The sequence below is a fragment of the Halichoerus grypus genome, chromosome X (genome assembly GCF_964656455.1).
Source record: "Halichoerus grypus chromosome X, mHalGry1.hap1.1, whole genome shotgun sequence".
NCBI lineage: Eukaryota > Metazoa > Chordata > Mammalia > Carnivora > Phocidae > Halichoerus > Halichoerus grypus.
In genome coordinates this window covers 45,344,679-45,472,183 of record NC_135727.1, presented here as the reverse complement: position 1 = coordinate 45,472,183, position 127,505 = coordinate 45,344,679, and the positions used below count along the sequence as shown (strand labels likewise).

The window sequence follows — 127,505 nt, the reverse complement described above, 5'->3', positions numbered from 1 at the left end:
CATGAAGCATGACATAGCAATTTATTACATGTATAGCAATACATTGCATGTATATTAGGGTTGAACAAATAAGTTAATATAAATAATGGGAGCCAAGTTTCTCACTGTCAGAGAAAGAAGTTGCACAGAACAAAGATTTAGAGTTAAAGATACCAGTATGAACCTCTGTGTGTGTGTGTGTGTGTATACATAGATTAGTATAGATAGATTTACTAGCTCTGTCCACTGAGAGGGTCTAGACACAATGATGCCCCTTTAACAATGAACACACATAAGGCCCAGATCTTGGTTTCTAAATACTATTTTCTAATAAAAGGAACCAGGACTCCTTGAAGAAATAGCTGGTCCGAGAGCCAGAGCAGGGAAAATACAAGATTAACCTAGAACATTGTGTAGTCCCAGAAAGTAAGGAAGTGATTTAAAAACAGTATGCAAGTGTATTAGCTTTCTATTGCTACATAACAACCACCAAGGTAACAGCTTAAAACAGAAGTCCAGGTGGGCTCAACTAGGTTCTTTGCTTACAATCTCAAAAAAGCTGAAATCGAGGTGCCAATCAGCTTGGGCTCTTGTCTGGAGACTATGAGAAAGAACATGCTTCCAGGCTCATTCAAGGTGTTAGCAGAATTCAGTTCCATACAGTTGTAGGACTGAGGTCCCTGTTTCCTTGCTGGTTGTCAGCTGCAAGTATTTTCAGCTTCTAGAGACTTCCTATATTCCTCTGGTTCTGGCCACCTCCATTTACAAAGACAGCAATGAAAAATTAAATTCATTTCATGTTTCAAATATCCCTGACTTTCTCTTCTCCTTTTCTTTTCTGCCTTCCTCTTCTGCCACCAGCTGGAGAAGTGTCTATGCTTCAACAGCTCATGTGGTTATTTTGGGTCAACCAGGATAATCCAGGAAAATTTCCCAATGTTGAAGTCAGCTGATTTAGTGTTAAATTACATCTGAAAAATCCCTTTACAGTAATACCTGGATTAGTGTTTTACTGAATAACCAAAAGACAGGAATCTTGAAGGTGTCTTAAAAATTCTGCCTAACACATTGTGCATATCAGAGGAACATGAGCCAGCCCAAACAAGCTTCTAATGGCCAAAACTGGATCCATTTGGAAAAAAATATATATCATTGAATTATATCCCAAAGAATAAAAATTTCCATACTGAGATAGACAGATGATAGATATATGATAGATAGATGATAGATAGATAGATAGATACATAGATGATAGATAGATGATAGATAGATAGATAGATAGATAGATAGATGATAGATAGATAGATAGATAGATAGATAGATAGATAGATAGAACTTCCTTACAGAATAATTCCAGGTATTAAATCCAGTCAGTATGGGGAATATAGAAAACCACCATTAGAACACCAAAGTAGTAATTGCTGCCCATAAGACCACTGATGAATGCTAAATTTAATGAGTAAAACTTTAAGAAGAAATATTTGCATAGCCTCAAAGTATCTCCCCTCCAAATTTTAATTACTATTAAAAAAAACACCCACAAATTCTTTGATACTTCTCCCCACAGGAGGTAAAGCTTAATTCCCCTTCTTTTGAGTATGGGCTGGATTTAGTGACTCATTTATAAGAAACAGAGTATGGAAATGGAGAAATATCTTACAGAGGAGGAACTTGGCAGACATCATTTTAGCCAAGGAATCAAAGTTAACACCACCACTAATAAATCATGTTGATATCATATCACATGAATCACATCACAGAATACCACAGAAAAGGGAATATCACCTCTATGTTATTCTTCCCTAAATCCTGTAATCTCAATAATCATGAGAAAACATCAGACAAACCCAAACTGAGGGACATCTTACAAAATAACTGACCAGTACTCTTCAAAAAATGTCAAGGTCATGAAACGAAAGAAAGAACAACTCTCAGAGAATGTAGGAGAATAAGGAGACATAATAACTAAATACAGTTAGTATCCTGGATTGAATCTTGGAACAGAAAAAAAGGACTATGGTGGCGCCTGGGTGGCTCAGTCGTTAAGCATCTGCCCTTGGCTCAGGCCCTGATTCCAGGGTCCTGGGATCAAGCCCCACATCAGGTTCCCTACTCTGCCGGAAGCCTGCTTCTCCCTCTCCCACTCCCCCTGCTTGTGTTCCTTCTCTCTCTCTCTCTTTTTTTCTCTGTCAAATAAATAAATAAAATCTCTAAAAAATAAAATGGGGCCAACCAGGAAGACATTGAGGAGGTAGGGCTTATGCCCATCTTCTGTCTCAAATTCTCAGAATTTTTGCTCAACTCAGCTAAAAGCCAAGGCATCTGTTATATGTTAAAATGGACATAAACAGACTTTCTGCCCAACACTAGCCCTAGCAACCAATCATACATAGGTTAGTATAACTGTAGCAATACCAGCACCAATCGCATTTTCTTCAAAACAGTTTATGTAAATCCCCTCCTTCCTCTTTAAAAACGCTAACCTCCTTTATCTCTCTGGAGCATGCTTTTGATTTTAGTCAAATCTGTGTCTCCTGGATTGCAATCCCTAAGACCCCAGATAAGCACACATATTTTATTTTGCAGCTACCATTTTTGTCTTTTGTTGGTCGGAAGTCCATTTTGCTATTGAGTTGTAAGAGCTATTCAAATATTAAGGTTAACTCCAAATCAGTAATACATGTTGTAAATATTGCATTGCATTGTTTGTTTTTTGTTTCATTTTGTTTTGAATTTATTTGTATTTTAACATGCTTTATAATATGATTTTGTTTCAAGGCATTTATAATATACTTCATGGAATTTTCTGATTACAATAATGCATGTATATAGCAGAAAAAGAAAAGAAAAATAATTAAACATGTTAATAGTAAAGAAACATTCAGACACTGAGAGTGGTAACAACTTTTTTAATATTCTATGTTAAAAGCCATTGAATTGGCAGTGAGGATGCAACATGACATAGTTGTTAAAAACCATGACTTTAGATATAGACAAATTGGGTTAAATTCTTACCTTGCACATGAAGGGAAAGAACAATTCTTCTCTACCTGTCAGGTTCTTCCAGTTGGACTAAGAATTAAATTTTCATAAGACAGATCAACAGGAGAAAAAAAGTTTTATTACATGTGAACAGAGCCCCAATAATGAAATTGTGACCTAAAGAAATGACCAAGGCAGGCAGTTGTTATACTTTTCACACAAAGAGCTAATAATTCTGTGAGGAATTGACAGGACAAAAAAAACACTTTTGGGAGCTTCGATTAGTAAGGAATTCTAAACAGAATTTGGGCTGGGGTAGTAAATTAATAAAAAGCCACAAGGGTTGTTCATACAGCCTTCTCAGCTCTAAATTTCTCATCTCTGGTGATAAATATGTCTCTTTACCTCCTGGTACAGAGGATACCTTTCACATGGGAGATTTATTGCCTGCTTTCAGGGTGGACAGAGGAAGATCCAAGCCTTCCTGCCTAGGCTATCTCATAAGTAACTTTTATTTAAAATGATCAAAATTCCAATGCCATTTTTCAAAGTGCTGGAACAAACAATCCTCACGTTGCCTGATTTCAAGCTGTATTATAAAGCAGTGATCACCAAGACAGCATGGTACTGGCACAAAAACAGACATATAGACCAATGGAACAGAATAAAGAACCCAGATATGGACCCTCAACTCTATGGTCAAATAATCTTCGACAAAGCAGGAAAAAATATGCAATGGAAAAAAGCCTCTTCAATAAATGGTGCTGGGAAAATTGGACAGCTATATGCAGAAAAATGAAACTCGACCATTCTCTAACACCATACACAAAGATAAACTCAAAATGGATGAAAGACCTCAATGTGAGACAGGAATCCATCAAAATCCTAGAGGAGAACATAGGCAGTAACCTCTTTGATATCGGCCACAGCAACTTCTTTCAAGATACATCTCCAAAGGCAAGCGAAACAAAAGCAAAAATGAACCTTTGGGACTTCACCAAGATTAAAAGCTCCTGCACAGCAAAGGAAACAGTCAACAAAACAAAGAGGCAACCCACAGAATGGGAGAAGATATTTGCAAATGACACTACAGATAAAGGGCTGATATCCAAGATCTATAAAGAACTTCTCAAACTCAACACCCAAAACACAAATAATCAAGTCAAAAAATGGGCAGAAGATATGAAAAGACACTTCTCCAAAGAAGACATACAAATGGCTAACAGACACATGAAAAAATGTTCATCATCATTAGCCATCAAGGAAATTCAAATCAAAACCACATTGAGATACCACCTTACACCAGTTAGAATGGCAAAAATTGACAAGGCAGGAAACAACAAATGTTGGAGAGGTTGTGGAGAAAGGGGAACCCTCTTACACTGTTGGTGGGAATGCAAGTTGGTACAGCCACTTTGGAAAACAGTGTGGAGGTGCCTCAAAAAATTAAAAATAGAGCTACCCTATGACCTGGCAATTGCACTCCAGGGTATTTACCCCAAAGACACAGATGTAATGAAAAGAAGGGCCATATGCACCCCAATGTTCATAGCAGCAATGTCCACAATAACCAAACTGTGGAAAGAGCCAAGATGCCCTTCCGCAGATGAATGGATAAAGAAGATGTAGTCCATATATACAATGGAATATTACTCAGCCATCAAAAAGGATGAATACCCAACTTTTACATCAACATGGATGGGACTGGAGGAGATTATGCTAAATGAAATAAGTAAAGCAGAGAAAGTCAATTATCATATGGTTTCACTTATTTGTGGAACATAAGGAATAGCATGGAGGACATTAAGAGAAGGAAGGGAAAAATGAAGGGGGTGGAATCAGAGGGGGAGACGAACCATGAGAAACCACAGACTCCAAGGAACAAACTGAGGATTTTAGAGGGGAGGAGGGTGGGGGGATAGGTTAGCCCGGTGACGGGTATTAAGAAGGGCATGTATTGCATGGAACCCTGGGTGTTATACGCAAACAATGAATCATGGAACACTACATCAAAAACTAATGATGTATTGTATGGTGACTAACATAACATAATAAAATAAAATAAAAATTTAAAAAATAGAATAAAATAATCAAAATGCAGGGACCCCTGGCTGGCTCAGTCTGTAGAGCATGCTACTCTTGATTTCAGGTTGTGAGTTCGAGCCCCACATTGGGTGTAGAGATTACTTAAAAATAAAATCTTTTAAAAAATAAAATAAAATAATCAATATGCCAAAGTGGCACATTTTGGGGCAACCTGCCCTTGACCCCTATGGACAATTCACTTAACGTTTTTGTCCCTCAGGTGCCCTATTTATAAAGGGTAATTCTGATATATTTCAAATGGTTATTGTTAAGATTCATTTATTTAATTCATTTATTCAACAAATTTATTGAGTGTCTACCAATCACTATTTAAGGCCAGTAGTTCTTAAAGTGTGGCTGTTGGACTAGCAGCATCTCCTAAGAACTTGTTAGAAATGCAGATTCTCAGGCCCCACTCCAGCCCAAGTGAATCAGAACTCTGGGGGTGGGGCCCAACTATTTGTGTTTCCCAGTTTGCTAGTTGATTATGATGAGTGCAATAAGGTTTGGGAACCACTGCTCTAGGCATGAAGGTCATAACAGATCCCAAAATAAAAGAAACAGAATGAAGGTTACAAATATGAAGCACTTGGCTCTTAAGAACTCAATCTGGACAGGGGCACCTGGCTGGCTCAGTTGGTTAAGCAGCTGCCTTTCCCTCTGGGGCCTGATCCCAGGGTCCTGGGATCAAGCCTCCCCTCAACCCGCTCTCCCTGCTCAGCGGGGAGTCTGCTTCTCCCTCTGCCCTTCCCCCTGTTTATGTTCACTCTCTCTCAAGTAAATAAATATAATCTTTAAAAAAAAAAGAACTCAATCAGGACAGCCCTGAGAACCAATAAATCGGCATTATATACTACCTTTCCACATGTTTTTGTAAAAAGGAATTTTTCAAGCACATTTATCACTGGTCCACCAAACAGCATGAAAGGGAGAAAGCGCTTGCAATACTCCACTATTACAATAATGGTATCTCCACTACTTGCAAAAGCGGTAGTGAAATTACAGTAAGCATTCAGTTCCTTGACAAGAACAGGAGCCAAATACCAAAGGAAAGGGTATTTTAAAAAATTGATCCCAGGGGCGCCTGGGTGACTCAGTCAGTTAAGCGTCCTCCTTCAGCTCAGGTCTTGATCCCAGGGTCCTGGGATTAAGCCCCATGTCAGGCTCCCTGCTCAGTGGGGAGTCTGCTTCTCCCTTTGCCTCTGCCCTTCCCCCTGCTCGTGCTTGCTCTCTCTCTCTCTCCCTCTTTTTCTCTCTCAAATAAATAAATTCTTTTTAAAAAATAAAATAAATAAAAAATTGATCCCAAGGGGTGCCTGGGTGGCTCAGTCAGTTAAGCATCTGCCTTTGGCTCAGGTCATGATCCCAGAGTCCTGGGATTGAGCCCACATTGGGCTCCCCACTCAGCGGGGAGTCTGCTTCTCTCTCTCCCACTGCACTCCAGCTCCTTGCACTCTCTATCAAACAAATAAATAAAATCTTTAAAATTTTTTTAATTAAAAAAAAGAAAGAAATTGATCCCAAGGTAAAGAGTGGTATATGCTTTGCATGATGGTGTGTTTGCTTAATATGTGTAAGATATCTAGGTAGTAATGTACCTTATTAGGCACTAAGTAGTTAGTAGGCCCGGATAAAAAAAGATGTCTTTGTTTTAACTGAGCATAATATATGGGGAAATAATGATGCTTTACACAGTACTTAGCTTTATAGATTGATCAGTAGGATATAGATTGTGTGGGATAGAGTAAGGAGTTTAATGTTTTAGCTTGAACTTAAATCCTGTGCCACCCTATAATTAATACATTCAGCTAAGTCTCCTGACCTTTGTTAAAAAACAAAATTCAACCTAGTAAATTTGAAGATATAATCAGCTTTATTAAGCAGGAGGGTGGGACAAAGAAGTTATTAGCAAAAGAAAGGATTGTTTCAGGCAACATCACTGTCCTTTAGGGGTAAGAGCAGAGGGTTTTATTAGGTGGATTGCTTCATCTTTCTTTGGGGGATGGAGAGGGCCCATGTGACAAATTACCTCTGCTGCTGACCAGAGAATTCCTGACTGACCAGTTAAGACTGCATTACTACATTTCTGAAGAAGGTTGAAACTGCAATTAGGTTAGGTATTAAGCCCCAGTTTGGTGACTTAGCCTAGCATAAATGATTCTATTTGGGGTCTGTGGTTTTCTATTAATATTTAGAAGAGTGGCCCTAATAGGAGAATATGGAGTGGTTTCAACTTAAGGAAATAGGCAAATAGGGCTTTGTATGTCAGAGTGGAGGGTAAGGAACAAGCCTCACTATAACACGGTATCTGTCGCTCAAATTTATCTCCTTTCCTAGGCCCCTAGCCCCCAATGCATTCATCATGGAAAGAGGGGACCTGTAAGTGAAAATGGCTTTTTGTGGGTGTGTATTGCATCTGTGCCCAAGCAGCACTGGGACAGTACCCATCTGGGTAAATGTAATACTGAAGTGGAAAGAAGTATATTCTTTACATTGATTGAGGGATAGAGGAGGATTTGGTCCACCAGGGACTCCAGATAAATCAGTAAGATGTGTATTATCTTGAGGACTCCAAAACATCTGCAGCAGTGCGAAGCAGAACATGGCAGTTTCCAGGGTAAGGCCCACGGTGGATGGCATAGTAGCAGAAGAATGAAAGAGTGGGCAACCACCTTTGCTGTCTGGTCTTGTTTTTCAGCCTGGGTGTCATAAACATTGGATAGTACCTCCATCAATAACTGAAGGAAATCTGAAGAGCGGAGGTTCTGCATGGGGGTGGGGTGGAGGAGGTAGCCAAACACAACAGCTCGTTTCATACTTACTACTTCATTTGATCTACTCAGCAGTCCTGTGAGACATTTTCCCCATATTGCACATAAAGGACTAATTATGAAATTAATATATCTGCAATAACAGCCTAGCTGATACTTCTACCTAAGGGATTCAAATGTCACTTGAAATTTATCATCCTTTGGAAAATTTTTTTCAAGTATTTGTTAGCTGTTCCATACTGCCTTTATAAGTAAACTGACCTGTTATTTTGATAATTTTTATTTTATTTCTATTTAAACTTTTCATTAATTTTTATGATACAACTAGAATATGTTCTTTTGGAAAAATGAGAAAGTACAGGTATGCAAAAAATACAAAAGGAAATTAAAATTTCCCATGAGTCTGCTCCTTAGAGAGGAACCAGAATTATTAAGCTTTTCATGTACATTTTTTCCAACTTTTTCTATGCACATATGGAAAGTATAAATATACTTATTTTAAATTGGGATATCATATATATGTATAGATACAGATATAGGATATAGATAGATTTATATATATATATATTTACACATACATACACTATTTTCAACCTACTTTATTCACAGTACAATATATAAAGACTGTTTTTCTATGCAATTTGGAAAACCCCCTACTAAAATGCAGGCTTGCATATAGAGTCACAAGACAAAATCCAATGAGATATTGGTAACAACAGGAACATCTAAAACCAGTACCATCAAAAGGTTAAAAAGAGGATGAGCAAAGTGATATGTAGAAAATGCAACCAAAATAAAAGTTGGGCTCTGATTATATAAGAAAAAAGAAAATTGAAGGTAAAAAGCATTAAATGGGATAAGGCTGCTTCCTGGACTGCCTTTGCTTCCAGGGCATTATTCTAAATTTATTTCTTAATCTTTTTATCTCTTCCAGGCACCTTTCTATCTCATCTCCTCCTCCTCCTCCTGTCCCTTCATCATTACTGGCATGTCTATGGGGTGCTTGCTCCTGGCTATTATTTCCTCTAGCTTCCTGGCCTTCACCTTCCTCCAAAGGTAACTCTACATTCAACCTTTTCTTCATTTGCTTGGTGGGTATTTTCCATGTCGAGATTTGTTTTTCCTTTTTCTTCTTTGAATTAAATTACTGTTAGGGAGGAAATGCTGAATGTGTGTTGTTCATTCCAGCACCCATCAGCTTTCTCAAATCAAGGAAATGGGTACAAAGGTCTTGCCCTTCCTCTAATTCGCTCCTCTCTTCGGGTTCTTGCCTTTCTCCCACACCTGAAAGGCCAGTGTAGATTTCCTCATTCTCTCTCAACAATTTCCCATTTAGTCCTTTCTATGGTCCTTTCCCTTGACTGAATGAGAGGCAAGTAGGAGCAGTGTGGCGTCCTAGTCATATTCTTGCCTGAGCCATATCCACTCTTTCACCCCTCACCCTAGATAGAGCTCCAGGCCAGATCACTGTGTCATACCAACCTGCCCAAATTCCAAGCTGTTCCTCCTCCGGTTTCCCTTCTTGGACTAAGACATGCCTAATGGATATTTAGACCTACAGACAGATGAGAGTGTGTGGTACTGAAGTGCTTGGTGGACAGGCCAGTATACGAGACAAAAGTCCCTTTCAAGATTAGCCACCCCATCTCCTCAAATCTCAAAAGTCCTCCTTCCTGTCCTGGGTGCCAGGGTGGCTCAGTGGGTTGAGTGACTGCCTTCGGCTCAGATCATGGTCCCAGGGTCCTGGGATCGGGTCTCACATCGGGCTCCCCCTGCTCTGTGGGGAGCCTGCTTCTCCCTCTCCCTCTGCTGCTCCCCCTGCTTGTGCATGCTCTCTCTGTCAAATAAATAAATAAAATCTTTAAAAAAAAAAAGAAAAAGTCCTCCTTCCTGTCCTGTCTCACCTTCATCCCCAGCCATGAAGCTCCCACCATATTGGAATAGGGAACTTGTTTTAATGGTTTCTTAGTCTCCATTCATTTGCTGTGTGCCCTCTACATAACCACCGTTTGTTTTATCTCCTCCCTCTTCATCTTGAGGCTTATCTCCGTGTTTATCACCGTTTCCCTATAGGCAGACTATGAAAGAATATTATTTCCAAACTATCCCCAGGTCTATATGTCTCCTCTCTGATCCTTCTCCAGCCCTCCCTTCTATCTCCAGGCCTGTCATTTTTTATTCCAAAAGGTTGAAGAGGCATAGAGCATACAGGCCCAAAACAGCTTCAGTCTTTGCCCTCCGTCCCTTCCACACACACCCCTTTACACCACATCCACCAACACAGTTCCCGGTCCAGTTGCCCACACAGACCTGCTTTGTTCTGGGGAAGTGGGTTCCTCCCTGTCCTGCTCTGCACCGGATGCCAGCCCGCCTCCGTGGAAAAGGGGGTGTTGCAGAAAAAAGACCTGGACAAGAGGGACTTATGCTCACCTTAGCTCCTGGTCACGTGAGGGCCTTGCATCACTGCAGAGCTCGCCCCGCACCCCAACTCACTCCCGGCCCCTGCCCCACCTCTCATCTGGCAGGCAGTGCAGCAGGTAGTCCTGCCAACATACGCACTCCCAAAGGCCCCCTCTCTGTCCTTCTGTGCATGCAACCTCATCCTGAACTGCCCTATCGTCCATTCCTGTCCACGATAATCCGCGGGGCCACAATTGGTTTCACTGCCTTAGGTTGGAGTTTGCTCTTCCCTGGTTGCTAGTGAATGTCTCCACCCACTCCCCATCCCTACTCTAGCCAGGCCTTGGATTTTCTGCTTTTCCGTCTTCTACCTCTTGGTTACCTGCCTCTCCTGCTCCCTCCCACCCTCCTCTACCTTCCCCCTCAGCCACTAGTGCCCACCTTGCTTTTGTCACGCAAGGTGGCAGGGGTCTAAAGTGTGATTTTTGCTAATTCTCAATATTTTTCTACATAATTGTTTAATCATGAATACAGAAAGCTATTTTCATTTGGGAAGAGAATAGTTTGTTTGTTTTTTAAGATCTTTAACATTCCACTAGGTCAGATTCAACTTTAGCATTACTTCTTTTTTTCCACTTCTTGGTCATTGGTTGTTTTAAATTTTACTTTAGAAACTTTAGAAAGAAGGGATGCCTGGCTGGCTCCGTTGGTAGAGCATGTGACTCTTGAACTCAAGGTTATGAGTTTGAGCCCCATGTTGGGCATGGAACATACTTTAAAAAAACACACACACACAAGGGATTTAAAAAGCAATTCAAGTTTATGACCTACTTAAGGGTGGCTTATCATTAACATTGTAACTATAATTCACTTCCATGTAAATGATACCTGAAATTTTTTAAGGGGACCAGGAAGGAGAGAGATCTTAATAGAAATTTCTACTATTAAAGTAGAAAAAGATTTTGCTGTCATCTCACATCCTCAACAAGTTGCATATTGACCTGTTTGTTCCCAAAAATACATATGCAACACACATATACACATAGAGCAGTCCAAATAGATGCATTTTTTTTTTATTAACAGTGCAGGCTTCAGCACCAAGCTTCCACATGCTCTCATACATTGTTAAACTGAGCTGAACAATCCAATATAACTCCTTCAAAAAAATAGAAGTGTTGATTCCTCTCCACATTAAAAATGTTTATTAATTGAACAATAATAGCTGTAAATCATGCTTACAAAACTATCATTTATGACGTACTTACTATGTACCAGGGGCATTAAGTAGATATTTGCCTATAATCCTCACAACCATTCTTTGACAGATGCTCTTTTATTGTCCCAATTTTACAGGGAAATCCTCATTCTACTTTTTACAGAATTCTCAAAGACAAAAAGAACCTGACAAGTAGAGAACATTTTTATATATTTTCATATCAGCTTTTAGCTGTTATTGGAGATGAACTCCATTTGGGGAGTGTTTAGAGGATTGGTATAAAATGTGGTTCTTGGAGGGCAACTTTATGTACACCACTATACTGTAGTCCTGATATATTTCTAGTCTGAATCCAATTTCACCTTTTGCTCTTGTGTAGATACAGATTACATTACTCTTATGTTGGATTCTTTTGCTTTACTCCCATCCTTGCTGCATCCTCACACCCCTTGTTACTCCATTCCTACCATTGTGCTATTTCCTTCCTCACTTGCTCTGGGGCTCCCGACCACTGTTTTCTTCCTGCACTGGATGGGGATTGAATGGGACAGGACCAACCTTGGTCTCTGTGACTCTCTTTTTTTGATACTTTCCCTGCTGGCAAAGCAGTTCACGTAAGTCTTTCTATATCAAGATATGATACAATACGTTCAGGTTTTCTTATTAAACTACATTCTTCTTTTTGTCTTAATGTCTTAAGGTTGTTTCCAGTCCACTTTTATTGGATACTTAGATGTTGTCAAGCTCCTCTCTTCCTCCCACAAGAATCTGATCATATCCATGGTGTGTAGATATTGCTCTTTTAACTTTTACAGAAAAGTCTTGATGACATGTGGTGGTCTGTCCCAACAAGTTGGCCTATGGAATGATTTCTTAAACTCTTGCCAGAAGTAGAGTTCAGCCAGCTGCCCCATCTTTATGTTCCTCTAAAGTTGTTTGCATAATCTATCACCTCATGTTTGCCGATAACCAAAATTGTCAATCTTGATTCTAGATTCTCATTTAGCCACCTTTTCTTCTGGAGGGCTGACCAGATATTTATGCCTTCCCCCACCCCACTACCACTAACTTTTTATTTTGAAAAGTTCAAACCTTCAAAGTATTTCAAAAATAATAAAGTGAATGCCTATATACTCTTAATCCCTTCACCTAGATTAGATTCACCAATTAATATTTTGCCAATTGCTTTCTCTCTCGTGCTATATATTTATTTTCTTTCCTTTTTCACTGCTGAACTACTTTAAAGCTAATCATAGAATCATAATACTTCAGCATTTTGTCTCTTAACAATAAGGACAGTCTCCTAAACGAGCACAATACAATGATTGCATTCAGGAAATTTAGCATTGATATAATACTATTTTCTTATCTACTATCCTTATTCAAACAATGTATTTAGTTGCTACGTCTTTTAATCTCTTCTAATTTAGAATAGTTCTCTCGCCTTCTTTCTTTCGTGGCATTGACATTTTGGTGAGAATGTGGAGCAACTGAAATTCTCATACATTGTTTGAGTACAAAATATTACAACCAATTTGGAAAACTGTTGGCAATTTCATGTAAAATCAGTTGCCTTTTCTTTGCCCCAGCAGCTCTACTCCTAGATATTTACCCAAGAGAAATAAGAACACATACATGCAAAAAGCTTATACAAGTATATTCATAGCAGCTATATTTATAATAGACGAAAAAATGGAAACAATGCAAATGTCCAAAATATCTGAGTAGATAAACAAATTGTTGTATATTCACACTATGGAAAAGGACAGGGCACTTTCTGGAGTCATGGAAATCTTTTTGGAGTAATGGAAATGTCCTATTTTACACACAATTATATATACTTAAGATCTGTGCATTTCACTGTATGTAAATTTTACCTCACTTTTTTTTTTAAAGAGTGTAAATCAGAATAGATGCATTGTAAAGGCAGGAACTTTCTTTTATTCATTGCTGTGTCCCAGGGCCTAGCCAAGGGCCAGGGACTTAGTGGGAGCTCAGTAAACAAAAGGGGTAGGGGATGGTGGGGTGAAGGAAGCAGACCTTGGAAATCATCTACATCAGTGGTTGTCAAATGTGTAATGCAGACTTTGACTTTCAACCCTAGATGTATAGGAATGTCTTGTATCTGAAACCTTATATCATTAATTCACTTCCTAGGTTACTAAGAATCCTTTTGATCAATTGTAAGTGTTCTGAAATTTTTTTAAAAAGTCTATTACAACAAAACTTTTTCTGACTCTAAACCTATGCTTTTCCAGTTTTTTCATACTGCCTTGGCTTTACATGTGAGCCTCCAGGATTAAGGGATAAACTGGCTGAGTGATGAGTATGTGTCCATGCAGGGTTATGCCCATATAGTTGGATAACACTTATCTTAGCCCATGTGGCCAGTGTCTGCAGACAGTTGAATATAGAGCCTCAGGAGAAAAGTCTGGGGTGGATAAACTGATTTTTGGCTAGCATAGTCTGATACACAGTAAGCATCCAGTGAATATTTGTTGAACGAGTCAATAAATGAAATGTAGATTTGGGAGCTCTGGCAAATACAGCTGAGGGTACATCCTGCCAGTATTTTTCTATAATTATGTATTTTTAAAAGCAGAATTAGGAATCAATTTCATAATGTTTTTTGAAAATTATGTTTATTGCTATTTTATTTTTGAGAAATTAATATCACTTTGTAGGAGAATATTTAGAAATTAATTATGAAATGCCACCTTGTGACCAAAGACAGAAATACAGCGTTTCTCACAAGGGAGAGTGGCACCGAGGTAGCATAGAGAGGGGTAGCTTCTCAGCTAGTAGTACCCTCAGAGGTCTGACACACCAGGTTCTTCTCAGAAGTAAGTTGGAACAGAAAGGAAACAAGGAACTGGAAGAGCCAACAGGCCCTGTCTCAGCTAAAGAGAGAGGAGAAATAGAATTATACTACTTTCACCTTTATGATCCTTTTCTAATTGTAAAAACTCCAGATGGGGCACCTGGGTGACTCAGTCGGTTAAGCATCTGCCTTCAGCTCAGGTCATGATCCCAGGGTCCTGGGATGGCACCCCGCGTCCCGCTCCCTGCTCAGCAGGGAGTCTGCTTCTCCATCCCCCTCCCTGCTCCCCCTTCGCATTCTCTCTCTCAAATAAATAAATAAAATCTTTAAAAAAAAAACACATGTTCATTGAAGAAGTTAAAACTGGAAATACAGAGAAGGATAAAGATGAACTTATAAATTTCCCATAATAATACCATTTAGAAATATTCACTTCAAATAGTTTGATATTTCTCTTTAACCTCGGTGTGTGTGTGTGTGTGTTGCCGCTAGCTTTTTCATGAAACAGTATGATGGTCAGAAACAGCTTTCCATGTCAAAGAGATGTTTCTACATCATGTTTTGTAATTCATGAAAGTGAGATTTTCTTCATTATTTCAAATCTTCAGGCAGGTAACTAAGTAATTGGAAATGTGGAAGGAATTTTTTTTTCATCCTACAATACACAAAAGGGACCAGAATGCATAAATGTTGTAAATGTATATAGGATTCAAATATTTCTCTTATAATTCCTAATGAATGACAGTTATTCCATTTGGTTTATGTACTATTTGCTACTTAGTTTCTGTAAAATTTGCTACTAAGGGATAAGGTTGAATGAGAGAAACGAGAATAGACTTTTCTTTTGGAAGGGTGATAAGGAGTCAAGGAATCACAGACTTTGAGTTCTTATTTGAATATAATCTCAGGATCATCCGATAATGATGATGATGATGATGATGATGATGATGATGACACTTGATAATGATGATCAAAGATCTAACATTCTCTAAGGGTCTGTTGCATGCCAGGAATTTCATATAGTTTTCTGCATTTACTTCCCACAATAGTCTTATGGGTTTATGTAGGGTTATACTCATTTTAGAGATGAATGAACCAATCTGGGTTCACACTTCTTATAAGCAGAGAATCCAATTCTAGCCAGTGCTTTCCCATTATATTGGCCTCACCCTTTAGATGATGGGTTTCCAGGGCTTGCCCACTGATCCTTAGAAATCTTCACAGTATGTGGCCTGTGCCTAACAGGAATCCATTGAATATTCACTCAATACCATTCCTTGATGATGATGATGATAATGATGATGATAACAGCAATGATGGTGGTGGAGAAGAAATTTTCTCTTTGATCTAGAGTTCTATTTCCAGGGAGCCCATGCATGGCCCATTTCAAAGATAGTAGGTGTCCTCCAAGAAAAAAAAAAGATAATTTGTGATTTATGCAACGTTACATGTTGTAAGGGGAAGAGCCAAGATTGGAACCCAAGTTTTTCTGGTTCTAAGGCTGTACACTTAACCACTTTGCCTTCCTAAACCCAAGAATTTGAATTTTATCTTCACCTTATTGCCCAACCAATCTTTTAGGATATCAAAAAAAAAGTGGTAATAATTCCTCAGATGACAGACCTAAAGAGCAAGGGTCACAATTGCTCCTCCACCATCAATGCTTTCAAAAACATCTTCTTACCAATTCACAGCTTGACTGTGCTGGCCCCCAAGTTTGAGGCCGGGTCTGCAGTGCAAGGGTGTTGTTCAAACAGAAGGTGATGCCCCCTTTCTCCTGAACTGTAGGACCACATGCTTTTGCAAGCTTCCTTTGCCCGGGGTTTCCTATATCCCTGAGCCTGGGCTCATGCAGACATCAGAAGTATGACATCAAGCACACACAGAGCTAAAGGCACCAACAGAGGCCCTTCTGGGAGTCTGAGCAAGGTAGGTGGGAGAGGAATGAGGGAGGTCTTGTCTGAGATCTGTCCTCATTTTCACTTCAATTGTTTTCGGAGTTCCTTCACTGGACTCTGAGAGAAGGGTCAGCCTCTTTTGCTTTATCTCCAAGTTACCTGGTCAGACCCAGTTCATACAATTGTTTAGCCAAAGACTATCATGACCCATGTTTCCAGTTAGGAATCTTTGGGGCTTTATCTTTTCCCTCACACAAAGTTCCCCAAAAGAGAAAGGGAGAAGAAAGGAAAGGCAAAGTGCTCTGACCTGCAATGAGGACAGTTGTTGTCTTCCAACTATGTCCAGGACAGGCCATTCATCAGGTTAGGAGAGTCTGTGCCTGCTGCAGGCTGGAGCAGGGAAACCATAGTCAGACCCACCCTGAGGAGGAGTGTGACTTAAGTGAGCCCTTCCACAGCCTACCTGAGCACCAGCCCTCTGAGCACCAGGAGAATGGATTCATCCTGTCTTGTCAAACTGGTACAGTTAGTCCCTGGAATTTCAGCTCACTCCAACCAGAGTCCAGCCCAATTGGCACCCATCAGGCTGTTGCAACCTTGAAGAATGGTCTGAAGACATGAAGATCCCCCAAAATGACATCACACAATGGAAAAAATGAAAACAAAGCCAAAGGGCATAGGACTGGCTCACCATTTTGTGTGATCACAAAAAGAGAATTTGAATACATTTTACTCATATTGGAAGGAGTGAATGCATGGCCAAACATGGTGTTGTCAAGAAAAGTACATCTAGGGCGCCTGGGTGGCTCAGTTGGTTAAGAGACTGCCTTCGGCTCAGGTCATGATCCTGGAGTCCCGGGATCGAGTCCTGCATCGGGCTCCCTGCTTGGCAGGGAGTCTGCTTCTCCCTCTGACCCTCTTCCCTCTCATGCTGTCTGTCTCTCATTTTCTCTCTCTCTCAAATAAATAAATAAAATCTTAAAAAAAAAAAAGTGCATCTAATATTACATTCCCTCATCTTTTTATCTTGTATTTCTTTATTAAAGGAAAGCTTTCAAATGCTATGTATAAATCTGTCAGTCTTTTCATAGTTAAAAAGATAAACACGGTTATAGGCCTTCTGAATTTCAGTAAACATTCACCAATATTGTCTTCTAATTAAAGTTCATATTTGTAATAATGGAAAGCATACTGTATATACCAGTCATCCTCATGCTGCAATGTGCGTCATAATCATCTAGAGGAGCTTGCTGTTACTTCTGTAGCCCACCTCCAGTCGGCAAATCCTAGGGTGGGCCCCAGAAATCAGTATTTTATTTTTTTTAGATTTTGTCAGAGAGAGAGAGTACAAGCAGCGGCGGAGGTGGGGGGCGGGGGGAGGAGAAGCAGGCTCCCGCTGAGCAAGGAGCCCGATGTGGGACTTGATCCCAGGACCCTGGGATCATGACCTGAGCTGAAGGCAGCTGCTTAACAGACTGAGCCACCCAGGTGTCCCCAGAAATCAGTATTTTAAAGATGCTCCCCAAGGTGGTTCTAATGCAGGTGATGATGCAAGACTTTGATGAAACATTTGGAGAGCAATCTATTTCATGCACTTTCTTTTTCGAAATGCTTGCCATAATGTTAGAGAAATAAAAAACTTGTGGAAGACTATTGAGTCAACAGCAAAATGTGGATAACACCAGCTCCTTAGTGATAATTAAATCAAGAAACCAATTAAATATTAAAACATGTCTCAGTTAAACACAAGTATGTAGGACTATCAGGAGGTTCTATAGGGGAAGTTTTTTGTTCTATAGGGGAAATAAATACAATTCCTAACATTTACATAATAGCCTTTCTACTGGATTTATAGTTCTTAGTGCCTTTGCAAGTTTTTTTTTTTTTTTCATGTTTTAACTCGGGATAGGATAGGGTGAAGGGGACTATTCCCTTAGATCTGTTTCCTGTCTTATTGTGTGCAACTTATGGATATTCAGTCTTCTGAACCAGTAGGGCAGGCCTGCCAGGAACCTTCATGGACCGATCATCTCACCAGAGAAGGAAGACAAAACCTTAGTCCTTAGACCTAAGGCAACTCTGACTACCGCTGTTTTTTTTTTATTGAAACTTGTACCTTGGTCCAACTCCCAAAAAGGCCTCATCATGTCTGACTCGTATTTAGAGGAGGGGTCCTGGGATTGAAAACAGAAGGGGCTGTTTTGCTAAGAACCCTGCAAGGCAGCATGGCCCAAGCCGTCTCACTTGTGTGAAGGGTCACTAGGAAGCAGAGAGGCTTCAGAAGACAGAGTAGGGGTTCGACCCACTGGGGAGTCCAGGAAAGTGAGTGGGTTTTGGCACCTGAGGACTCCGGTGCACCAGGAGCAGTGAGGGCCAGCAGAGAGCAAAGGGCCCAGCAGGCAGGGCAGAACCCAGGGGAGGAGAAGCGTGAGGCTCAACAGCAGATGACTGGCATGAAGCCCCCAGGGCCCTGCCTCCTAATGGACTTGTTCCTGAGCACAGGGAAGTCGTGTCAGGGCCCTCCCTCCAATAACTGATGCTCTGTGGTGGGTTGGGGTTCTGTATGCGCAGAGGGTAACCAAGCACAGCTCGGAGTCACCTCCTTTCTTCCTGACAGCAGCCCTGCAAGGCAAATGTTTTCCCCGTGAAAAAGACGGAGTCTTAAGCAAGTGTATCTGTAATAATTGCCAGTTTTATTCCTCTGGCTAAGAGATCCAGAGGTAACTTGAGGTTTACATTTTTTTAATAGTTCTTCCATCAAGAGTTTAGGTGCCCCCATTGCCCTTAGAAGCTGGTTGCAAATTATTTAACTCTTACTTATAAAACTTCAATTCTTTGTGTGTGTGTGACATGTGTTCATGAAAAAATACATATAAGCAAAAAGAAAAAAGCTCACGCCACACAGAAATAAGCAGTTACGTTTCTGATATATGTTTGTATGTATACACACACACGCACACACGCGCACACAAATTTGGGATTTAATCCTACATATGTGAGCTGATACTAAATATATCGCTTTGTAACCTGTTATGTTTTACTTCACAATATATAATGAATATATTTTCATGCAAATGTGTGAAACTTTCCAATTGAAAAACAGACCTGGAGAATGGGTCAAAATACAAAATCCAGTGAGATGCTGATAACAAGGAAACTACCTAAAACAAAATTCCACCAGATAATTAAAGTAAACGAAGGTCAAAGATACATCAGAAAACGCTAACAGAAAGAAAGCAGGGGCCAGATTTTAATATCAGACAAAAAAAGAATTCAAGGCCTAAAGCACACAGGGTAAGGACGGCTGCGTGAATGTCTTTGCTTCCAATGCATCATCACAAACTTGTTTCTTACTCTTCTTATCTCTTCCCTAAGCCTTTCCAACTCATCTACTCCTCTTATCATTTCTTCAGGGTCCAAATGCCTCACAGGAGTGTCCTCTTTAAACCCCTGGCCAGGCTGGGTCAGCCCTCCTCTAAGATTTCCTTCTGCTTCCTGGTTTACACCTTCTTCGGAAGGTTGAGGATTTCCTTCCGCCTCCTGTGGTACATCTTCCGAAGGGCGGTCGGCCTCGGTCTTTGGCATGTTCTGTGGTTTTCCTTCATTTTCTTCACAAGACTTTTGCATGTTGAGTATTTTTCTGTTATTTCTTTTGAATAAATTAATCCTGGAAAACAAGGAAACAAAACAACTAGATGCCAGACAAACAGGCAGCCCAAGTATGGGTTCCCAGAGAGACTTGCCTCTTCTCATTCAGATCCCTGTCAAAGTTTTCCAACTAGAGAAGGCTAGGTCCTCAGGCTCGGAACTCCCCTGACTCCACCCCTTCCTCCACCTCCCTTCCCTCCCCCTCTCGCTCCAGCTCCATCTTCCCTCCTCCCGCTCCAGCCCACCATTTCCCAGCAGGCCGTGCTTACAGGCCTCTCCTAGCCCAGAAACGGGAGCAGCGCGGAAGCAATTAACCCCTTCCTTAGACGCTGATCTCCAATATTCCCGCCCTCTTGGGCTTTCCCAAGCCGTCCCAGTCTCCCGCCACTCACCTGAGATCTGCTGGTGCAGTCTCTAGCCTCCCCTCCCCCTTCCACGTCTCTCCAGCCTCCCCCGCCCCCGCCCCATTTCCGCTGCAGGCTCTGCAAAGGCCTCCAGCGCTTAATCCGGATGGGGAGAGGCTGTGGCGACCCCAGGATGTGCTTTGGTGTCATCCACGCACTCCCACTCCCACCCGCACCCCCACCCCCACCCGAAGGGACCTGAGGCAATTGCACCCTTACACTGACCTGCAGGGATCCAGGGGATTTTCCTGCCTCCTTCCCTCACTCGATTTGTGTCGCGCCCAAAAGACCAAAGAGTCCTGCAGACCGACAGGAGTGCTTGCTGAGCGAGCAGGCCAGTACCTGAATCACCGGTCCCTTTCATGATTCTAGGCCTTGTTCGTCTGAAGTTGTCCCACGTCCTCATCCTTTCCTTCCTTTTAAGGCAACCCCGCCCTCTCCCCCCCCCCCCCCGCCGTGCCCACCGGTTCCCTGCAAGCAGGGAGTGGTAGACGCCAAGTTATTTCCCAAATTGTTTCTCTCTCTCTCTAGGGACCCTCAATTGGCTACCCTTCTCCGTCTCCACCCCCACCCCCACCAAACAGCCCCAAATTTCCTGCACAAAAATGGGAGTTTGGCGGGCTCTAATGTTGGGAAAACAGTGGCGACCCCGCCTGGCTACTGCTCTCTGGCTCCTAGACCCGAGGGTCCCCAAGGCAGCGCCCGCTTTTACACTGACCTGAAGGGATCCGGGGCACTTTTCTCCTTCTCCAGCAATACGGAGCCGCTACAGGGAAACAGGCCCTGGACTATAAGGACTTCTGCACACGTCGACTCCTGGTCACGTGAGGGTCGCGTCATCAATGAGCTCCAGTCTTCAGTGACCCCTCCCATTTAACACTGCAGCCCGCCCCCTGCATTCCCTCCACTTGATACTGTCAATCTTTTTTCGTATTTGCCAATCAGAGACAATAGGACTGGTATCTTCTCCCTGCAGTTGCAATTCGCCTTTCTTGGATTGCCAGGGAGGATCAGCCTTTAGGGGTTAATCGACCATTTCTCCTTCTTTGGGGAATTATCTCTTTCTCTCTCTGCTTCGAATTTGCCCACCTCCCCTCCTACCCCAAGACCTACAGTCCACCATTTCCCCAGGAGTACCATCTAGCATTAAAATGGGCGAAGGTGGTAGATGAGGGGAAGGGTGGGGGTAGAGGTGGCTAGAAAAGATGTAGGAGTGAGAGTGTGGGATTTTTTTTTTACTAGTTCTCTTGAATTTTTTCATGTTTTAAGCATGATATTAAATGATCATGATGTTTTACAATGATGTTTTAAAAAGAGATGCCACATAATCAATATCTGACACAATCTGGAGGCAAAATAGTTTTATCAATTTTTAAGACTTTGGAAAAGTTTCCTAATGGCTACAAATGAAATGACAGTTCTCCCAACACACTGATGTGTTAGAAAAAAAAAAATTTTTTTTACATCTTATTAAAAGAGCACCTTTAAAAAAAAAAAAAAGCTGACTCCCAGGTTAATCTGTGGCTTTTCTCTTGTTAGCAATTTTATATAAGTAATCCACTACTTTTTCTCTCTCTGGCTGAACTCAAGTTATCAACTGTTAGATGTCTGACCTTTTCATTGATGACTGCTGGATGGCTTCCACTTGGGTTTCAAATAGGCTTCAGACAGACCTCTTATGTCCTCTAGGACCTGATGCCTTGTTAATCAGTTGAGTCCCCAGAAAAGCCTGCTTTCCTCAGAGTGACCTTTATTTTGGAACTCAAATAAATATGTGGGAAAATAGCTTTCATACACTCACAAAGCCCTCAGAAAGGAGAGAGTACCCTGTATCTCACCATTTGGTGTGAGGCTTATTAGCAGGTAGAATTTTCATTCATTCATGGCACTCTTGAGATAGTCTGGTATCATTCACTTTGTTCCATTAAAAAAGAGAACTATCAACATTCATAATTGTTATGATCAGAAGCAGAGAGAACATCATTGCTGTAAAAAGATATATATTAGTTAAAAGAGGAAACTGATATCCCAACAACCCATAATCCACTGGTACTTAGAAGTGTGTTGTTGCCAGAAATGACATTCTGGCCAATGGAGCCAGCTGGAGAATCAGGAGGAGGAAGTGGGGGATCTTTTGTCTAGGATGGTCACAGTGGGATGCGGCAGCCAAAAACAAAGCATGCCATAGGAAAGGAAGGGTTCAAAAAATAAATATTTTTGCTGACTTAATGTTTTATCATTTATATTTAAGCATCAAGAATTTATCCCACGGTTGAGGAATACATTTTCTATTATCCAAGAGAGAATTTTCAATGTAAATATAGCCAATGAATTGTAAAGATGTGATCCTTAACTACCACAAAATGTTTCCATTCATTCTTTTCTGATATTACATTTAATGGAGGAAAGCTCTGATTTTTTAAAAATTATTATCATACAACAAAATTGGCCCTTTTCTGTGCGTACAGTTCTGTGAAGTTTAACAAATGTATAGATTTGTGTAATCACCACCACAATCAGGATGCAGTTCAATCACCCCCTCCAAAAAAACTCCCTCATGCTACCCCTTTGTAGTCATATTTTACCCCCTTCTCTGAACTCTGGCAACCACTGATCTATTCCCAATTCCTATAGTTTTGTCTTTTTCAGAATGTTACATAAAAGAAATCTACGATATATCACATTTAGAGGCTTCTTTCACTCAGCATAATGCCCTGGAAAGTCATTTAAGCTGTTTCATGTAGCGATAGCTCATTCTTTGCTTTTTGCTAAGTAGTATTCTGCTTTATGGATGTTCCAGTTTATTTGTCCATTTACCCACAGGACATCTAAGTTGTTCCTAGTTTTGAGTAATTATGAAAAGAGCTGCTATATACATGTGTGTACAGGTTTAGGACCTTATTGTCTCACGCCTGACTGTCAGGGGAACTCCTTCTCTGACCTATCTGCCTTCAGTGCCTCCCTCTCCAATTTACCTTACACGTTACCATCAAATTAAACTTTACTCTTCCTTATTCTTTTTTTTAAGATTTCATCTATTTATTTGACAGAGAGATAGACAGAAGAGCACAAGCAGAAGGAATGGCAGAGGGAGAGGGAGAAGCAGGCTTCCCGCCGAGCAGGGAGCCTGATGCAGGACTCGATCCCAGGACCCTGGGATCATGACCTGAGCCAAAGGCAGACGCTTAGCCATCTGAGCCACCCAGGCGCCCTACCCTTCTTTATTCTTAAAACTTGTTATTTTCCTACTCGAAGGCCCTGGTGAGCAGCCCCACCATCAGAGAAGTAAATCCTACTTTACTCTTCCTGACATTCAACATTGATCTGAATTGAGCCTGAGGACACATGTTCCCAGCCTTGTCATATGTTTCTCTATCGCATCAAAAGGAACCCTCACTCGCGGTGCCCCAGGTATGCCTTCTTCTCTCTGTCCTCACAGGCCACTTTTTTCCTTGTGATAGCCCTCCACTTCCTCCTAGATCCTGGTCCCGCTCATTCTTAGGAGCCCAGACTTCCTCGCCCAGCCTCTAAATCCACCCCACCAGGAAGTGATCTCTCCCTTCCCTATCCATGCTGCACAACGGTCTGCACCCCTCATATTGCCCTTAGGAAAGGCTGCCTTGTACCCTTGCCCTTTCCTGTGAGTTTAGGGGAAGGGCATATCTAAAAAGGCAGATGGTCAGAGGTGGGTTGAAAATGGGGTGTAGTGAGTCAGGCTCCAGCTCACATGCTGCTTGAGGGGCTCTTATGATTTTTAAAGGCACGTCTCCCAGAAATCTCTGAGTTTCAGAAGGAGCTATTTGCAGATTGACTCAGAGATGAACCTTCTTTTTGTCTGCACAAAAATTAGGGCAGAAATTTCATTGTCCCCTCCTCTGCTTATTCTGCTTACATGTAGTCAGAGCAACTTTAACACCATTTTTATGGAGCTATCAATAGAGAATATTGACCCCATTTTCCTAAATACTCACAAGAGAGAGATCAGTCACCTCACTGGTACACACCTGACAGCCAGATCATACAGGCCTTTACCTTTATTGTCCCTGAGCAATTTCAGTGCATCAATATAACACGTAGCTACCCTTAAAATTAAGTTAATCACAGTAGCTTTTAAATATAAGTAGATTTTTGAAGACAATAGCATTATATGAAAGTAAAAACTATTTTTAAAAAGAAATGAAAAATGTGCACGTATTAATTTTAACAAAAAAGGCATGAATTCTAGAAAGTAGACACCCCAAGCTTCTGACCTAATCAATGTCCTGTTTTCGTGCACCAAGAGGGCACTAGGGATAGCAACAAAGCCCAAGGTCCTTCAGGTGGTACGAGGGGAGAAGACAGGAGGAAGCATTTTACCAGCCAGGAGCTCTTATACAAGACTGTGATATCCAGAATATTGTTTTCTATGTTCCCTTTAGAAATCACTTCCATAGTGTTTTGTTCTGAGCCTCCATATTTAGCAATTCCTCCTGCATATTTCTTCATTGCTGTTTCAAAGCTCATCCCATAGCAGAGCTTGAGACAGCTATTCCTCTCCCTCACTTCTCTAGCATATTCTATATGGGTTGCAAACATCGTTCCCAGCATGGCAAAATCTGCTCCACATCCAAAGGTTTGGCTGCATAGTGTGGACCCAAGTGGCCACCATCTAAGATGATTTGTCCTTTCAGAGCACAAGTAAACACAACATAATAGGTCTTTGTTCTACGGAGGGTAGTCTACTCCTGTCCTGATAAGTAGAACATGAAAACCTGATTTCCAATTACACTGTATCTGTTTCAGAAAGTAAACTCTTCTACCATCCCTCCCCACTATGTTCCCTGTTATTTGGAAATTTGGCATGGATAAGTTTCAGAAGTTTCATAGACTATTCAGAATAGCAATTGGCCACATCTAAGCAAATGAACTGAACTCAAAGCACAACTTCTATGATTCTTTTCCTCCCTTCCAGATGAGATTCTGCCCACTTCCTGAACTCACAGCTAAATACTACTACACCCATTGTGGATGATGGTGGCGAAGAGTTTTGAGTTATCTGGGCATAATGCTTATGACTAATTTCTGTGAACCTGAAATGCTGTGTCATAACCACTGCCATTCCAAATGTCCTCGTGGTATCCACGTTGGCCGCAGTAACAGGAGTCCTTGGGCCGGACTACTTAGACTTTTAATATGTGACAGTATGCTTAAAATCCACCTCAGCTAGATTCTCTAGATGGCTTTGTGTAATTAAGCCTTGAGATCTGCATCTATGTAGAACCTCTTGTTGGGTTCAGGGGAGGCACACTTCAGCTGTACTGAAGCTTAGGCCAGGCAACTTTTTCCTGTGGCAGAAGCTGAGTTGGGGAGAGAGTGCCCTTGCTGTAGGCTGAGTGCTTTTATTTATTTTTTTTAATATTTTATTTATTTATTTATTTGACACATAGAGAGAGAGAGAGAGAGAGAGAGAGAGAGAGAGAGCACAAGCAGGGGGAGAGGGAGAAGGAGAAGCAGACTCTCCGCTGAGCAGGGAGCCCGATGCAGGGCTCGATCCCAGGACCCTGGGAGCATGACCTGAGCCGAAGGCAGACGCTTAACTGACTGAGCCACCCAGGCGCCCCAGGTGAGTGCTTTTAAAAATTAAATTGATAATGAATAGAAAGTCTGTGCTGGCCTCTTGATGCTGCCTTGCTTGCCTGTTCTACATTATCCTTTAGACCCTGTAGTTTCCCAGCCTGACACTTTCACCCTGTTTTGTTGGCTTTCCACTTTGTGTCCCTCACTTATCTGAAAATGCCATCAGCACAAAAACTTTATCTGGTTCAACTTTGTAACCATTCCAGTGTTGGAACATTAAGTTGGTGGAAACAATTTAAATGTGCACAGATATGGGAATGATTGAAGAAATTATCCATACTGTGGAAATTGTGCAGATATAAAAAGGAATGAAGCAATGCACATATGAGTGACATTGAATTATATTAAAATTATATTTTTTGAATGAAGGAAGTGGCAGATCAGTATTTAAAGAATACTGCTTCATGCACATACACATAATAAATACATATATATATATGCACACGACTAGTTTATTAAGTAGTTCCAGTTTTCTGGGATAACATGGAATGGTTTTATTTTTTCCAACAATTGCTGTCAACAGCAGTCTGTCAAATTCTCCCTTTCTCCCTGAATAATGAGTTCATGTAATGACATTTCAGTTTCTTTCAACTGTTCAGTCACTTTCATTTATTAGGAGAGTTTTATTATGGGTTCTTGAAACTCAGCCTGGTGTGTTTTTTAAACTTTATGTTTTGAAATCATTTTAGTTCTAAAGAAGAGTTTTAAAGATAGTACAAAGCATTTCCATATACCCTACGCCCAGCTTTGCCTAATAATTATGCTACTTTTATAAAAACAAAGAAATTAACTTTTGTGCAATACTACCAACTAAATTACAGACTTTATTCAGATTTCTCCAGGTTGCCTACCAAGGTCCTTTTTCTGTTCCAGGATTCAACCAGGATACAAAGTTGCACTTAGTTAACATGTTTTTTTTAGTCTTCTCTACTCTGTGACAGTTTCTCAGTGTTCCCTTATTTTTCATGACCTTGACACTTTTGAAGAGTGAGGTATTTTGTAGAATGTTCCTCAATTTGGATTTGTCTGATATTTTTCTCATAATGAGACTGGAGTTACTGGTTTGGGGGAAGACTATCACGGGGGTGAGATACCCTTTTCATCGCAATATCAGAGTTACATGATATCAACATGACTGATCACTGGTGAAGTTAATTTTGATCACTTGGCTAAGATGATGTCTGCTGCGTTTCTCTACTACTTGTAAAGTTATTGTTTTTCCCTTCTGTACTCTATTTGTTAGAAGCAAGTTACTAAGTCTAGCTCACATTAAAGAGGGGAATTAAGTTCTATCTCCTGGAGGGAGGAGTATCAAAGAATTTGTGGATATGTGTTTGAAAACAACCATAGTAATTAATAAATATTTGGGGTCAGATAATTTGAAACTTTGCAAATATTCTGTGGATTTTGCCTGCAGTGATTATTACAGTGATGTTCTGATACTAAATTTTTGTATTACTCATTTCCTTCTACATTTAATACTTCCAAATTATTCTGTAAGGAAGATTTGTCCTCCCCTGCCCCATTTATTTACTGATACAACTACTTATTTCTATCAGTATGATTCATGAATTTTTTTTATTAAAAACATTTTTAAGAGGTGGGTGAGGGGCAGAGGGAGAGGGAAAGAGAAAATCTTAATCCCCACTGGGTGCGGACCCCAATATGGGGCTCTATCTCACGATCCTGGGATCATGACCTGAGCCCAAATCAAGGGTTGGACACTTAACCAACTGAGCCCCCAAGGCACCCCTAATGAATTTTTAAATCTTTGGGGTTATAATTCAATATGATCTTTTTTTTTTTTTTTTTTTTTTTTTTTTGCCCAAATTATTCCAGTCTTGGCCATTAGGGGCTCTTTCAGGTTGGCATACCCTCATCCTTTTCCTGCTTCCTTGCTTTCTGGTACTACAAGATGTTCCAGATTCATTTTGTATTTTTCTTTTTTTTCAACCCAGTAATCAGCCATTTCTCCAAGCAGTCTTAGTTACTTTTATTGGATAATCATATTTAGTAATTAAGATCTGAGTGCAAGATATTTTTGTTGCTACTGGAGTGTCATTGGTTCTAGGACTTCTCAGCTGATAGAGCAAGGAGATGTATGTATGCTGAACATGGTTTGTATAAACACATACCTACATTTATTTATTGTGTCTGTATCTTTTTCCTTCTCTATCCCTCCCTTCCTCTCCCTTCCCCCACCACATAAGTTCATACTTATACATGTGACTCTTATCCATTATGACAGGTATCCATTTAGCTTTCTCTCCATTTATTACTTTTATTTAAGTAATCTCTACACCCAGTGGAGCTCAAACTCACAACCCCAAGATCAAGAGTCGCATGCTCTTCTAACTGAGCCAGCCAGACTCTCCAATCTCTCCACTTATTTTTTTTTTAAGATCCTATGTATTTATTTCAGAGGGAGAGAGAGAGAGTATGTGTGTTGGGGAGGAACAGTGGGAGAGAGAGAGAGGGAATCTCAAGCAGACACTCCACTGAGTGGGGAGCCTGACACGGGGCTCAATCTCATGACCCTGAGATCATCACCTGAGCCAAAATCAAGGGTTGGCCGCTTAACTGACTGAGCCACCCAGGCACTCCCTCCACTTATTTTTAACTTCTGTCACTGACAGTGAGAAACCTGGTTCTCCTTATATATGATTTATTTACTTATTTATTTAACCTTAGTATACAGTTAGAGTAATTTCAGAATGGTTATCATCTATCCCTGTAAGAAACAAATTTCCCAGCCAGAGCACAGAACTTATGTACGGCTCTTTTTGTCTTGAGCTTTACAACATACAGCCAAAACACTGTTTTCTAAAGCAACTTGGTCAGCTCTTTTGTCCCCCAGCCTTTCAGTGAGGTTAGAGCATGCATCTATCACACAGTGCCTCAGGTTTTCATGATATATATTTTTTCTTCCTTTTGCTTTCAATTTTTTTGTGAATCTAAAGTGTGTCTCCTGTAAACAGCATAGAGTTGGAACTTTTTAAAATTTGGTCTGACAATCTCTGCCTTTCATTTGAGTTGTTTAATTCATTCACATTTAATGTTATTATTGATATAATTGGAATTATTTCTGCCAATTCACTTTTTGTCTATCATATGTCTCATGTATTTTTGTTCCTCTATTCTTCCTTTCCTTCTTTTTCTTTACATTAATTGAATATATTTTAATAAAGGATTTTAATTTCTTTAATGATGTTTTCATTATATATTTTTGAGGTGTTTCTCTTGTGATTGTCTTAGGACTTGGCATATACATCTTAATTTACCAGGGTCTATTTCATATTTATATTAACTAAATTCCAGTAAGATATAGAAACATAACTCCCATACAGTTCTATTCCATTTTTCCACTTATTGTGGGAATATTGTTATACAGATTACATCAAAAAATGTTTTAAACCTATCCATTGTTGTCATTATTACTTTACATAATTTTGTGTCTTTTATGGAAGATGCAAAAAGCATAGTAAGTATATATCCATAGAATTATGTTAGTCTTCTTATTTATCTCATTCTCTTCTGGTCCTCTTCATTTCTTCAGGGATATTTTAGTTACCTTATGGATTCATATCCTTAGCCCAATACAGCTTTGCCCCCACCCACCTCCTTTGTGCTTTTATTGGCAGATACATTTCTATTTTATATGTTATAGACTCAAACAACACATTACAAATGTATTGTTTTAAACAGTTGCTTTTCAAAATTAGTTAAGAGAAGGAAAGGGAAAAATATGCATTTGTACTGTCTTTTATAATTACATAATTACCTGTATGTGTGCTTATTTTTTCATAGATTCAAATTACTGTCTGGGGTTATTCACTTTCAGAACTAGAGAACTTTCTTTCATATTTTTTGTAAGGTAGGCATGCTAGCAACAGATTCTTTTTTTTTTTTATCTGAGTATGTCTTTATTTTGCCTTCATTTTTGAAAGATATATATGGTAAATACAAGATTGCTAGTTAACAGTTTGTATCTTTGAGCAGTTTGAATATGTTGTCCTCCTTCCTTCTGGCATCCATTGTTTTGATGACAAATGAGCTCTTAATCTTATTGAGGTTCTAAGTTAAGAGTCATTTTTCTCTTGCTGTGTTCAACATTTTCTCCTTGTCTTTGGCTTTCAGCATTTTTACTATGTTGTGTCTGTTTGCCAGTCTCTTGCACGCGTCCTACTTGAAATCCACTGAGCTTCCTGGATATGTAAATGAATGTTTTTCATTACATTTGGGAAGTTTGCAAACATTATTTCTTTGAATTATTTTCTGCTCCTTTTCCCACTCCTTTTGGTATTCCTATTATGTGTATCATTGGTGTGATTAATGGAGTTCCATATTTCTCTGAGACTCTGTTCATTTTTTTTCTCTCTCTTCTTTAGATTACATAAAATCTATGAATCTTAGACTTTACAAATTCTTTCTCCTGCTAGCGCAAATCTACTGTTGAGCTCCTCTCATGAATTTTTTATTTCAATCTGTACTTTTCAGAATTTCCACTTGTTTCTTTTTATATATCTATCTCTTTATTGATTTTTTTTTCTACTTGATGTAACATTGTCATCATACCTGCCTTTACTTCTTTAATCACAGGGTTTTTTTTCATTCTTTGAATATATTTATATTGGCTACTTTGAAGTTTTTGTTAAATTTAACATCTGGTCACTCTCACAGACCTGCTTTGTTGCCTGCTTTGTTCCCCATATATGGGCATACTTTCCTGGTTCTCTTCATGTCTTGAAATTTTTTCAGATAATACATTTTAGCAACTCTGAATACTGGTCTTCTTCCTCTGGGGCTTATTAATATTGTTGTTTGCTTGTTTGTTTAGTGACTGGCTATTTTAGTCATGTCCATTTCCTCCCTGCTATGTGAAACCCCTTATGTTGCTCCTGAGAGGGCACAGCATTGGGTATGCCCACAGTCACTGTGGGATGAAAGTGCTTTTGTCAGTCCTCTTCACTGTCTTTTTCCCTGAACACACTTAACTGTTAAAGCTCCACTAATAGCTGGTTGGTTGCTCTATTGTTTTTGAAAATGCACTGAGGCATAAATTGTTTCACAGATTCGTGGTATGACATTTGGGCTTCTTTTTAGAGGTGGTTTTTGAAGTCATTGTTTGATGTTTGTTTTAACCCCCAAAAGACTCTACTTAGCCGTCTCTTTCCCTAATTCTGTAATTCTGGTAAACTAACTAGCCTGACACTGAGTTATATCTCTCATTAATCTACTGACCTCTTCTTAATTGCATTTCAACCACAATCTTCACCTTTTTATATGCTTTTAGCCTTCAACTTCTCTATACTGTGTGACATTTCCTTTGGGAAGGGATTGGGTTCTCTGTTTCAAAGCCTGCCTCTCCCACTGGGAAAAATTTCTGATACAAGGCTCTGGAGCTAGGGATGGGCACAGTGGCACAGTTTTCTCTAAGTGACACTCCTGCTTTAGGATCTGTGCATTTGACTGGGGATGCACAGTACCTTCAAGTCCTTTTGGCTTGCTTCTCCCAGGCAATGGGGGCCCCAGTATCCTTAGCACACTGTGCTGGAGGGAGAGCTTCTTTCTGATAAATGGGGACTGGGCAGAAGGGAGCCCCCATCTTTCAGCTACACTCACCCAGAACTTAGCCTGAGCAACAGATAACTCAAGGCAGGATGAGAAGTTCCTTCTCTCCCAGAAAGATAATGTGACCCTTACAGTTGTGAGCTGAGGTGAGGAGACCTGTGCTCTTGGCTGTACCCTCTAGGCATGTACTTTCCATCATGCTGAGCTGGGGGTGGGGCGGGGGGAGGAAGGAGAAAATCTTGGTTAAAATGCCACAGATTCTCATAGTTTTTATTGTTCTAGTAGGTTTTCTTAAAGAAATATGTTTTTTTTTTCTCATTTGCTGTATGTCCTTATGACCACTTCCAAAGAATTTAAAAGGTTATATTTAAAAAATAACTTCCAGGGGTGCCTGGGTGGCTCAGTTGGTTAAGCATGTGCCTTAGGCTCAGGTCATGATCCTGGGGTCCTGGGATCGAGCCCCACGTCAGGCTCCCTGCTCAGCGGGGAGCCTGCTTCTTCCTCTCCGCTTCCTGTTCCCCCTGCTTGTGCTCTCTCTCTACCTCTCTCTCTCTCTCTCTCTCTCTCTCGTTCTGTGTCAAATAGATAGATAAAATCTTAAAAAAACTTTCAGCAATTTCACTGGGGAGTGGATTCTCAGAGTTCCTCACATCACCATGCCAGAAGTGGAACACCAACCACAGTTATTTTAAATTCCCCGTCTGATAGTTTCAAGACCTGTGTCACATCTGATTCTGGTTCTGATTATTGTTTTGTCTCTTCAGAATGTTTTATTTTCTTGTCTTTCTGTATTTCTCATAATTTTTGCCTGAAAACTGGATTTGTATAAGACAGTAATTACTGAGGTAAATAGAATTTATGACTGAAGATAAGCATGTCTTTCCTGCTAAGTTTTTAGTATGGAGGTTTGCTTTAATCTGCACAGAAGGTGGGCTGAGTTTGATGTTTTCCTCCCATTGGCTTTGAGTTTTTCCAGTTGGCCTTGCAGTTTTCCTTTGCTTTTCTTAGAAAGAATATGTTTCTCGCTGTCCTCCACTGTTATTTTTACTCAATGTTTGTTAGTGTGGTGTTGAGGAGAGGGACGGGCATTCTCTCATGTTCTGATCAGGTTTTCATCTTAATGCAACCTTCACAAGTGTTCATGCTTCTCCTTCAGATACAATGCTGAGCCTAGCACACATGCCTTCTCCCTCCCCTCATAGAGCTTTTTGTTTTTTGGTGTCCTTTCCCCAGCTGCAGTGGGTTTCCACCAGTGCCTTCAGGATATGGGTTTTGTTGTCCTTCCTGCAGATTGAGTCTTTTGTTTAGTAGGGGAGTTTGGTCTGGTTGGAATTTCATCCTGAGTGAAGGCTGTCTCCCTCTCTTAGCTGGCACTATGGAGCAAGCTTTCTCAGATTCTCCCTGATCTTACCTGGGAACACCTAGTGAAGTTTCTGGAGTAAAACCTGAGTGTAAGCCTTTTATGTCTGCAGCCCTCAGGGACTTCACACACTCATGCTAACCCTCACTCGGCCTTTAGCAATTCGTTAGCAATTTCTAGCTAAATTTTCTTACTGGTCTACATGTTGTTTGGTGATGTCTATCCCAGATAAGCAGAAGCTCATGTCCTATTTCTCCCTCCACAAGTCTCTCTCTAGATTTTTGGATCATTGTTTGCCCTGTGAACTCAGTTCTCTGATGGTTTTAAGAAAAATTGCTATCTTGCAGTTTATGTAGTTGGATAAAATATTTATTGGGTTTGGGAAGATAGTGAGGGAGAAGCAAAGTAGCTATCTTTTATTATATGACTGTCCTTAGCAACATAGGTCATTGTCTGTTGACTCAATGTGAACAGGTGATAGGCTCAAGAGTCTCCAGTGACAGGAACTCTCCATTGTCAGTCATAAAGCTTTGTTTTTTTCCCCTATCCTTTTTCCCTTTGGAGTATGAAGGAGAATTTTGTAGGGATGGAAATTAAACTCCATACCATAAAACTTTAAAGCATCGTTCCCTTTCTGAGCCAGCTACAACTGGATTGGACCAGATCATCTGAGTTTGAAGTAGAAAGGTTGAACCCTTCTCTCAGAGTCCAGTGAAATAGCCCCCCGAACAATAGGGGTAAAGGATACAGTTAGGACAATTACCCAACCAACGTTCCTCAGACTCCCAGAAGGGCCTTGATTGTGCCTGGGCTTGTTTTGGTGGTTTTGTGGTGACATCGGTTTTGTATCTGCCTGGTGGAGTACTTCTTTTTTTTTCCCTCTCTCTCTTTTTTTTTAATTAACACATAATGTATTATTTGTTTCATGGGTACAGGTCTGTGATTCATCAGTCTTACACAATTCACAGCACTCACCATAGCACACACCCTCCCCAATGTCCATCACCCAGCCACCCCATCCCTCCCACCCCCCTCTACTCCAGCAATCCTCAGTTTGTTTCCTGAGATTAAGAGTCTCTTATGGTTTGTCTCCCTCTCTGGTTTCGTCTTGTTTCATTTTTCCCTCCCTTCTCCTATGATCCTCTGTCTTGTTTCTCAAATTCCTCATATCAGTGATATCATATGATACTTGTCTTTCTCTGACTGACTTATTTCACTTAGCATAATACCCTCTAGTTCCATCCATGTCGTTGCAAATGGCAAGATTTCATTTTTTTTGATGGCTGCATAATATTCCTTTGTATACATATACCACATCTTCTTTATCCATTCATCCGTTGATGGACATCTAGGCTCTTTCCATCGTTTGGCTATTGTGGACATTGTGCCCGGTGCAGTACTTCTGATGTTTGAGTCATCCTACACCCAAAAGTATAGGAGACCCCAGGCAAAGAGGGCTTAAAAAGGCATGTCATCCTCCAACTCAAGGAGAAAACAGGAGTTACCACCTGTCTGAATACCTACATGTACTATAGGCATAGCCAATGACTTGGGGGCCAAGGCCGTCAAACTGTGAATTGGCATTAAATGCCTTTCAAGGCAGTAATAATGGAGGAAGTAATGCCATTCCAAGCGTTCCTCTTTAGGTCTGTCATCTGAAGAAGCATTACCACTATTCTGACATCTTAGTTTTTTTTAAAGATTTTATTTATTTATTTATTTGTCAGAGAGAGAGCACAAGCAGGGGGAGCTGCAGGCAGAGGGAGAAGCAGGCTCCCCGCCGAGCAGGGAGCCCAATGCGGGGCTCGATCCCAGGACCCTGGGATCATGACCTGAGCCGAAGGTAGACGCTTAACCGACTGAGCCATCCAGGCGTCCCTATTCTGACATCTTAAAGGATTGGTTGGTTAATAGGGTGAAGATAAAATTAAAATCATTCTGTTTAAGAAAGCAAACTAGTTAAGGATCATTGCCTTAGAGCCAGATAAACCTAGCTTCCCACATAGGCCCCTCCCCTTATCAGTATGTGACCTCACGTAAATCACTTATACTCTTTGAGACTCAGTTCAGTCACCTATATAGAAGGCATAATAACACCTCTCCCAGAATTGCTTGTCAGAATTAAGGAGCTAGAAATATGAAAAAAAATTGACTGTGAACAGTAGTGATCTATATCACTTCTAGACCACCGTGTGGAAAAAATGAGTGTGAGATCTCCATGTACTCTTTTCCTCTGTTGCAGGGATATCATGAGCAGTCTGGATCTCTGGGAAACTAGGGAGAGCAGAACCTCACCATTCCCCATTCTCATGAAGTTTGAGAAATAAACCTTTGTTCTTAAACCACTGATGTTTTGGGGTTGGTAGCTATCCTAGCATAAGCTTAGTATAAGCTTAGCCTAACCTGACAAATGCACAAATGGTCCTCAGAGTTAAACAAAAGAATCACTGGAATGCCTTTTACAATACACATTAGATATGATAAAGCTATATTGGGAGGCAGGCAATAGATATGGGGATTGTGATGGTAAGAGAGAACTACTCAATTATCCTATCAGCAAGTCAATGGATAATGACTAAAGTTAACAAATCAGGAAATAGCAGTTATAAGTCATACATCTGATAAGAGACTTGTACCCAGAATAAACAAAGAAGTCTTACAACTTGACAATAAAAAAACAACCAACCCAATTTTAAAATGAGTAAAGGATTTATTTTTTATTTTTTTAAAAAAGATTTTATTCATTTATTTGACAGAGAGAGCAGGAGAGCACAAGCAGGGGGAACAGCAGAGGGAGAGGGAGAAGCAGGCGCCCCAGTAAAGGATTTAAATAGACATTTCTCCAAAGAAGATATACAAACGATCAATAAACACATGAAAAGATGCTCAACATCGGGCACCTGGGTGGTTCAGTAGGTTAAGTGTCTGCCTTCGGCTCAGGTCATGATCCCAGGGTCCTGGGATCGAGTCCCACATCAGGCTCCCTGCTCAGAGGAGAGTCTGCTTCTCCCTCTCCCTCTCCCTCTGCCTGCCGCTCCCCTCCTGCTTGTGCTCTCTCTCTCTCTTTCTCTCTGTCAAATAAATAAATAAATAAAATCTTTAAGAAAGAAAAGATGCTCAATATCATTAGCCATTAGGAAAATGCAAATCAATACCACAAGGGGATTCCACTTTATACTAAGATGGCTAAAATAAAAAAATATAGGCAATGACAAGTGTTAGCAAGGATGTGGAGAAGTTGGAATGCTTGTACACTGCGGATGGGATTGTCAAAGTGCCACAGTTGCTTTGGAAAACAGTTTGGCAGTTCTTCAAAAAGTTAAACATAGAGTTAACACATGACATAGCAATTCCACCCCTAGGTATATACCTTAGGAAATAAAACACATATTTAAATGCAAAAAGTTAACACTGCTATACATTATATATGAAAGTTGTTAAGAGAGTGAATCCTAATGGTTCTCATCACAAGGGGAATTTTTTTTTTGCTTTTGCTTTTTATCGTATCTATATGAGATGATGGGTATTAACTAAATTTATTGTGGTAATTATTTTACAATATATGGATTTTATAATATATGTACAATATATGTGATATGTATATCAATCCATATGCTGTACCCCTTAAACTTATATAGTAATATATGTAAATTATATTTCAATAAAACTGGAAAAAATTTTAATTTTAAAAAACAAAAAAATTGAAAAAAAAATTTTTGCTTCTTCCAGCAGAAATGAATAACTAGTGTGTCAAATACTGCACACCTGTGTTTACTTTCAAACAGACAAAAAACAAGTGCATTAAATTTAGAGTACCTCTTCACAAAAGGAATCAAAGCATACAAATGAAATTAAAGCAACTTTGGACATAATCATTACCATGCACTAAGGTTATCTACATAATAAACTAAGGCAGAACCATCATGTCTATACTTGTAAATATTATATTTTTCTTCTCAATAAAGTTTATTTTAAAAGGCAAAAAAAAAACATGTACAGAAATTTTTAGTACTGATACACACTACAATGTGGATGAACCTTGAAAACTTTATGCTACATGAAAGGTCGTATATTGTACAGTTCCATATATATATGAAATGTCTAGAAAACACAAATCAGTAGAGACAAAGTAGATCAGTGTTTGTCAGGCGCTGGGGGGAGAGAACGGGAACACCATTACATGCTAATGGGTATGAGGTTTCTTTTTAGGGTGATGGAAATATCCTGGAACTAGATAATGATGACGGTTTCAGATCTCTGTCATACTAAAAAACTACTAAATTGTACACTTTAAAAGGGTGCGTTTTGTGGTATGTGAGTTACAGTTCAATCAAGCTGTTTAAAAAAAAGAAATAGCAGCATAAGCATATTATTCAGAAATATGGAAGTAAATACTAGAAGAAACCAAAAATGTTTATGGTAGTTGCCTCTGGAGGATGAGAATGTGGAATGGCAAGGCAGACTGAAGTTTTTAATAATAAATTATTTTGTACTATTGGATTTTAAATTTTTTTACAGGTATCCCATTTGATAAAAATAAAAATGAGCTAAAAACAAAGGACACACACACTTGACATTGTGAGGACAAGTCAAAAGAGATTCTGATATATTGGGTCTGAGATGGGAACTGGGTTTCTGAATTTTTGACAAGGTAGCTAGGTGATTTTAATGCAGGTGGTCTTCTGGTGGCCAGCAAACTTTGAGAAACACTACCATATCCAATGTTAAAATCATTAGCAATGAATTGTCATATAACCCGTCTCCTGTTGTGCTCCTTTTGGAGTGGCAAGCCTCAGTTGCTAAAGAATGAAAGTAATGTGCGCAGGGCTGCATATTCGATCAGGGACAAAACTGGACCAAGAGTTGAGGCCTTCTGACTAGATAATGAAATCTATTGTGTTTTTTTTTTTTAAACTTCTGTTATATGTTGTGGGTACTGAAATCAGTAAGATAGATTCTCTGCTTTGAAAGCGGCAAGTCTAATGGGGTAATTATAATGTCTGAAAAATATATTACTTAAAATTTTACAAAGCATTTTTCCACATCTCCTGTCAGGATTAATAAAACTACAGTATAACATGAGAAGAGGCATCTTTTCCACAGTTCAGCAGGGAACGTAGAGGGGATTCGACTCAGCGGAGACTCTAGGGAAATCAAAAGGGTTTTGTTACCTTGAGGATTCCAGCCCACCAGCAGCAGTGGGGCCCTTACGGGGGGTGCGGGACCCATGAGAAGACTAGCAGTGCACATCAGACATAGTGTTCCCCAAGGTAAAGTGACAGCCACCTCTTAGCTTCCAGGACTTATTCCTGGACACAAGTGAGACGTCCTTCAGCCCTCCCCCAAACATCTGACAGAGTTCTGGCTCTGCTGGTGTAGGGCAGAGGGTAGGATCCAGCCCAGTACAGCTCACAAGCATTACCTCATCTGATCTTCTCCATAGCCCTGGAAGAGAAGTTTTATCCCCATTTCCCAGATGCTAAGACTGTTGCTTACAGCAATGGATCTGTAATAACTGCCAGGTTGATTCCTCCAGCTTTGAGTGCCAGAGGTAACATGAGTTTTACACATCATTTCACATCCTGACAACAGGAATTTTAAGTGTCTCCACTGCCTTCACAAACTTACTGAACTGTTATTTTAGGCGCTTGGTATGTATTGTCCCATTTTTAGAATCTTTTATTATTTATTTTGTGACAAAAGTAATCTATGTTTTTTTAAGGAAAAAAGCAGATGAGAGAAGATAATCTCTTCCATTGCCACTACACAGAGAAAACCACTATTTCTCTTTTGATCTACTCAATTTCATGGTTTTCCTTACTCACGGATGTATTATGTAACTTTTTTTTTTTCAAAAATGGGCTGATACCGTTTATGTAGTTCTGAAAACTTTTTTTATTAATATTTTACAATGTACCATCAACATCTCTCTTCCATGCACATGGGTGAAAGTCCCCTACTGAAAGACAGAGTGCTGCAGTTGGGTCAAAAGGCTGCTGGTAACCGAGAGTGACACCTAAAGCAAAGTATCAGCATAAGGTTAAAGCACATAGCCTGGCAAATGCCTGCCAGGGAAAGCAGGGTCGGCAATATTCCCATCAGAGAGATCAGAATTGAAGGCCAAAGGCATTAAAGATATGGAACATCTTCTAAGTCCTTCTGGCCCCTACCTCCGCCCCTCACTCCCCTGACACCCCGTTGCCCCCTTGGGGCAAACGGATCCTGAACATCTCTTTGCATCCAGTGAAAACCACCCATTTTCTGTTTTTTTCTTAGCTCTTCCTGAGCCCTTGACATATCTCCACATTCTCTCATCATCTCCTCACTGCCCAAGTGCCTTTCCTGTAAGTCCTCCTGATAGTCCTTGGGGGAATCATCCGTCCCCCTGTCTGTTTTTCTTTTTGCTTTCCTGGGCACGTAATCTTCAGCTGGGCGCTTTTCGGCAGCCCGTGGCTCACCCTCAGGCTTTGCCAGGGATTCTGGCTTGCCCTCACCGTGTGGTTTTCCCTCATCTTTGGACTTGCCCTGCTTTTCTTGCTTTCCCTCAGCTTCTGGTTGTCCTTCGTCATCTGGCTGCCCCTCATTCTGGAGCTTTCCCTCATGCCCTGGCTTCTCCTCCACTTCCAACTTTTCTTCCTCCTCTGATTTTCCTTCATCTTCTGTATCAACTTCTTCTTCTGGCTTTCCCTCATTTTCTAGGGTTCCTTCGTTTTCTGGCTCTTGTTCGTTTTCTTTGTAGATCTTTTCCATGTTGAGATTCTCCCTCCTTTGCCTGTCCTAGGAGACAGAAAGGAGGACTCAGATTGGGGAAAACAGCGCTTGAAAATAATTGCCTTTTATGATTTAGGGTTTTCCTCACCCTATCCCAAATTACAGGTGCACTCCCACCCAGACATTTTTTTCCTTTCCTTCCCACTTCACACATGTTTACATGATACAACCTTACACAGACTTCCACAGGTGCTTCTTTCTACATTTAAGCGGGGTGTGCTGAGAAGTGTGTGAGAGCAGCTTTGTCCGTAAACTTTGCTCTGGCGTTAGCTACGCCCGTGACAGTTTTAACTGGGTCGTCCCAACTGACACTGACCTGCAGGAATCCTGGCCAGTTTCGTTTTTCCCTTGCCTGCAGTTTTAAGACTTCTAGAACTGCAGACACAATAGAATAATGACCACTTCTCAGATTTCAGGGCTACTCTAATACCGTGAAGGGGCTGCACAGATGCCACGCTTCCTGTCTCTCACTTCCTTGTTCTCCCCTCGGTCCTCAACAGCCATAAAGCACCATGTTTCTTCCCTTGGAGTCCTGACAGAGGCCATGGACTCTGAGAATGCAGTAGGGTTGGCAGGTAGTGGCCTCCTCAACTTCTGCTCAAGCTTAAGTCACTCGTACTCCCAGGGGTCCTGGGACAGTTACTTTCGCCCACTGACCTGCACTGATCCTGCAGGTCTTTTCTTCTCTTGTCTGGGTTGGTGCCTACAACCACAGACCTGAAGACCTGTGGAGAGACAGGAGACAGGGTGAATGAAGGGTTGAGAAGTGAATGACTGGCAACTGGGACACTGATTCTTGTCACACTGTAGTTGTCAAAACTTTCCCAAGTCCCGCCACCCCCTTGCCCTTTCCCTTGCTTCTCTGATCCTCCCTCTACAGCCCCTCCCTAACAATCTCCATTTTTCTACCAGTGGGCAATGGCAAAGAAAGTTTACTTTCAAAAGGCTTCTATGTTTCTGAATCCTCCTCCCGAATTTCTATCTCACTTGTTCTTGCACAAAAAATGAGGGAGGTTCCGGGCAGTGATGTTCAGAAGCCAGATCCTTCTGTACTCAGTTATCTGCTTCCCAAGCCTCCCACTCCAGGGTGTCCAGATAGCACAAAGCCCATCACTTCTCTGAAAATGGTGACGATAGAGTCAGGGGGCAGGGCAGAAATGTCCAGAGCATTCCTGACACCCCTTGCCTCTCCACATACACAGAAATACCACCTTTTCCTACAATGCAAGAGAGAAATTATTTCCAAATTCAGTAAAAATTTGGCTCATGGTATCTCCTCGCAGTCCTCCCTAGTTTAGAAGCCACTCCTCCGCAAAAGGGAGCTGGTCTCCAGACTGAACCTGTCCCCCTCCTCTGCAGCACCTCCTCCCCCACTCCCCCCCAATTGCAGCCCACCATTTCCGGCTCCAAAATGGACGGAAGGTGAAGAAGAGATGCAGAGAGCGCAGGCCCTCCCCACCTCGGGTTCACAGGCTTTGCCCTCTCCCGCTGCCCTGCAGAGATCAGGCCATTACCTCGCTCTCGCCATCCCCCTCTCCCGGCCCTCTCCGTCAGACGTAGCTCGGAGCTCGATAGCCTACCTCCTAGAAGATCCCAACCGGTACCCATTCTCAACCCCTGGTCCCTCTCCATCTCCTCCCGCCAAGCCCTCCTTTTCTTGAACCAAACATATGGCCATTGGGGAAGGAAGGGGTAGAGAGAATCCAGTCCTGGACCCGCTCTGGTCTTTGCCCTCTGCCACCCCCCACCCCAGGGGTCCGCAGGTGCCTGTGGATTTGTAGCCATTCCAGAGAGATGCCTCCTTCTCCTCCCATTTCTTTCTGCCATAAGCCCACACTTACCCAGGGAAATAAGAGATGGTACCCAGACCTCTCCCCCCAACACTCATACAATTCCCTGCGCCAAAATGAATGGGGGTGGGAGGGGGTGGCATCTGGAAAGCAGACCGGATCCTCTGTAACCTCTATCAGTTACCACCCCTACCCCAGCGCCCTCCCTCTTCTCCTCCAGCTGGTACCTACCTGCAGGGCTATAGGGCAGTTGCCGCTCTGTCCCTCAGTCTGAAATCTCTCCACGGAAATAGAGAGCTAGTACCTGGAGGAGAGGGACTTCTGCACACGTCGGCTTCTGATCACGTGAAGGAAACGTCACCAGTGGGCTCGGGTCCCTAGTTCCCCTCCCACCAGCAGAAAGTGCGTCAGGAGCCAGCCCACTTCTTCCCTTCACTAGCCCGCTCCCGCCTCGCAGCGCTGAAGTCCCCTCCTCTCACCGCTTTTTTTTTTTTTTTTTTTTTAATGGTCCTTGCTAATCCCAAAGGTCAAATGTGGCCCCTTCTCCCTGTGGTATGTGTTTGTTCTATCTTATCAGGGAAGGGCTCTGTCTCCTAGGGCAACTGGCCGTTGGTACATCTCTGAGGAATTTTTTCTTTCTCTCCTTTGATCTCAAAGCACCTACCCCCTCAATCTACTTCTCCACTCAGCCACTGATGTTCATTTCTCCTCTCCTCCAGACCTTCATATAATAGGTATATGGTGGATTGTCAGGCAGGGAAGCAGATAGTTGAAATAAGGATTTTTTTTTGCTTCTAAATATTTTTTTCCAGTTTTATTTAATTTACTCCCCCCCAGCATGGGTTATCCTCATAAGCAAAACATTAAATAAAGCTATTTTCACTTGGGGGCAAAGAATGTGTTTAAGATAGAAAAACCCCCAACAAGATTCCAAAATTAAGTTCATTGCATTAATTTTTACTATGTAGAAAATGGATTCAGTTAGCTACACACAAAATATTTTTCTTAATTTTCAGAAATAAGTAGTTCTGTCATGTTCTACTAACAATACATGTGTTTATTGTTATGATTATATGTATTATATGTATTTATTGTGTGATTCCAAACAATCACTGAGTGTTAAGTAGACTTTCTGGAATCTGATGGCAGACACAGTATCAGTCTTGAAAATTTGGCCCATGGCTATTTTCATTCAGAGATTTAGTTGTTGTGCAAAGGCAGCTGAGGATCTGAGGGATGCAGACGTGGTCTGATTTTCCCTGTCCTTTCAAGAGGGGAGGAATATGCAATTTCCAGACCCCTTCTCACCTTTCAGAGCCTCTCATCTTTTGCATTCAGGCACCTCACTATTGCTCACTCTAAAACATACATGGAGAGATGACCAAGGTGACATTTCTGCCCTGCCCCCTGACTCTATCGTCACCATTTTCAGAGAAGTGATGGGCTTTGTGCCATCTGGACACCCTGGAGTCGGAGGCTTAGGAGGCAGATAACTGAGTACAGAAGGATCTGGCTTCTGAACATTACTGTCCAGAACCTCCCTCATTTTTGTGCAAGAACAAGTGAGATAGAAATTTGGGAGGAGGATTCAGAAACATAGAAACTTTTTGAAAGTAAACTTTCTTTGCCATTGCCCACTGGTAGAAAAATGGAGACTGTTAAGGAGGGGCTGTGGAGGGGGATCAAAGTAAATGTCTTTGGCTCCTTCCCTTCCTCCCCCAAATTCCCACAGAGGTAAGTCAACCCCAGCAGAGATGGAATGCTGTCCTGACAACTGGAAACCAGAACAGATCCCTTTCAGACCCCTGCAGGAGAGGGTTTCCATAAAGCCCTGATAAGTGATGGCCGAGGGGAGAGCCTCCATGCTTGGCTGCTCTCTGCCTTTCTTCACAGTGCCCAGGGAAGCTTTTCTGACCCTGTCTGCTGCCTACCACTTGACTTAGGAAGTACAGCCTGGTGGCTTTCTCCTAACTCCAGTCTCTTCACCTGCAGGGTACCTAGGAGGAGCCTAGCTATCCATGCTGCAGGGTTGCTGCCTCTCAGTCCATGCCCAGCTTTGTGCCCTCTGAGTCCGATTGGTTTCAGTGTCTAAGAAAGTCTGACATGCTAACTGTACTGACTGACCCAGACCAGATGTTCTCAACTGAGGGAGTCTGGGCCACCTGAAATGATATGCAAGGTTGCATGTGTTTAGAAGATAGTAGAGTCTGTACACTTATGAAAAGATCTGTACCCTAGGAACCTGAGAAACCCTGACGCAGGAGCAGATTGACATCACGAAGAAGCAGAAACTGTAGGTAGAGAAAAGACAGAGAAGAGATGGCGAAGAAGCTACTTGGGAGTGAGATAGAAAAAGGAAGAAACAAATAGCAGGTGAACTATGTTAAAGGGAGAGCACTTACTCCTTGGGTTCCAGCATTCTTAACTAGAGAAACCTCCGAATCCCCTGGAATTATATTCAAAATGATGTGCATGTGTGTGTAGTTGGGAGAGAGATAAGATATGTACATTTTTGCTGGGTGTATGCATTTGCCTAGGATCGGATCCATTGGTATCGTTGGATGCTCAGAGGGGTATGCAATATAAAAAATGTGAAGGCCAATTGGCCTAGAGAATATACTTATATTCATCTTTTTTCAAATAAGACTATATTTTTAGGAGAAATTAACATAACATAAAAATTAGCCATCTTAAAGTGTACAACTCAGGGCGCCTGGGTGGCTCAGTTGGTTAAGCGACTGCCTTCGGCTCAGGTCATGATCCTGGAGTCCCGGGATCGAGTCCCGCATCGGGCTCCCTGCTCGGCAGGGAGTCTGCTTCTCCCTCTGACCCTCCTCCCTCTCATGCTCTCTGTCTCTCATTCTCTCTCTCAAATAAATAAATAAAATCTTCAAAAAAAAAAAAGTGTACAACTCAGTGACATATAGTACATTCGCAATGCTGTGAAACCATCTCCTTTATCTAGTTCCAAAATATTTTCATTAACTCTGCAGGAGACCCCATACCCATTAAGCAGTCACCCCCAATTTTTCGCTTCCTCCAGCCTCTAACAATGACTAATCTGCTTTGTCCCCATGGAATTGCCCATTTTGGATATTCCGTATAAACGGAATCATGCAATATGTGACCATTTTTGTCTGGCTTCTCTCACTTAGCATAATGTTTTCAAGGTTCATTCACATTGTAGCATGTACACTATTTCATTCCTTTTTATGGTTGAGTAATATTTCATTATATGCCCATATTATATTTTGTTTATCCATTCAAACATTGATGGATATTTAGGTTGTTTCTACGTTTCAACCACTGTAAATGCTGCCTTAAACACTTCTGTATAAGTTTTTGTGTGGTTGTATGTTTTTATTTATCTTGGGTATATATCTAAGAATGGAATTGCTGGGTCATGTACTAATTCTATGTACAACTTTTTGAGGAAATGCCACACTGTTCCACAGTGGCTGCGACATTTTGCACTCCTACCAGCAATGCGTGAGGGCTCCAATTGCTCCACATTCTCAAAAACAATTGTTAATTATTCATTTTTTCAATTTTTGAATTTTCCTAATGACTAATGATATTGAGCATCTTTTCATGTATTTATTGGATATTTATATATCTTCTTTGGAGAAATATCTACTCAAGACTTTTGCCCATTTTTTATATTGGGTTGTTTGTCATTTTCATGTTGAATTGTAAGAGCTCTTCGTGTATTCTGGATACAAACCCTTTCCAGATATATAATTTGCAAATATTTTCTTCCATTCTATGGATTGCCTTTTTACTTTCTTGATAGCATCTTTTTATTCACAGAAGTTTTTAATTCTTATGAAGTCCAATTTATATATTTTTCTTTTTGTTGTTCTTGCTTTTGGTGTCATATCATTATGACACCAAATCCAAGGACATGAAGATTTACCCCTTTGTTTTCTTCTAAAAGTTTTAAAGTTTTGACTCAAATATTTAGGCCTTTGATCATTTTGAGTTAATTTTTATATATGGCGTGAGTTTCCTTTTGTAAATGGCTTTATAAGATTTAAAGGTTCTTTTTTTTTTAAGATTTTATTTGACAGAAAGAGAGACAGCCAGAGAGGGAACACAAACAGGGGGAGCAGGAGAGGGAGAAGCAGACTTCCCGCAGAGCAAGGAGCCTGATGCGGGGCTCGATCCCATGACCCCAGGATCATGACTTGAGCCGAAGGCAGACGCTTAACGACTGAGCCACCCAGGCGCCCCTTAAAGTTCTTTTGATGGCAGAACACAACACACTGTCACAAAAATAGATAGAAGTCAGAACTCTTTGTTACTTAGAGCTCCGAAAGAGAGAAGGTTGCCAGGCAGAGCCACACAGGTTACGCCTGGATACCACAAAGTTGGATCTCTAGGGGCAGCTTATGTTTTACAAGTGGGGTGAGGTTAGCTAGATTTTTTCTGAATCTCTGAGGATTGGCTAATTTGAATAATTTCTCAGGCTCCAGGGCATAGAGGCTGTCCTTAGTTGTCTGCTCCCTGGTCCCTGGGCAAAAAGGGCTGGTGCATAGTGTCCCAGAGTGTGAATGCATGATATGGGAAGTGGTTGGAGTGTGTACTTCATCAACCACTCAAGAAGTGCAACTAACCGGTCTCTAGTCAGGGCCTCAAAATTGACTCAAGAGGTTATCTTTGCAAAAAAGATGGGATATTTGAGTGGCTCAGATAGTAGAAAAGACTTACATAGAGTAGAGCATAAGTTGCCTAAACAGCATAGAAGACATTTTATTATGAGAGTAAAAGGAGGAAAACAAGTAGAAGTATAAGAAGTCCTTATAGGCCAGCCATAACCAAGTTAGTTGAGGGGTGGTCTAGGAGGTAGTTGCCTCCTGAGGAAGCAATGATCTCCATTAATTTTTAGAATGGCATTAATAGTAATAATCTCTAGAAGATTTTCCTTTAGACATGGGAGTGCAGAGCTATATAGTATACCTTTTGGCAGAGAGCAAAACATATACCAGGTTCATGGGCTAAGTAAACAATGAACTCAAGAAATGTAATAGAATCCCTAATATCAAAGGAAGAAAAGCAATCAATATATTGTGTTCAATTTGTCATTATCTTCGGAAAGGCAGCATTTAGGCATTGTTGAGATGATAGTCTCAGTGTCTGGGGTGAAGTCTTCTTCTGTGTAGAGAGCAAAGTCATCTCCAATGGTGAGATGTTGGACTGAGACAATGTCATCTGAAGCAACATCATTTCTAGTAGCAAGCTTCTGGGTTGAGGTGATGTCATCTAGGATGTGGGATTGGGGTATCCTTTCCAAGTAGATACCTCCTTGGGTTGATGTGAGTCATGTTTTCGTGGTTCTGGTATATAAGGAGGCTGAGGTGTTCATAGACTTTGAAAGCAATGATGGGCCTGGGAGATTGACTTGCAAATTTTTATTTTTTTATTTTTTTTTAAGATTTTATTTATTTATTTGACAGAGGGAGACACAGTGAGAGAGCGAGCACAAGCAGGGGGAGTGGGAGAGGGAGAAGCAGGCTTCCCGTGGAGCAGGGAACCCTCTGTGGGGCTCGATCCCAGGACCCCAGGATCATGACCTGAGCCGAAGGCAGACGTTTAACGACTGAGCCGCCCAGGTGCCCCGACTTGCAAATTTTTAAAAATTACAGGGGCGCCTGGGTGGCTCAGTTGGTTAAGCGACTGCCTTCGGCTCAGGTCATGATCCTGGAGTCCCTGGATCGAGTCCCGCATCGGGCTCCCTGCTCGGTAGGGAGTCTGCTTCTCCCTCTGAACCTCCCCCCTCTCATGTACTCGCTCTCATTCTCTCTCAAATAAATAAATAAAATCTTTAAAAAAAATTTTAAAAAATTACAGTAAGTTATCATAACATAAAATTTTCCCTCTTAACCATATTTTAGTATACATGTCCGTGGCATTAAGTACACTCACATGTGGTGCAACCATCACCACCATCCATCTCCAGAGCTTCCTCCATCTTCCCAAACTGAAATTTTGTACCCATTAAACTAACTCCCCTTGCCCCACTCCCTGCACCCCCTGGCAAACACCATTCTGCTTTCCATCCCTAAGAGTTTGACTACTCTAGATATTTTGCATAAATGAAATCATGAATCATTTTCTGTCTGGCTTATTTCACTTAGCATAATGTCTTCAAAGTTCATCTGTATTGTAGCATGTGTCAGAAATTCATTCCTTTTTAAGACTGAATAATGTTCCATTTTATATATATACTATATTTTGTTTATCTATTCATCTGTCAATGGACACTTGGATTGTTTCCATTCCCCCCCCCCAGTTTTATCAAGAAATAATTGACATACATCACTGTATACGTTTAAGATATATGGCATGATGGTCTTATTTACATATATTGTAAAATGATTACCACAGTAAGTTTAGTTAACATTCATCATCTCATATAGATACAATAAAAAGAAAAGAAAAGAATTTCTCCTTGTGATGAGAACTCTTAGTATCTACTCTCTTAACAACTTTCCTATAAATCGTACAGCAGTGTTAACTATAGTCATCATGCTTTACATTACATCCCCATGACTTATTTATTTTATAACTGGAAGTTTGTACCTTTTGACCACTTTTCTCCCATTCCCCCTCCCTCCACCCCCCACCTCTGATAACCACAAATCTGATCGCTTTTTCTGAGTTTGGTGGATTTAATGTATGTCATCAATGTTTTATAGTTTTCAATGTGCAGGTCTTGAATATCTTTTGTCAAATCTATCCCTAAGTATTTCATATTTCTGATGCTATTGTAAATGATATTGTTTTAGATTTTAATCTGGCTGTTCATTGCTTGTAGAGGACTGAATAATTTCCCCCCAAATTCATGTCCACCCAGCACTTGAGAATGTGACCTTGTTTGTAAATAGGGTCTTTGTAGATGTGATTAATTAAGAATTGAGATGAGAGGTGCCTGGCTGGCTCAGTCAGTAGAGCATGCAACTCTTGATTTCAGGATTGTGAGTTCGAGCCCCATGTTGGGTGTGGAGATTATTTAAAAATAAAATATTTTTTAAAAAAAGAATTGAGAGAGATCATATTGGCTTAGGGTAGGCCCTAAATCCAATGAATGTATCCTTAGAAGGGACAAAGAACACGTAGACACACGGAAGAGAAGCAAAAATTGGAGTTATGCTGTCACAAGTCAAGGAATGCCTGGGGCCACTAGAAGCTGGAAGAAGTAAGGAAGGATTCCTTTCTAGAGACTTCAGAGAGAACATAGCACTGCTGATACCTTGATTTGGACTTCTGGCCTACTAAACTATAAGACAATACATTTCTCGGGTTTTTTTAAGCAACCAAGTGTACGGTAATTTGTTACAGAAGTCTCAGAAAATTAGAAATACAACTAAATTTGTATTTCAATCTTGTATCATACAGCTTTTCTGAACTCATTTATTAGCTCTGGTGGCTTTTTTTTTAAGATTTTATTTTTAAGTAATCTCTATACCCGTAGTGGGACTTGAACTCACAACCCCAAGATCAAGATATGCACGCTCCACCAACTGAGCCAGCCAGGCGCTCCATAGCTCTAGTAGCTTTTTGTATGTTATAAAAAATTTCTACATAGATAATTGTTTTCTATGAATATTTTCTATTTCTTCCTTTGCAATCTGAGTTTTATTTATTTCTCTTATTGTGCTGGCTAGAACTTCTAATACAATGTTGAATCTAATTTGTGAACATGTCTATTTTGCCTTGTTTTTCATCTTAGGGGGAAGGATTTGGTCTTTAGGTACATATCATTATGTATGTTTTTTTGTAGTTGTATCTTATCAGGTGGAGGAACGTCTCTTCTATATGTGGTTGCTGAGTATTTTAATCAGTAATATATATATTTTTTAATTTTAGCTTATGTTTTTTCATTAGCCACTGAGAAGGTCCTATATTTTTTCTTTTATGTTAATGTGGTGAATTACAATGATTTTCAAATATTAACACTACCTTGAATCCTTGGGATAAAACTTACCTGGTCATGGTATATTGTATCTTGTATATGTAATTGGATTCTATTTTACTGAAGTTTTATTAAGAATTTTTGCATATATGTTCATGAAGGAGATTAGTTTGTGGTTATTTTTCTTTGTAATATAACTGTCTGGTTAGTTATCTGGGTAATTCTAACCTCATAGGGTGAGTTGGGAGCTATTCCTTCCTCTTCAGTTTTCTGAAGGATTTTGCATAGAATTGGTATTATGTAATTTTTAAATGTTTGGTAGAATTATTAGTTAAGCTATCTTGACTCAGAGTTTTCTTTGGAAGAGGTGTTTTAAATAAAATTTCCATTTATTTTCATGGTAAGCATAGCTTAATGTATAGAATTGTCAAATCACTATGTTGTACACCTGAACCTAGTACAACATTGGATATTAAATATACTTCAAAAAAAAACTTTTAAAAATTTCTATTTATTGGGTGCCTGGGTGGCTCAGTCAGTTAAGTGTCTGCCCTCAGCTCAGGTCATGATCCCAGGGTCCTGGGATGGAGTCCCACTTCCAGGTCCCTGCTCAGCAGGGAGTCTGCTTTTCCCTCTCCCTCTGCCCCTCCCTACTGCTCGTGCTTGCTCTCTTTCTCTCTCACAAATAAATAAATACAATCTTTTTAAAAATTTCTATTTATTTAATAGCTATAGAGCTTTCTTCTATTCTAATATATATGTTCAGTGCTATAAATTTCTGCCTGAGTGGTCATTTTGTCACATCTCACAAATTATCATATGTTGAGTTTTCATTTTCATTCTGTTCAAAGTGCCTTATAATTCCTCTTCCATTTCTTCTTTAGGTTATTTAGACATGTGTTGTTTGATGTTAATTTAATATTTGGGATTTTCCAGATATTTTTCTGTGATTCTTTTCTCATTTAATTCCATTGTGCTCAGAAAAAATACATTTTATGATTTGAATCCTGTTAATGTTATTGAGACTTTTTTATGGCCCTGATAATGGACTATCTTGGTAAATGTTCCATGTGCAAATGAAACAAATGCACATTCTCTGTTGTTGTTGGCAAGTTCTACCGTAGTCAACTAGATAATTTGGTTCATAGTGTTCTTCAAGTCGTATGTGTACTTGCTGATTGTCTACTTGTTCTATCAATTTTTTAGAGAAGGTTTTGAAATCTCTGACTATAATTGTGGATTTGTCTGTTTATCCTTGCAGTTCTATCAGTTTTTGCTTCATGTATTTTAAAGTACTGTACTATGTGAATGTTTAGGATTGTCATGTCCTCTTGACAAACTTACCACTTAAAATTATGTAATAACTGTAATAACCCTGGTATTATTCTTTGCTCTGAGATTTATTGTATCTGATATCAATATAACCACTCAAGCTTTGATTGATGTTAAGATTATTCATCTTTTTCCATTCCTTTACTTGTAATAAATTTGTATCTTTAAATTTAAAATTAGGTGCTTATAGGCAGCATATATTTGCCTTCCTTTTCTACACAATCTGACAGTCTCTGCTTTATAATTGAGGTATTTAGACCATTTACATTAATGTGATTATTGATATTGATATGTTTGGGTTTAAATCAACCATCTTGCTATTTGTTTCCATTTGTCCCATCTGCTCGTTGTTCTTTTTCCTCTAACATTTTTTAAAGATTTTATTTATTTATTTTTCAGAGAGAGAGACAGCACAAGCTGGGGATGTGGCAGGCAGAGGGAGAAGCAGGCCCTCTGCTGAGCAAGGAGCCCAATGCGGGACTCGATCCCAGGACCCTGGGATCATGACCTGAGCCAAAGGCAGACACTTAACTGACTGAGCCACCCAGGCGTCCCTTCCTCTAACATTTTTGATTGACTATTTTGAAGATTCCATTTTATCTCATATGTTGGCTCATCAGCTACAACTTTTCTCATGATTGTTTTAAGGTTTATAATATACATTTTTAACATTTCAGAATCTACCTTCAAATGATATTAATGTGTAGAATAAGAACTTCAAAATGCTGTACTTCCATTCCCCCTCTCCTGGTCTTTGTGCTATTATTGACATACATTTTACTTCTCCATATGTTATAAATCCTACAATACACAGTAAGCTGGGGGCAATCAGAATGCTCATATTATTTGTTTCTACTTTCTCAAGGAACTTTCCCCCCAACTGTCTGATGTTAAATAACTGAAAACTGTTGTTTCATGTATTTTGTCCAGGTTTTAGTTGTTTCAGTTAGGAAGATAAATCAAGACTCTGTTATTCTATTTTCATTTGAAGCATAAATGTAGCTTGGTGTTTTATTTATTTATTTTTAAAGATTTTATTTATCTATTTGAGAGAGAGAGACAACAAACAAGGTGAGGGGCAGAGGGAAAAGCAGGCTCCCCACTGAGCGGTGAGCCCAATGCGGCACGGTTCTCAATCCCTGGACTCCAGGATCCTGGCCTGAGCCAAAGGCAGACGCTTAACTGACTGAGCCACCCAGGCGCCCTGTATCTTGGTGTTTTAAATGATAGTTAATCATGAAGGTTTTGTTTCACTTCTAACCAAAGTTTCTTTTGCTATCTGGACTTCCTGGAAGAGTCCAGGGTCTGTGTATTCTCCCTGCTCTGCCTCTGACTAGAAAGTTCAAATTGCACTGCTTTCTTTGGTCACTAGGTGGCCCTTAAATTCATTTTCTGAATTTCCTTCAATTGACTTGAATTTTTTTAAGGAAAAAAAATATTTTTATTCAAAAGTCATGAAACAATTATCTGCATCATTATCTTAATTTTGTTAGAAATACATAAGGATTCAAAGATGTGCATACTTGTTTATCATTTGCTGAATACCAGTAAATCCATATTTATTTTGTTGAGTTTTTCATTCACCAAATATCTACTAGATGTACATTATGTGCTAAAACTCCAATGGCCCAACGTATGTCTACATTTCAAACCTCTTTCTTACACATCCTTTTTTTTTTTTTGAGAACCAAGGCACAATCCCTAATCTTTGCTAAAATTTGTAGGCATTTGTGGGAAGAATTTGCTCATCCTTTCGTGGAGAATGGCCACTCTGAGGGAGGAGGCTCACTACATAACATACAGAAATGATATAAATAGGCAAATGCAGTAAGAAACTTAGCTATGGCTATTCCCCTCGAAGGAACCTCATGCCCTGTTCCCTTACTGGCTTTTGCTCACTTTCTGCTGGTTGTTGCCTGAATATTTTATATGGAGCCTGACCATTAACATACTACTCCCTCAGATGCCCCTTCAGATCCAAACACTATTAAGAACCAAGGGAAGCTGGTTAACAGCAGTCTCTCTCTCTCTCTCTCTCTCCAGAGACTAGGATCCTAAACTGATCCTTCTCTGAGGTTAACAAGGCAACTTGGATCTGCCTTACATGGAAAAGATGTACATTTTTCTGGGCATATGCATACCTAAACTTCTATTACAATATGCCATGAGTTCACATGTGAGTTTCTAGTTTTTCTTCAAGGAACTGCTGAATATTGTTAGGCCAGTGAAGCCAGAATGCTTCTGTTTTCCCGGAAAGCTGATGCTAATATTGACAATCAAGTGTAGGAAGTATGGTAGGGCATAAGCTTCCTGCCCTTTCAACTCTAGCCTCTATCTTTATAAACTTCTAACCTGCATGAAGGTGCCTTGTGTCTCAAAGACCTGGAGGAAGAAGAGTTTTGGAATTGCTTAGGCATCTGATTCATGATGTCTGGGGTTTGCTGTGTTACATGTTTTCACCTGCCTATCTGTTTTTCCCTTTGGTTTCATAACTGCTATTGTGATGTTATATTCCAGAGCGGGGGTTGGCAAACTTTTTCTGTTAGGGCCAGATAATAAATATGTAGGCTCTGCAGGCAGGCCATACTGTTTCTTTCACAACTACTCAACTCTGTTACTGTACTGTAAAATCAGCCACAGACAGTATGTAAATTCCTACCTACGGCTGTATTCCAATAAAACCTTATTTATGGACACCAAAAACTGGATTTCATATAATTTTTACATGTCAAAAAATACTGATTTTTTTCAATCATTTAAAAATGTGAAATTTAATCTTAGCTCATTGGCCACAAAAATAAGCAATAGGCCAATTCTGGCTCATGGACTGTGGTTTGCCAACTTGTTTTAGAATCCTAACTTTTTTTTTTTTAAGATTTTATTTATTTGAGGGAGAGTGAGAGAGCAGGAGAGGGGGTAAGGGTCAGAGGGAGAAGCAGGCTCCCTGGGAGCCTGATGCAGGACTCGGTCCTGGGACTTCGGGATCATGACCTGAGCAGAAGGCAGTCGCTTAACCAACTGAGCCACCCAGGGACCCGAGAATCCTAACTTCTAAGTTTATTTCCATACAAGACTGTCTTCATACATAGTACGTATTTCACCTACATAGCACACTCCAAGGCAATTTCATTTCTCAAGTTCTATTGGGACACTTAAACCCAATAGTCCCCCAGTGGACTTCTCATAATTACCCACATTTGCGTATCCACTGAATTCATGGACATAATCTCCTGGCATCCAATTCAATGTAAGTTAGTTCTTTGCATTCACAGGTTTCAGAGGGCTGGGATAAGGAAGGACTGCCTCAGATTGAAAGTGAGCTGTGTCCCATTATACATCTTTAATACAGTCTAATGAACTAAGGTTTCTTAGAGAAGAACTACACTTCTAAGGAGAGAACTAGACAGGTAAGTTCTTTTCATGAAGCTAAAAAGGGAGCAGGGACTTATTCACACTTTCACATAAGAGTGAGGATTCAATTTATTGAGTGTTCCAGATAAAAATCAGCAGGACTCTCTTACCTTGAGGATTCCTGAACATCAATACCCAGGGGAGAAGATGGAAATGGGGCACAGTAGCAGAGGAATGGAAGTACCTACCCCTTAGTCCACATAAAGACCTGGCTTTGGAAACTTCCCCAAATAGCTGAAGGGAATAAAGTGTTGGGTCATGCACATTCCAGTGGGAACAAGAACTTGGAGATAACTTACAAACTTACTGCTTCATCAAGTACACAAGACAGCCTTTGGAGTTATTATCATCTTGCTGATAAGTATGATTTTTTTTTTATAAGTATGATTCTTAAAGAGATGTGTCTCATCATTATTTGGTTTATACTTCTAAACAGGAGATCCAGAGGTAAGCTAAAACTGAGATTGTGTCACAACTGTTTAGGTAAGTGCTCACATTGCTTTTATCAGGTGGCCAAGCCCTTTCACTAGGTAATAGGTATTTAGTTCCGAAGTGAAAAAATATAGATAAAAAAATAAAAATTATTCATAATTATACCATAAAGAGATAAACACTTTAACTTTTTACTTTATATACTTAAGAGTATGTGTTCATATATAAAATATAGAAGATATGAAGTAAAAGAGAATACAGAGAATGTCTTTTAAACTGCTTTATTAACGTCACAATATATAATGAACATCTTGCCATGCAATAGGGTAAAACTCCCCTGCTGACAGAATCTTACATTTTGGGTCAAAACACAACAATCAATTAGAAGCTGGTCATAGGAGACCCACAAGAGACATGTAACACCAAAAGGTTTACAACAAATGTACGTTGAGAACATTAAGTTTAGGAAGCAGGTGTGTCTTCCTATTAACTTCAGGGAAAACATCAAGATTCAAGGCATAAGGCAAAACTCATCATGATGGTCATGGTGAGGAGGGTCAGTGCTAACTGCCCGCAGACTATGACTGAATTGCTTTTCCCTCAGCTTTTCCATCAGCTGTCTCATCTCGTCCCCAATCCTTTCCATATTCTCCTCTCTCATCCTTGCCTGTGGTTCTCCAAGCCTCTGAATCATGTCCCACCTATACTGCAGGATGGGCTGCCTAACACGGAACCGCCTACGATTTACTCTAGGCACACAATATTCACCAGCTTCCAAAGGGAGGGCCAAGGGCTCTCCTTTATTAGCAACTTGCTCCTTTTTATCCTTTTTTTCATTTTCCTGTTTGGCATTCTCCACGTTGAGATTTTTTACTGCTTGTTCCTCTTTGGACGCCATTGCTCCTAAGAGACAAAAGACGAGAAAGAAGAAATTATTTTCTTAGTGGACTGATCAGCACCGAGGACAGAGGCCCTACTACGCACATTCCAAGACTCAGAGCCCTAGATCTCCCAGGCTTTTTAAAATTTCATTTTCCCACCTGAGAGGCTCCCTACGCCCTCTAGGGGGCCCCCGGTCCGAGCCCTCCCCCCCCTCCCCGTCGCTCCTCACCCCTCCCCCCCCTCGCCCAAAGCCCACCATTTTCCCTGCCTATCCCTGCCCAGGCCTCTGCAGGCACCAAGATGGAGGACGGGCTGGCGGGTGGGGTGGGGTGGGGGGGTGGCGGGAGGGAATTTGGGGTCTCAGGGCTTTCCATACGTTCCCTTCGGCCCCCACTGTCCCCCGCACCGACCTGGGCCTATCCTTGCAGTCTCCTCCTCCTCCCGATTCTCGCCGAAGAGTGCGCCGCCGCGACACTTAGACCTGCACACCTGCAGAGGGCCGGGGTGGGGGCAGCGGGGGCTGCTGCAGCCGAGCGCTCCCCGCCGACCCGACGCTACCCAGCCCCTCCCGGACCCCCCACGGCCGCCTCGCCCCCACACCCAGCCGCCCCATCCCCCGTGCTGACCACCATTTTCTACACCAAGAAGGACGGGGGCGGGGCGGGGCGGGGCGGGGCGGGGGGCGCAAGAGGCAGGTGTTTCCGAAGGGTCATCGCCTCGCCGCGGTCCAGCCCTCCGCCTAGCATTTTCTGCGGCCAAACGCGGGCTGCGGTGGGGCGTGAGGGCTGCGGTGCTTGCGCCGCTTCGCCGCGGGACAGCCGGTCCCCCAGCAGGGCTCCGCGGGCCGCGTGGGCTCTCCCACACCAAGCCCAGGGAACGCTCCCCCTCCTCCCCGTCCCTTACCTGCTTCCCCTCCGCCTCCGACTCTTTGGGGCCGCCTCTGGCCCGCACACCCTCAGGTCCACCGGGAGCAGGCACCGAGAAGCAAGTGAGTGAAGGCCGGCTCTGACGCTGGAGCGAGGGCGCGAGTCCGCGTTGGCGGGTCACGTGAGGCCTTCGTCACCGCGAGTGGCACCGCCCCCATCCCGTGCCGGCTTCAGCCCGCGCGGGGGCGCACAGCCGGCTGGCCAGCACAGCTGCCTTCTGCTGCCGCGTCTTTAACAGCACCAGCCTGGGCTCCGTGGCTCTCCCTTCTTTGTATATTCCTGGGCCTTTCTCTGCAGCTGGGGAAGGGCAGTATCTTCTCAGGGATCTGTTGGCCGTTCCCAGTTTTTCTCTGGGGCCTTGCCTCTTCCTCTCCTCTGCTCCAAGGATATGCCTTCTTCCACTTACTGTCCTTTCGGCTACCAGTGTTCTCCATTTTCCCTCCACTAAAATGCGTAGAAAAGATGTGTCAGGAAGAGTCCAGGAGAGTGGATTTAAAAAAAATTCTTAATATCTGTTTTGTTCCCTTTATGTTAAGCCCCCCAAAATTAATATACTTTTTTAAAAGATTTTATGTATTTTTTTTTTATTATTTGTCAGAGAGAGAGAGAGAGCACAAGCAGGCAGAGCAGGCAGAGGGAGAAGCAGGCTCTCTGCTGTGCAAGGAGCCGGATGGGGGACTTGATCCCAGGACCCCCGATCATGACCAGAGCCGAAGGCAGACACTTAACCAACTGAATCACCCAGGCGTTCCAATATACTTTTTTAAAAGAAAAAAAAAGTTATTATTTTAATTTGAAAATTAGAATTAAAGTTGGGGGGAAAACCCAACCACCTGTCTCTTCTGCTAAATCATTATATAAATATAGACTCTACAGGCAGCTTCTTTTTTTAGAACTTGGAAAAAGACAAGGCAGCTGATGGCCCCTCTTGTTAGGGGCCCCTAGATACATGAGGCCCTTCCATGAGGTGCCAATGAGTCAGTAGTGCAGCAGAGTCTTGATGAATTTTCAGAACTAAAACAACAGCAGCAATGAAAATTCCTTCACAAGTTTCTGGTTCAAAAAACAATATGTAAGTCTTTATTTGCAAATCATATCATGTATTTAGAGAATCCTAAGGGACCTACAATAAACCTACTATAGAACTAGTCCTTTAATTCAGTGAGGTTGCAGCTATAGATGGATGTTAAAAAAAAAAAACTCAATTGTATTCCTGTATGCTAGTGATGAACAATTGGAAATTGAAATTGTGTGTATTTTAGATAGATAGATAAATATAGATGTAAAGATATAATGTAAAGATAAATGTAAGAAAGACCAAGGTCCTGGATCAGAAAATTCAGTACTGTTATCAATTACCTCCGAATTAATCTATAAATTTAGTGCAGTCAAAATCAAAATTTTAGCAGGCATCTTTGAATAACTTGACAAAATTACCCCCAAATTTATATGGAAATGAGAAAGACTTGTGTAGACAATAATTTTGGAAAAAAACCCACAAATGTGGACAATTATATTACCTGATTTCCAGACTGAAGATGCAGTAATAAAGGTAGTGTAGTAATGGAGTATACATAGACAATGAATTTAAAATTAATAACTTCTGGTCTGTGAAAGATATGGTTAAGAAAATGAGGTGGGAAGCTGAGAAAAAATATTTTCAATAGGTTTGTATCCAGAAGATATATAAAGGCTTCCTAAAATTCAAAATAAGGCAAACAGTACAATGAAAAACGATCAACAGGTTTGAACAAGCATTTCACTAAAGTACATGTACAAATCACCAAAGAGCTCATGGAAAGATGCTCAATGTCATCAATCATCAGGAAAATGTAAAGCAAACAAACAAAAACAATGAAATACCACAACATGGCCATCAGAATTGCTAAAATTAAAAAGTCTGACAATCCCAAGCATTTTTGAAGATATGGAACAACCGGAAATCTCATTCCTCATTCATTGCTGGTGAGAAGTTCAACCACTTTGAAAGCCTTCTTGATAGTTTCTTGAAAAGTTAAACTCACACTTACCATATGTCCAAAAAATTCCACTCCTAGGAATTTTCCCAAACAAAATTCAAACCATATTTCCTCAATAAGATTTGTGTAGGGGGATGCCTGGGTGGCTCAGTCAGTTAAGCGTCTGCCTTCGGCTCAGGTCACGATCCCAGGGTCCTGGGATGGAGTCCTGCATCTGGCTCTTTGCTCAGCGGGGAGCCTGCTTCTCCCTCTGCCTGCCACTCCCCCAGCTTGTGCTCTCTCTCTGACAAATAAATAAAATCTTTTTAAAAAAAGATTTGTATAGGAATGTTCATGGCAATTTCATCTAGGATAGCCTCAAAGTGGATACAATCCAAATGTCCATCAACAAGTAAATGTATAAACAAATTGTGATGTATTCATATGTTAGGGTACTACAAAGGCATAAAAAGAAACAAACTACTGGTAAAAGCAATAACATAGATAAATTTCAAAAAATATACTCAGGGAAAGATATCGGACACAAGAGAGTGCATTCTGTTTGATTCCATTTATATAAAATTTTGGAAGAGGCAAAACTAATTTATATTGATACAAATTGGATGAAATCAGTGTTTGCCTGGCTTGAAGGTTGGAATTTTTCTGTGTGTAAAAGGGGAAATAATAGAACTTTCTCAGCTGAGGGAAATGCTCTGTGTCTTGATGGGATAGTGACTCCAATGGCGAATACATTTGTTGAAATCACTGAACTGTGTAGTTAAAATGTATGCATCTTATTGTATGTAAATTATATCCCAATAAAGTTAATTAAAAATCAAATATCTATAAATAAATCTAAATACTTGCAAGACCTCTACACTAAAATTTATAAAATAATTTTGAGAAACATTAAAGAAGACCTAAATAAGTGTAGAGGATTGAAAGACTCAATATTTTAAAGTTGTCAATTATTCCCAAATTGATCTATAAATTCAATGCAATCCATATAAAAATCTCAGCCAGTTATTTTTTGTTGACAAGCAGATTCCAACTATGTATATGAAAATGCAAAAAACCAAATGTAGCCGAGAGAACCTTGAAGAAGGGAGCACCAAAACTTCCACCAGTAGATACCAAACTTAACACAATGCTATAGTGCATAAATTATTAATAGTGTGATATTGTCTCAAAGATAAACATATTTGTGTACACACGCATACATGTGCAGGCCTGTGAAACATACCTACACATACTCTCGATTTATGGCAAAGATGACACTGCAGTGAAATGGGGAAAGGATTTTTTCCCTAAAAAGTGGTAACAGATCAGTTGGATATCCATATGTGAAAAAAATGTATGTCGACTCTACCCTAAATAACACACAAAATAAACTCCCAATGAATTGCAGATCTAAATGGGAAAGATTAAAATGTCATTCTACATGAATGACAGAAATACACAGAAAATCATCTTCATGACTTTGGAGTAGGCAGTATTCTTCTCTTTTTCAATTTTTAATTTAAATTCTAGTTACCATACAGTGCAATTTTAGTTTCAGGAGTAGAATTCAGTGACTCATCAGTTACATACAACATGCCCTCTTTTTAAAAAAAGATTTTATTTATTTATTAGAGAGAGAGAGCACAAGTGGGGGTGGAGGGGCAGAGGGAGAGGGAGAAGCAGACTCCCTGCTGAGCAGAGAGCCTGAGATCATGACCTGAGCTGAAGCCGGACGCTTAACTGACTGAGCCACCCAGGTGCCCCTCAAGTGCTCTCCTTAATACCCATCACCCATCTAGCCCATCCCATACCCACCTCCCTCTATCACCCCTCAGTTTGTTCTCTATATTTAAGAGTCTCTTATGGTTTGTTTCCCCTCTCTCTTTTTTCTTTTTTTCCCCTCCCATATGTTCATCTGTTTTGTTTCTTAAATTCCACATATGAATGAAATCACATGGTATTTGTCTTTCTCTGACTTATTTCGCCTAGCATAATACATTCTAGCCCCATCCCTTCCTTGTGAATGGCAAGAGTAATATTCCATTGTACATATACCACATGTTCTTTATCCATTCATCAGTTCATGGACATTTGGGCTCTTTCCATAGTTTGGCTATTGTTGATAATGCTGCTTTGAACATCGGGGTGCATGTACCCCTTGGAATCTGTATTTTTGTATCCTTTGGGTAAATACCTAGTAGTGCAAATGCTGGGTCATAGGGTGGTTCTATTTTTAACTTTTTGAGGAACCTCCATACTGTTTTCCACAGTGGCTGCACCAGTTTGCATTCCGACTAACAGTGCAAGAGGGTTCCCCTCTCTCCGCATCCTCACTAACATCTGTTGTTTCTTGTGTTGCTAATTTTAGACATTCTGGCAGGTGTGAGGTGGTATCTCATCATGGTTTTGATTTGTATTTCCCTGATGCAGAGTGATGTTGAGCATCTTTTCATGTGTCTGTCAGCCATCTGGATGTCTTCTCTGGAAAAGTATCTATTCATGTCTTTTGCCCATTTCTTAACTCGATTATTTGTTTTTTGGATGTTGACCTTGGTAAGTTCTTTACGGATTTTGGATACTAACCCTTTATCAGATATGTCATTTGTAAATATCTTTTCCCATTCTGTAGCCTGCCTTTTAGTTTTGTTGTTTCCTTCGTTGTGTGGAAGGTGTTTATCTTCATGAAGTCCCAATAGTTCATTTTTGCTTTTGTTTCTCTTGAATAGGCAGTATTATTAAAGAGGACACAAAAAGCACTAATTATGAAGGATAAAAATGATTGTACATTGCACTTTATTAATATCAGAAACTTCTGTTCATCAAGACACCATTAAGCGAATAAGGAAGCAAGCCACAAACTAGGAAAAGATATAAGGAACACATATATCTGACAAATGGCTCATATCTATAATGTATAAAGAATTCTTACAAATAAATTTTAAAAAGACAATCCAATTAAAAAATGGGCAAACACCTCCAAACAGCACTTCAAAACTAGAATATCCTAATGTCTAATAAATTTGTGAAAATATAGGCGCCTGGGTGGCTCAGTCGGTTAAGCGACTGCCTTTGGCTCAGGTCATGATCCTGGAGTGAGTCCGAGGATCGAATCCCACATGGGGCTTCCTGCTCAGCAGGGGGTCTGCTTCTCCCTCTGACCTTCCCCCCCTCATGCTCCCTCTCTCTCTCTCAAATAAATAAATCTAAAAAAAATTGTGAAAATATGTTCAGCTTCATTAGTTTGCAGAGAAATACAAGTTAAAACCAACACGTCATACCACTAAACACCCTCCCCCTCCCCCTCGGAATGTCTAAAATAATAAAGACAGAAAGTGTCAAGTATTTTATGAGGATGTGGTACAACAGGAACTGGCACTACCACTTTGAAAAACTGTTTGGCACAGTATAACAAAGGTAAACATATGTATAGTTTACGACCAAGCAATCTCACTCTAGATATACCCATAATAAAAATGTGTGCATTGGTTTACCAAACAACATTTGCACATATGTTTATAATAGTATTTTTTATGTTTTTATGTTGCACAGACCCAAATGTTCTTTTTTTAAAAAAAAATATTTTATTTATTTGTCAGAGAGAGAGAGAGCACAAGCAGGGGAAGCGGCAGGCAGAGGGAGATGCAGGCTCCCTGCTCAGCAGGGAGCCCGACGTGGGACTTGATCCCAGGACGCTGGGATCATGACCTGAGCCAAAGGCAGACGTTTAACCCACTGAGCCACCCAGGCATCCCCCAAATGTTTTTCATCAGGAAAACGTATAAATAATTATCATATATTTACACAGTGGGATGTTATTAAGTAATAAAAATGTACAAATTACAACTACATGCAGTATGGCTGGATCTCACAAACCTAATGTTGAGATAAAGAAGCCAAAGTGAAAAAGAGTAATGTACATGAGTTTTACGAGTTTAAACACAGGCAAAATTTTGATATTAGAATTCAAGGTAGTGGCATCCTTGAATAATGACTGGAACAGAGTTTCTACAGTGTTGGTAATGGTCTGGGGGTTTTTCTTCTGTTCTGAGTACTGGTTAAATGGTTTTAGTTTGCAAAACTTCACTGAGCTAGGTACTCATGATTTGGTGACTTTTACATATGTATTTTATACTTTATTTAAAAGTTCCCTTAATGCAAAACAAACTGACATCATTCTTCTTATAGTAAATCGTTAAGCTTACAAAAAAATTCTCACAGTATTGGTGGGTATGTAACTTGGTACATTCTTTCTAGAGGGCTATTTGACAGTAATTATTAAAAAGTCTTAGAAATGTTCATACTCTTTGATGTAATAATTTTTTACATTATATTATACAGAAAAAATCATACATGTGTTTAGAGACTTACACATAAAGATATTCATTGTAGTAAAACAAATACAAGCAAAGTAATGGAAAAAATAAGCAAAAATATAAGCAAAAAATGAAAAAATATAGATTAGCTGGCTTAAACAGATTATTGCGTATTGGTATAATTAAGTTCTGTAAAACAAGAAAAATATGCTGCATATACAATGGAATATTATTCAGCCATAAAAAAGAATGAAATCTTGCCATTTGCAACAACATGGCTGGAGCTGAGAGCATTATGTTAAGTGAAATAAGTCAGTCAGAGAAAGACAAATACCATATGATTTCACTCATATGTGGAATTTAAGAAACAAAACAAATGAGCAAAGGGAAAAAAGAAAGAGAGAGAGAAACCAAGAAACAGACTTAATTTAGAGAACAAACTGATGGTTACCAGAGGGGAGGTGGGTGGGGGGATGAAAGAAATAGGTGATGGGGATTAAGGAGTGCACTTGGTGTGATGAGCACCAGGTGATGTATGGAAGTGTTGAATCACTATGTTGTATACTTGAAACTAATATAACACTATGTTAACTATAGTGGAATTAAAATAAAAAGCCTAATTAAAATAAATAAATGAATAAATAACTTAATTAAAGTTAAGAAAAAGAAAGAAAAATATGCCATAAAAATGTATTTAATGATAAAGAAAACTTCTCATGGTTTACACTTTAAATAATAGAAAAGTTGATTAGAAACAGTGTGCTCAGTGGGACTCTAATATACATGTATCTGTATATACATGTGTAAACATAGAATGTAATAAAAGAATATAATCTATCCTTATTTCTGAATATGCTTATATTATAAATATTAAAACAAAAAATCTTTTTTAAAAAGATCTTATATTTTAGTAAATCTTTACACCCACAACCCCAAGATCAAGAGTCACATGCTTTACCAACTGAGCAGCCAAGCACCCCCAAAACAAAAAAATTCTATACATAAAACCACCAGGAACAAAAATAGTAAATAACAAACTAGGAAACATGTGCAGAACATACATCATGAATTTATTTTAACTTCATTTTTCCACATCAGAAAAAAGTAGTGTGGAAAAATCTTCCTTTCCACTCCACTTGGAAAATCTATCACTTCCTTCCCAAGTTTATTTAGGATACAGGATAAGCCATTATAATATAGAGACCCCCAAAATACAATGGTTCAAACAAGAGAGAAATATATTTCTCCCATACAAAATAGTCCAGAGATAGAAAGGGATTTTTGGACAGGTGGATTTGTCTGCTGTATGAGGTCAAGTGCTTATTTTGTTGCTCTGCTATCTCCTAGAGTGTTTTACTTACACTTTGTCAGAGTTCAGGGACACAGGAAGGAGGAAAGAGAAAGTAGTAGGCAAACAATTTTCTTTTAAATACTGAAACATAATTAAAAAAAGAAAATAATGTATGTTGAAGAAATAAATTCAAGAGAATAGGAAAAAAAGAAACTGGTTTAAAAAAAAGTAGTACAGAAGTTGCACGTTCCACATCTCGCATTCCATTGCAAAGAAATTGGACACAAAGACACTTGGCCGCAAAGAGGCTGGGGAATGCTAGTTTCTAGTTGAGTGATCAAGAGTTCCTTTAAAACTCTGGGTATTGTACGGTGACTAACATAACATAATAAAATAAAATTAAAAAAAAAACTTTGGGGACGAGAATCCTATTACTTAGAAGAAGATGGGGACATCTTAAGCCATTAAAACACCAAAAAAAAAAAAACAAACAAACAAACCCACAACAAAACAAAACAAAAAAATTAAAAAAACACACCAACTTGTTTTTATTGAGGTGTAATTCATAAGAGGCTACTTTGCTGATAAGGCTTCTTAGAACTATGGCTGGATGTTTTGTTCTAGTCTCCCAAGAAGGGCCATTTTATTTTTTAGACTCACTTCTAAAGTCATGTGGTCTTTAACTTTGGGGTCTATTTTGCATATAAGTACTAATGCAAATAAATTTAAACTCAAGTAGACCTCATCACATGTCACCCCATGAATGTTGACAATGGAAGGAATATCTTGCCTGTAGTATAATATCAGTTCTGGACTGAAAAGCTGGGGAAGAAACTTAATTTTCTTTTTTTTTTTTTTCAAGATTGTATTATTTATTTTTTGACAGAGTGACAGTGAGAGAGGGAACACAAGTAGGGGGAGTGGGAGAGGGAGAAGCAGGCTTCCCGCGGAGCAGGGAGCCTGATGCGGGGCTCGATTCCAGGACCGTGGGATCATGACCTGAGCTGAAGGCAGACGCTTAAAGACTGAGCCACCGAGGGGCCCTGATTTTCTTTTTTTAAATCATGAATGAGTGTTGACTTTTGTCAGATATTTTTATACATCTATTGAAATAATAATATGTTTTTTCTCTTTGACTCTATAAATAAGTAGAGTGTATTATTTGATTTTTGAATGTTAAACCAACTTTATGTTCCTGGGGTAAACTCCACTTGGTACTCATCCTTATATATACATCAATGGATATTATATGCTAGTAATTTTATGGGGATTTTTGCATATAGGTTCACGAGTATATTGGTCTATAATTTTTTCTTATAATATCCATAACAGGTTTTATTGTCAGGATTATTCTTGTATCTTAAAATGAGTTGCAGAGTGCTTTGTATCCTCCAATTTCTGAAAGACTGTAATGTTGGCAGTATTTCTTTTTTAAACGATTGCTAGAGCTCACCAGTACAATCTTTATGAGAAATTTTTTTGGTTATGAATTTATTTTATTTTATAGATATAAATTTACTCAGATCTGACGCCTGGCGGCCGCTGGACCACCAAACTCATATGCACCCTCCCGGGCTCCCGCGCCGCGCTTCGTGGGGTCCGCACGGCGGTGGAGCGGCACACTCGGGCCGAGGCGGTGACTGAGACCGCGGCGGGCTCCGTGGAGCTCGCTGTAGTGCGCTGTGTGGCCTCGGAGCCCAAGCTAAGCCTGTCGTTCGCGCTGGCCGACGGCAGCCACAAGAACATGCAGCGCGACCAAAGCGAGCCGCTGGGTCGGGCCCTCAGCCGGCTTGCAACCAGTGCCCTCAAAGGCGACCCTAAGGCGGCCGCTGCCAAGAAGAGCAGGAAGAACCAGCCAAATGCAAGTGGCGGCGTGGCCGGTGCGGGGCCTGCGTCCGAGCTGGCTGCGGCCTGCGAGCCCGTGGTGAAGCTGTACTACCCGGAGCGGGCAGCGGCTGAAGACGTGCTCCACGTGGACAGCGCGGTGCTGCAGATCGGCGACGTCAAGTACAACGTGGAGCGCAACCCGTCCGCCTTCACTAGCTGCAGTTGCCACGCCACATTATGCCGGCTTCCCGGTGTGCCCCAGGATCAGCCTCGAACTTGGGGATCCCGCCAGCTCCTTATTCCGCTGGCACAAGGAAGCCACACCCGGAGCGGCAGAGCCTGAGGGCGGGGGCCCTCGTTACTGTCTCCCTCTTCACCCTCTCCTAGTTGGACGGAGACGGGTGTGAACGAGGGGGGCCACACGCCGTCCAATGCCGACATCGGGCTCCGGACTCAAGCTTCATTGCACCCCAGGCAATGGGCAGCGCTTCAGGCCAAGCCGGGAGTTGGAAAGTGTGTGCCCCGTGGAGGCTGGGCCTGGCACGTGCACTTTTGACCACCGCATCTCTACACCAAGAAGGTGACGGATAACTCTGTCATCTGCACGGTCTCTTACGAACTCCAGGCTGACACGTACGCCCAGACTGAGTTTTCGAGGAGTGTCCTGTACCTGTACTGTGCTCCTTATGCCCTGGAGCTCGACTACCGCCAGAACCTTATCCAGTGGAAACTCACGGGCTACAAAGCTGACCTCATCTGTTTGCAAGAGGATGATCCCAACGTGTTTACAGACGGCTTGGTGCCGGCCCTCCAGGCCTTGGGGCTGGAGGGCGTGTTGAGAATCAAGCAGCAGGAAGGCCTGGCTACTTTCTACAGAAGACCAAATTCACTCTCCTTAGCCAGCATGACATTTCTTTCCATGAAGCCCTGGAGTCCAATCCACTTCGCAAAGAACTGCTGGAGAACCTAGTTTGTACCTGTTTGCACAGAAGAGGGTGCTCCTGAGGTCTTCTGTCCTCTAGGTTTCTGTTCTTCAGTCTACAAAGGACTCTTCTAAAAGGGTGTTGCTAATACCCATCTCTGCTGGCATCCAAAAGGTAGGTACATTTCTCTCATTCAAATGGCAGTAGTCTTGGCTCACATTAGACATGTCTCGTGTGACCTGTATCCTGGCATACCAGTTATGTTTTGTGGACACTTTAATAGTACCCCATCAACAGGAATGTATCATTTTGTTGTCAATGGGGAAGAGGAACGGTGAAACATGTCCCTTACCCATTTTTTCAAACTGAGAAGTGCTTGTGGTGAACCTGCTTACTCAAATTACGTTGGTGGCTTTCATGGATGTCTGGATTACATTTTCATTGACTTAAATGCTCTAGAGGTTGGACAGGTGATTTCCATTACCTAGTCATGAAGAAGTTACCACCCACCAGGCCTTACCTAGTGTTTCCCATCCCTCTGATCACATAGCACCTGTATGTGATTTAGAATGGAAATAGATTTGTGTTCAATAGAATGTAAGTCTGCTTTAGTAGGCAATTTAATATGAATCAGAGCTTATGTGTAACCTTCAAAGAGGAAAACTAGACAGACACCAAGGCAAAATGTTATTCTACTAGATACGTTCCAGTGTCTTCATTACATGACTGTTCATAATATTTGCAGTTTCTCCACTTTTCTTTTTTCCTATGGTTGAAGGAAAAATAAATATATTTATGACTCCCAGGAAGAACATTGAATTATTATGTACATTTTTATAAGTACCTTTTTTTTAGCTAGGAATTAAGAATTTTGTAAAAAAAAAAAACCCATTTGAATGATCCTTTAATTTTTCTATCATAACATTTCAAATTGAATCATGTTTATATAATTGGGGAAAAATGCATACAGGTTAAAGTGAGAGGCCTAAGTCTGACACATGAAAGGAGTGACATTAGAGTCTACCTCTTCCTCAATTTGGTTAGCAATTTAATACAACTTCAGAGCTTTAACAGAAGATTAAAATATGCCATCACCAATTGTTATTACTTCTCATCTTTAATTTGCCAATTAACATAATTAATTTTCATTCTGTTATTTTTAGGATTTTAATTTTTAGTATATGGTACAAATGGGCATTTATATTCTTATTCTTACTGCAGCTCATTTGAACTTTTAGGATACAAGCACAATTTAGTATTCAAAGTGAATAGCAACATAGTCAACTTGATCCCATTTTCTTTAATTATTCTTGCCCATGAAAAATGTTCATAAATCAGTAGGGTATTTGACCATATGATATTACAGAATACAGCATAATAGATTATGTGAAACTGCCTACCGATATGGGCTTGACATTTTCGGTGAACCACTGAGCATTTCTATGCTGGAAGTATTTTTGAAATTGTTGGTTTTTATAAGTAGGAGAAAGGGGAGTAGTGGGGCTTTTGAGCATTTCTGAAATAAACTGTTCTTTTTATAGACTTGAGCATTATAGTTTGTTATAGGAAAACATTGTATATAGTTTATATACTGTAAAAAAATTTAAATATGAAGTCAAACCTTTTAAAATTAGAAATTACAGTTTTACTGATTAGTTTCTAGCCTAGAGTGATAACTGAGCTCTTCTAACTCAGTTATCACCATACCTTATTTGTAATGCTTTAGCTGTTACTTTTTGATGTTCAGGATACTATAATGTTATCTCATATTTCTGCATTTAGTTTCTATAGCTTAGATATTAAAAGCCCACCCACTTCAAGAGTTCTAATTTTCCACCGTCATGAGAGCTTTTTTTTTTTTTTTTTTTTTTTTGAGAGAGGATGAGAGGAGAGAGAGAGCACATGAGAGGGAGGAGGGTCAGAGGGAGAAGCAGACTCCCTGCTGAGCAGGGAGCCCGATGCAGGACTCGATCCCGGGACTCCAGGATCATGACCTGAGCCGAAGGCAGTCGCTTAACCAACTGAGCCACCCAGGCGCCCCGTCATGAGAGCTTTTGTCCCAAATTCTTTACTAATCTCTAAACCCAATACCATAAGAACTTTTCTCTTTTGATAAAGTAGGCTGTACTTTCATATTCCACTCACTATCCAGTGTATTGTTAACTCTTAGTTTAGTTAAGTTTGAGGATGAGAGTTTTACCTACAGTTCAGTTTGAACCTTGAAGTACTTAAAATACTGGAGGGGAAAAATTAAAGTGGCAGTTTCTTGGGATCTTGTTTAGAAAAAGCTATAAATGAAAAGTTGATGTTACCAAATTGTGCCTTCCTAAATAACATTTTTGAGAGCATTTTATTTTATTTTTTTATTTTTTTATTTTTTTATTTTTAAAGATTTTATTTATTTATTTGAGAGAGAGAGAACGAGAGACAGAGAGCATGAGAGGGAGGAGAGTCAGAGGGAGAAGCAGACTCCCTGCTGAGCAGGGAGCCCGATGTGGGACTCGATCCCGGGACTTCAGGACCATGACCTGAGCCGAAGGCAGTTGCTTAACCAACTGAGCCACCCAGGCGCCCCGAGAGCATTTTAATATCAGTTTACAAATACATGAATATGTTCAAGCCAGAATCTGATTCTTTTGCAAAATACATATTTTTCCTCCTTTTAAAAAAATTTACTCAAATTTTGTTTCTTCTTTAGTTAGTTTGGAAAGCTTTTCTTTTCAAGTAATTTTACCATTTCATCTATTCATCTGTGTCAGTGACTTTATTGGCATAAAGTTGCTCGCAATATTTCCTTACTATGTCTGTACAAAGTGTGGTGCTAGCCTTATTGCAACCCTGATATTGGTAATTTGTGACTTCTTTTTTTCTTGATTCATTTCTTAGAAGTTTAATGATCTTATAGTATTTTCAAAGAACCAATATTTGGCTTTGTTGTTTTTTCTGCTTTTTAAAAAAATCAGTTTTCTATTTCATTGTTTTCTGCCTTACTTTACTATTTCTTTGCTTCTATTTACTTTGGATACCATATCCTTTTTTTCTCTAACTTCTGTAGATGGAAATTTAGATCATTAATTTTAAATGTCTCTTCTAATATAGGCATTTAAAAGTACAGATTTTCCTCTAAGCATTGTTTTAACAACATCCTCCAATCTAATATGTTATCACTGAGTTTGAAATATTTCTAATTTGCCTTGAATTTTTTTGACCCATGGATTATTCACAAGTGTCATTTAAAACATTGGTGTTTTTTTTCTAGATATCTTTTATTTCTTATTTTTAACTAATTAACTTTTTGTAGTCAGAGAACGTACTCTGTAAGCGCTATTCATGCAAGTCCAGATAGCACAGAAAGTACACTCTGGTTAGAGGAGGAATAAAGCCTTCATATTAAAATATTAAGTCAAATATTTTTTTTAAGATTTTATTTATTTATTTGAGAGAGAGAGAGAGCACGCACAAGCAGGGGGGGAGGGGCAGAGGGAGAGGGAGAAGCAGGCTCCCTGCTGAACAGGGAGCCTGATGTGGGGCTCGATCCCAGGACCCTGAGATCATGACCTGAGCCGAAGGCAGACGCTTAGCAGACTGAGCCATGCAGGCGCCCACTATTTTTCTTTTTTTAAAAAGATTTTACTTTTAAGTAGTCTCTACACCCAACATGGGGCTCAAACTCACAACCCTGAGACCAAGAGTCACACGCTCCACCAACTGAGCCATCCAGGCAAGCCGAAATAAACTATTTTTCTAACTGTTCCTTCCCATGGTAGGTTCTACTATTGACTGAGACATTATTCTGAATGTTTTTGTGAGGGTGTTTTTGGATGACACTAACATTTAAGTTGGTGGACTTCAAGCTATTGCTCTCCATAATGTGGGTGGGCCTCATCTAATCAGTTGAAGGTCTGAATGAAACAAAAGACTGACCTCGCCCAGGCAAGAAGGAATTCTGCCAGCAGTTGGCTTTTGAGCTTGAACTGCTAAATTAGCTCTTCTTTGGTCTCCAAACCCCCTATGTATATAACCACATATATGCCATTTCCTGTATACTTCTTTCTTCTATGTAAAGGCACATTTCCAGCAGATGTCATTTTTCTTCCACCTCAAAACTCCCTTTAATATTTCTTATAGTAGCACCATGGCAAATACATTGACCTTTTGTTTGTTGAGAAAAGCCTTTATTCATCTTGATTTTTAAAGGATATTTTCACTGGATATAGATTCTCAGTTTACATTTTTTCTTTCAGTCTTTTAAAGATGTCGTTTCATTGTCTTCTTGTAAATTCTGATGTTGTGTGGAGTCATGCTTACATTTATATTTTTGTCTATAACATAAGCTTTTTCTGTGGTTTCTATTCAGATTTTCTCTTAGTAACTGCTTTTCAGGATTTTGATTATGATGTACTTTGATGTGGCATTCTTTTTTAAGTGCAGATATAATTGACATATAACATTATATTAGTTCCAGGTGTATAACATAATGATTTGATATTGGTTTTTGCAAAATAATACCACAGTAAGTCTAGTTAACATTCATCAACACACATAGTTACAATTTTTTTCTTTGTCATGCCCATTCTTTTTTTTCCCTATAACCACTTCCAACAACTACCAGTGAATCATCTTGCTCACAAAGTGCTAAAACCTCACTCCACCAGCTCAGTGGGGAAACTGACCGATGAGGACAGGATACAGATTTTTTTCTTTGGGTGAGAACTTCTAAGATCTACTCTCTTAGCAACTTTAAAATACACAATACAGCATTTTTTTCATTTTAATAACATTTTATTTACCCCTTATATACAATATGCGATCATTTCAACATGTAATCAAAATAAGAATGAGATGTTTTACATTCTTTTTTTCCACAATACAGTATTATTAACTATAGTCACCATGCTGTACATTGTCCCTAGGACATTTTTATTTTATGACTGGAAGTTTTGACTTCCTTTTGACTATTTTCACCCATTTTGCTCACTTACCCCCCCCCACCCATGCCTCTGGCAACCACCAATCCGTTGTCTGTATTTATGAGTTTGATGGGGTTTTGTTTTTTGTTTTTTTAATATTCCACATATAAGTAAGATGATATCATATTTGCCTTTCTCTAACTTATGTCACTTAGCATAATGCCCTCAAGGTCCATCCATGTTGTCACAGATGGCAGAATTTCTTTCATTTTTATAGTTGAATAATATTCCATTGTGTATATATACCACATTTTCTTTATTTATTCATCCATTGATGAACACTTAGTTTGTTTCCATAGCTTGGCTATGTAAATAATGCTGCAGTGAACATGGGAGTGATGTGACATTCTTTTTGTTTATCCTACTGGAGGTTTATTATGCTTCTTGGGTCTGTGAGTTTATAATAATCATAAAATTTAGAACTATTTCAGCCATTATATTTTTCTTTTTTAAAAGGTTTTATTTATTTAAGAGAGAGAAAGAGCGTGAGCTGGGGGTGGGGCAGAGGGAGACAGAGAATCTCAAGCAGACTCTGCACTCAGTTTGATCTCACAACCCTGAGATCATGATCTGAACCAAAATCAAGAGTCGGATGCTTAACTGACTGAGCCACCCAGGTACCCCAGCCATTATATTTTTCAATATATATTTTGTCTCACACACTTTCTTCTTTGTCTGAGTCTTATTTCCAGTTATACTGCTTTATATTGATCCACTCCTCATTTATTTTTTACTGTGATGCAATTTCAATAGTTTCTATTGCCATGTGTTCATCGATCTTTCTTAAATAAAAACTTTATTGAGATATAATTCATATATCATTTAATTCTCCAATTTAAAGTGTATAAGTCACTGCTTTTTTTAATATGTTCACAGAATAGTGCAACTATTACTACAATCCATGTTAGAACATTTTAATTACCTCTAAAGGAAACCTACTTGAAGTAACTCCCTATTTCTCCCCAAGCTCCCAAGCCTATGCAACCACTAATCTAATTTCTATCTCTATATTGCTTCTCGGTCTTTTGGCTAAGATCAAGTGTAATTTCTATCTGTACAGATTTGTCTATTCTGGACATTTCATAGAAATGGAATCATACAAAATGTGGTCCTTTTTGACAGTCTTCTTTCGCTTACTGTATTGTTTTCAAGGTTCATTCATTTTGTAGCATGTATTAGTACTTTATTTTTATTGCCAAATAATATTCCATTGCACCAATCTACCACATTATAATTATCCATTTATCAGTTGATGGACGTTTGAGTTGTTTCCAAGTTTTGGCTATTATGAATAAGGCTATTATAAACATTCATGAACAAATTTCTATGTGGACATATGTTTTCATTTCTCTGTGTATATACCTAGGAGTAAAATTGCTAGGTCATATACAAATTCTATATTTAACTTTTTGAGGAACTGCCAAAATGTTTTCCAAAGCAGCTGCAGCATTTTATATTCCCATCAGCAATGAATGAGTCCCAAATTTTCTGCATCCTCATCAACATTGGTTGGTTAGCCACCCTAATGGGTATAAAGTGATATTTCATTGTGGTTTTGATTTGCATTTTCCTAATGACTATCATGATGTTGAACATCATTTCATTTGTTTGTCAGCCATATTTATACTTTTTTTGGATATACATCTATTCAGATCATTTGCTTATTTTTAATTGGTTTGTCTTTTTATTATTCAGTATAATAGCTCCTTATATATTTTAGATACAAGCTCATTGTCAGATAGATGATTAGAAATTTTTTTCATATTCTGTTGAGTATCTTTTCATTTTCTTGATGATATCCTCAGAAAAGTAAAAGTTTTTAATTTTGCAGTTGTCTGATTTACCTTTTTTTTAATTTAGTTTTTTGTGCTTTTGTTGTCATATCTAAGAAACCACTGTTTAATCCAAGGTCACAAAGATTTATGCTTATGTTCTCTTCTAAGGGTTTTATAGTTTTGTTTCTTACATTTAGGTCTGTGATACATTTGGGGTTAATTTTTGTATATGGTTTTTCTCTTGCAAGTCATTATCCCATTCTCTCAATACCATTTGTTGAAAATTCGATTTCTCCCCCATCAAATTATCTTGGTGCCATTCTAAAAATCAAATGACCATAGTATGTGGGTTTATTTCTGGAGTTTCAATTCTGTCCCGTTGACTTGTGTGTCTATCCTTTGCCAGTACCACCCTGTTTTGATTATTATAGCCTTGTAGTAAGATTTGAAATCAGGAAGTGTAATTCCTCCATCTTTGTTCTTCTTTGACAAGATTATTTTGGTTATTCTAGGTTCCTTGCAATTCCATTATATAATTGAAAATCTACTTTTTCATGTTTTTTTTTTTTTTTTTACTTATTTGAGAGAGAGAGAGTGAGTGTGCACACGCCAGCATGAGCAGGGGGAGAGGAAGAAGCAGACTCCCCATTGAGCAGGGAGCCGGATGCGGGACTCAATCCTAGGACCCCAGGATCATGACCTGAGCCGAAGGCAGATGCTTAACCGACTGAGCCACCCAGGTGCCCCAACTTTTTAAAGCTCATTAAACTTTTGGTAGGGATTGCATTGAATCTGTAGATCTCTTTGAGGAGTATTGCCATTTTAACAATTTAATCTTCCAATCCATGAATATGCAATGTCTTTCCATTTATTTAGATCTTTAATGTATTTCAATAATTCTTTGTAATTTTCAGAACATAATTTTTGCACTTTTTTGTTAAATATTTTCTGGAGTATTTTATTCTTTTTGATGATACTGTAAATAGAATTGTTTCCTTAATTTCCTTTTCAGATTGTTCATCATAGGTGTATATAAACACTACTGGTTTTGTGTGTTGATCTATATACTCCGCAGTTTTGAATTCATTTATTAGTTCTGGTAGCTTTCTTATGGATTTTTTTTTTTTTTGGATTTTCTATGTATAAGATCATGTTGCCTACAAATAAAGATGGATTTACTTCTCCCTTTCCAATCTGGATCCTTTTGATTTCATGTTTTTGCCTAATTGCCCTGTCAGAAACCTCCAGTACAGTACTGACTAGAAGTGGTGAAAGCAGGCATCTATGTCTTGCTCCTGCGCATAGGAAGAAATCATCCGGTCTTTTGCCACCAACTGTAATGTTAATTGTGGGTTTTTCTTTCTTTTTTTTTTTTTTTTTAAAGATTTTATTCATTTATTTGACACAGAGAGAGAGAGCACTAGCAGGGAAAGCAGCAGAGGGAGAGGGAGAAGCAGGCTCCCCGTGGAACAGGGAGCCCAATGCGGGACTCGATCTCAGGATCCTGGAATCATGACCTGAGCTGATGGCAGATGCTTAACCGACTGAGCCACCCAGGTGTCCCTAACTGTGGGTTTTTCTTTATGTCCTTCATCAGGTTGAGGATGTTCCCTCTATTCCTACTTTTTTTGAGAGTGTTCTTTATTATTATGAAGAGCTGTTGTATTTTTTAAAAACTTTGTGCAGTTCACTGAAATGAAATGACATGAAATGGTAATGTGGTGGGGTTTTTTATTCTACTACTATGGTGTATACATATATTGACTTTCTTGAGATTAACTCTGCTCGGTCATGGTATATAATTCTTTTTATGTGTTTCTAAATTCAGCTTGCTAGTATTTTATTAAGGATATTTGTATCTATATCATAAAAGTTATTGACCTGTAGTTTTCTTGTGATGTCTTTGTCTGGTTTTGGGATCAGGGCGATATTGACCACTTAGAATGCATCGGGGAAATGCCGTCTCCTTTTTCACTTTTTGGAAGAATTGGTATTATGTCTTTTCAGATGTTTGGTAAAATTTACTGGTATAATCATTTGAGATTTTTTTTTCTTATTGGGAAGTTTTAAAATTATTACGTCAATTTATTTGTTATCAATCTATTCAGGGTTTCTGTTTCTTCTTGGGTTTGTTTTGGTAGTTTGTGTCTTTCTAGGAATTTGATAATTTCATCGATTTATTTAATTAATTGGCATGCAGTTGTTTATAGTATATTCCCTTACAGTCTTTTTCTAAAATTTCTGTAAAGGCAGTAGCGGTGGCTGCTCTTTCATTCCTGATTTTAGTAAATACAGTCTCCTCTCTCTTTTTTTTTCTTAATCAGTCTAACTAAAAGTCTGCAATTTTGTTGTTCTTTTTCAAGAAACAATTTTTGGTTTTGTTGAATTTCTCTATTTTTTCCTCTTTTCTGTTTCATTGATTTCTGCTCGAATCCTTATTATCTCCTTCCTTCTGGTTCCTTTGGATTTACTACACTCTTCTTTTTCTCATTTCATGAGGTGGAAGGTACTGCTTTGAGATCTTTCTTTTTTTCCAATGTATGTACGCAAATATAAATTTCACTTTAAGCACTATTTTACATGAATCCCATAAGTCATGGTATGTTGTGAGTTAATTTTCATTTGTGTCAAATTATTTCCTAATTTCCCTGTGATTTCTTATGACATTCATTATTTCAAATTGTGCTGTTTAATTTCTACATATTTTCAACTTCCCAAATTTCTTCTTTTATTTTTATTTTTATTTTTTATTATGTTAGTCACCATACAATACATCATTAGTTTTTGATGTAGTGATCCACGATTCATTGTTTTTGTATAAAACCTAGTGCTCCATGCAGTACGTGCCCTCCTTAATACCCATCACCGGGCTAACCCATCCCCCCACCCCCCTCCCCTCTAAAACCCTCAGTTTGTTTCTCAGAGTCCATAGTCTCTCATGGTTCATCTCCCCCTCCGATTTCGCCCCCTTCATTTTTCCTTTCCCTCTCCCAGTGACCTCCATGCTGTTCCTTATGTTCCACAAATAAGTGAAACCATATGATAATTGACTTTCTCTGCTTGACTTATTTCACTTAGCATAATCTCCTCCAGTCCCATCCATGTTGATGTAAAAGTTGGGTATTCATCCCTTCTGATGGCTGAAAATTGGACAGCTATATACAGAAGAATGAAACTCGACCATTCTCTAACACCATACACAAAGATAAACTCAAAATGGATGAAAGATCTCAATGTGAGACAGGAACCCATCAAAATCCTAGAGGAGAACATAGGCAGTAATCTCTTTGACATTGGCCACAGCAACTTCTTTCAAGATACATCTCCAAAGGCTGGTGAAACAAAAGCAAAAATGAACCTTTGGGACTTCATCAAGATAAAAAGCTCCTGCACAGCAAAGGAAACAGTCAACAAAACAGAGGCAACCCACAGAATGGGAGAAGATATTTGCAAATGACACTACAGACAAAGCGCTGATTTCCAAGACCTTCTCAAGAACTTCTCAAATTCAACACCCAAAAAACAAATAATCAAGTCAAAAAATGGGCAGAAGACATGAACAGACACTTCTCTGAAGAAGACATACAAATGGCTAACAGACACATGAAAAAATGTTCATCATCATTAGCCATCAGGGAAATTCAAATCAAAACCACATTGAGATACCACCTTACACCAGTTAGAATGGCAAAAATGGACAGGGAAAGAAACAACAAATGTTGGAGAGGTTGTGGAGAAAGGGGAACCCTCTTACACTGTTGGTGGGAATGCAAGTTGGTACAGCCACTTTGGAAAACAGTGTGGAGGTTCCTCAAAAATTTAAAAATAGAGCTATCCTATGACCCAGCAATTGCACTTCTGGGTATTTACCCCAAAGACACAGATGTAGTGAAAAGAAGGGCCATATGCACCCCAATGTTCATAGCAGCAATGTCTGCAATAGCCAAACTGTGGAAAGAGCCGAGATGCCCTTCAACAGATGAATGGATAAAGAAGATGTGGTCCATATATACAATGGAATATTACTCAGCCATCAGAAAGGATGAATATCCAAATGTCTTTTATTTTTTATTTTTTTATTTTTATTTTATTTTGTTATGTTATGTTAACCACCATACAGTACATCATTAGTTTTTGATGTAGTGTTCCATGAGTCATTATTTGTGTATAACACCCAGGGCTCCATGCAATACGTGCCCTCCTTAATACCCGTCACCAAGCTAACCCATCACCCCACCCCCTCCCCCTGAAACCCTCAGTTTGTTTCCCGGAGTCCATAGTCTCTCATGGTTCATCTCCCCCTCTGATTCCCCCCTTCATTTCCCCCTTTCTTCTCCTAATGTCCTCCATGCTATTCCTTATGTTCCACATATAAGTGAAACCATATAATTGACTTTCTTTGCTTGACTTATTTCACTTAGCATAATCCCCTCCAGTTCCATCCATGTCGATGCAAATTGTGGGTATTCATCCTTTCTGATGGCTGAGTAATACTCCATTGTATATATGGACCACAGTTTCTTTATCCATTCGTCCAAATTTCTTTCCATTATTAATTTCTAATTTCACTCTGTTGTGATCACAGAATATACTTTGTATAGTGTCAATCTTTTAAAAATTCTATTGAAGCTTTTAATTGCTTAGCATATGGCATATGCTAGCTGGTAGGTTCCATCTCCTTTAACTTTTGCTTGCTTATTCTATTATTGAAAGTGGTATATCAAAATTTCTTACTATTTTTGTCTATTTATCCCTTAAATCTGTCAGTACAAGTGGGTGCCATTAGTCAAAGTCCAAAGCAATCATAGATCTCACCCTGATTCTTTCTCTTCTGTCAGGGACCACACCATTGTGCTCTCAGTTGTACAGAGTCTGAAAACAATTGTAGTTGTTTGATATATTTGTCTAGTTATCTGGTTTTTCAAAGCAGGAGTATATGCCTGATCCCAGTCTGCCCATAACTTTTGTCATTTGGTTTATTTTAGCATATTTTGTACAATTCTAGAACAGGTTGCTTATAGATTTCCTTCACCCGATGTAAAGTCATATTGGAAAAGGAACCAGCAAGTCAGCCAGGTGTCCACCTAACCCACAGGAAAATTCACCCATCCTGCCATAGCAAAGGTAGGAGTACACTATGTCTCTATTTTCACCTTGCCATCTCTTTTGGATCAACAGGATACACAGTGATCTAACTGGGATTGTACAGCAGTATCCCCTTCTCACAGACCTCTCTCTCTATGTGATTCTCTTGGAGTTTCCACCTCCACTTGGTTTAAAAGAGGGAAGAATCTATACTCTTGCTCTCATCCATGAAAAAGTGATAGAATTGACTTTCACCATGTGCCAACCCTGGAGTCATAGTACCTTAGTTAAAATTCTATATCCGCAGGGAAATTGGAGGGGGAGATGAACCATGAGAGACTATGGATTCTGAGAAACAAACTGAGGGTTCTAGAGGGGAGGGGAGTGGGGGGGATGGGTTAACCTGGTGATGGGTATTAAAGAGTACACGTAATGAATGGAGCACTGGGTGTTATACGCAAATAATGAATCATGGAACACTACATCAAAAACTAATGATGTAATGTATGGTGATTAACATAATAAAAAAATTCTATATCTACTATTTACTCTGTGACTTTGGGCAAGCTACTTAACCTCTGTACTCCTTAGTTTCCTAATAATAACATTATAAGTATTAATTTAGTTAGTATATGAAAAGTGCTTGGAAGAATTAGGCAGTACATAAGAAGTATTAAAAAAGTTGTAAGTATCACTGGTGTTATTATGAACAACAATGACCTCCCTGCAAAGTCAATGGTTCCCACATTTCTTTACCTCTTACCCTTACCTGTCTCCTTATAATGACTTGGGGGAGGGAAGACTAGGATGATTGTTGTAGGTAGTAGAGCTGGCTTGGATGCCTTTTGGCAAGCTTTTTTGAAGGTATCTGGTCCCAATTGTTGGAGTTTCTTTTTATGATACATAATGCCTCTTTGTCCTCACTTGTGAGTCCCATCAGTCAACACTAGGCAAACAAGTCAAATCTAACTCAATATCTTACTTTGCTTGCATTTGCATGTATTTTCATACAAGCTTTTACTTAGAAATGGAGATGTAGAGGGATGCCTGGGTGGCTCAGTCGGTTAGGCGTCTGCCTTCGGCTGAGGTCATGATGCCAGGATCCTGGGATCGAGTCCAGCATTGGGTTTCTTACTCAGGGGGAGCCTGCTTCTCCCTCTGCCTGCCCCTCCCCCTGCTTGTGCTCCCTCTCTCTCTCTGTCAAAATAAATAAATAAAATCTTTTTTAAAAAAGAAACAAAAAGAAATGGAGATCTAGGGACACCTGGGTAGCTCAGTTGGTTAAGCATCCAACTCTTGGTTTCCGCTCAGGTAGGCTCAGGTCATGATCTCAGGGTTGTGAGATAGAGCCCCATAGTTCTGCACTCAGCAGGGAGTCTGCTTGAGATTCTCTCTCTCCCTCTCCCTCTGCCCTTCCTCCTCACTCTCTCTCTCTCTAAAATAATAAACAAATAAATCTTTAAAAAGGAAATGGAGATGTATTCCATGAAATGTTCAGAAGATCAACTAAAGACATTCCTATCTAGTAAGATTGTTGGAGGATGAAATAAAATAATTCAGGGCAGTGATATGATCATATCTGTTACTTGGAATTATCATCCTATTGGAAAATAGCAAGATGTAAGGCAAAGAGACCAGTAAATGTTGTGGCTGTCCCGAAGTTTATGGCTGTTTGCATTAGGGGAGTGGCAGTAGAGCTAGAGTGGAAACTGGAAGGATTCCTGAGATCTTTAGGAGGTAATCATTGAGACCTGTCATTTATTGGAGCACTTGGTATTTTTCAGTCATGTACTAAATGCTTTATATAAATTATATCATTTAATCCCAACAACTCTATGAAGCATTAGCCTCATTTTATAGATGAGACACAGGGACGTTTTAATATCCAAGTTTTAGATCCAAGGTTATACAATACGTAAGTAAATGCAATTAATTCAAACTCAGATCTGCTCAAAGCTATGCTTCTTACCACAATGCTAAAATCTTCAGCACCTGGATCCTTCCAGCCAGCTGAAAACCATGAGTCTAACCATCTGCATGAAAAGCTGTTCACAGAGGATTCAGGAATTCCCCACCCCATCAATAAATCTTATGCCTTTATCACAACTTAGCATTTTGTAATAACTGCGACAACAATGCTGCACTCTTAAGACCTCTTCTCTTTAAGTATTTTCTGGAATCATTTACATCAAACTGGTTAGTGGCAACTTTTCATAAGTTTTAAGAACACATTTCTTTTTGCAAAGGAAACAGTCAACAAAACTAAAAGGCAACCTATAGAATGGGAGAAGATATTTGCAAATGTCGTATCAGATAAAGGGCTAGTATCCAAAATCTATAAAGAACTTATCAAACTCAACACCCAAACCCCCCCCCAAAAAATCCAGTCAAGAAATGGGTAGAACACATGAACAGACATTTCTCTAGAAAAGACATACACATGGCCAACAGACATATGAAAAAATGCTCAACATCACTTGGCATCAGGGAAATCCAAATCAAAACCACAATGATTCCTGAGATTAAGAATTCCTCATATCAGTGAGGTCATATGATACATGTCTTTCTCTGTTTGACTTATTTCGCTCAGCATAATACCCTCCAGTTCCATCCACGTCATTGCAAATGGCAAGATCTCATTCCTTTTGATGGCTGCATAATATTCCATTGTATATATATACCACATCTTCTTTATCCATTCATCTGTTGATGGACATCTTGGCTCTTTCCACAGTTTGGCTATTGTGGACATTGCTGCTATAAACATCAGGGTGCACGTACCCTTTCGGGTCCCTACTTTTGTATCTTTGGGGTAAATACCCAGGAGTGCATGAGGGTTGCTAGAGTGGGGGGTGGGGTGGGAGGGATGGGGTGACTGGGTGATGGACACTGGGGAGGGTATGTGCTATGGTAAGCGCTGTGAATTGTGCAAGACTGTTGAATCTCAGATCTGTACCTCTGAAACAAATAATGCAATATATGTTAAGAAAGAAAAAAAGAAGAAGAAGAATGTAGCAGCAGGGGAAGAATGAAGGGGGGGAAATCGGAGGGGGAGAAGAACCATGAGAGATGATGGACTCTGAAAAACAAACTGAGGGTTCTAGAGGGGAGGGGGTTGGGAGGATGGGTTAGCCTGGTGATGGGTATTGAGGAGGGCACGTTCTGCATGGAGCACTGGGTGTTATGCACAAACAATGAATCATGGAACACTATATCTAAAACTAATGATGTAATGTATGGGGATTAACATAACAATAAAAAAAATTTAAAAAAAAACCACAATGAGATACCTCCTCACATCTGTCAGAATGGCTAAAATTAACAACTCAGGAAACAACAGATGTTGGTGAGGATGCAGAGAAAGGGGGGTCCCTCTTGCACTGTTGGTGGGAATGCAAACTGGTGCGGCCACTCTGGAAGATAGTATGGAGGTTCCTCAAAAAGTTAAAAATAGAGCTACCCTATGACCCAGCAATTGCACTACTGGGTATTTACCCCAAAGATACAAACATAGTGATTCGAAGGGGCACATGCACCCTAATGATTATAGCAGCAATGTCCACAATAGCCAAAATATGTAAAAAACCCAGATGTCCATTAAAAGATGAATGGATAAAGAAGATGTGGTATCTTTATCCATTCTCTATAGATATAGACATAGATATAGATATATAATAGATATTGATATATCTATTGTATATGTGTAATATATATATACCAACATATATTATATATAGAGAGAGAATGGATAAAGATACCACATATATAACCAATATTCATATATATATATATATATATATATGCACACACACACACCATATATATAATGGAATATTACTCAGCCATCAAAAAGAATGAAATTTTGCCACTAGCAACGACATGGATGGAACTAGAGGGCATTATGCTAAGTAAATAAGTCAGTCAGAAAAAGACAAATACTATATGATTTCACTCATATGTGGAATTTAAGAAACAAAATAGATGAACATAGAGGAAGGGAAGGAAAAATAAAATAGGAACAGAGGGAGGCAAACCATAAGAGACACTTTAGGGAACAAACTAAGGGTTGCTGGAAGGGAGGTGGGTGGGGGGATGGGGTAACTGGGTGATGGGTATTAAGAAGGGCACTTGAAATAAGAGCACTGGGTGTTGTATGCAAGTGATGAATCACTGAATTCTACCTCTGAAACTAATAATACAGCATGTTAATTAAATTAATTTAAATAAATATTTAAAAAGAACATATTCCTCTTTCTGTTGTATATGTTTCAAACTAACATATCAACAACAACTAATCCACTTAGATTAGTACCAAAATCCTTAGCAACAAAAAATTTGGTAATATGGCCAGTTTCTGTTAGTCCTAATTCCTCAGTGTGGCTGAATGAGGTCTAAGAAAACATAAATAAGATGACGGTGTCTGGGAGAAATGAAAAACTATTTGATTCTCAATAAGAGTATTGAGGAAAGGTGGGATCTTTTGGATATAGGAAATAAAGAAATAAAACTGCATAGTACAAACAGAGAGCATGATACTGAGATCAAACTAGCAGTTTTATGACTGATTTTTGAGATCTGAAAGTCTAAGGGCAAAGTGCTGTTGGATTATGGCCTCGGTAGTTCACCTAACGAAAGGGCTTCACTTGCCTAGGGGCTCCTCAGAAGGGTAGTAGCCTCCAGTTGCCCTGTATGTTTTAAACTTCCAAAAATGTGTCTGCCTGGAGGGTCTATATTTATCTAATGACTCAGCAGCAGAAACAGGTGGCTGGGTCTTTTTTCCCTCTTATCCTCGGGCTTTTTTATTGTTATTTTATTTCTGATTAATAAAAGAATATAATAAATTGATGGAAAAAATGGAAGAGTAGGAAATTATCAGAACAATAGTAAAAAACCACAATCTCAATCATTACTTCCTTTCCTAATTTACCCCACCCCCTCTAATTTGATTTCAAGAATTGAACAGCAAGGCAAATGGTGGCTATTTGTGACTGGGGGGTGGGTGGGCGGATGGAGGGAAAACAGCTACATTCCTGTTGTTCTAGCTTAGAAGAGGATGAGTAATCCTCTCAACACAACCACTAAAAAGTAACAGTGGTTAATATGACTATAGGAAGATGCAGCACTTCTCTGGTAATCAGAGAAAGGCAAATTCCAGCCACGGGGAGAAGGGGCCACTCTTGACCTCTGGAATTAGCAGTGACAAAAGTGAGTGACAGGGCCTGGTGTCGTGGGGAGGTGGGAGGTTGGAAAGTCGTTCCACTTCTGCAGCACAGCTGGTGGGAGGGGAAAGTGGGGACCAGAGTTGGAGGATGACATAATCCTCACGTGACCAGGAGCTGCCGCGAAGTCCTTATATTCCCGGGCTTCTTTCTCCTCTGGGTACCAGCCCCTTACTGTCCTGTAGGCGTTCGTGCTTGTGGCCAAGAGAAGGACTTAAATTCCTTAAATCTCAGAAGGTTGGTTTGAGGAAACCGCTGGGACCCCTGGGGGTGGTAGTGGCTGAATCTAGTGACTGGAATAGGGCCAGGCTCACTTTGCCCAAATCCCTGCAAACTCGTTGGGAGATGATTGTATTTTTTAAAAGGACGGTGGGGGGAGTAGGTGGAAGTCTCCTGAGAGACACCCACAGATTTAGTGATAGTTTAGAAATCATCGGCTTCTCTCAGATTGGCAAGCTTTCCGTTTATCCTCCTCTTTCTCCAATTCCGTTGAGGAAATGAGGTGTGGACTGTTGTGTGGGGAACGGCTAGAATCCTGGGGTGGAGGCAGAAATTTAGACATAATTTGAAAATATTTCCTCTCATTCGGTGCCTGTCTGTGGGTCATGCGGGGGGGGCAGGGGGGCCGAGGGGACAACAGCCCTCGCAATGACTAGGCCAGAGGGTGAGGGGTGGGGGGGGGTGTGGAGGCAGGGATCCAGGAGGAAGGGATAGGGACACGAGGGGGAACCAGGAGGTAGGAAATTTGGGGCGACGACGGTTGTGAGGATCCCGGACTCAAGATGATGAGTGTCTTGTCTCTGGGGCTGGTGGATCCACAGAGAGCTCCCTCCTCCCCGCCCGCTTCCTTTCTGTCTCCAGGTCCAAGGGTCTGTATTCACAGACATCTCGAGGCAAGAAAAAGAGGAAACTATCCTGAATCCTCACAGGTGAGTGTGAGGGAGGCACTTAGCCCAGGTCTCTGAGGGTGGGAGTTGGGAAGGGCGGGAGCTGGGTGAAATTTGCGGCCTCACAGCTCAACCACCGGTCAGCTCCCTTTCTCCCGCGCGCGTCAGAGAGGCCATTAGCCTTGTATGCTGGGGAAATGGTGGGTTGCAGAGGGAGGGGAAAGGAGGCGGAGTGGTGGGGGTGCGGGAGGAAGGGGCGGCATCTCGAACTTCAGAGGGCTGGACCTGTGTGGCAGGGGTGGGAGATTAGGCGAGTATCTTGCTACAAAGAGAAACTGACAAACCTGAATCAAAAGAAACGAAGCAATTTGCTCTACATTTTCTCCCCGGACTTAAGCTGGAAACAACATCATGCAAAAACCCTGCAAAGAAAATGAAGGAAAGCCCAAGTGCAGCGTGCCAAAGAGAGAGGAAGAACGCCCCTATGGAGAATTTGAACGCCAGCAAACAGAAGGGAATTTTAGGCAAAGGCTGCTTCAGTCTCTCGAGGAATTTAAAGAGGACATAGACTATAGGCACTTTAAAGATGAAGAAATGACAAGGGAGGGAGATGAGATGGAAAGGTGTTTGGAAGAGATAAGGGGTCTGAGAAAGAAATTTAGGGCTCTGCATTCTAACCATAGGCATTCCCGGGACCGTCCTTATCCCATTTAATGCATTTCTCCCCTGAATTCAACTATTTTCTGTTATTAATATTACCACCAGTGGCTTCTTTTTGTCTGCATTTTCTTGCTAAATATTGCTACCATTTTACTCCTATCCTTCAGTGTTCCTTTGATTTGCATATGACTCCTGTTACCAACATCTCATCTTTTGACCATCTCACTCATTTAATAAGGATGTTTCATTCATTTGCATGGGAAGATGCTCATTTATATTGTAAAGTGAAAATAGTAAGTTGCAAAACAGTGTGTGTGTATATGTGTGTATATATGTATATACATATACACACTTTATATGTACATTTATATATGACAAAATGCAAAAGAAAAAGTCTGAATTATTATACACCGAAAGGTTAACGGTGAACCTCTGTGTGATCTGTATTTTATTTCTTTTTTGGCTATCTGCATCTTCTCATTTTCCACAAAATGAATATATATGTGTGTGTATGTGTGTGTATTGTGTCACAAAAAAAACCCTAAAATAAACAGACACAAAAAAACTTGTCAATCACCTTTGAAGGGCAGTAAAACAATAAACTTTTGACAACAGAACTATAAAAAAGAAATGTAAACTTCAAATTACCTCTGGATCTCTTAGCCAGAGGAATAAAACTGGCAATTATTACAGATATACTTGCTTAAGACTCCGTCTTTTTCACGGGGAAAACATTTGCCTCGCAGGGCTGCTGTCAGGAAGAAAGGAGGTGACTCCGAGCTGTGCTTGGTTACCCTCTGCGCATACAGAACCCCAACCCACCACAGAGCATCAGTTATTGGAGGGAGGGCCCTGACACGACTTCCCTGTGCTCAGGAACAAGTCCATTAGGAGGCAGGGCCCTGGGGGCTTCATGCCAGTCATCTGCTGTTGAGCCCCACGCTTCTCCTCCCCTGGGTTCTGCCCTGCCTGCTGGGCCCTTTGCTCTCTGCTGGCCCTCACTGCTCCTGGTGCACCGGAGTCCTCAGGTGCCAAAACCCACTCACTTTCCTGGACTCCCCAGTGGGTCGAACCCCTACTCTGTCTTCTGAAGCCTCTCTGCTTCCTAGTGACCCTTCACACAAGTGAGACGGCTTGGGCCATGCTGCCTTGCAGGGTTCTTAGCAAAACAGCCCCTTCTGTTTTCAATCCCAGGACCCCTCCTCTAAATACGAGTCAGACATGATGAGGCCGTTTTGGGAGTTGGACCAAGGTGCAAGTTTGAATAAAAAAAAAAAAAAAAAACGGTAGTCAGAGTTGCCTTAGGTCTAAGGACTAAGGTTTTGTCTTCCTTCTCTTGTGAGATGATCTCTCCCTGAAGGCTCCTGGCAGGCCTGCCCTACTGGTTCAGAAGACTGTCAGGGGACAGGTATAAATTGCACAAAACAATGCAGAAAATAGATCTAAGAAAGCAATTCCCATCTTTCTATTACTTTCCTTCCTGAAACATGTGAAAATTCTTTGTAAGACTAATATATATATAATATATATAACATATATTATATATATACATATATACTTTTTAGTGTATATATGTACAATATGTATTGTATATATATTTAGTGCATATGTATGTGTGTATATATATATTTTTAGTCTTACAAAAGACATATATATACACACATATATATACATATATATTACATATATATATGTATATATATATACACACACACACACTTAAGCATTATTTCCTAATTGGACTGCTTGCATTTTGCATCTCAAAGTAAACACCATATCATATATTTCATTATACTTCTTTTGATTAGTGACTTACATATAGTGGGTATTTAATAAATGTTTACTTAGTTAGAATCTAGTGTTCTTGGCCCAGTTTTACTTCTGATTGCGTAAGATGGCAATAATCTATTTCACTACAAACTATAATTTGCATTTTCAAATAGGACCCAGCAGGAAAGGGATTATTTCCCATATTCAGTCTATAAAATTATTGTAACATTGTATAACTGATGTCTCTAACAGCTCCTTACATTATAATCATCTGGAGTGCTTATTTTTTTTTTATTTTTTTTAATTTTTTTTAAAGATTTTATTTATTTATTTGAGAGAGAGAGAGCACATGAGAGGGGGGAGGGTCAGAGGGAGAAGCAGACTCCCTGCTGAGCAGGGAGCCCAATGCGGGACTCGATCCTGGGTCTCCAGGATCATGACCTGAGCCGAAGGCAGTCGCTTAACCAACTGAGCCACCCAGGCGCCCTGGAGTGCTTATTAAAAATGCAAAATTTGGACACATATGTCCCCATACACACTGATACTCTTACTCTGAATCAGAATCTCTGCATTTCGCCCTGGCCCTTCATTTGGGGTTTCCCATGATATCATGGTCTCCATTATTGCTTCATATACTCTCACCATAGACCCTGTTTCAGCTGAGCAGTGCAGAAGTCTCCTTACAATCAAAGAGCCAAATGGTTTACAATTCATAATTAGGGGCTCCTGAAAGTCAAAATGGTGGTTATCATAGCCTGAAAACTGTGTATCTAACAAGTAAATATATGTGAACAATAAACATTACTCAGCCTTGGTAGGAGGCGAAAAACCAAGTGAAAAATAAAACAACAAGTTTGTCTATCAAATAGACAAATGTTTGCTTACAATACTCAATTTTATTGAGGATGTAGGCATTCTCATACTCGTTGAGAGTAAATTGCTATATCCTTTTTTTTTTTTTTTTTGCTTCTATTCACAGTAAGTACCAAATGCTGTATATATTGCATATACCATGACCCAATAATTCTACTGTTTGGAATTTGTCCTAAGGAAATAATCATAGTGCTGAGCAAATGTTTAGCTATAAATATTTTTTATTTAAGGATTTCACATATTTGCAAGGATTTTTTTTAAACCTAAAAATCAAGTACATGTGCTATCCAATCAGAAGGAAATGGACATAGATTCTTATTCACCACATACACAAAAATACATCCCAGGTGGATTGAAGATGAAAATGTGAAGAACAAGGAGCTCCTGGCTGGCTCAGCTGGTGCAACATATGACTCTGAGCTTGGGGTTGTAAGTTCGAGCCCCACGATGGATGGTAGAGATTACTTAAAAATAAAATCTTTAAAAAAAAAAGAGAAAGAAAGTAAATGTGAAGAACAAGAATAAAATATTACAATGAAAATTAGCTAAAACATGTATAATCTTGTGATGTCATTATCTTCTTAAGCATGAAAAAAAATCCAGAAGTTATAAAGGAAAAAAAATATATAAAAGGTCCAAAGACAAGAAATAGCCTGTGAGGAAATATTTTCAATACCATGATGGATAATGGGAAAATATCTCTATAACTCCAATAGCTTTTACAGATGGAAAAGAAAAAGATAAACAAACCAGTAAAAATATGTACATACCATATGACCCAGCACTTCCACTGCTTTGCATTACCATAGAGATATATGTACGCACACGCACAGGAAAGCATAGATGGATATTTACTGTGTCATTTTAAGTGCCAATATGTTAGAAATAGCCTAGGTCATCAAAAGGGAAAGGTCAAATAAAAAGTGGTCTCTCTATGCCAAGAAAACTACACAATAGTTAAAAAGAGTGAGATTCTTATATTGAAGCATCAATATAGGAATATTGTTAAGTAAAGACATTATGTATCTAGGGGTGCCTGGGTGGCTCAGTCAGTTAAGCATCTCCCTTTGGCTCATGGTTTCAATGTCCTGAGATGGAGCCCCATGTTGGGCTCCCTGCTCAGCAGGGAGTCTGCTTCTCTCTCTGCCCCTCCCCACCCAGCTCGTGCTTTCTCTCTTGCTCTCTCTCAAATAAATAAAATCTTAAAAAAAAGACATTATGTACCTTTATGTTGCTACTGTCACAAATAATATTGTCATAAATAATGAATTACCTAGTTCATTTTAATATACTGCTTTAACCATACCTCCAATGTAAATGGTTAAATCTCCTCCCTACAGTTAAACACTTCTCAGTTCAATGGATATCCATCTAGAAATTTATGTATTTCTGTTTTTCATTTTAACTATATATTATATTACATTGTGACTTTCAGGAGCCCTTAACTAGGAATCATAAACCATTATAAGGAGACTCCTGCACAACTCAGCTGAAAAAGGATAAATGGTGAGTGTGCATATTAACATAGCTTTATAATTATTGTTTTATGCATTTGTCTTTTAAGTCATATAGATAAAAAGGAGTTTAAACCAAATATGAAAATGAAAAACTATTTGCTTTTATATTTACCTATGTAGCTACCTTTACTGTTGTTGTTTATTTCTTTATATGACTTTGAGTTACTTATCTTGTGTCTCTTTTTCTCAGCATGGAAGTCTTATAGGACTTTTCAGAGGTCTGTAAATACAAATACCAATGAATCTACTTTCTATAGTATGAATGTACCGTATGCTGTTAAAATCATTCCCCTGTCACTCAACATTTAAGTTATTTCTATACTTTGCCCACTAAAAACAATGCTGTCTGCAATTTACATGTTTGCACATATATTCAAATTACTGGTGCTTATATTTCTATAGAATAGATTTTGGAAAGTAGGATTGCTTGATCAAAAAGTATGTGATCTCTTACATTTTCCAACTTCCCTTGCACATGTGTTGGGGCCACCAAACATAATATAAGACACTTCTAAGGCTTTTAAACAATGCTGGGTGATCTTTCCGTCTCCTTTCAGTAACCTTGGAAACCATGTGTGCCATCTGGAACACATGACTGAGATGAATGCAGGCTAGATACCTGAATAATCAATGGAGCAGAGCCATGCAGGAGAACCAATAACTCTCATCAAACTATGACGTGAATGAGTAATAAACTGCTTAAAATCCACTGAGATAACCTAGTTCATCTTAATATACTGCTTTACCCACACCTCCAATTTCAGTCCCCTTCCCACAATTAAACACATCAGTTTGATGGATATCCATCTAGAAATCTATATATTTCTGTTTTGCATTTTAACTAAATATTATAATATTACATCTATTGCCCTACTGTTTTCACTCAACAGTATCCCTGGGGGTGCTTTAATATAAGAATCTCATTCTTTTTAATTATTGTATAGTTTTCTTGGTATAGATAGACCACAGTTTATTTGACCTTTCCCTTTTGATGACTTACACTATTTCCAATATTTTGGTTCTTACAAGCAATGCCATAATAAACATTTATCTATGCTTTCCTGTGCACCTGTGTGCATATATCTCCATGGTAATATTAGGTAATAAAAGTGCTGGATCATGTGGTATGTACGTATTTTTGTTGGTTTGTTTATTTACCACAATGCATACCATAAACTTATCCATCACCTCCAAAGTCCTGATGAATATTGATGCAAAATCCTCAACAAAATACTAGCAAACTAAGCCAGCAGAATATTAAAAGGATTTTACATCATGATGAATTGGGGTTTACCCACAAAATTTAAGGGTTATTCAATATATGAAAATCAATGTCAAAGTCTTATATTACATTAATATAAGAAAGGGAAAAACACATTATCATCTCAATTGATACAGCAAAAAAGCATTTGACAAACTCCAATACCCTTTCATAATAAAAACACTCAACAAACTAGGAATATAAGCAGATTGTCTCCACATAATAAAAGGCATTTATGAACGACTCAATGCTAGATCATACTCTATAGTGAAGGATTGAAAGCTTTCCATGTGAGATCACAAATAAGACAAGGATGTTTGTTTTCATCAGTTTTGTACTGGAAGTTCCAGCCAGAGAAATTAAGCAAGAAAAAAATAATTGAATCCAAATTGGAAAGAAATAAGTGAAATTATCTTTATTTGCCAATGGCATGATCCTATATATAGAAAATGCTAAAGAATATGCAAGAAGTCTACTAGGACTAATAAATGAACTTGGCAAATTGCTGGATACAAGATCAGCTATTCCAAATTGGTTGTATTTCTATATACTAGGAATAAGCAATCCAAAAATGAAGTTAAGAAAACAATTCTATGTACAAAAGCACAAAACAGAATACAATACTTAATAAATTTAACCAAGGTATCTCAAGATTTGTACACTGAAAATTACAAAATTGCTGAAAGTAATTAAACAAGACCTAAATAAATGGAGAGATGGTCCATGTTCATGGATTGGAAGACTCAATATTTGTTAAGATGACAATAATTCCCAAAGCAGTCAAAGGATCGAATGCAATTCCTATCAAAATAAGAAAAGTCTATTTTTGAGAAATGGAAAAGCTGAGAGTAAAATTCATATGGAATTGCAAGAAATCCCAAATAGACAAAATATACTGAAAAAAATGTAAGAAGACTCACACTTTCTTATTTTAAAACCCTACAAATTTATAGTAAAACAGTGTACTACTGGCATAAGAATAGACATGTAGATAGAACTGAGAGTCCAGAAATAAACCCATACATCTATTGTCAATTGAATGTGGGCAAGGATGACAAGTCCATTCAATGGGAGAAAGAATAAGCTCTTCAACAAATGGTGATGAGACAACTGGATATCCACATGCACAAGAATGAGATTAGACCCCTACCTCATGTTATTCAAAAAATAAAAAACTCAAAATGGAAACAACCCAAATGTCCATCAACGGATGGACATGATGAGTTGATAAACAAAATGCAGTATATTCACACAGTGGAATATTATTCAGCCCTAAAAAGGAATGAAATACTGGTAACATGCTACAATGTGGATGAACCTTGAAAAAAATTATGCTAAGTGAAAGAAGCCAAACATGAAAGGTCACATATTGGATGATTCCATTTATATCAAATGTCAAGAATATGTAAATCCATAAAGACAAAAAATAAATTAGTGGTTGTTAGGGCTGGAGACAGGACACAATGGGTAAATTGGTAAAGGGCATCCTTTGGGGGGGTAATAAAAATCTTTTGGAACCAGATAGAAGTGAACAGTTGTGCAACAAAGTGAGTATTCTAAATGCCACTGAATTATACACTTAAAATAGTTAATTTTATTTTATGTGAATTTCACCTCAATACAAAAATTGAACACATTTTAATTATTAGAAATATTTCCAGATTTTGCTCCTAAGAGGTTATACCATCAACAATGCATGAGAGTATCTATTCCGCCTCACCATTGCCAGGACTATGGTTTGGGGTTTACCCAAAATCTAGTCTTTTCAGACTAAACCAGGTCATGAAGACTGTTACTTTCTCTAAACTTTTTTTTGTCCTTTACCTTGTAGTCTATAATCATCATCAAAATATGTTCATGTCAATGGGTTTTGTCTACTTAGCCAAAACGTCATTTCCAACAGGTCAGTTGTGTCCTCTTAAACCTAGCTCAGTGCTAGAAATATAGTGAGTGTTTTCTATTTGTGCTTTTTACATTTAGAACCATGGACTTATACCTATGTTGTAGATATTATTCTAAATTTACAGATGAAAAAACAGGTTCAAAAATTTTATGCAATGCCTTTTAACACTGGAGTGTGTCACGCCTGAGATTCTAGCTCCAATTTACCTACTTTTCCATGTGTCCTCCCTATGAATTGATGAGACCTACTTATCAGTATCTATACATTCACATTATGATGGCCATACTATGTTGTGCATGTATGGAGGTTCACTTAATGACACTTCCTGATGAGGATGAGGATGGCAATGAACTCTTGTCCCTCAGGTTGAGAAGTCTGGGTCCAGAAACTACATAGATTGGCTGGTATCCAAGTCAGCATGGTATAGAGCAACATGACTTTTAAAAAATTATTTAGCTCTTTCTCCTGAATTTGAAAGGCTATCTTTATCATATTCTAAAAATCAGGTTGTTCCTAAATCTATGTCAACCTTCAAATGCCATTCCTTAGTTATTTTCTCTATTCTCAGGAAGTCACTTTAAAAAATGTATTAATTTATCTGGCAGCACAAGAATGCTTATTATTTATTTTCATCAATTTCTTGGCCCCTTATGAACATTGTAATTCAGAGGAATTTTTTTTTAAGATTTATATTTATTTGACAGAGAGAGAGTTAGCGAGAGCAGGAACATAAGCAGGGAGAGTGGGAGAGGGAGAAGCAGGCTTCCCGCCGAGCAGGGAGCCCGACACGGGGCTCGATCCCAGGACCCTGGGATCATGACCTGAGCCGAAGGCAGACACTTAACGGCTGAGCCACCCAGGCGCCCCAATTCAGAGGAATTTTTGAACAACATTTTTAAGTTCCAAAATACATTCCTTGTGATTTAAATTAAAACTGAAATGAATTTATGCATAATTGACATTTTTTACAGTAATTATCCTACATAAGATCTTGGACTCCTATCTTCTAAATAACCTAAAGATGTACTTCTTGTTTATTCTCTCAGCATTCCATGGTAACAAGGCTGCAAGCTGCTAAAAGTGCATATGTAAATAACTCAAAGTTCCTTTTTATCCTGGAGAAGGTGATGGTTTCTTCTCCACTACATCATCCCCCTAAAAAAGAAGAAAATTTTTTTTCTAACAGTACCTATCTCACAGGCCTATGGGAGAAAGAAATAAAATACTGAGTGGCAGTGATTTTATAAGATTTCATATTTTGAAAAAATTAATCTACTAGATGGGAACAATACATGATATAGTGAGGCCAGCAGGTAACTTTTCACATTATTCCAGGAGTGAGGTGACTGCCGGGGGGAGAGGTCCTGAACCTGAACCAGGGCAATAACAGACAGTAGGACTGGAAAAAAATAGACAGAGGTGGAAGACAATTAAAAGGTTGGGTTCTCAGGAATTGGTTATTGATGAGATTGAGGGAAGTGAGGGAACAAAAGTGAAGGATACTATCCAGGTTTCTGACTTTGGCATTTAAAAGTATGCTGGCATTATTCAATTAAACAGGAAACGTGGTAATGGCTTAAATGTGTAGTGGTGGAAGAGTTGGAGAGGAAAACTAGTTTTATTTATTGTTTACTTTTTTGTTTATTGTTTAATTTTTTTAACATTTTTCCTTTAAAATTTTTTTAATTCCAGTATACTTAACATGCAGTGCTATATTATTTTTAATTTTTTTACTTTAAATTTTTATTTTAATTCCAGTTAGCATACAGTGTTATATTAGTTTCAGGTGTACAATATAATAATTTAACAGTTCCGTACATCACCTGGTGCTCATCACAGCATACAGTGTTCTATTAGTTTCAGGTGTACAATACAGTGATTCAACAGTTTTATACATTACTCAGTGCTCATCATGATAAGTGTACTCTTAATCCCCTTCACCTGTTTGACCTACCCACCACCCACCTCTCCTTTGGTAACCATCAGTTTGTTTTCTGTATTTAAGGGCCTATTTTTTGGTTTGTCTCTTTTGCCCTTTGTTTTGTTTCTTAAATTCTACATACGAGGGAGGTAATATAGTATTTGTCTTTCTCTGACTGACTTATTTCATTTAGCATTATACTCTCTAGCTCTATCCATGTTGTTGCAAATGGCAAGATTTCATTCTTTTTAATGGCTGAGTAATATTCCACTGTGTGTGTGTGTGTGTGTGTGTGTGTGTGTGTGTGTGTGTGTGACATCTATCTTCCTTACTCATTTATCTATCGATGGACACTTGGGCTGCTTCCATAATTTGGCTATTGTAAATAATGCTGCTATAAACATAGGGGTGGATGTATCTTTTAAAATTAATGTTTTCATTTTCTTTGGGTAAACACCCAGTAGTGGAATTACTGGATCATTTGGTAATTTCATTTATAAAGTTTTCAGGAATCTCCATAATGTTTTTCACAGTGGCTGTACCAGTTTGCATTCCCACCAACAGTGCAAGAGGGTTCCATTTTCTCCACAGACTCGCCAACGCTTGCTGTTTCTTGTGTTGTTGATTTTAGCTATTCAGACAGGTGTGAGGTGCTATCTCATTGTGACTTTGATTTGCATTTCCCTGATGATAAGTGATGTTGAGCATCTTTTCATGTGTCTATTTACCATCTGTATGTCTTCTTTGGAGTAATGTCTGTTCTTGTCTTCTGCCCATTTTTAAATTGGATTATTTGTTTTTGTGGTCTTGAGTTGTATCAATTCTTTATATATTTTGGATACTAAGCCTTTATCAGATATGTCATTTGCAAATACCTTCTCCCATTCAGTAGGTTGTCTTTTAGTTTTGTGAATTGTTTCTTTTGCTGTGTAGAAGCTTTTCATTTTGATGTAGTCCCTATAGTTTACTTTTGCTTTTATTTCTTTTGCCTCAGGAGACATATCTAGAAAAATGTTGCCATAGCCAATGTCAGAGAAATTAGTGCTGTGCTCTCTTCTAGGATTTCTATGGTTTTGAGTCTCACATTTAGGTCTTTAATCCATTTTGAGTTTATTTTTGTGTATGGTGTAAGACAGTGGTCCAGTTTTATTCTTTTGAATGTAGCTGTCCAGTTTTCCCAGCACCATTTGTTGAAGAGACTATCTTTTCCCCATTGCATATTCTTCCCTCCTTTGTTGAAGATTACTTGACCATATAATCATGGGTTTATTTCTGGGCTCTCTATTCTGTTCCATTGATCTATGTGTGTATTTTTATCCCAGTACCATACTGTTTTGATTACTTCAGCTTTGTAGTATAACTTGAAATCTGGGATTGTGATACCTGTGATACCTGGGGTTGTTCCTCTTTTTCAAGATCGCTTTGGCTATTTGAGGTCTTCTGTAGTCCATACAAATTTCAGGATTCTTTGTTATAGTTCTGTGAAAAATGCTGTTGGGATTTTGATAGGATTTGCATTAAATCTGTAGATTGCTTTGGACATTTTTACAATATTTGTTCTTCCAATTCATGAGCATGGAATGTCTTCCCATTTGCTTGTGCCATCTTTTATTTCTTTCATTAATGTTTTATAGTTTTCAGAGTATAGGTCTTTCACCTCCTTGGTTAATTTTATATTCCTAGATAATTTATTCTTTTTGGTGCAATTGTAAATGGGATTGTTTTCTTGATTTCTTTTTCTGCTCCTTCATTATTAGTGTGTGGAAATTAAATGGATTTGCATACATTGATTTTGTATCCTGCAACCTTACTGAATTCGTTTATCAGTTCTAGTAGTTTTTTGGTGGAGTCTTTAGGGTTTTCTATATATAGTTTCATGTCACCTGCAAATAGTGGAAGTTTTACTTTTTCCTTACCAATTTGGATGCCTTTTATTTCTTTTCTTTGTCTGATTGCTGTGGCTAGGACTTCCAGTATTATGTTGAATGAAAGTGGTGAGAGTGGACATCCTTGTCTTGTTCCTGACCATAGAGGAAAAGCTCTCAGTTTTTCCCCATTGAGTATGACGTTCACTGTGGGTTTTTCATTTATGACATTTATTATGTTGAGATATGTTCCTTCTAAACTTACTCTGTCGAAGGTTTTTATCATAAATGGATGTTGTACTTGAAAATGCTTTTTCTGCATCTATTGTTGAAATGATTGTATGGTTTTTATCATTTCTCTTGTTGATGTGATGTATCATCATGTTGATTGATTTTCAAATATTGAACCACCCTTACATCCCAGGAATAAATCCCACTTGATAGTGGTGAATGATTTTTTTAATGTATTGTTGGATTGTGTTTGCTAGTATTTTGTTGAGGATTTTTGTATCGATGTTTATCAGAGATATTGGCTTGCAGTTTCTTTTTTGTGGTATCTTTATCTTGTTTTGGTTCCAGGGTCATGCTGGCCTCATAGAATGAATTTGGAAGCTTTCCTCCCTCTTCCATTTTTTGGTAAAGTCTGAGAAGAATAGATATTAACTCTTCTTTAAATGTTTGGTAGAATTCCCCTGTGAAGCCATATGTAGGGAAAACTAGTTTTAGAGACATATTTAAAGGTTAGATCCCAATAAATAACCGGGCAATTTATTTTGTGGGTGCCAATAAAGTCATTTTAATGTTTACATGCAGAGGCAAAAGACCCAGAAAAGCCAACACAGTGTTAAAGAACAATGAAGTTTGAGGACTGATGACACTACTATCCAACTGCAAGACTTACCATAAAGCTATAGTAATCAAGACATGTGGTATTGGCAAAAGAATAGATGGATAGATCAACAGAACAGAATAGAAAGCCCAGAAATAGACCCACGAAAATATACTCAACTGATCTTTGACAAAGGAGCAAAGGCAATGCACTGGAACAAAGATACACTCTTCAGAAATGTTGCTGGAACAACTGGACATCTACATGTAAAAGAATGAACCTAGGGGCGCCTGGGTGGCTCAGTTGGTTAAGCGACTGCCTTCGGCTCAGGTCATGATCCTGGAGTCCCAGGATCGAGTCCCGCATCGTGCTCCCTGCTCGGCAGAGAGTCTGCTTCTCCCTCTGACCCTCCCCCTCTCATGCTCTCTCTCTCTCTCTCATTCTCTCTCTCAAATAAATAAATAAAATCTTTAAAAAAAAAAATGAACCTAGACACAGACCTTACACCCTTCACAAAAATTAAATCAGAATGGATCATAGACCTAAATGCAAAGAAAGCAACACAGGAAAAAATCTAGATGACCTTGGATATAATAACTTTTTATTTTTATTTTATTTTTAAGTAATCTCTACACCCAGTGTGGGGCTTGAATTTACAACCCCATGATCAAGAGTCACATGCTCTACCAACTGAGCCAACCAGGCGCCCCAGATGATAACTTTTTAGATACAACCCCAAAACATAATCCATGAAAGAAATAATTGATAAGTTGGATTTCATTAAAGTGAAAAACTTCTGCTCTGTGAACGGCAATGTCAAGAGAATGGGAAGACAAGCCACAGACTGTGACAAAATATTTGCAGAAGACACATCTAATAAAGGACTGTTATCCAAAATACACAAAGAACTCTTAAAACTCAACAATAAGAAAACAAGCAACCCAATTAAAACATGTGCCAAAGACTTTAACAGACACCTCACCAAAAAAGATATATAGATGGGAAGTAAGCATATGAAAAGATGCTCCACATCATATGGAATCTTGGAAATGCAAATTAAAACAACAACAGGATACCACTATGGATCCATTAGAATGACCAAGATCTAGAACACCGACAATATCAAATGCTGCCAAGGATGTGGAGCAACAGGAACACTCACTCATTCATTGCTGGTGGGAATGTGAAATGGTGTATCCACTTTGGAAGACTGAATCTCAAACTGCTCTAAAAATGTTTTTATAAGACTGCTTTAAAAAAATATACACAAATGGGATCATACCCAAATAAAAGTTAGAGTCTCCAGGACTTGATTGATTGATTGTGCGGGATGAGAGAGAAGGCATCAAAGTTGGTGGTATGTTGGCACCAATTACTGAAATAGGGTTCATAAGAAAAGGAGAAGGAATGGGGTGAGGGAAAGTCATAAGGGCAAGGGGAAGATGGCAAGATCATATATGGACAAGTTGAGTTTGAGATGTCTGTGGGAGATCCAGATGGAAGTGTTTTATATATCGTAAATAGAGACAATGGAACTTAATGTCTAGAATCACATGCTATATAGTCAGACAAACCTGGATATAAATTCTAGATGTGACTCTTCCTTTAGCTGAGTGAACTTAAGTATGTTGTATAACCTCCTTGAACCTCAGAAGGCTTATCTGTAAAATGGGAATATTATCTATAGTATCTATCTCATGATCTATATATATATATCACCTGGAAAACTTTCATGCTTTTTAAAAATGATAGCTATTGTGAGCAATAGACATTTATTGAGCATGCTAGCACATACAGAAAGCTGCTATTGATTGATTGTCTAGCCAACAAAAATAGCTTTGTCAGCATTCTAAACAGTATATGTTATACTACAGAGTGGTTTTTTTCAGAGGTGCAAGAGGCCTAGCTGTCAGCCTATCTTGACTTTTGACATGCCTTCCTTACTAAGCTTAATCATATCTTGCTCTTGATTTAAAATGAGAGATGTACAACTCTTCCTTTCACTTGAACATGCAGAGGCCATTGTAGGGTTATTAATTGGCCTAATTTCAATATTGTCATGTCTCAGGGAATAGAAAGTCCTGAGGAGAGGGAGAGAGATGGGGAACGGCTGGTTGATGGGAGTAGTCAGGACACACATACATTTGTCAATTAAGTTTGTTGTCTTATATGGGTACAGTTTGTGGCAACCCCAAATAATTACAATAATAACAGCAAAGATTACTAATCGCAGATCACCATAACAAATATAATAATAATGAAAAAGTTTGAAATATTACAAAAATTACCAAAATGTGACACAAAGTGAGGAAATGCTGTTGAAAAATGAAGCCTATAGACTTGCTCAGTGCAAGGTTGCCACAAACTTTTAATTTGTAAAGAATGTAATATCTGCAAAGCTCAATAAAGCAAAGCACAATAAAACGAGATATGCCTGTGCCATTTTAGAACTAGCAGCACAAAGAGGGGCTGGCTGAAGATCCAGAATCATAGCAAAACTTCTTTTTTTTATCACTACAAATATCTACATAATGTTTTTTGACTAGAATGACCCCACTACAAAAATGCAATACTCGTGCTTATAACACACACACACACACACACACACACACACACAACTTTGATGCAATTTCATGTGATCTATAGAGTTCTCCAGTGAAACATCCAGTTTAGGTTAATTAATCTGGTCAGCAAGTGAGAGTTTTTTGGAAACTGGCCTAAGTCTGACTGAGGAGCCACTGGGGAGATGGTTTGGTAGGTGGCAACATCGCAGTAAGGCTAGGCTCCTCCTAGGTCTCTAGAAATGTGGAATTCTGTGGTAAAGGGCCCAGCAGACTGCACCCCATAATCCAGGTGGGATACAGTACACAAGGTCTAGGGCAGCTTCCACCTGGGCACCATGAGTGAAAGCAGAGAACAGACAGGTCTGGTGGGGACTGGGGAGTGGGCAGCAGGTAGTAAAGAGCTTTCCTGGTAATCAGAGAATGGTAAACTAAAGTCACAAGGTGGTGATGCCACTTGTAGCCCCATGAATTGGAGGAGAGTTGAAAGACCCAGTGAACTAGGGTGGGGTGTGGATGAGGGGGACAGTATGGTACGTGTTCCAGATCAGAAGATTTTGTATTTTAAAAACCTGAAAACTTTTATTATGTATGTAGCCAATCAAACATACTTTATACTTGGTACAAATTAGTACAGTGAAGGTAATGTATTTCTGCTGAAACAAACAATTTTATTTAGGAAATATGTATTTTTTCCTACCTTGAATGTTTTATTTCATCAAATAAAAAAAAAGTTTTATTAAATTTTCTGATTATCAAAGTAAGAGAACCTGATGGAGAAGAAGAGAAAGAAAGAAAAAATATTAAAAAGAAAAAATCTTTCAATTCTATTCAACCCATCTTGACACCCTACTCTGTATTAATTTCATGCATGCCCCAAACACAGGCAAAATAAATATCAGTGAATGTTGAGAGAAGAGGTGGACTTAGGAGGTCAATGCCTGGGGAGCAAAGGAAAGAAAAAGAAAATTTGTCAGAGATGTGCCAATGGCCAATAGCCCTAATAGAAATTGTAGCCCCTCTCTGGCAAACAGAGAAAGGATAATGAATGCTACAGGGAGGGACACTAAGAACTAAGCACAAATTAAGTAAAATTACTGAGAGTGAGCTAATGGTCAAAAGAGAATACAAACAAAGCTTCAGTCAATGGGTTAAATACTGGGAGAAGCAACATAGTCACAATAGATTTTCAGATCAAGTCAATTCTGTAGTTTTTGGGTTTTTTATTTTGGTAAAATATATATAACATAAAACTTTCTATTTAAACCATTTTTAAGTATACAAAACAGTGACATTAATTTCATTCACAAAGTTGTGCAACCATCACTCCTATCTATTTCTAAAACTGTTTCATGAGCCCAAGCAGCAACTGTACCCATTAAGCAATAACTCCCCATTTTTCCCTCCCCCAATTCTGGTAACCTCCAAATCTACCATCTGTTTCTATTAACTTGCCTATTTTAGATATCTTACATAAGTAGAATCATACGATATTGTCCTTTTGTGTCTGGCTTACTGCATTTAGCATAATTTTTGAAGATTCATCCATACTGTAGCATGTTTCAGAACCTCATTCATTTTTATAGACAAATATTATTCTATTGGATGTATATACTACATTTTGTTTATACATTCATCTGTTGATGGGAACTTGGATTGTTTCCACCTTTTACCTATTGTGAATAAGATTGCAGTGAATATTCATGTACAGGTATATGTTTGTATCCTTGTGTTCAATTTCCTTTGGTATTCTTTTGTCTACCTCTTTTATGTTTTTGTCACAAATTACATCTTTTCCCATGTGTATCTAATAGCATAAACGTATAATTATTTTTATGCATATTTCTTTTTTATATCAAGCAGGCAATAAAAAGTGAGTTACAAATCAAAAGTACAATAATACTGGCTTTTATATTTGCCCATACATTTACCTTTACCAGATATCTTTATTTCTTATATGACTGAGTTACTATCTGATGTCCTTTCATTTGATGAACACCTTTTAGGCTTTCTTGTGGGGCAGTTTTCTTGGTAACAAACTCCCTTAGTTTTTGTTTTTCTGAGAATTTGTCTTAATTTCTCCCTCATTTTAAAAGGACAGTTGTACCAGATATAGAACTTATGGTTTACAATTTCTTTTTCATTTCAGCACTTTAAATATGTCATTGCACTGCCTTCTGATCTCCATGATTTCTAGTGAGAAATTGGATGATAATCTTACTGAGTATCTTAACTTGTGAGAAGTTGCTCTTCTTATTGCCTTCAAGAGTCATTTTCTTTCAACAGTTCAATTATATGTCTTGGTATAGATCTCTTTTGGTCTATCCTGCTTGGAGTTGTTGAGGTTCTTTGATGTGTAGATTTAATGTTTTTCATCAAGTTTAGTAGTTTTGGCCATTATTTCTAGTTCATCTTGAGTCAGTTTCAGTAGTTTGTGTCTTTTATATGGATGTGTCCATTTAATCTAAGTTATTGACTTTGTTGGCATTTAGTTGTTCATAATATTCCCTTATAACTCAGTTTATTTCAGTAAAGTTGATAGCATTGTCCCCTCTTTTATTCTTGGTTGTAGTAATTTGTCTTTTCTCTTTTTTCAGTCTAGTTAAGATTTGTCAATTTCATTCCTCAAAGAACCAATTTCTGGTATTGTTAATTTTCTCTTCTGTATTTCACTAATTTCTTCTGTAATCCTTATAATATTCTTCCTTCAGGTTGCTTTCAGTTTAATTTGCTCTTCTTTTTCTAGGATTTTGTTTGTTTTTTTGTTTCAGCAAATTGGGAAGTTTTCAGCCATTCTTTTTTTTTTTTTTTTTTTTTTTAAGTAAGGTTTATGCCCAACATTGGGCTTGAACTCAAGATCCTGAAATCAAGAGTTGCATGCTCTACTGACTGAGCCAGCCAGGCACCCACAGCCATTATTTCTTTGAATACTTTTTCTACTCTTTTCTCTTTCCTCTTTTTCGGGTATTCCCATTGCACATATGTTGGTGTGCTTAAAGGTGTCTCACATCTTTTGAGTCTCTGATCATTTTTCTTTATTCTGTTTTATCCCTGTTCTTCAGATTGCATAATATCATTCTTCAACTTCACTTATATTTTCTTCTACCAGCTGAAATCTATTGAGTACCTTTAGTGAATTTTCATTATTATACTCCTCAAATCCAGAGTTTACATTTTGTTTTTTTATTTTTTAAAATCCTTCTTGATATTCTTTATTTGATAAAACATTGTCTTCATATCTTCCATTATTTCTTTAAGCATGGTTTGTTAGTTCTTTGAAGATACTTATAATGGGTACTTTGAAATCTTTGTATGTTCAGTCTGACATCTGGTCCTTCTCACAACACAGTTTGTGTTGCCTTCTCTTTCCTCGGTATGGGTCTCATATTCCTCTTTCTTTGCATTGACAAGGACTTTTTTCTTTTATTATTAAGATTTTATTTATTTATTTGTGTGAGAGAGAGAGAGTGAGCAAGCACAAGCCGGGGAGGGGGATGGGGCAGAGGGAGAGAGAAGCAGGCTCCCCACTGAGCAAGGAACCCAACATGGGGCTCAATCCCAGGACCCTGAGATCATGACCTGAGTGGAGGGCAGATGTTTAACCAACTGAGCCACCCAGGTGCCCCGACAAGAACTTTTTTCTTGACCAAAGTAAATCAGGCTCTTTTGAGTCCTCTTCTTTTTTTTTTTTTTAAAGATTTGTTTATTTATTCTAGAGGAAAAGAGGGAAGGAGGAGCAGAGGGAGAGCGAGAATCTCAAGCAGACTCCCTGCTGAGTGTGGAGCCCAATGCAGGGCTCAATCTCATGACCCTGAGATCATGGACTGAGCCAAAATCAAGAGTCGGATGCTTAACCACCTGAGCCACCCAGGCACCCCAAGCCCTGTTCTTGATTAAGCCCTGTCCTTGGACTGTCAAGATTAGTTTTAGCAAAGAATCCTGTTCATCCCTGGTTTAGCAAGAATCCTGCTAAGCTAGTTTAGCAAGAATCCTTCTACCTTTGAAATTCAGTTAAGTTCCTCTTCCTCCACCCTTGATATCTAATCAAGTTCCTCTTAGTAATTTTAATCCAATGACTTTTTCTCCCTGTGTATTGATTATAAAAATCACCCACTGCCCCTGCTGTAGTAGTTGGAGTTAAGTTCAATCTCAAGGAATACAATCTTCCTGTCATATTTAACTCTCTACAATGCAGTTTTTCTTTGACAGAATATTTTGTAACTTGTGTTGAAATCTACATGGTTTAGGTAATATATTTTAACATCTTTGAATACCGATTTGCCTCCCCACCTTCTACACTCTTTGTTTTGGTTGGTGTTTGCTTGCTTGTTTTGTGACTTGACTAGGTAATGTTAGTGAAGCTGTTTCCCCCACTGTGTGAACATTGTGGTATCATTCCTCAGAGGGTGCAAACAGGTACATGTACAGGCATCCTGGAATTACAGTGGTTTCTGCCAACACCCTTTTTGACTCTTTCTCTCATCTCTGTATTAAGCTGTTTGCTTCGTTTGGCATTACACTTGGCCTGTTAGGCTCCACTAATTATAGGCTGATTGCTCTGTTTTCAACAAAGCCCTGGGGCATAACATGCTCAAAAGTCTGACCCAGTTAAATTCAATCAGGGATAGTTTTTGAGGCCAGTCTTTCAAGTTTATTCCGACCCCCAGTAGACTCTTATTTACTAACTCTTCCCCTAATTTTCTCTGGTGTACTAGCTGGCCTACAGTGTAACTTGTTGCTTTTATTTAAGGGAAGCTATTGTTTTCTAGTGTAAGTTTAAGCTTTATCTTCCCCAGACTGTGTTTCAAATTGAGTCCTCTCTTTTGGGAGAGCATAGAAGCTCTCCTTTTTTATGGGCTACTTCTCTCCCTGGGCAAAAACTGTGAGCTGCTACTCTGGGCAGGGCTGTAGCCTCTGGTTTTCTTTCTTTTTCTTTCGTCTTTCTTTTCTTTTCTTTCCTTTTCTTTTTTTTTCTTTCTTTCCTTCCTTCCTTCCTTCCTTCCTTCCTTCCTTCCTTCCTTCCTTCCTTCCTTCCTTCCCTATCTTTTCTTTCTTTCTTTCTCCTGGTATGAAACTTCTGCTCTAAGAGGAATCCATGATGAGGGCAATTAGGACTCCTTTATTCTTGCTCTGCCTTGTTGGGTAAAGCATTTGTCTTTTGGATAGTGACTGGTTACTAGAAGGGAATCCATGACTTCTTGGTCACATTCAGTGAGAATTTAGCTTCTTCAGCTCTAATTTGGAGGGGATAAGAAATGCTGGTGACCTGCCCTCCCAGTGAGATATAAACCTTGATTGGGAACTGAGGGGAAAGGAAGCCCTGTAATTTTGGCTGTGTCTCCAGAGTATAGTTTCTTTTTTTTTTTTTTTTTTTTTTTCAGAGTATAGTTTCTGTTAAGATGAGCTGGGGGTGAAGAGGAAGGAGGCAGCAGGTCCTGGTTCAAATGCCAGGAACCCTTATTGTTTTTACCAAGTTTTGGTAGCTTTTTCTTGAATAAATGTTTCTTCATATGCTGTTTTCCCTTAGGACAATTCCTAAAGACATTAAATGGTTGTTTTTTTTAATAGTTTTCATCTGATCTGCTTGTTTAACTGTTGAGTGGGTCTTCATAACTCTTCTTGTTATCACCACAAAAGTGGGCATTATGTCAATTTTTAAATTGCAATTCAATTCATTAATAGATATAGAACTGGTCAGATTTCCTATTTCTTCTTTTTTCCATTTTAGTAAGTTGTGTTTTTTAATAAATTCATGGATTTAATCTAAATTTTTAAATTTATTAGAATGATGTTGTTCTTATTATTCTTTTATTATATTTTTAAAATCTGTAGAATATGTGCTGTTCTCCTTTCTTTTATCCTTGGTATTTATATTGTGTCTTCTCTTTTTTTCTTGAACAATTTCGTTAGAGGGTTTTGATTTTATTAGTATTTACATGCAATTAACTTTTGTGTGTTTCTTTGGTTTCATTGATTAATTTCTATTCTTAATTATTTCTTGTTTTAAGAATTGTGTGGATTTATATTGTTTTCCCCAAAAACTTATTTTCAAGCAAACTTAAGATTATTGATATTTTTCAGTCTTTCTTATTTTCTAATATATGCATTTAAAGGCATAGAATTTCTTATTAAGCACAAATAGCTGCCTCCCACAGGTTTCCATGTGTTGTGTTTTCATTATCACTCAATTAAAGATAATGTTAAATTTGATTGTAATTTCTGCTTTTACTCATGAATTATTGAGAAATGTATTGCTTAATTTCCAAACACTTTGAGATTTTTTGTTGTTATCCATTTGTTATTATTAGCTTAATTTATCTGTCATCAGAGAACATATTCTGAATTATTTTAATATTTTAAAATTTGTTGCCACTTGGTTAAAAGACTGAGTAAAAAGTGAATTTTAGCAAATGTCCTGTTTGTACTTGAAAAAAAACGTATATTCTGCAATTGTAGTTTGTATTGCTCTATATATGTAAATTAGGTCAAATTTGTTAGTCTTGTTGCTTAAATCTTTACTACTTCTGCTGATTTTTTCTAATTATTCTATCAATTATTTAGAGAGATATATTTACATGTCCCACAATAACTTAAGATTTCTCTATTTTTCCTTTTATGTCTGATATTTTTTGTATTGCATATTTTGAAGCAATGTTAGTAGAAGCATACAGATTTACAATTTTAGTACCTTCCTATTAGATTGACAATTTTATCATCATAAAATATATCTCTCTATCTCTAGTAATATTTCTTGGCTTATGTCTTACTTTGTCGGATATTTTCATAGCTACATCAGCTTTCCTTTGGTATGCATGTATGTATTTTTTCTGCATTTTGACTTTCAATCTTTCTGTGTCCTTAAATTTATATTGTGTCTCTTTAAGCAGCATATGATTTATTACTTTTATCATGTGTGATTTGAAGTGCTCAGTCTGTTTATATTCACTCTAATTATTGATCTGTGTTTATGTCTCTCATCTTACTATTTGTTTTCTATCTGACCCTCCTATTCTAGGTTCCTACTGATTAAATTAGACCACAAAAGCTTAATAAAGGAAACTTGTGGATCCCCTTAAACTTGTGTGTTCAAAATTAAATGCACATATGTGGGTAGGGATGGATGAATCCATTTATTCAAGGTGTATGTATGTGCTAAGGAGAGAGTCTACAGCTCTCATTAGTTTGGGAAGGGAGTTTATGATATAAAAAATAGTGAGGGTCACACAGCTAGTAAGAGGCAGAGTGTGGATTTGGTTCCAATGCATGGACTCTTACCAAGTATCCTGAGGCTATCATGGGTAAATTTTTGATATCCCTACTGATATTTTTCTGACTGTACTATTAGTTACCAAGAAACTTCTGTTATTCGTTCTCACTATGATTGTGGATTTTTCTACTCATCTTTTTATTCTGGTTTTTATTTTTTGCTTTATGTCTTTAGGTGCATATAAATTAGGTATCATAATACAATCCTGGTGGATTGATCTTTTTTCTTTATTAAATATCCCTCTTTATAAATGCCCATTGCCTTGAATTCTACCTTGGTTGATATTTAAAAAGCAACAGCAGCTTTTTTATAGACACAATTTGCATAATATACCTTTTTAAATTAAGTTTTAATTCCAATATAGTTAACATACAGTGTTACATTAGTTTCAGGTGTACAATATAGTGAATCAACAATTCTATACATTACTCACTGCTCATCATGATAAGTGTACTCTTTAATCCCCATCACCTATTTCACCCATCCTTCTGCCCACCTTCCCTCTGGTAACCATCAGTTTGTTCTCTATAGTTAAGAGTCTCTTTCTTGGGGCGCCTGAGTGGCTCAGTCATTAAGCGTCTGCCTTCGGCTCAGGTCATGATCCCAGGGTCCTGGAATCGAGCCCCGCATCAGGCTCCCTGCTCTATGGGAAGCCTGCTTCTCCCTCTCCCACTCCCCTTGCTTGTGTTCCCTCTCTCACTGTGTCTCTCTCTGTCAAATAAATAATAAATAAAATCTTAAAAAAAAAGAGTCTCGGGGCACCTGGGTGGCTCAGTCAGTTAAGCGGCTGCCTTCGGCTCAGGTCATGGTCCCAGGGTCCTGGGATCGAGCCCCGCATCGGGCTCCCTGCTCGGCAGGAACCCTGCTTCTCCCTCTCCCACTCCCCCTGCTTGTGTTCCCTCTCTTGCTGTGTCTCTCTCTGTCAAATAAATAAATAAAATATTTAAAAAAAAGAGTCTCTTTCTTGACAAATACCATATGATTGGTTTGTCTCTTTTTCCCTTTGCTCATTTGTTTTGTTTATTAAATTCCAAATATGAGTGAAATCATAGGGTATTTATCTTTCTCTGACTGACTTACTTTGCTTAGCATTGTACTCTCTAGATCCATCCATGTCCTTGCAAATGGCAGTGTCATTATTTTTTATGGCTGAGTAATATTCCATTATATACATATACCACATCTTCTTTATCCATTCATTAGTCAGTAGCACTTGGGCTGTTTCCATAACTCAGCTATTGTAGATAATGCTGCTATATGCATTGGGGTGCATGTATCCCTTTGAATTAGCATTTTTGTATTCTTTGGGTACATACCTAGTAGTAGTTCTATTTTTAACTTTCTGAGGAAACTCCATACTGTTTTCCACAGTAGCTGCACCAGTTGCATTCCCACCAACAGTACAAGAGTGTTCCCTTTCTTCATGTCCTCACCAACACCTGTTCTTCCTTGTGTTGTTGATTTTAGCCATTCTAACAAGTGTGAGGTGATATCTCATTGTGGCTTTGATTTGCATTTCCCTGATAATAAGTGATGTTGAGCATCTTTTCATGTGTCTGTGGGCCACCTGGATGTCTTTTTTGGGGAAATTTCTATTCATGTTTTCTGCCCATTTTTTAATTGGATTATTCATTTTTAGAGTATTGAGTTGTAAAAGTTCTTTATATCTTTTGTATACTAAGCCTTTATCGGATATATCATTTGCAAATGTCATCTCCCATTCTGTAGGTTGGCTTTTAGTTTTGTTAATTGTTTCCTTCACTGTGCAGAAGCTTCTTATTTTGATGAAGTCCCAGTGTTTATTTTTGCTTTTGTTTTCCTTGCCTTAGGAGACATATCTAGAAAGAAGTTGCTATGCCCGATATCAAAGAGGTTACTGCCTTTGTTCTCCTCTAGGATTTTGATGGTTTCCTGTCTCACATTTACATCTTTCATCCATTTTCAGTTTATTTTTGTGTATGGCATAAGAAAGTGGAAAGTTATTTTGTTCAGTTTCATTCTTTTGCATGTAGCTGTCCAATTTTCCCAACACCATTTGTTGGTGGGACTGTCTTTTTCCCATTGCATATTCTTTCCTACTTTGTCAAAGATTAATTGACCATATAGTTGTGGGTTCATTTCTGGGTTTTCTGTTCTGTTCTATTGATCTATGTGTCTATTTTTGTGCCAGTACCATGCTGTTTTGATCACTACAGCTTTCTGATATAACTTGAAGTCTGGAATTGTGATGCCTCCGGCTTCACTTTTCTCTTTCAAAGTTGCTTTGGGTATTCGGGATCCTTTTTGGTTCCATACAAATTTTAGGATTGTTCTAGCTCTGTGAAAAAACACTGTTGGTATTTTGATAGGGATTGTGTTAAATATGTAGATTGCTTTGGATAATATAGATATTTTAACAATATTTATTCTTCCTTCTTCCAATCCATAAGCATGGAATGTCTTTCCATTTCTTTGGGTCTTCTTCAATTTCTTTCATCAGTGTTTTATAGTTTTCAGAATACAGTTCTTTCACCTCTTTGGTTAAGTTTATTACTAGGTATCTTATTGTTTTTGGTGCAATTGTAAATGTGATTGATTCCCTTAATTTCTCTTTCTGCTGCTTCATTATTAGTATGTAGAAATGCAACAGATTTCTGTACATTGATTTTTATATCCTGCAACTTTATTGAATCTGTTGATCAGTTCTAGCAGTTTTTTGGTGGAGTCTTCTGGGTTTTCTATATAGAGTATCATGTCATCTGCAAATAGTGGAAGTTTTACTTCTTCCTTGCTGATTTGGATGCCTTTTATTTGTTTTTGTTGTCTGATTACTGTGGCTAGGACTTCTAGTACTATGTTAAGAAGAACAGTGGTGAGAGTGGACATCCCTGTCTTGTTCCTGACTGTAGAGGAAAAGCTCTCAGTTTTTGCACATTGAGGATGATATTAGCTGTGGGTTTTTCATATATGGCCTTTTTTATGTTGAGGTATGTTCCTTCTAAACCTGCTTTGTTGAGGGTTACTTCATGCATGGATGTTGTACTTTGTCAAATGCTTTTTCTGCATTATGAATATTGTTATTATTACCATTATTTTCTGCATATTCCAAATTAATGTGATGACATAATTGTTTTAATTGCAATAAGATTGGAACTGTACAATAAAATAAAATATAAAAACCTGACACTGAAGTACATAACAACAAAAATTTTGCCTTCAATTACACATCCATTCCAAATATCACCAGTGATGAATTTCTTTATGTCTCTTTGTATTTGTATATGCACACTCCTCTATATATTTATACACCTAACTTTCTTGATTATTAGATTGCAGCATCAGCAACATACACCATTGATTCAGAAACAGTTTCTTTGAGAAAAAATAAAACCATCACATAAAATCTACATATGTATTTTATGATGTTTTCCAATATGAAAAATGTTGAATGATTTTTTAAAAAAATAGATACTAACACAGAATAAGACAATTTAAGTCATGTGATATATGCATTGCTAGGATCTCTGACATTTTGATGTATTTCCTTACAGTCTTTTTCTAGGCATATTTGTACTTACCATAGACTAAATGTGTCCCCCTGCCAAATTAATATGTTGAAATTAATCCCCACCTTGATGGTAATTAGAAGTTGGGCCTTTGGGAAGTGATTAGATCCTGAGAGTGGGCCCCTTGCAAATGGGATTGGTGTCCCTATAAAGGAGGCCCCAGCATGCTCCCTTGCTCTTTACATGATATGGAAAGCAAGGAGACTTGAAAACATGAAGTGGACCCTCTCAGATGCCAAATCTGCCAGGGCCTTATCTTGGACTTCCCAATGTCCAGTACTATGAGAAATAATTTTCTGTTATTTAAACCACCCAGTCTATGGTATTTTTGTTATTGCAGCCCAAATGGACTAAGTCAATACTCAATATAATTGTATTTCTACTGCACTACCAGTGGTTCGCCAGTGTTAGTCCACATCAGAATCTCTCAGAGGAGCGTGATAATAATGTATGTTTTGGGGCCCAGTTAAGAGTGTGTTTAATTCATGGAATATAGGAAGGAGTGCCAAAGTCTACATTGTTAGCAAGAGAGATAGAAAATTCTAAAGCAGGCGGTCTATGTGACACATTTAATTTGAAAATCAAATTAAATTTTATTCATGTTTTAATTTGGCATGCCATCCGGACCCTACTAGGCTCCTTAGGAAATGCAAGTCAGCCTCTAGAGAAATAAAATTACTTACTTGCTGTTCTTTAGTTAAGAGTTAGAACTGGATCAAGGACAAGGATCCCCACAGAGTCATAGTGTGCATAGTGAACATTTATTCAACATTTACAATGTGTCAAACATTACAGTAGGCACTAGGAGTATAAGGTTGATAAAGAAACTATACTTGCTAAGAATGGCACAATTTTGCAGAGGAGTAATTGATAACATTTTTGTGGATTTTTTAATCTTACAAAATATTTTAAACCCTTCATGTAGGGACAAGATCAGGTTTTGGGAGTGTTATTCTGTTTTGATCTAAGAAGTTGAAAATCTCTATAATTTATATACTTCATATATGCCTGTTGCCCTAGTGGGTAGACCTGTCCAGAAGTCATCTCTGGCAAGAACATGGGAGGCATAAAAAGCCAATGTTGTTACCATCTGAAGGTTATTCTTGAAATTTCCACTACTAAACTATATAGAAAACCAACATAGTCTTTATTATAATTAAGATAATAAATGACTGGCTCCAACTGTTCAAGCTATCATTTTATTTTATTCATCATTTACTCTATTAATGAAGTCTCATATTCTTGTGTTGACCCAGCACTCTCCATCCAAATGGAATCATGTCTGATCCTCTGGACAGCAGAGGACTTATAAGTAAAATGGAAAAGGTCTATTTTTACTAAGACCTTGACTAACATATTAATTACTGAGGCACATTTGTGTGGTACCCACCTTGATAAGTGTGACAGTGATCTCATAGAAATCAGTGGGGTTTGGTCACCTTGAAGACTCCAACACATCAACCACTGTCAGCAGAAGGAAAAAGATGAAGGAGAGAGGACAGTAGAGTCTAGAAGACATGGCAGAATCCAGGGGAGGGTGGCACCCACTTTTCAGCTGCCTGAACTTGTTCCCAGGCTCAGGTTAGCTATTTCTCAGCCCTTCGAGTACCTCTGGGGTTTGGAGTTCTGAAAAGGCAGGGGCATGGGGCAGGGTCCAAGCCAATACAGTTCACACATTCAGTACCTCATCTGATTTATTCAGCAGCTCTGGGAGGCAAATAGTATTCCCTTTTCACAGGTGACAAGGGTGACCCTTTAATGTCATGGTAATAAATACTAGAGTTATAGTGCTAAATAAGAAATTCTAAAAAATAACTTGAAATGCACCTTTTTTATTCTTTCAACAAGTTTTTATTAAGTGGCACTTAAAAGAAGTTGATTGACACATTATTTCAACTATTTTTTATTATATTTAGGGATACAAGTAATATATACAAATTCTGGGAAAGTACAGTTATCAAAGATAAAAAATTTTAAATAATCTATAAGTATGACATATAAAGATAAACAGCCCCATTTTAGTAGATATACTTAAGATTCTATTCATACATATAATACATAATTAAAATATAAGCAACAATAAATTCACACATTGCTTTGTAACTTTTTCACTTTAAAATCCATAATGAACTGTACACCTGAAACTAGTGTAACATTGTGTGTCACCTATACTCAAATAAATATTGAACATCTTTCTATTCAAATGTGTGAAACACCTCTGCTGACAAAGACTTGTTGATTTACTCAGAATGAAATATTCAAATAGAAGCTGGCAATACTAAAAGCTTTGAAGCAACTGAATCAGCAAAATTACATCAAGAAAAGGCGAAGAAACAGAAAACAAACTGGAAAAGTATTAACTCCAGAGAAAACCTCAGTTTTTAAGGCACAAAGAAAAACTCATCATGGTGGTGATGATGACGGTAGACCCCATTAAGGCCGTGTGGACTATACCTTAATTTCGTTTACCTGAGTTTAACTCTCATCCCTTCCGTGAGCCATTCCATGTCATCTACATTTACCATGTTGATGTTATTGACAAGACTATTGGGCACCCCTCTTCTAAAATCCTGGGAAAGTGGAGCCCAACTCCGTTATTGCCTTCAGGCTCTTGGTCTTCATTCCCTCCCATCGGGGGAGTTTCCTCTCCATTCTGCAGAGATACTTGTTTCTCCTTTTTCCCTTTTCTTTTTTTTTTTCCTGGAGGACATTTTCCATGTTGAAATACCTCCCCCGACCCTCCCGATTATGTTTTTTTTTTTAGATTCCATTACTCCGAGGAGACAAAAGCAAACGAAAGGACTGAATGCTTGGTGGAAAAATTAGCACCCAGGACAGAGGCTCTACTATGTGCCTTTCAAGGTTCTGATATCAGGAGGTTTTTTTTAGTTCCATTTTTCCCACCTGAGAGGACTCTTGCGCCCTCTAGTGGGCATCCAGTCACAGCTCCTCTTCCCCACCCCCCACCCCCCCCGCAACCCTCCGCCCTCCCCGCTCGCTCCTTTCCTCCCTCGTCTGAAGCTCACCATCTTTCCTGTTGATCCTTCCCCAGGACTACTGCAGTCACCAAAAGGGTAGACCCCGAGGGGAGCCCCAGAAAGGGTCTGTTCCCATCTCCACCACTGTTCCTCACACCGACCTGAGCCTATCCTTGTAGTCTCCTCCCCCTCCACGTATGCATTCTCGCTGGGAGGCGTGCAGCCCTGACCCGCTGACCCTCAGCCCGGCGGAGCGACGGGGTGGGAGGATCCCCGGCAGCTGCAGCCAAGAGCTCGCTGCAGACCCGCCACTCGCCCCTCACCTCCCAGTATCTTGTATCCCAACTTTGTCACTCCTCATATTCCCTCTTTCTCAAAAGCCACCCTCTGCCTCCAGTACTCCTGGTCTTTTAAATACCCACAATGGTGGAAGAGGGGATACTACTTAAAATAGAATTTTTACCTTCTGTGTCTCTCTATTGCCTTCTCCTCTGATGCGTTTCCACACCTCTACTACCAAACTGTTTTGCACCAAATGGGCATGGGACCCAGGGAGCAGGGCTTGTATACGTTGAAAACTTTCCAGAGTATACCCGTATATCCATATTCATATACTGCTTGCCCCAGGACCACCCACAATGGACTTTAGGTAAGGAGCGGGTGTCAAGAACGAAGACTGACCCACTTGGTGGTTCTGCCTTCAGCTGCCAGCCATCCCGGTGCCAGAGTTAGCCCAGCCCGCTCAAGTCGGAACACAAACCCAGGGCGTTCCTGGACAATCGTTTTGCCCCCACTCTTTGACTTGAAGTTTTCCCTCCTCTGCAACAGGAATCATTACTCAGGATACAAAGCAAGGAAGGGACTTGGGCCCAGATAGACTCCCATCAGGTGACAGCCACATCACAGTGCATAGGCTTTCAATCCTCCCTCCCACTTAGGCAGGGCAGCAGGAAACCTTCATCCCCTCCTCCTCCTGTCACGCTGGATCTGGAATGTCTCTTTTTCCACCTAGGCAGGGTTTTCTCTTGGGAGTTACTGTCCATTTGCAATTCTTGCGGAATTAGCCCTTTCTCCTGTTTCCCCTGCCCTCTAACATGTTCCTTCTCCTGGTCTCCTCTCACCCTTGTCCTTATTTTTCTCCTGAGGCCCTTGTTTGCACCTAAATGGCCATAAAGTTAGGTATCAGGAAAGGGGGCTGGGAGTGGAAAGTGGAACATTAACTTTCTTCTGTGTACTTTTCTGTTCCATTTTTTTAATTTAAAATGCTTTGTTTTTACATTACAGAAATATAATACTTACATTTTGGGTGAGGAAGAGAATGAGTATCGCAAGATTCCTCTTTTCGCAGGAGTGCCTTGTTATTTGACTAAATTAACTAATAGCTAATAGAAAATATTTTGCATCAGCTACAAATGAAAGAGCAAAATTTTTAAGAGCTAATTGTTCAGGGGGCCCCTGGGTGGCTCAGTTGTTAAGCGTCTGCCTTCGGCTCAGGTCATGATCCCAGGGTCCTGGGATTGAGCTCCACATCGGGCTCCGTGGGAAGACTGCTTCTCCCTCTCCCACTCCCCCTGCTTGTGTTCCCTTTCTTGCTGTGTCTCTCTCTGTCAAATAAATAAAATATTTTTTAAAAAAAGAGCTAATTGTTCACAATGTTTAAGACATATTCTTTGGGGAGAAAAGTAATTTAGAATAAAAAAAATTAAATTTTTTATTAAATAGGAAATCCTTCATAACTTGGTCATGTTTGTATTTGTCAATTAGAAAATGTTCTAATAATGCTTCCTAAATAAGTTTCTTTGAAAATACAGGCTAATTAGTTTGGCAATTTTAAGCCTAAATTTTTCAAAAACAAATCAACATTGTACATGTTCACTAAATTAAACCCTATAGAGCCTAAGTGTCTTATTTTTGTCCTGTTTTAGAGAAATGATCTATTGTTTCCACTTCCAAGAGTTCTTTTTAAAGATTTTATTTATTTATTTGAGAGAGAGTGAGTGAGAGAGAGCACAAGCCGGGGGAGCAGCAGAGGGAAAGGGACAAGCAGGCTTCCCGCCTAGCAGGGAGCCCAATGTGGGGCTTGATCCCAGGAACCTGGGATCATGACCTGAGCCTAAGGCACATGCTTAACCAACTGAGCCACCCAGGCACCTCTCCACTTCCAAGAGTTTTTAATCTTCATAATTGTTTCAGTTATGTTCTGTTAGAAGGATGAAGCCTGCTAGGCCTCTCACCTCTGGCCTCCTTACCTGCAGGGAACTCTAGCCTTGCCTTGCTGGAGGGTTGCTGCCTGCCATTCCATCCCCACCATGGTGGCCCCTCAGCCAGGCTTAGGCCAGTGTTTAAGCAACTCTCACCCACTGAGCATATCAAATTATTTTCTTTGGGGGGGTGCGCAGGGGGAGAGGGAGAAAGAGAATCTTTAAGCAGGCTCCACACCCAGCACAGAGCCCGATGGAGGGCTTGATCTCACAACCCTGAGACCATGACCTGAGCCAAAATCAAGAGTCATCAAGAGTCGGAGGCTTAACCGACTGAGCCACTCAGGCGCCGCCCCCCCACTCACTGACTATACCAATTAACCTAGACCAGGTGTTCTCAACCCAGGAAGCCTATGGACCACCTGAAATTCTAAGCAAGTTTGTGCATGTTTGGGGCTAGTGAGGTACATGAAATTTTGTGGGGAGAGGGTTGTACCTTAGGAACCTGAGAAAGCCTAATACACGAGCAGGGTGACATTATGAGGAAGCTGAAACTATGAGATAGAGCCAAGACATAGGAGGAGAAGGGGATGTGAGAGGAAGGGAGAATGAGACAGCAGCTGAGCCAAGTTAATGGCAGAGCACTATAGCGTGCCGGTCCTGGCGCCTAGAGGTCCACTGGAAACTGGCTGTTGGTTCTCAGATTCCCTTAACATCATTGTGCTCTTCACTGCCCCATAAATGCTTACCATGGATCCTGCTTCAGCCGAGCTAGCCTAAGTATCTATATCTTACAACCAATCGGACTAACTGAAACAATAGTTACCTGTAATAAAGTGTTCTTAAAAATCAACGAAATGACAGTAGTTATCACTACCTTAAAACTGGTGAAGAGACATCAAAAAGGTAGTGACCAAAGAAGACATCTATATGGAGAACAAATATAAGTTATTCAGACTCCCTAGTGGTCAAAATATATGAATGAAAACTTTAGGGTACTCTTATTCACCTGTCAAAGTGAGGAATTTTTTTTAAAAACCATACTATCCATTTTACGTGAGGTTACTCACATGGACTGTCAGTATACTTGTAAATTGGTTAAATTATCTTGCAGGCCCTTTGGCAATACACATCTAAAATTCATAAGATTTTTCAAACTTTTAGACCTAGCAATTTCAATTCTTGAAATTTTTCCTTAGGGAATAATTATGATGTTGTGCAAAGATTTCAGTGATGGCTTGGCTTATGATAGAAAAAGAAAATATAGAGGAAACCTAAATATTAAGCAACAGGGAATTGATTAAATTACTGTTAATTTTAACATGATGAAGTACAATAATAATAAGTTTGAGTTATCTTAAAAATATGTATTTCATTGTCTTGTGTGTGTAATTCAGATAAACTGTAAAGAATTTGGAAAATATATAAGAATTATAGACATAAAATTTAAAAAATCCATATTCCCATAAAACTTACATACTGATAAGCTTAAATACTTTGTTATGATTTTTCCCCCACTAACATTGCAACTTATGTTAATATGCTATGAAGTAGGGGTCTAAATATTTCAAAGGTAAATTTGACTAGGTGGGATTTCACTTGATATGCTGACTTTAGAATCCAGCCAGATGCAACTCCATTGTGCTAACACATCCAATCAGGGATGATAACTGAGACGAAAAGTCTGGAAGAGACATATAGATTACATACCCAGTAAACACCTAATTAATATTTATTGATAATAAGTGGATAAGATACATGTTTGAGAGTCATCAGATAAATGAAATTGAGTGTAGATTCTTGAGGGGTTTCTTTCCTAAATATAACTAGGATAATTTTATACACATTGTTTTATAATCTGCTTTTACATAATAATATTTATGGTGTTTATTTGCAAAAGTAAAACATTTCCCCTGGAAAAAAAGTCAGGAACTATAGATAAATGCTGTTTGTCAAGCAAAGCCAGAAATACAATCCTTTCTTTTTCTCTTCATGTAAATTTCCAAAGGAATTGAATTGGGGGGGGGGCGTCTGGGTGGCTCAGTCGGTTAAGCATCTGACTCTTGATCTCAGCCCAGGTCTTGATATCAGGGTTGTGAATTCAAGCCCTGTGCTGGGCTCCACACCTGGCGTGGAGCCTACTTAAAAAAAAAAAAAAGAATTGAATTGGTGAATTGGCAACTAAAACTATTTTATAATCTGCTTAAAATATTATATTATTGCTAACAATATTACTTTCCCTGGCAAAACATTATCATAAAAAGAAAGGTTTCTCACCAGGTAAAATTTAGGGAAGAGATTCCTCCTTTCCTATGTATGACTAATACTTCAGCTTGACTATCTCAAACTTAGATTGGAGAAGGCATAGTCAGAACAATAAGAAGAGTCTCATTTTAAGGCATACTAGTCACAAAGAGGGCAAGGGAACCAAATGCGAAGCATTCAACCATTGCAAGGACCCCACACCTTAAATGGGTAGTGGAGCTCTTAAATCAGATCCTACTCCACTACAGAAGTACATATGTGAAATAATGTCCTATAAAATAAGACTGCACTATTTGCAGACTACTCTTTATTATAGAAGTTACACATCCCCACTGAGAAAATGTAAAAGAATCTACAAAGAAGTATATAAAAAGAGAATACAGATCACCCATAAGCCCACCAACCATCCAATCATACCCACTTTTAGTATTTTGGTGTATATTGTTCTATAATATTTTCTATGCAGGCATACATATAAATATCTACATGCATTTTACTTTTTAAAATCAGATCCTCTGCAAGTTACATTTTGTAACTGGCCTTTTTCACATACCAATATATTATAAAAACACCTCCATTTCAATAAACATATGGTTGACTTATATTTGTAAGATATTTTATTTCTTCTGCATGTTTTCAAAGGTTTGTCTCATTTTTCTGAATATTATTAATTAATACATGACTATTAAAGATAAAATTTAAATATATAAACGCAACACTTAGAAAGTAAAAGTTGCCTTTATACCAAATACTCATTCTCAAATATATCCTAGGGGAATAGTTCAGAGTATATTCATTCACATTTCTACTATGACAGAGAAACACAGTAAGACCCCACAATAAGATGGTGTTGGATAAAATATGGTGGGTGAATTGTGTAAGACTAATGACTCATAGACCTGTACCTCTGAAATAAAAAAATACATTATATGTTAAAAAATAAAAGAAGATAGTAGGAAGGGAAAAATGAAGGGGGGGGAATCGGAGGGGGAGACGAACCATGAGAGACTATGGACTCTGAGAAACAAACTGAGGGTTCTGGGGGGGGGTGGGAGGATGGGTTAGCCTGGTGATGGGTATTAAAGAGGGCACGTACTGAATGGAGCACTGGGTGTTATGCACAAACAATGAATCATGGAACACTACATCAAAAACTAATGATGTAATGTATGGTGATTAACATAACATAATAAAATAAAATTAAAAAAAAATATGGTGGGTGATGGGGTATGGGGAGGGGCGGAAATGGAAGGATGACATTTAAGCGCCAGTGCTGAGTAAACATCTGTTACAAGGTGGCCTCAGAACTCAGCGGAGTCCCTGATGGATTTGGGTTGTGCACCCCGCTAACCAAACAGGCTCACATCAGTCATTCATTCATCTCCCAATAACACAACCTGAAATTTTATAGGTTAATTTTGTGGACTTTACGTATGTTATGGTGCAATTTAATTATATGCTCATATTTTGAATGCCCCCAAATAAATATATGTATGTTGTGACAGAAATGTAGTTCTACATATATTAACTTTCAATTTGCCTTTTTTTATTTATATGTATGTATAATGTAATGGTTACTTTCCATTTCCAAATGGTAAGTACATTGGTGTAGTTTGAATTGTTTTAACAGAATCATGAAGTTTGTCTTCTTTATCCCCTATCAAAATTATCTGGGAGACTCCTTGGCTCATGAAAATGTGCACACAAGTGTGTGAATGTGCACGAGCACATGCTTGGGTGCGTATCTGCTATTGCCTAGAACAATTCTCTCTTTCTGTTCCTTCATTGCTGCTTTTCCCTTGGGGCTTCTCTTTGTATAAAGTCCAAGTCAAAGGACTGATACTAGGAATTCAGATCTATGAACTTTGGTGTGGTAAATCATTGTGACCACCATTAAATATTTTCCTATGATGAGTACCTAAGAAGAGATTTACAGGCTCAAGGGAATGCATATTTCAAATACTTAGCAATTGCTTAAGTATATCCTGTCCAGAAAGGTTGACCAATTCAGATTCCATGACCTGAAAATAAGTGAGAAAATCCTCGGGGTTAAGTGCAGAACATGTTACCAAGTCCTTACATTGAACCTGCTTTCGGATGAAAGCCACCGGCAATAGACATAAACGTCCCTAAGGAGGTGCGAGTGTACTTCTACCAGCGAGGCAGCATGAGACAGGCCAGGGTGATGGTAAGGCCACAGGGCCTAGGTTCAGTCTGACTGCTCTTCTTTCCTGCCCACCCTCCATCTAGGTCCTGCCCACATTCTGAGGCTCGGGTCAAGGTTTGTTTTGGGTTTTTTTTTTTTTTTTTTTTTTCCCCTGCTTGAAGCTTTCTTTGACTGTTTTGGGCTAACTGGTCATTGACTTCTCTGAGTCCGTGTTGGCCTGGCTGTCCACTCTTTCCTTTAGATTTCTCCAAATAGCCTCATGTGAAAGAGATTCTGCCTTTTCAGCTATCTCTTCGATTCTACCTTTAGTGTGAACCCGCAGGGAATGTGGCCCACTCTCAGGATAGACTTAGAGAAGAGGCACAAGCGGGTCTTGGATTTGGGCTCCAGGTCCTTTGGGCAGGATATTCTAGGGTCTTAGGTGTCTCAAATGTAGTCTAGAAGGAAATAAATGAAGGCTCCAAGTAAACACATCTTCTTGCCCCGCTGACTCTTCACTACCTGGGGAGGACGCATCCAGAAGAGGGCCCGATGCTGACCCTCTAAAAGTGGGGCCTTGGGCTGAGGCCTTTTCTGCTCAGATATGAGGAGATAATGTCTTTGGGCATATTGTTTAAATTCTTTGTTTAGTTTAGGACATGCATATATATGTATATATAATGGAAATGACTTACATAAAATAGAAATGAAAATATCCTCCTTGCAGTTGGGTTGCTTGAGAGTATAAAATGAGATAACGGCAGCAAAGCATCTTTCCCTTTTCAGGACATTCTCAGGATTTCTGGAACTATTTTCATCAAGCCGAAGGAAAGCAGCTGCCACTCAGGATGTTTCCGTTTTCCCACGGACAACATATTGAAGTGTTTTACTAATCGCAAGCTTCTTTCTAAAGTTCTGAGAGCTTGCCTGGGCTCTCCTGTTTGGGAGGTAAGGCCAGTACAGGGAAAGTAACTTACTCAGGGTCACACAATCTAGTTCTGGCCCTGGGGCTAACATCTCCTGTCACACCAGTGTTCTGTTCGGCAGACCCAAACCATTCTATCTTGAGTTTCCTGGTACTCAAATACACATGCTCCCCAGAAGATAGGAAAATGTGACAGAAGGGCAAGTGAAATAAAAAAAACATGGGGTAAAGGTTTTTTTCTTTCTTTCTATATAATCTATTGAGCTCTTTATTCTGCCTCATGAAGGGGCACCCAAACTTACATAAAACAAAAATACATGTATGTCTCCTGCTATTTTTTAAGTGTTGCCTCTCAGAGCTATGTAATTTTTATTGGCAAATTTGTGACTTATACTAAAAGACTGAAGTGAGGCTGAAAGGTAATCAGTATCTGTTGAAGATGATATGAGCCAGGTATCATTTAGAATTCCCAAAAGTCAGTTCTCTGAGGTGTACGTTATTATTCCCTTTCAGATGAGGACACTTGGGATCATGATGTGTACCTGACAACTGATGATTCTGCAGGAGCACAGCTGCCTGGCAAATACCGCCATCAGGGCTCTGGAGTCAAATATTACTTTTTTTTTTTTTTAAGTTTTGTATCATTTTCCCCAAATGAAATCCTAATATAATTATAACAATAGCTTGCACTTTTAGAGCACTTACAATAGGCCAGGAACTATTCTCAGGACTGTACGTGTATTAAGTCATTTAACCAAAGTAATTTTGTCTTTGTCTTTTCCAAATATAAAAAAAAAAAAAAAAAAAAAAACATGTTACTTTTGTTTAAAAAAAAGAATATACAACTATTAAGAATAAAGTGAAAACTAAATTTAAAAATGTCACTCCTGTCCCAGGCTCCTTTTTTTTTTCTCACACCTCGTTGCCAAACCAACCCTGTTCCACAACAGCCAGGGACCAGACTGCAGATGAAATGGAGTCTGGGGGAGGGGCGATGGATGTAGGAGTTCTTAATCCTGGGAGCTGAAGGCACCGAAGTGACCATTCTTAAAAGAAGTAGAAAAGTTTAGTAGCTCCAGAAAAAAGATGCAGCCCCTCCCTAGTAGTCACAGAAAGCCAAATAACATTTTGCCCTCCGGCATAGGCAACAATAACAGAGAATGACAAGCCAGATGTATGGGGGGGAGGGGGCATAGGCGGGCCCACTTCTGCCGCGCTTTTGGTGGGAGTGGAGATTGGGGACCAGAGCTCACTGGTGACGCAGATCTCACGTGACCAGGAGTCGACGTGTGCAGAAGTCCTGCTAGTCTGGTCCTTGTTCCCGTCTGGGTACCAGGTTTCCTTTAGCAGTGCAGACGGCGGAGCCTGACGCCAGGGGAAAGAGGAGTCAACTTGTCGGAATTTTGCAGGTTGGTGTCAAAATAGGTGCTGCTTGGGGCTTTCTAGGGTGGGAATGGCCTAGGGCAGAGACTTGAGAGGGAGCCCTGGTCAAAACCATCCCTCCACCTCCCTCCTCCGAGTCTGCAGGAAATGATGACCCTTGGGAAAGGGACTAGGAGTCCCGGGAGAAGGATAAGGAGACCTGTGATAGTTTAAAAATAATCATCCTCTGCCACTTCAGACCGCTTTCCCAAGACCTACCCTACCCCCCCCCCCCAACCCCCGCCTCAGTAAAGATAGTTTGGAAATAATCTGCTTTTCCTACTCCCTGTCTGATGGGAAATTCGAGCTAACTTGCACTGTGGGGGCGGGGGGAGAAGTGGGAGAAACAGAAGGTGGGAAAGTTTCATAGCCAAATACCTTAATGAGGAAAAAGGTACTTGGTGCGGGTGGGCCCACCAAGCGCTCGCCCCTCCCCCACCCTCCCCCCTTCTCCAACCCTCCCTCTTCCCCTCCCGTTTTCCGTTTGTCAGCAGGTCAGCAGGTCTGTCGTTCCTAGCACTACACAAGGCTAGAAAAGGGGAGGAAGAAAGCGATCGGATCAGTACAAGTAGGTGAGGGGAATATTTTAAAGACCCCTGAGGTGGAGGGGGGCGAGGGCGGGACAGAGGTTGTGGGCCCCACTGTTCCTACCCCCGGCCGGTTCTCCCTACGTACTCAGTTCTAGGAGGGCCTTGTGTTTTGCCTTGTGCGGAGAAATGGTTGGGGAAGGCCTTGAAAAAGGCTGGAGGGAGGGACGAGAGAGAGGTAAGGAAATGGAAAGTGGAGGTTAGAGCCGCAGGCTCAGGGAAGTCCTGATTGCTGATTAAGTCTCCCAAGTGGAAGATATTTAATGATAGCTCTGAATCAAAGAAAGTAAATGCTGAGACCTCTGTCCAGAGCACTGGTCCATTCACCAAGCCTTTGACTTACGGTCACCTTGCTTCCCAGGAGTAATTGTATTCAAGGAGGAATAAAGCAGGAAAAAAGAAAGGAAGAGAAAAGGAAAGAAGGAAGGAAGAGAGACTCACAAGATGAAACCCTGTCAAAAAATTGAAGGAAAACCAGAAAATGAGAGTGAACCAAAGCTTGAGGAAGAGCCAAAGCCTGAGGAAAAGCCAGAGGAGGAGGAAGAAGAGCCAGAGGAGGAGGAAAAAACAGAAGGAACTTTTAGGGAAAGGCTGATTCAGTCTCTCCAGGAATTTAAAGAAGATATACACAACAGGCATTTAAGCAAGGAGGATATGTTTAGAGAAGTGAATGAAATAGACGAGATAAGGAGAGTAAGAAACAAACTTATAGTCATGCGTTGGAAGGTTAACCGAAACCATCCTTATCCCTATTTAATGTAGTTTGCCTTGATTTTAATTTTTTTCTGATAGTAACATTGTCATAGAGCTTTCTTTTGATTTGCATTTTCCTGATATACCTTCATGCATCTTTCTACTTTTAACTCGTTGCTATTAGTGATTTTAGATGCATCTGTTGTTAATCTTCATCTCATTTTTTATCATATTTTGAACCAATATACAAGTCTCTGTCTTTTAATAGGAGAGCTTTACTCATTTGTACAAAAAGAGGTTCCTGACAGGATATAAAATGAAAAAAGGTTACTAAGTAATATGTGAATATCATATTTTTGAAAGGAAGAATACATTTGTATATTACATATATGCACAAAGAAACGTGTGAAGGATGAAAGACAAAAAGTATAGTCAGTGGTAGAATTATGAGTAATTTTTTTATTCTGCTTATTTGTATTTTTTCTTATTCCTAGAATGTATACACATTATTGTTAAAGTAATAAAAGTTTTATAACAAAAAAGAAGTAATCTACAGCACTTAATCAATTTATTTCTAAAGGCACTGGGGGCCACTTAATATTTGTTGACAGAATTTTAGAAGCAAAGGTGAACTCCAAGTTACCACAAGACCACTTAGCTAGAAGAATAAATTTTTTATATCTTTTCTCATCTGTAAAATAGAGATAATAATCTCTAAGGGATCATGTGAGGACCAAATAAGGTAATGACTGTGAGCTCTATTTTAACAGGTTTTTTCCCCCATCTGCCCATGTAGGATCCCAACTCCCAAAGGCTTTGATTCAGCTATTTGGGATGATGGAGAAACTAGTTCTCACCTGTGCTTAAGAATAAATCCAGGCAACTGTTAGGTGGGTGCCCCCCTTTATGTTCCTTTCCTGCCCCACCTCCCTTTCTTCTCCCCTTGATATTATCATGTATATTGGATAGTTCTGCCCCTACATCCAGGCCCCTACCTATCTTTTGCTGATGTTCTGGAATTCTCAAACAGTGAAGCCCAGCATATTTCTTCAGAACCCCCAATTGGCTGAATCCTCAGACGGACCTGCAGAAGTGGGGAGAATGCCCATTTCTTCAGTTTAGACAGATAGTTATGCAGGGCAACTTGGGCCATGGTATCTTGACAGTTTGGGGAATTTTAACCACAGGCTCGAACTTCCCTCATAAGACTCTGACAACAATGGGTCCATTTGGGGATTGGACCAGAAGGCAAGTCTGAGTAACAGATGTTATGCTTTAGTCAGAATTGCTTCCCTTTGAGTCTAAAGATTACGGTTTTATCTTCTGACTGTTTCTTTAGGGTGAGTGATCTCTCCCAGAAGACTGGTGGCAGGCCCTCCTCACCAGTTCAACAGATACCTCTAGGCCTGTGTAAATTTTAAAGGGAGGTTCAAGTGGGATTTGGGGATACTGCCATCCTTACCTGGAAATGTGAAAATGCTATGTAAGACTGTATGTGTATATTTACATCCAAATCTATGTATCTATATATGTATCTATATATATCTATGGCTCACAGTTTTTCCAGTTGTGTGTTATTTTATTTTTCCTCCGTGATACTCTTTTTGGGGCAATTCATGACTCCAGACTATTCAAGGTTGCAACAGCCTGATGGATGCTGGTTGGGCTGGATTCCGACTGGAGTGAGATAAGCTTGCAGGGGCTCACTGCCAGTTTTATAAGACAGGATGAATCCAATCCCCTGGTGCTCCGAGGGGCAGTGCTCAGGTAGGATATAGAAGGGCTCATCCAAGCCACACGTCTCTCCAGGGTGGGTCTGACTTTGGTTTCTCTGCTTCAGATTGAAGCAGGCACTAGACTCCCCTCAGCTGATGGCCAGGCTGTCCTGGATGTACTTACCTGGAGGATGACGACTGTCCCTGTAGCAGGTCAGAGCACTAGACTTAGTTTCTCCCTTTTTTCCTTCACAAGGGGGCTTGATGAGAACTTTTTATAGGGAAGAAGACCTCAAAATGGACTAACTAAAAGCATTGGTTGTGACAGTCTGTCCCCGCCATGACTCCTGTAGATGCAATCAGCTTGGGGTTAAAGGAGAGGGCCTGGCGGTGGGTGGGGATGGTTTTAGATAGTACCCAAATATATTAAATTGTGATGTTCATGTGTTTATTTGGATGTGTATTAATGAATACTCTGTCTCAGGCAAATGATGATAGTATAGATTTAGCGTGGGATAAAGTTTCCTTTGCAAAAAGGTATTCAAATTAAGTCAGCGAGTCAATTTGAAGACAGACATGAAGTAGAACACAATACTAAGAGCACAGGCGGTGCACAGACAAAGCAAAAATCATCCTAGTGGGAAACACTGCACTAGCATAACTGATTTAGGGATAATAACTGGAAACACCTGTCAAGAATTATGCGATCTGAGATTTTACCCTACTTAAAACGTAACAAGTTAACCTGCTACTGTTTAATGGATACTGGCAGAAGACACTAGAATCCCGGGTCAGAGCCAAAGGACATTATTACTCATGGCAAGAGCCATAGCCAGAGCTTCATATGGGTTTGTATTAGTTTTCAAGTGATCCTCAAGTCCTACGGGGTGACACAGGCCCTTTTATGGATGTCTGCACACGCCGTGCCTTGTGTAACAGGAAAGAAACTCCGTGTGTGTGGAGAGTTCGTTGCTTTCATGGTAAACAGAAGCAAGCCTGCTCTGTATCCAGGGAAAGATGTTACCTCATTCGTCCAAGTTGCTTGTTGCAAACACAACTCTGAGACATGGCCTGCCTGCATAGAGTGGTCACGGTCTTACATGCTTTGTATACACAATAAAAATGTGCAGGGATGCTCAGGATCCAAGGTGGATTGACTCCCAGTAACAGTTTTCTCTGTGCAGTAAATCTTAATGTGAATGGTAAGCCTTTCCTAACAGCACAAATTTGGATTTATAATTCCAAGTTAAATAAAGCAGATAAGGCATTATACGGTAGAGTGTAAACAGGGCATTTGTAACTTTCTAATTTTTACTTAATATATAGGATTTTGAATAAATCTTAATTAACTGGAAAGAACAACTAAGAAACTAAAAGTAAATAGTCTAGGAGGAGCTTTAAAGTTACAATAGGACATAGCTACCATGATGCACAAAATAAAAGGAGAGGAACAAGATGATTATCAGGATGCTAAGGACCGGAGTAATCTCATGCAAAATTTTTCACTGAGAAAGTAACAGGAGAGTGTGTGTTTGAAAACCAGCCTCAGATCCCATACCCACATAGTCACCACACCTCTATAAAAGGAAAAGGCAAAAGCCAAGAGAAAAGCTGATTTGTTCCCTCTACAAGGAAAGTTCAAGGTAGGGAAAGGGTTGATGGAGGGTGGGGCCTCTCATAACAGGGACCAAAAGCAGTTATTTGATACTCTGACACCAGCGTTTTGCAAGAGTCTTAGCAAAAATAGCTGAACCGGGCGCCTGGGTGGCTCAGTTGGTTAAGCGACTGCCTTCGGCTCAGGTCATGATCCTGGAGTCCCGGGATCGAGTCCCGCATCGGGCTCCCTGCTCGGCGGGGAGTCTGCTTCTCCCTCTGACCCTCCTCCCTCTCATGCTCTCTGTCTCTCATTCTCTCTCTCAAATAAATAAATAAAATCTTTAAAAAAAAAAATAGCTGAACCATTGGACGGATAATTTAGTTGGGTATGGAGCATCTTTTTGTGTACTTATTGGCCATTTTTACATTTTACTTTGAGAAATGTCTATTCAAATATGTTGCCTGTACCCCCCCCAGCCAATATTTTCAGTACAGTGTGGGTAAAGAATCTTTAAAGGAATAAGGTAGGTCCGTATATACCTACACA

The 127,505-nt window shown here is 39.3% G+C and overlaps 4 protein-coding genes and 2 pseudogenes across 15 annotated transcripts; 3 read left to right on the top strand and 3 right to left on the bottom strand.

The window, feature by feature from the left end:
* Window positions 1-18,824: 18,824 nt before the first annotated feature.
* TCEAL8 (transcription elongation factor A like 8) lies at window positions 18,825-21,075 on the bottom strand. 2 transcript variants are annotated; one of them, XM_036099071.2, is made up of 3 exons: window positions 20,923-21,075; window positions 20,430-20,503; window positions 18,825-19,819 (listed from the first exon to the last, which is right to left on the bottom strand). In XM_036099071.2, the coding sequence occupies exon 3, from the start codon at window positions 19,777-19,779 to the stop codon at window positions 19,426-19,428; it is 354 nt and encodes a 117-aa protein (XP_035954964.1). In that variant the 5' UTR covers window positions 19,780-19,819; window positions 20,430-20,503; window positions 20,923-21,075; the 3' UTR covers window positions 18,825-19,425. The 2 variants fall into 2 exon arrangements, with proteins under 2 accessions (XP_035954964.1, XP_035954963.2); XM_036099070.2 differs by lacking the exon at window positions 20,430-20,503 and having other exon boundaries at window positions 20,923-21,063.
* Window positions 21,076-38,622: 17,547 nt separating this feature from the next.
* Window positions 38,623-41,691, bottom strand: LOC118540075 (uncharacterized; annotated as a pseudogene). Its single transcript, XR_013444502.1, has 3 exons — window positions 41,544-41,691; window positions 40,180-40,247; window positions 38,623-39,528 (listed from the first exon to the last, which is right to left on the bottom strand). The product of XR_013444502.1 is annotated as an uncharacterized LOC118540075 (transcript).
* Window positions 41,692-54,667: 12,976 nt separating this feature from the next.
* BEX2 (brain expressed X-linked 2) lies at window positions 54,668-56,337 on the bottom strand. The gene is made up of 3 exons (XM_036099067.2): window positions 56,188-56,337; window positions 55,695-55,773; window positions 54,668-55,305 (listed from the first exon to the last, which is right to left on the bottom strand). Exon 3 carries the CDS (start codon window positions 55,298-55,300, stop codon window positions 54,914-54,916), a length of 387 nt encoding a protein of 128 aa, XP_035954960.2. The 5' UTR covers window positions 55,301-55,305; window positions 55,695-55,773; window positions 56,188-56,337; the 3' UTR covers window positions 54,668-54,913.
* A 5,742-nt stretch (window positions 56,338-62,079) lies between these two features.
* On the top strand, window positions 62,080-67,101 carry LOC118540072 (2',5'-phosphodiesterase 12 pseudogene; annotated as a pseudogene).
* Window positions 67,102-83,659: 16,558 nt separating this feature from the next.
* On the top strand, window positions 83,660-121,783 carry TCEAL7 (transcription elongation factor A like 7). 6 transcript variants are annotated; one of them, XR_013444459.1, is made up of 5 exons: window positions 83,660-83,808; window positions 84,433-84,500; window positions 89,197-89,267; window positions 120,807-120,968; window positions 121,459-121,783. XR_013444459.1 is itself a non-coding variant. In XM_036099064.2 (3 exons), exon 3 carries the CDS (start codon window positions 84,870-84,872, stop codon window positions 85,170-85,172), a length of 303 nt encoding a protein of 100 aa, XP_035954957.1. In that variant the 5' UTR covers window positions 83,660-83,808; window positions 84,433-84,500; window positions 84,856-84,869; the 3' UTR covers window positions 85,173-85,810. The 6 variants fall into 6 exon arrangements, 2 of the variants coding, with proteins under 2 accessions (XP_035954957.1, XP_035954958.1); XR_013444460.1 differs by having other exon boundaries at window positions 83,667-83,808; window positions 84,393-84,500; XR_013444461.1 differs by lacking the exon at window positions 89,197-89,267.
* Window positions 121,784-122,169: 386 nt separating this feature from the next.
* On the top strand, window positions 122,170-125,204 carry TCEAL9 (transcription elongation factor A like 9). Of its 5 annotated transcripts, none has more exons than XM_078063839.1 (3): window positions 122,171-122,354; window positions 122,862-122,939; window positions 123,316-125,204. In XM_078063839.1, the coding sequence occupies exon 3, from the start codon at window positions 123,399-123,401 to the stop codon at window positions 123,714-123,716; it is 318 nt and encodes a 105-aa protein (XP_077919965.1). In that variant the 5' UTR covers window positions 122,171-122,354; window positions 122,862-122,939; window positions 123,316-123,398; the 3' UTR covers window positions 123,717-125,204. The 5 variants fall into 5 exon arrangements, with proteins under 5 accessions (XP_077919967.1, XP_077919965.1, XP_077919966.1 ...); XM_078063840.1 differs by having other exon boundaries at window positions 122,859-122,939; XM_078063837.1 differs by having other exon boundaries at window positions 122,173-122,354; window positions 122,862-122,935.
* Window positions 125,205-127,505: the final 2,301 nt, after the last annotated feature.

Bases quoted from the DNA above. Each gene is read 5' to 3' on its own strand.
- BEX2 (XM_036099067.2), bottom strand. From the start codon at position 55,300: ATGGCGTCCAAAGAGGAACAAGCAGTAAAAAATCTCAACGTGGAGAAT.
- TCEAL7 (XM_036099064.2), top strand. From the start codon at position 84,870: ATGCAAAAACCCTGCAAAGAAAATGAAGGAAAGCCCAAGTGCAGCGTG.
- TCEAL8 (XM_036099070.2), bottom strand. From the start codon at position 21,044: ATGACGCGACCCTCACGTGACCAGGAGTCGACGTGTGCAGAAGTCCTT. The intron at 19,820-20,922 runs GTCAGTGTAAAA...CTTGTTTTCCAG, and splicing joins AGTGCCCCGGATCCCTTCAG to GATTAATTTATTCAAAAGAA.
- TCEAL9 (XM_078063841.1), top strand. From the start codon at position 123,399: ATGAAACCCTGTCAAAAAATTGAAGGAAAACCAGAAAATGAGAGTGAA.